Source organism: Sturnus vulgaris, chromosome 3 (assembly GCF_052056855.1).
Source record: "Sturnus vulgaris isolate bStuVul1 chromosome 3, bStuVul1.hap1, whole genome shotgun sequence".
Lineage (NCBI taxonomy): Eukaryota > Metazoa > Chordata > Aves > Passeriformes > Sturnidae > Sturnus > Sturnus vulgaris.
The window spans coordinates 91,215,209-91,349,205 of NC_142245.1; the positions used below are offsets into that span (position 1 = coordinate 91,215,209).

Below are 133,997 nucleotides of genomic sequence, written 5' to 3' on the forward strand. Positions count from 1 at the left end.
GCTTCACACTGCATATAAGGAAAATCTAGTTCTGTGTACTTGTCTCAAAAAATCATCACATATCTAATTCGAAGCAATTGTTCAATAAAAAGCATAAACAATCTTCAAAGAAATACTGGAACCCAGCAGTCTCCCTTTCAGGTGAGAGTGCTGTAAGGCAAAAATTCGTGCTTTCTCCCTCTAGCCCAGTCAGTCTTCATTTCTTCACTTTGGGATGTCCCAGCTCCAGTGGGAAGAGGATGAACACTACATCCTTACCCAAAATGATGTGTGTCCTGGGAATCCTGTCATCAAGGAGACTTAATGTTCCTCATCTGGGTATGGATGCAGTTGTTATACTTCAGGGGAAAATATTTTAATAATGAAGCTCTTATAAAATACTGCTTTTTCTTCCATCATGATCGGACTCAAAGATCTTAAAGGTCTTTTCCAAACTGATTCTATGATTCTCTGTTCCAAAAACTGTGAAGCAGTTAGAGTATAATCAGCATCACAGGAATACAGATCATCCCAGCAGAAATTCCTTTATTTAATCACTACCATCTAGACACAATTGACAGACTACTTTTTACACATAGAGTGGAGGGAATGTACTTTTCCCATTAAGCATTTAAGTCATCTCTGAAGAGAGAGCCTGTAAACTTGCAGAACAACACAATAGCCACTAAATATCTTGTTGTCTCTCAGAGTAACACCCTCAGTTTCAAATACATTTTACATACTTGTTTTTGAGTGTGCGTGTGTCTAAGCACATTTATGAGTTGGGTTCCTAGTGTCTAAATATAAGATAATTAGAAAACAAAAAATTTTCTAAGACAGAAGGTAATTTTTTTGTTGTTGTTCAGTGAAGTTTAGTTAAATCTGAATTTAAATGGATCTCCTCAAATTTTGTGACATGGAGGGCTCACTGTTTTTTTAAGTCAGACTGAAAACCAGCACAGGTTTCATGTAAGAAGCACATTTCCTGTATAATGAAATGCTTTTATCCAACATACTCTTAACAGTATTTTCAGTTTGAAGTCTTCCCACTTCACAGTTTTAAAATGAAGAATGTGAATATACCACTTTGGTGAGAGTTAAGCCAGATGCTGCAAATTGCTGTTCCGCTAAAGGAGATCTTTTTGATTAACAAACTAACTTCACTTTTCTGTTTCTGTATTTTTGTCCAAATGCTGATTTAGTAATGACAGAACAGTTGATTGCAAAACAAAAAGGACATTTTTGGTTTATGCAGATCACAAAGACAGATAAAACCTATGTTGTAATAATTGTTTAAGATTTCTAAGCCTCCCCCCAACAGAACGACACACTTCAGATTTTGCTCTACAGTAATAATTTTGCAAGCTACCAAAGCCAGAAGTAAGTCACATTGAAGAGTAGAGATTCTTGCTTTTCTGATCACATTAATTTCTAGTCCTAGATCTGTCATCTAGCACTAGATGTGGCCCTAGATCAGTCACCTCATGGTCAAAACTGAAGGTGAGTTACATATAGTGATAATTCAAACAAAATTAAAACTAAGCACATTCAAAATATACTTAATTAATCAGATGCTATTATAACAAGACAATACATGTGCTGTTTAGGTAACAGTTGAAAAAGAAACAGCAGTCCATTATTCTGTGCTCACCAGAACCAGATTATTACAAAGATTTAACAAAGACAACTCACTGGTAGTAAATAGAAGCTTAAATCTAGCAAAACAACTCAGCTATAGAGAGAAATCCAGAGCTCATAGCCACAAAGTGGGATCCAGAATGGTGTTTAGGGACCATGACTCCCAGTACAGTGCAAGGGGACAATTAGGCACTTCGGGTCTTGCCTAGAGACAATGAATAGGAAACACAGATGATGAGAGGGGTCGTAGCTTCTCTCTTGGGAAGCAGGCACTTCAGCCCCAGGCAAGTGACTTTCTACATTGGGCATTCAGACCAAAAAAAGCTTTCTAAGGTTGTTTTATTCAAAGTGGCAAACTTCATTCATTTCTTTTAGAAGCATATTGGAGGAGTAATTAAAAACAATTTCAGCAACATTTTGGAGTCAAAGCATTATTCCAGAGAGTAATTTTAGTTCTGAAAGGGGTTGTAATCCTGATCTCCTCCTACCCTGCAAGTGCTCCACAATCAAACTACAGGCAGCATAGCTATGACTGCTGCTTTGGGTACTTGGTACCTGGGAGCCTGGTGTACAACACTGTCACATATGTGCTCTTTATCAAGTCTCTAAAATGCTTCTGAGTGTTTTTTGTTTTTTTTTAATTTCTTCCAGATGAGTTGAGATCAGAAAGTATGGGCTTCAAAAACTGCCATTGTTGATACAGCATGTATACCAGTGTCATGTGCATCTAAAAATGTAGGAAATATACAGCTCAGGACAGATCTGTGAATCTACATAAATAAGAGAGACCACAGTTTTACCATTTTTTTACCCCTTTTTCAGATTTTGAAAGGCTTAAAATAAGGTAATAAATATAAAAAAATATGTTGTATGCTTAACTATAAAATTCCATAATTTATAGTAGTTTTTCTAATATATATTTTATTATCACATATGTACAACAGGCTGGCTTTCAGGAATAGCCTTAAAAAGCATAAGCAACAGAGTAGTTCATCTGTGACTTTTATAATGGGCCATAAATGTTTCAGAAGAATGGTCTGGCGAGGGACTTCTTGACTCATATTTTGTTCTGCAGGCTCTGAAAACAAAGAATGTGCATGTATTCAACAATAAACTGTACAGCTTTTGGTTTGAACTTAGGCTTAATTGAAATCAGTGGCAAAATTCCCCTCTTTTTATGATGAATAGTGTGGTATAAAATAATCCCCTTCATTGTTATTAATGCATTGTTCTTTCTTCCATTTTCTATATTCTTTAAATCTGAATTTTCTTTATATGCTGATATTCCTACAAATGCAAACCTAAAGAGAAAGTCTCTGTTCCCATATATCCTTGACTTGCCTTTTGCATTTTTCTACAATTCCTCTTTGATCTGCCTTGGAATTTAATAATGAAATTTGACTCAGTATCCCTCCCACTATATATAGCTCCTGCTACATCATGTTCTGTTAACTATCATCTGACAGTGCAATTCTTGAAATCTGGCCATTTAATTTGGTCCAAGAAAATGTATCATTTAAGAAAAGGCCATGTTCATTTAGCTAAGTGAATGCACATTTCTGTTTTCTTACCAAGCATTGGTGTTTGGGCAGTTTCTCATACGGAGGGAAGGAGGGAGAGAGGGGGGAAAGGGAAAGGATGGCAGGGATGGTGGGTGTTGTTTACAGACTTCTGTGAGCAAAAATAGCATTTGGCAAGAATATTAACTACAATAGTAGCATTCACAATTTGGTTTCTAAATATGTTATAATGCTGAATATTCTCATTTCCTTTTCACATTACCCCTGCCTGCTATGCAGCTAGGAACTTAGTCTCACAGAATTTCTGAATTCAGATTTCACCTTCCCCTGCCATGGGACAGGAAACGAAACCTCCCAAAGCCTGGGATCTCTGGATGAATGGAGGGCATTGTAGATCCATATCGTATTTCACTCTTCCCTGCTGACACCCACAATGTCAGTTTTTTCCATCACTGGGGCATGCTAGACTGTTTTTAAAGACAATCACTATGTCCATCTTTTAACTAAGTAAAAACATTTTATTTTCTGTTTATTTTTCAATTTCCTAGAAGCAGTGATTAATATCCCTATCAAGTTACCTGATCTTTAGGAGAGTCAACAGCACTATTCCTAGGATGAGAGCTATGCAGGAGGAGTAAGCAATAATGTAGACATTTTCACCTAAAAATAAAAACAAAAATCAGAAATGAAACATTTGCTTTTTTAGTAATAAGAATCAGATTTGAGATCTGTATTAGAAATCATATATATATGAGTTAATTAGCTATCAATTTTGTCAAAAGTAATTAGAAGGAGGAAAAAGATGTATGTCAGTGGTAGGAATAATTCTTCCTTTCCTATTTGATGCAACGTAATTTTCAGACTTCTTTTAGTAAATACTTGCTACAATAGCACTTCATAAGTACAGCAGTACCTTTCACTGCTGCAGGGGAACAGCTTGTAACTATGAGTTTTGCTTTGGAGTATTCTCCCTATTGATTTTAAAATGTTTATTTTACTCTATGTATCAAAGCAGATTTGGCTCTTAATTATCAACTAGACTTATTTTCCTTTTTCACATATTACTGTAATTACAGTGTGGAGCAATACTCCGCCTAGAATCAAATTAATGTAAAATGGGACCTAACACTGTTTTTCTGGGCCCCATTCCCATGGAGTTTCCTTTTTCTGTTAGGCTTCTCACCAAAAAGTGACTTAGGTAGCTTATGTGCTAAAAATTCCAACTGCTGAAAAACTGGGAGCTGTTTCAAATTTCATTTTTCAAAGGAGGAGTAACTCTTTTTTTTTCCTGAAGTAATGAATCCATCGGTCTTGATCAAATATCTGAAGGAAACATTTCACCTGAGAGTGTAGTATAAGCCCTGGACAAAGGATGGAGAGGTGTAGAGGTTAGATGACTTGACAAGTGGCCACAAGTGCAGAGCCATAAGCAAAAATTACAAGAATTTTCTGTGATTTTCGTGTTGCACTGATTTTGTCATCTTTGTACAATCAGGTAAGTTTTGTTTATATAGGAATTGAAATGCAGGGGCCCCCAGCTGCTCCCGAGCCTCTCCGTTTACAGAGCCAGTGAAAAATCCACTAAGGAAGATGGATTCTTGGACTCATCACTGAGCCACTTCTCTGGGCTGTGAGAAGGCCATATTCTGGTCTCTGAATAAGTTGCCAGTTATTATATGTTGCACGTGTTATGTATATGCACACACAAGCCCGAATGAGACATTTCTGTGTACAACGCGTACATGCGGCGGGTGTAGTGTATCATATAATACAAGCACAGCTGGTATGGAAGCTGGAGCAGCCTCGGGAAGAGAGAGTGAATATGTATTCCACAGCAAGGCAAACAAGGAGCTGAGCAGGGCATTGGACCTGCCTAGTTTTCATCGTGCCCACTTTCTCTCAAAAAACTATCCCAATTTCAAGTTTTCCAATATAAGAAAACGAAAGCACTGGTCAAACCACCACACTTTGCACAAATGGAATGAGCATTCCATTTAATCCAGTAACCCACTGGAAGATACTTAATATGGCCAATTTTTGAAGAAAGAGGGGTGAGGTCAATCTTAGAGAAGGACTGCTAATAATGTATATTAAAAACTACACCAGCAGTTGGCCTAGCTCTCAAATTACAACATTTCTTTAAGATGATGGGTTTTAGCAAAAGAGTAATTTGTAGGCATTTTTTTTCAGTTTCTGAATCTTAATGGTACTTGCAGCAATTTTTGAAAACTTTTTACAAGTGTAGGAGCAGTTGAAGGGGCAACAGTTTCTTACTTTTTTGAAGTGGAAAGTGACTTTCACGCATATTTTAGGCAAATGGAAACTTTTAAAGTATGTCACTTACCACAAAAATCATTATATCCAACAAATCATATATTGTACAGTCATGGATGGTTAAAAATGGGCTAATAAATTTTCAGCAGAACATTGGGATCTTTTTCTTATAAAATTTGTAAAAGGTGCTTCATTTCAATTAAACAAAACACTGAAATGACCAACTGAAATATTTTTTGACAAAATCTGAAAAAATTGCTACGTTTTTGATGAATTGCTGGTAAAAGAGATGTTGATTCAGTTCTATAAGGAACAAAGAAGGGTTTTGGTGAATCTTACTCTAGTAGTGCTACTAGTAGTGCTGCTAGTGTATATTCATCAAACAGATTAATCCCAGCCTCTGCTCAGAGGTTTCTTGGCTACTTGCAGTTTGTCATGGACGTTTTTTTACATTTATAAAACTGTCAGACTGACAGTGTTTGATACCTTACAAATTAAAGTCAATGGAGCTGAACTAATCTCAGTTCCCACAGCAGCTGGTATACTTAGAGATAAGCCCTGCCAATTACTTGTTTATCTAAATACTTAGCACACCAAAACTCCTCCTTAGGAAATATATGATAACACTACAATTTAAGACAAAATTTCAACAGTTTTGGATCGAGCCAAATTTTATTGTATCTCACAAGAACAGGGTAAGTGTTCTGTATTTCTAGCTTCCATTTCCATAAAAAAACCCCACAACTTATCCTCAAAGCTCCATGGTGAGGAAAGTAAATCCTTATCTTCTCACATTAATCATTTTTCAAACTAAAATACAGGAAGCAATCTTTTAAATTATTTGGATCTGTAAAGTCATTGATATAATTTGCATAGGATAAAGCCAAAACCAGGCTGAAAATGCATAATTGGGTAGGCATATTAGAAGTTTGGAGAAATGCTATTTGATTTATCACTTTTTGATATTGTTTCCAAAATGAGATCAAATTCAAGCTTACAGGAAAAGTCTCATTAACTTTTATGTAGTTCTGAACTCTGCCCACATTACATCTTGTTAACAGAGCTGTATCAGCCCAAAGATGGCCCTGTTGGCCTGTTCCCTCCTGGGAATGTGAATATGTTTAAATCCAGTCAAGATCTTTATATGATCCTGGTATCCCACTTTTAGACCAAAAGCTGGAATAATAATTTTTCAACTTCCATGGTTCTATTTATTTAGAAATATATTTGAATATATGTATATATGCTAAGATTTATTATTTATTGTGAATGACTCCTATTAAAGCAATCTTATCCAACAGGATGATTTGCAATGCTGCTGAATAAAATAGAGAAATCTGTTTTTTTTTGAACAGTAAACAACTAAGAAAAAATTGAAGACACACTGATTTTCTTCTGAGCAGGTTCATCTGTAGATGGCCATTCATTTCATCTGGTGAAAGAGTTCCTTGTATCTTTCAATGACAAACTAAGGATTCTTCTGAGATTTTAATGTAGACACATCAGATTTAATCTCGTGTTTTTCAAGCAGAAAATCGCCAAGAAGCAAATGTCTTCAAGACTCTTCACACATGTGAAAGGCCATATTTGACAACTTAACTGTTTTGCTTCTGTGCCCTGAATTCTTCTTGGGATTTGATTTCATTAAAGATAAATATTTTGTGAAGATGATAACTCCCTTTGCAGCCTGAGTAATGGACATTTATTAGCATATGGATCTAGGGCACTGAGTTTGATTTTTAGCAGTGAGATTTATGAAACAATTTGCAGTATGGTTTTTACCATCAGGCAGATATCCTGAATCAAATCCTTCTTCTTGACCTGGCTTCCTATGAGACTTTTATGGCTTAGAGTTCCCATCTCGTGTACATGACAGCTACAATAGAAAGCATATTTCATTGTATGATTTAGGCTGGTCAGCATTCTTTTTATTTTTCTAAAGCCATCCAAAGTTCTGTTAAGACTTCAAGGAATGGTTTTTGGAAAGTATTCAGACTCCAGTGCGAACAGAATTAAATGGGTGTAGGCTGCTTCTTGCAAATATCTGAATTTCTGAGTGAAATGTAAAGTGCATTTTACCCACTGTAAAGGTCTGCAGCTAGAACTAGTCACAGGGGTGCAATATCTCACATTTTGCATTTTCTCACTTAGTGCAGTATTTCTTGTATTATGACTTGCATTATTTAACTACTAGAGTCTTGTTCCAGCTAGGGATTCAGGCTCCCTCTCTAATTGGCAAGGAGAAGTCAATACTTTGAGCAAATGCAGTCCAAAAAGATTGGACTGTTCTTCCTTTCTTTGAGGGTCCCTGACTTTCTTCTCTGGCTACACAGACCACTTGGATGACATACATGACTCTCAAATAACTTTAATGCTAATGCCAAATGCTTAATTATGCACATACAGGTCTCAGGAATCCCATTCTCTTAATCAATTTTTATATCCTTTTTATCCCTTATCCAGGTTGCCCACTTCAGCAATAGTTGAAGGATAGAGAGGTTAGAAGCCACTTCATTTTCTACTGCATGCAGAGATTGAATTATTTTTTTCACAGCTAAAAATGTTCTGTATGATCAGTTCTGGGAACTAATTTGTAGTTTTGTATGGAGAATTGTAATCTGCCCTGCACAAGGTAGAACAGGTCATTCTCATTAGAGGTGATATTTGTGCATTAAGCTCTTTAGTGTTCTAACTCTGTAATTTGACCCCCTCAAAAGGAAATATAAAAAATATTATTTCAGCAATGAAAACATTTGTATATTAATTCAATATCCTTTAACTTTATGTTCTTTAATTTCTTACTGTAGATGCATGGAAATAAAAGCAGCTGTAGCTCTTCTGCCCATGGGATACTGCATGTCCTTCTGCTGTGTATGAAGGCAGAGTCTGATGGGGTGTAACACAAGCCCCTTCTCAGACCACTTACTGTGCCTTCTAATTTTGTTGTGGTAACTACTACAGAAAGTCAAGAGAGACAGAAGTAGGTGTGACATCAAAGATAATAATTTGTATTACACATTATGACTACTACTCTCTAATGACTGTACAGAGAGTCAGGCTCTGGTAAGCACAATAACTTAATTTTCCCCAATTATCATACAGTGATTGTGAGACATCTATTTCAAAACCATTTATCAGAGTAATTGGTTCAGTCTGATTAACTTTATTTTATGGATATATAAGCTAAGCCAAACAGGTATGGAGATTTCCAGACTAAATGAAGGAGCATCAGGTCAAGCTCACCTTCCTGGACCCACCCAAGGGACCAACCTTTGGTCTTTTCTATCATACATGAGGGATATCTCAAGAGCAGTACTGTGAAAATCATGGAGTGACTTGTCCAAACTCACCATTAATTGCAGAAGAATGGAGCTGTGCTCCAGAAATCTTTTCCCCTGGCATTTCTGTATTTACCCAGTGAAAACCTTTCTTCTGAATAGAAATTTGACCTGGATATTGGAAAGAAAATATCCATTCAAAATATTACTTTAAAATAATAATATAAGTGAATACTGTTTGATATTTTGCTAACAGCTGCAGTATTTATAAAGGGAGCTATTTAAAAATACTGTTTACTGACACCTGATGAACAAATTGAATGAGTGCATAACAGTTCTTTCTGTTACACCTCAGTTTTTCTTATGGATGACAAGCACACTTTGAAAATATTCTCTGCCACAAAAGAGCTTAAATTCACTTTTCACATAAACTGTTTTAAAAATAGGCCCACCAAAAAATTTGGGTCCAGCAAACCAAAGAGAAGTGGTGAGAAAGTGGTAACAGTCTGAAGTAATTTCCACAAGGCACAGTTTATTCTCCAGGTGTGTTTCTAGACTTCAACAAATTTTTTCACAAAGGCCTGTCCTCTCAGTGGGCATAATTTCAGGAATATATCTGAAAATGAATATCTTCTGTTAAAATGAAAAATAGGAGGTTTACTTAAGTAGTATTGTTTACAGAGTAGGAGGCTAAGTCATACAAGCATACATCTGGTCACCTACATGAATAGCAAGCTGAGAAATTTTGTAATATAAGAAAGGCTCACATTTGCAATCTGCAACATTGTACAAATAACAATGGACTAAATCTACCTGTCCTTTGGGTTTTTCCTGTGAGATCCAAAAGTACAACCCAGAGATAAAATATTTTGGAAAGTTATATTTGTTTCTTTCCCTCACTGGCATTTTTGCTTATTCCTGTTGAGACACTGATCCTTCATTGGCAGTGATCCACACTGTGCTTCTGCTTCATACAGCAGCAGCCAGTCACAATTCTTGCCCTTTACTGAGTCTGCAGCAAATGCAATCCTGTGAGCACAGCCTCGAGGGCAAACACTTGTAGCAAAGGCAGTGCCATGCAAGAGTAGGAACGTGGGATGGTGTAAACACCACTTGTGGGTCTGTTCACACCAGTTCTAGAGGAAAAAAATCCCCTTTCCAAACCCTGGGTGTTTGCCTATTCAGAAATGTTTCAGTTTAAGATCATTGTCATTGTAAGAGTGAAAGTCAGCCAAAGATCATCACCAGGCCCAAGGAATAAATCAGCAGATAGGGTTGGGTGGGCACTGCAGCTGAGTTGTCACTCCACATCTCTTACTGCCACGCAGAGAATGGCATTAAAAACATGCTTTATAATAAAACCCATAACCATGACCATCATCAGTTTAGCTGCATTACAATTAGACATCTAGAAAAAAAAAAAAAAGCAAGAATAACTATAAACTGCAAGTGTTCTGTAGAGTTGGTACTGATCCATCAAAGGCTCTGGATCTCCAAATTCTTTCTCTTTAACCACCAGGAAATTGTTGCACAAGACAAGAAACATAAGCTTCTGTTTTTCAGTCCCAATTAGGTTAGGGAAGTTTTTAATCACAAAAATCCCCAAACCATTTTATCCTGAGTTTGCTTCAGGGAATGGCAAAAGCTTGTCAGCAATTATTTGATTATTCAGGCATGAGGATCATATTTTTGCTTTGTAGGTTAAGAAATAACTAACATGATGATGTGTTCACTCATTTGGACGATTAAATTCAGCCCTAAATCAAGCAAGTAAATAATATTCATCAGCACTGCTAGAGGTCTCAAGTCTAAGTGTGTTACGCTATCACTTTTTCAGGGGATAAGATTTTTAATATTTTCTCAGAGTCTGGATTGGAGTAATGATTAACTGAACTAAGAGCAAGGTTTCAGCAACTTGATTTTAATTTTTGAGTGACACGAAAGAAATTACACCCTTATCAGTGGTACTGTTTTAGTTTCTAGAACTGAAAGAGTAGCTACATCATTCAATGAAATGCATGCACACAATCCATATATGCTTTCAAAATACTGTCCATCAGATAAAACTATGAGAGAACTATCTCTTTTCATTGAAATATTTAGGTATCATTATCTCTTCCAAGTTAGTTTATATGTAATTTTAGAGTATACATGTGGAATATAGCTGGCATAGGGCATGATGCACTAGCAAGTAAAATATCCTAAGAGAATTTATATTGCAAAATAGCTGGTGTGATAAGTCAGAGATTTGAGGAGAAGAGAATACTTTGGTCTTTGATCTGGTTGATGGACCAGATGTCTGCATGCAGCTGGAGCACTGCAGAGGCTGCAGATGAACCTTCAGGTTCAGTTTATGCTGCAGGAGACCAGGAACCACCCTGTGACAGAGAACCTGTGATGTGACCCATGACACAGAAAGTGGGGACAAAGAGGAGCTTTGCTTTGAAGGCACTTTGCAGATTCAGACTAAAACATTAATATTTGCTCCTGTATTGCCGTTTATTGCATTAGCAATACTCTTAACAAAAGGCTTGGTAAAGACATGTATATTTAACAAAAATAATTAGCTAATTAAGCACATGAAAGCCTTTACTGGTTCTGAGAAAGTACCTATATTTCATCTTAATTACACCCAGTGTTTTTACTGAAGACCAAATACTAAAGCCTACTTTAAACGATTGAGGCTATTTCCTGCAGAATTAATTCTGTTGCTAAATATGTGTAAAGTTTACTAATATTCAGACTCCAAGAAGAAAAGAAAGCAAAAACAAATGTTACTTCATATTGTTTGTAAAAACAGTGCACCAAAGTGCAATGTTAAGTAAAAAACAGGAAGACTTTAGATTTTTCTAATCTGCATATTAATATGGACTCTAGAATTTATTTCAGAAAATTCAAATAATGAGATATGTAGTCAATTTCACTGATTTACTACTATTATAATTTTTCTCCAAACCAGAGGAAGAAAACTTATGTCCTTTTTTTTGTTTTGATATGGAGTCATTAAAACCCACAGCTATAGATCTTGCTGAAACCAATGGTAGCAAAGATATAGTAAATATTTGATCTAAATTAGCATCTTAATTCTCTTTAGAACTAATTATTCTGTAAATTTGTAAGTGTTACCCACGTAAGTCACTGAAGCAGGATTTGCTGTGCAGCATGTGATGGAAGAGCTCACACAAAGGCTGCTCCACGGGAGGCAAATTTTGGCAGGTGCACTCCATATGCAGCATGGTTCCCCAGCTGTTGACATAGGCTGCTTTGCAATCAGAGTTGGCAGAACAGGGCATGTCATCCTTGATTAAAGTTTCAAGACAAGCTTCATCACTATAGCATTTTTTTGTGACATGTCTCCAACATTTTGATCGAAAAGTTGTGTATTTTTTCCTGGTAGGGAAAAAAATTTAAAAAAGCAAAAGAAGTGTACAATGACACTTTAACAACTACGATTTCATAAAAAGACATTTAATGAACATCATTAAAAGAAAGTGTATTTCCAAGGTACTACTTAAGCCTTAAAAATCGCAATATTCTGTGATAGCTGACATAAATACTGCTCTGATTTTGAGAAAAAGCAACTGTACTTCCAATCAGCACCTGTTTCCTAGAGTCCAGTAAAAAACAGTGTGAATTCCAACAGTCTCAGATACTCAGAGAAGAAATACGAATACCGGAATTAGACCAGTCATCACAATGAAACCATACCAGGTGCTGTTCTACTGGACCAGTTTTTGAGCAGTGTGAAGGAAGAATAAACATTCAAACTTATTTTGCATTAAATAATCTACATTCAATGTGTACATCCCTTTGCTTCCCAAATGCTAACAAAATACAAAATGTCCAAGTCTCAGGAAAAAGTGCAAGTAATTCAGTGAACTTAAAGATAAATTGATAGCAGAGATAAATTACATGAAGAATTAACTCGCTACCCAGTTCAATATCCTCAAATTATTTCCATTCATTTGCTGTTAGGATGGAATAAAATTGGCCTTTAAAGCACTGTATGTGACAATAGAAAATACACATTGTAAATTAACCAAAAAAATGTAGATATTAATTAAAAACAAATCTCTCACATTAAATTTTAGGGGATAATAAAGGTAAAGTCTAGTATATAGTACATTAAATTATTAAAATATTCTTCCTTAATTATATAAATATGTTATTAATTTGCTCTTGATATTGTGTAGTAGTCACAAGCATGTCACATGGAAAGGCAGGGACTGTTGCAATACTGGCTAGAAAAATTTTGTAAGTATTTTCATTACACAAGTAAAGTTTTAAAGCAGATGCCACCTCTGTTCTAATGGAATTATTTTCATTCATCTCCTGATTTATGGATGTGACTAGCCGTAATTCACAGACTAATTTTGCTAATTATATGCATTTATTTTCAGTGCCAGGAAACATTAATGTTCCCAAAATGATGGGGAATTCAGTCATTATGACATTACATGTCTATATGTACAGATGTACATTTACAGCCCTTTGGCTGCTCTCACTGATATCAATGTGAATGATCTGCACAAAACCGAAACTATCTCTTGGCCTCCTGGTTTATTGACTGAAGGTTAATTTGAGCACAACTTTGAGGTAAAATTAAACTTTAATTCACGAGGCGACTACACTGAAAAACAAAGTGGGCCAATTGATCATCCATAAAAGAGGGCAATTAAGTTGAACTACAAATATGGGTAATACTGTTGCAAGTTTTAAAAATATAAAATGAAACTTTGAAAAGGCATTATCCTTCATGAGTTTGGTGATCCATGCATGTTTCAGGCCAGACTTTAGAAAGCTTTTTGCAAGCACCCTTGAGATTAAGACAAAAGTTTTTTGAACTGGCCAAGTTGGTTGCGTGGCTGTTGGGTACAAAGGGTCAGACTCTGTCCTCGAAAGGTAATTACTTTTACCAAATAAACTTTGTCTGGTCTGCTACACAACTTGGGCAAATTGCTGGAGGGCAAAGGTGCAGACAGGCAGGTGTTATCTGAAGAAAGAGGTAATGAAAATTGCAATAGCATAGTTTGTCCAGCAGAAATGGTGTTAAGTGTCATGATACAGGCAGAAGAAAAGCCCACATTAGATTCCAAACCTTTCTGAAAATCAATCATTTCAGTTTACTTGTGGGATTACTTCTGGAATTACCACAGTTGACACAAACATCTGGAAAGATGCCAAACACCTCAGACACAGTGCAGAAAATAATTTTGTTATAGCTGAGATATATAAAGTATAATAAACATTGTTTGACCAAATCATTATTCAAAAGCACCTTAGTGGGCAAAATACTTCTACTCACCTGCACAATTCATTGTCTTCACACATGTGGATTACACTCAGACACGATGGGGGTGGAACTACAGTAACTGCACAGGACTTGCCATGGAGAAGTTCTTTGGCTCTGTGGCAGGATTCATCATGCTGGATACAGTCACAAAATATCATCATTTGGGCAACTTCAAAAGGCATGTTTCCATAGAAGAACCTTATGGCTGCTTGACATCCTTCCACATTGCACTTATTTACTGAGCAAACTTTAAGGTACAGGGACAACTGTTTGTTACACACTTCATCTTCAACGCACTCCCTGTTCACATCCAAACAGCTCCTGTTTGTTGTGTACACTAAAAAGAACAGCAATTTTAAAAATAAAATCTCAATAAAGTTTTTCTCAAGTGGTGACTGGCAGACATCTTGTCTACAACATTCCCAGTAAAAGAAACTTGATTCCTAAAACTCTGATCCAGCTCTTGCAGCATTGCTTCTTTTAAGCCTATTGAGTAACTTCATACTTGTTTCTTGCACTGCTGGGCCCTCATAAGCAAACCTCCTGGAACTGCTGGAACCTCCAGTGTACAGCCTTATGCTAGGCTACATAATAAGTAATGGAGAATATAAATCACACTTTTGTACTTTTAACAGCAGTTTAGGTATTTCTAGACTGTGAAATAAACCTTCCAAAAATACCTAGAAAATTCTAGACCCCAAAGTGCTTATGGGAAAAGATTTGCTTCTGTAAATTTGACAGAATCATGATTGTTACCTGATTTACATTTACATCACTTGATTGCTACCTGCTACATTTCTGGGTTCTTCTCTACCCAGTACCTTAACTGAAAATATGTTGGATCTATAACTCCCTGCTCATCCATTTGAATGAAAAGTATTACTTTTAATCTGAAGGTACGTTGTACACTGCCTGAAAATGGAGCTAAAATTATTTATTAGGATTCATAAGTAAATTCAGACTCACCTTGTTTGGAGAGAGCAGATAAACCCCATTGTAATTTTGTTTCCATACTAATATTGTCTAGAAGAAAAAGATATAGGTACAGGCATAAATTGTAAATAATAGCTTTTTAACTTTAAAGTATTGTCTGTCTCACTGGCATACTGCCAGGAGTAAAAATAAACAAGACTAAAACAAATTAGTTTGACCAAATAGAACCCACTAACAAATTCTAAACCCATTATTACATATATTCATAAGTTTTGGGGTGAAAGCACAGTTTATCAAATGCTGCTACCATTTTTTACATAATTATAGATCCTATGATCTCAAGAAGAGTTTTTTAGAGCTTCTCAGTGCATTGTAAAGTCAGATTTCTTGTGAATAAATTAGAGCCTTAATGTGTTTATGAGTGGATCAGCTTTCAAATTCAACTAACTGCTTGTCATGACCTGAAGTCAAGGCTGGCAGAAAATTCTTGTATTAGAAAATGATTTTTATTGGTCTTATACTGTTTTTAGGTATAGTGAAAAACTAAAACCGACTGATAGATCAGGTTGTATCAAATTAACATATTGAAGGACAACAGTATTTTTACTCAGACTATAATGATAGCAGTCTATCAGACTGTGAATTTATTTACAAATTAACCTACCAAAATGATCTTGTTTTCAATGTTGAATTGCAAATGGGAAAGAAAAGCTTTCTCATGGAATGTAGACACTACTGTTACGTACGAGAGCATTCAGACTGCTAACCTGTGTCAGTGTCCAGATTTTTCTCAGCATCAACATCAGCATTAAAGTCATCATCATTGCCATCATTTCCACCAGCTCCTGAGGCCAGGCTCTCCTGAGAGTACTGTAAGCAAGGGTTGTTAAATATTCCCTTCCAGATTTTAATGCACCTCGCCTGAAGCGGCTCTGAGCACGTGCACTTTCCCAGGACTGTTTTCCTGAGCTCCTTCCAGGCTGGCAAACACTTTGGAGGCGCGGGGAGGCCGCAGGTGTGTGCGGGTGCCTGGCACGCCCGCTGGAAGCTGCGGAAGGCGGCGGAGCAGCGGGGCTCCCGCCGGCAGCGCTGCCTCGCCGCGCCGCAGTCGCGCCCCAGCTCCTCCCAGTGCCTTGGCTCTGCAGGACTTCTGTGCTCCCCGACACTCAGCTCGGCCTCAGGCCTTGAGAAAGACTCCAAATCGTCTGCAGAGATAGGTACAAACAGAGATATAAATCAAATGGCACAGAAACTCAGGAAAAGGAGAAACTTGTCTTAATGCATTGCAACGAGTGAACAGCCCTAGTTTAATTCTGAGCTGTGCGTAAACACATAATCATTTCAGAGTCTTACAAACTAATGAATCTTCCTCATGTTTACTGTGTGCTGTCAGCTATTATAGTACAGTCCACTCAAACAGTTCAGCTGCAAAACAGTAGCAAAAAATCCTCACTAAAATTACTGGATAAAGAGTTTAACTTCACATAATTTTAACTACCTACAATTTGGACATATCATGGATTATCGTCTTAAGCAAATGCATAATTTTTAAGGAGAGAATGACAATTCCAGAAGATGGTTGATTCATTACCTAAAATAGTAATTTAAGTTAGAGAGGGAGTGCCTAGCAACACCACATGCTATCCTTTGTAGGTAAACTCATCACTACTGTAAGTCCATCCAAATTTGTTTCTATAGTGGTGAGAAATGTAATCTCAGTTGGCAAAAAAATACAACATTACATCATTTTGCTAGAAGCATAAGCAACTGCTCCAACAACATCAACATCAGGTTTCAGATATCCATCCTTCTTGTTTGGGGCAGGGAATTTGGGCCAGATCAGGATGCTATTATTCCCTCTGCAATAAGGCCATATAATCTAGTACTTAGATGATGATGATGGTGATGATAGTGATGATGGTGATGATGATGATGATGATGATGAAAGTACTTAGATTATGATGAATGCTGTGCACTGCCAGTAGAGTATGATGGATCAGTGCCAGGAATCAGTTTGAAATTCACTTTGCAGATTCTCATTCAATGGATGATTTTACCTCTCTTGTGTCAGCTTTGCTAATCGTTATGCCAGGAGACTTTGGACCAGAAACTGCAATTTATTCATGTACTAAGTAATTCTCAATTACAGAGATAGGCTTTCTGAAGGGGTAAGAGTTCTCAGAAAAATAAAAAATAAATTGAGGGGAGCTGGGCCCATTGATTACAATAGAATTTTTAAAAAATGCACTCTGTATATTATGAACAGCTTTATGAAGGTGGTGACTATGTTTCACACATCCAGTAGCCTCTCCTATAAGTAGTGAAACTCCTCCTGCACTACAGTGTGACACAACTGCACCCCTGTGCATCCCCATTCACTCATCCTCCCATTCAGAAGGTACTGGATGTGTCTCTCCATATACACAAACTAGATCCAGTTGCTCTCAAATGAGGGCAATGAGTAGCCCTCAGTACACATTGTGTATTCACTCTTGCTTTCCAGTGGATTTACCAAGAGTTTTAGAACCCATTTGAATTTCTCACATGCATTTAATTGCCTTTGTTTGTGGCTTTTCTTTCATATGCATGCTGGAGCATGAATATAATAGAAAAGATATAACTAATTTTTTGGGGGGCATTTATCAGACTTGAGAATATTCAAAGAAAGTTGAATCCACTTAAAATGGTGGTTACAAAATTACTGGATATGGTCTTCATAATTACAACTTTATGTTTATTTACCTTCATTAATGCTGCACCATTTCCCAAGCAAAGTTGTGATGCTACAGATATCATCCGTAGTGCAGACACAATTTTTAAATTCTGGGTATTCATCAGCCAGGACCTGGATTATTCTATTACATCCAACAGTGTCTTCTGCCTTGCATCTATTACCTAGAACTCACCATTAAAATTATAATTTCATTAATGATTATGAATGCTCAAGGGATATGGTTACATAAAACAATTCAATTGAAGGACAAAAATAATATGCTTTGCCTGGAGAAGATGGTTTGTCATATTTTACATTCAAAGTAATATAATAAAGCTTTGGATACAATATTGACCTATTTTATTTGATCTGATCCATTACCAGAATACCTGCTCTCATTTACAAAGTACATAAAACCTTAAACACACACCTTTTATTTTAGGCAGGTAAGGCACAGAGACTAAACAAAAAATGTGCCCAGGAGTGGAAGGGGCACAACCTGAACTGAGAGACTTCTCTTGGTCCTGTGTAGTAGAAATGAGGTGCCTGGTACAGGAACACACAGTACAGGCTCGAGGCATCACCATGTGATGGAGTGAGAGACAGGACACAGAGGGCAGACCCAGCCCCATGACAATGGTGATGAGATCCCCAGGCTGAGGAGATGCCAGCTCTGGGTCAGATTCTCTGTCTCTCACGTGAGGATGATGCAAGCCTACAAATGCCATTTGGATATTCTCTTGAACTGCTACCCTAAAGAACAATTTCACTGCCTAAGTTTGAGAATGACAACAAATTTAAAGTAGCCCAAGAATAGCCTGATTTTTAGGATTTTTATAATAAAAATGAAGGAGAAGTTAACATAAAAAAATGTGCAGAAACCTGAGTTTGCTGGCCCAGTTTCAAGTCTGTTTGCATGTGCACTTGGACTCAATGGTAAATACACTCACATGGGATGTCAGGTCATATTTTCCATGTATGCATAATGGAAATAAATAATGGGTACAAACTGAAAGAAGAGAAATTTTGGTTAGATTTCAGGAAGAAATTTTTTACTGTGAGGATGACACACTGGAAGAGGTTGCCCAGGGAGGCTGTAAATGCCCCATCCCTGGCAATGTTCAAAGCCAGGCTGGATAAGGACTTGAGCAGCCTGGTCTAGTGAGAGGTGTCCCTGCCCATGGCAGAGGGTTTGGAACTAGATATCTCTAAGGTCCCTTCCAAGCCTTAACATCTATGATTTTGTGATTTATTATTGCTTAAGAAAGTGACACATTACTTAAGAATATTACATATGAAGCAGTTTAAGTTTAGATAAGTTTTATTTTGTGAAAGCCGTGATCTGCCTTGTCAAAACAGGTATGTGCTGGTACAGCACATTTCCTCTTTACCTCATAGATATTCAGTGTCTCACAATATGTAAGAGAAGCAGTACATGGCTCACAAGATCCAGCCAGGTCACAGGGCAGAATGAGGATTGGTTTTAGTTTCCTGAGCACACAGGCTGATGTCTCTGCCATGTGAATGGTCCTGCCTGGCTCCTGTCTTGCTGCTCCCCCACAGGTGTGGGGCAGCAAAGACTCTGCACTCAGTAAAACTGCAAAGTGACAAGAAGTCCTGTGTCACCAGCACCATGGCCAAACTTTGATGCGACCAGAGTTTTAAAATCATTTATATGTTGTTGACACAAATAGCAGTGGAAGGCAATGGAGGCAAAGCTCTGCAAGAGGAAAGAGTGCGTTTGCCTGTGCCTGAAATAATGAGACTCAGCTATTCCAGACTTCACATCCCTGCCCTGATCCCCGTTTTTCAAACAGTCTCTGCATTGCCCTTTCTCCAGTTGATGACTAAGGAGGGTTTGGAGGGTATATCAAATAATACACGACTAGAGGGGAATGTCACAGGCCAGCAAGAGCTGCAGGTCCCAGCCTCTGCTCTCACTCCACCTCTTGTATCAGCAAAGAAGGAGGTGATGGTGGCTGTATCTCTCCAATCTCCAATCTTCAACTTTCCTTCTGCTTTTTCAGAAGTAGATCATGACCTCTGACTCTTAGCCCTCACAGTTCCAGAAATCAAGGAACTCAGGAGATTTATTAAAGGTCACAGACAGAGGATATTCCCTGACCATAAAAACAGGATGGAAAGGATGTGGTGGCATGGTCCATGAAGATGAGTGTGGGGATATTCTGCTCTATATTTTATCATACTAAGTAAGGGATAATAAAAGAATTTCAGGAAAACATATTCCAGTAGAAAAAGAGCAATAAAGATCAGGAGGGGCTTGTGTAAAAATTAGCTTATTCACAAAATTTGTGACTGTCTTTTTCAAGGTCCAGAGTACACTTCTAGGGTGAAGGTGAGTAGAAATAGAAGAATAAACCCCCATACCCCAGTATATTTTGTGCAGCACCCCAGCCTCACTTAGCTCACCTGTCTTCATGACACTGACAAGTCGTGGCCAGGAGTCAGGGGCTGTGTTCAGTGGCCCCCTGTGCTGTGAGCTCACTGTGCTGAGCCAGCACCTGATGGCCAGGGCTGGGGGAGAGGCTGTGGGGCTACAAACATGCAAAGGGCATAGACAGAATCAGGAAGCACATCAGATTTATGGGGCTCCCTTGCATGGCTTCTTGAAAACTGTGTAGAAATAACCTATTATCAGTATTGCTCTGTTTGTACATGGTATTGATTCAGCTGTGACGAAGAGCAGAAAATATTTTATTACTGGTTTTCAATTATTGTTGCTTTACCAGAGATTAGTTCTAGGTAATATATTTTATCTTATACATATGCTTCTAAGGCATTTACATAAAAAATGCTCTCTCAACCTAATGCTTGGCAGCTATTATTCATAATTTGATTTATTTATAGGTACATAATTCATGTACACAGGACCACAGATAGAAGCATGACAGAGTAGAAGCTGACACTCCCAGAGTGATAATCTCTGCTTTTGCTTAATCAGCTCTTCAGTCATCTCAGTGGGAATTGAATTTGAAGACTACAGGGGAAAGTCTGAGGTTTTCCTCTCTAGCACTGGTGAGACCACAGTTTGGATAGACCTCCAGAGATCCTTCCAACCTCAATGAGTCTGTTATTCTAAGAAAAGTAAACGTATCAAAATTTAATTCAAAATGTGATTCCTTAAAATTTAAGTGATCTGAGTTGCTTTTTTCTTTTGAAAACTTTTACTGTCTCCCATTCAGAAAAATTAAGAAAATTTATCTTATGGTTAAATCAGAGTTCAGAAATGTCTTTTTTTTTAAACACTGAAATAACAGAAGGAAAATAAACAAATAACCAATCTCACAAACAAATCATAAAGGCCTAAACCTTAAAGTCTTCATTCTGCAGTGCTGAAATTCTTGATTTTTTCAGAATGAAAAATGTTATTTCATCAAAATTTATTATTTCAATCTTTTCTATCCTGACCTGGAAGCTGTTTCGTAGACATTTTCACACTATGTTTTTTCTTTCCACTATATTTTGGTCACAGAGGTGAAAGAAGGATTGGACTCTGAAGATTATGAACTGAGATTCTGGAAATGCTGCTGGAGTAAAGGGGAAGCAGTGATGGAAAAACTGACAGGAAAAGGAGTGACTTAGGCAGTAGTTTGGAGAGTGTTCCCAGACCTGCACTGAAGAGCAAAAGATGGAAGTCTTGAAAATGTACACATTTAACTTTGAGGTTGCAGTCTGATGGAGTGAGTTATTGAACTCGTACCTCAAAGGAGTTTAATTATAATTTGTAGTTAGGTTTTGCATAAAGAAGCTAACAAAACAAATATTTACCCCATTGTCTATTACCTCCAAGTAACACGTTTGTGCTCAAAGAACATTTTCCATTCCTATAGCTCATCCATGAAGTTTCTAGACTTGCACATGACAGACAGTATAATGTTATTCTTACTAATGATGCTGCTGGTAGGTTTTCTATCACTGTTTCTGTGGGCTGTCTTAGAGGTACCATCAGCCGTCTGACTGGATTTACATGCTCTGGGATCACAGTACCTAAGAAGCACATTTAGTATAATTTGTCCTAGACCCGACACAATATTTGAGTGCTCTGCAATGCTGGAGAGTCCTTGCCAAAAGCTATTATCCTAAGGAAACATACAGATGCAAATCCAAACAAGCAATCACAAGAATAATTATTTCTGGAAGGTTTCTCTGGCCCAGTTGCAGATATCATTAATATTAGTGAATATGTACATAGGACAATAAGAGAGAGAAATGTCATATTATGGGACAATGGTGTACATCCAAAGGGGGGCCACAGAAGTAACCATGCTGGCCCACTTCATCTGGCTGCAGTAGATCAAGATTAACAGGCTTCAGCACAACACATATCTTTGTGGCAAGTAGTCCTGGTGCTAATGGGTTTGCGAGCGATGTGAGAGAAGCAAATTCAGCTTGTTCTGTTTTAGTTCTAGAGAGCTCATCTTTAGGTCACTTGAGCCAGAAAGTACTGCATATTCCATTTTTTTTTTGTTTTTTTCTAAACAGCAACCATATCTTCTGAAATTGTCTCACTTCACATAAAATATTTAACAGATCAATAGAGCATGGGCTGAAGCCCAGCTGCTTTGGAGACTGTTGTAACTGTTATATTATCATGTATTTTTCATTTACTTCATCTGTTCTTAAAAGTATTCAGCCATTCTATGCAAAGTAGATAAGTATCTGGGAAAGGACACACTAAGAAAAACCCCTCAGAGAATTTTCTACTCTAATTATTTTAAATATTTTCACGTGACTTGGGACATTTGGGACATCAAATACATGCAATAGATCAGACAGACAGAGGCATTCATTCAGACAGCTCACACTGCAGGTGAATGCTTCAGCAATGGCTTATTGACCACAAAGCCAAGCAACTTCTGCTGCCTGGCTTCCCCCACAGGTCAGATTGGGTCTTGACATCAAGGCAGAGGAACACTCACACTGTCAACTCTGCTGCAGCTGAGGCTCTAAACAGATTATGGCATCACAACACAGCTTGTTCTGTTCAAATAATGTCATTTTAAGAAGGGAGATTTCCACAGAGATGTAGATAGTGTTCTGATTCACCACTACACAATGCCCCATGAAGGGTGAACTCCAGCAGAAAATAGTCCCTGACCCTTATCATTTGCTAGTGATGATGCAATGACAGATCACTTGACACTTATCAATCAACAAAGGTGTCATTACTAGCTTGGTCTAATGACACTACCAGATTATAGTGCCACTCTTCTCCCTTCCATATTCACAGCATCAGGAAAGTGGATTCTCAGTATTTAACAGCAAGGTCTTGGAAGGATTTAAAGAAAGAGATGGTGAAAAACACCCAAGATTTGTTCAAGAAGACGATAAGCTTTCCGAGATAGGAACATTTTTATTTGAACAACCACAGAGAGCAGGATGAGTTTCAGGTCAAACTTATAATATACCTGGTCTTTCCCTACTTAAAACATAGATTATGTGAAATGAAACACCAACTATTGGAAATGCAATAAACATAGAAAGAGACTAAATATCTGCCTTCATTTAAATGAGAACATGTTTAACAATTCAAGAAGGCCTAGTCATGTCATAATCGGCACTTTATCACACTACCACCCTCTGCAAGTGAATCACAATGATGTGTTGGCACTTTTCACTGAATAAATACAGTGTGCCCCCCTACAATACAATTTTCTTTGAGGCATTTCTTATTTTATTTCTTATTCTAGTACAATGATTAAAAATTACTCTAAGTAACTACCACATTGTTTTGGGTATTGTGTGAGATTATAGAACCACGGAATGGTTTTGATTGGAAGGGACCTTCAACCCCTCTGCCACTGGCAGGGTTGTCTTCCACTAGAGCAATCCAACCTTGCCTTGAACACTGCCAGGGAGGGGACAGATCAACTCCTCCAAATTGTCTCAAACAAAGTAGGAACTTCTTTTCCAGTTGCATGCAGGCTTTATTTAACAGGATCCCACAAGAGCCTAATTTCTGCTGAATTCAGACTTCTTGAGTTGCTTCAGGCTCTGACTGTGTTCATAGTGCAGAAATTTCATTTACCACTTTCTTGAAGTGTGGACATAGACATTTAGAGAGCTAGGGAATTACAGCTTGGAAATTCCTTTTCAGGCCTGAATTTCTCCTGACTCTCAGGTCCATTCCCAGGCTGACAGGCTGACAATCTGACTACAGCTTCAGTTAGGGAGGAAGTCTCCCAGGGTGATAACATTGTGAAAAACAGAGTGGAATTCATAATAAAGATTAACACTTGGTGCCTTTCCCGTGGGATATATCCTGAGGTGCTGTCCCAAGGATGTTTTTCCCAATTGTCCAATGAACTACTGTCCTGTCCTAGCTGCATGTAACACACTTTAAATACGGGCTGTCTGTACAATAAAATTGGCCTTTTTTCCCCAAAGAGGTCCGTGTGTGTTGCTGCCCTTTCTCTCTCTCTGCAGCGCAGTAACCACATTGAAGAGACAGTGTGACTGTTACTTAAAGCAGCATTGGCCATTGTAAAGAATTTCAGAAGTTGACTGTCTTTTGCCATAATTTTTCTCTTTGAAATCTCACCCACTTCATATAATTACCAACAGCAATATTGTAATAAATATTGTAATGAATATGCAACCATACAGCAATTCAAAATTGAGCTGTGTATACCATACAGAATTACCTGAAATATTGCAGGCATCTTCAACCACATTCCAGACACTCTCACATCCATTTCCAGCATTAATACATTGCTCCCTCAAGTGCAGACAGTCAGTAGTCTGGACAGTAGATATACATGTGAAGTAAATGAACAACACTGTAAAAATAGAATATAATGACTATTTAATGCAGTAGATATTATACTGACCCTTTTCCTTTACATGTAAGTTTTAAAAATATAATTTACTATAGTTTACTTATAGATTCAAATTTGCTATCAAATTAATTTTTAGCAGAAAAAAAGCTTTTCCTCAGTTTTGCAACTGGAAAATTAAATTTAAACGTTCAGAGTTTCACTGTGGCATATTTCGCATTGGTTTAACCCCAGTATTATAACAGCAGCCATAGCTATATATGACATCAGTGAATACATATAGAGAAATTGCTGCAGTTCTGAGATCATAATAAATTACAGGAAGGAAGACAGTATGAAATTCAGAGGAAACAGCACTTTATTCACATGAAATCTCACCAAGCTAGGCTGTTTAGGAATTCCTATGAATCCAGAGTGTGGAAGAGATTTGATAACTACACAACTGCTGGATAATAAACATTATTTTATTTTATAAATACAGTACTCTTCACACTCTTTATTTTTACTTCACAGATGCATCATTTCTTGAAAGCAACCCCCACATGTATGCTTTTATCTGTTTTCCTAAGGGCATTGAGCCTGTTAATTACATTTAAAAGTTCTGGAGGTTTCAAGCTAAAGAATTTTAAAGCAGCACTGCCTGTGACTTATCAGTAGAAAATTAAATTGCCTTGTTAAGAAAGGATAAAACAGGTGGACTTTAGCTCTTTCATTAACATTCCCATGGTAAGAAAACCTCTAATTTGTAATCACGTATCTTTATTTTCTATAAAATTAAGTTTCAGTCACTGATTTCAGGCCTTATCAAACTACCTGCTGAACATCTGATCATCTAATGTGTTTTCTTTAGTTGTTGAAGGATGTAGCATCTCTCTGACAAAATACCTTCCCCCCCCCTCCCCCACTCCCCCCCATATGCTCAGGTAAATTCATATGGAATTTGAGTGGTTTCCAGCATTGTTTAATCCCTTAAACATCATGTGCAAGACGCATGAAATATTGCTTCAGGATTTGTCCAGACCCTATCCAAAGAAATTAAATTTTTCCAATAATACATTTTAGAATAAGAAATTATATATCAAAGATCCCTCTTGATAACCTTAAAGTGCCACTACTGTTTAGAGGTGATGCCATCCCTTCTGGAAATTATTTACCAGTGATATAATAATGCAGCTGTAGGGAGGACTTTTTGGATACATGTCCATAAATATGAAGGAACATTTAATACTTTATAATTGACAGGTGCAACAGCAACGATGAGACAAAGAAGAGGCCACATATGCTTATTATAGCTGGTGCTAATCCTTCCTCAGTTGTGCATATTCCTGGCAGTTCTCAGATCTCTGCAGGACTGGTGGTGATTTCAGTGAGTTCCAGCCTGAAACACTGTCTGCTCATCAGCCTCGAACATATTGATAGGAACAGCTCCTACCTCTTGACATTGAGGAATGTGCAGCTGGCTCTGTCCATAGGGACAATTTTGGCTTATTATGACAACTTTTTCGTTCTAAGAGTGCCTCCAAAAGGTCTTTCTTAATGTGAAATTATTCACTATTTATTCAGATGTCAGAGAAAAAAAGTTATCAAAGTATATCTCACAGGTGAAAATGACTGCATATATAAAACAATACAAAATTACAAACCCACAAATTTACTAAGAAAAGGTATTTTGCTGGATGACCACTTATCTATTTTGCAGGTTCTAGCGCAGCAGAAGATTTACTTATCTGACTAGGATTCCCAGCACAAAGTCTCTGTGCTCTCTTCCTCATGTTGAGACAGTTTTCAAGGACCAGTGGCTGAGACAGTCAAAACCAGGACTGATTGCACAGCCTTCCTGCTACTTTTTAGGGAGTATTTCACACTGCAGCTCATTTTGAACCTTCCTGGAAACTGGCCATAAAATAGGAGGTGATTCTTCACAAAATAAAGAGGTGAGCAGCATAATCTATGTTTGAAGGCACTTCAGCCTAAGAAAGGGCTTTTTTAGGTCTAATGACACATTATGGATGGGTCTTTATTTCCTTAGCTGTACAAAGGGGGTACACTGCCAGAAGCCTACATGAAACAAACTGTCCTATATGATTTTAGAATCCAGGGCACTGGAGCTTATGCAATTCCTTAAAATGACAGTTATTACTTTAGTTGCTCACTTTAATTATTTATTGTAGTGTTTGGAATACTTAGTGACTTCTGCATAGAAGAGTTCAAGGCATCTAAGAGTTAGTTGGTAGCTACAACTTTTAGAGGGATCCATATTGTCAAGAAGACACACATTTAAATATTTTATTCAAAGGCCTATTCATTCACTGGCTAGGTGTAAAATTCTCAGTTCTCTGTAGAATTTGGTGTCTAAAGTCAAAAGGAGGAGGGAAAAGGAACACTTTAGCACCTTCATTTTGCAGATTGAGAACTGAGGAATGGAGGAATTACATTTCCCAATTCTGCAATCCTAATAAAATGTAAATAAGTAATAATGAGTATTGGGAAACCAAGCTGTGGTTTCTATCCAATGGCAAGAGCAGCAAGATAACAAGCTCCGAAGGCAAAATGACAAACTACAGCTGGATATACTTTGAATATAGTTGAAAAGTGATAAAGGACAACTTTATTCTAACAAAACCAGGGGCAGAACTACCAACAGAATACTTTTAACACAGAATTAGAAGTTTAGAGTAGTGGGGTATTAAAAAGAGAAGCAGCATGTATACAGTATGCAGTGAGTAGAAAAGGAGAATAACAAAAATTAAAACATACCTGTCTCACCATATTCTACCTGTACCAAATCTTTCTGTACCAGCTGTGTTGATTTTCCCTTTTTCTCCACTCAAACCCAAAGGAGAGTCAGCAGCCCTGTGTGTAGCGCTGGCAGCACCCAGCGCTCCCCAGCCGCCCAACAAGTGGCTGCTCATTCGGACCGAGCGTCCCAGCCGGGGTGTCCCGGCCGCTTCCATCCTTCCCTCGCTTCCATCCTTCCCTCCGCTTCCATCCTTCCCTCCGCTTCCATCCTTCCCTCCGCTTCCATCCTTCCCTCCGCTTCCATCCTTCCCGCCGCCTTTCCCCTGCCCTGCCCTGCCCCAGCCCTGCCGGGGCTCCCCGAGCCGCGGGGCCGAGCCGCCGCCGGGAACCCTCGCGGGAGAAGGAGCCCTGGGGAGGGAGGGAGGGAAGGAGAGAGAGGGGCGCGGGGCGAGGCGAGGGTCCGGAGCTGGACGGAGCCGCCCGCCCGCCGCACTTACCGGGGCCGAGGAGCGCGGCCATGGCGGCCGCAGGTGCCGGAGCGACACCGCCCCTTCAGCACCGGCCCGGGGACAGCGCCCGCCGGCCCCGCCCGCCGCTCCGGGCGGCTCTGCCCCCGCCGGCGTCTGTGCCCCAGCCTGTGTCTGTGTCTGTGCCTGTGTCTGTGCCCCTGCCTGTGTCTGTGCCTGTGTCTGTGCCCCTGCCTGTCTGTGCCCCAGCCTGTGTCTGTGTCTGTGTCCCAGCCTGTGTCTGTGTCTGTGCCCCAGCCTGTATCTGTGTCTGTGCCTGTGTCTGTGCCCCTGCCTGTCTGTGCCCCAGCCTGTATCTGTGTCTGTGCCCCTGCCTGTGTCTGTGCCTGTGTCTGTGCCCCTGCCAGTGTCTGTGCCTCCGCCCCTGCCCCTGCCTGTGTCTGTGCTCCTGTCTGTGTCTGGGCTTCTGACTGTGTCTCTGCCTCTGTCACTGCTTCTGCCCCTGCCCCTGCCCCTGCCCCTGCCCCTGCCCCTGCGCCTGCCCCTGCCCCTGCCTGTGCCCAGCCCTGCGGACAGGGGCAATGAATGGAGCCTCCCATTCCCGGGAGCGGCCTTTCCTGATGCTGTCACACACTCTGCTTACACTTCTTCTCTTGCCACAGCCGCTGGCCTGGACTGTGTCCAGAGGAGTTCTTCAGCATCTTCCGTGAGATCTGGTGCTCCCTCTGCACTCAGTTCCCATTTGATCTCCAGAGAAACTAACAGAGAAGGTCTTTGGCTGCTGCCTATGAGCTCTTTGGAAAACGCCTGTTACTATGTCCTATGTCCTTCTGTAAGCACTTTTCAACACATTTTATAAGTGAATTTGTTTGTTTTCATCTCAAATGTGGAATACAGTCTTGATCAGTAAGACCTATGGAATATGTTGGACGGCAGACCAGGGAAACGAATAATTAATCTATAATCTAGACCCAAACTGGACTATGAGTGTAACCTCAGGTGTTCCACTAAAATACCTCAGAAAACAGTTTGCCACACGAAAGTCAGCAGCTGACTTGGTGCTTAACAATGAAGCAGTCAACCATAAAGGATGCAATCATACACCTGCTGGCTTCAGTGCAGTGTGTGCTCTTTGCTTTTGCAGTGGAAGGAGGAGGAAGCAACAGATCTCTACTGATTTCTCCATGCTACTCATGAATCTTGTTTTCACAAATAACCTATCCCATACAGAACATTTTTTACTGTATTTGATCCTTAAATGCCTAAACAAAAGATGTCATAGAATTTCCATCTTAGCTATCAGAGAGACAGATACAGTGGTTGAAATCCTGTCCCTACTGACAAAGCAAAACTTGACCCCAAGTCCAGATTTCAGTTATTTTTCTTAGTTCAGGAAAGATCAATCATATTTTTTTACATAGATCTTTTTTAGCTTAGTTTTTTAACTGCATTATTTATTTAAGCTCTTAATGACAAAATTACTAAATATTTGTTTGTGGGCTTTTTAAATTGTTTAATAATTAATATATTACTTCACCCAATATATCCAACAGCCACAAAAAAAACTAATTGTCAAGTAGAAAGAACAGACTGAGAGATTAATATAATTTTTAGCTGTGAGACAAATTCTAGGTCAGAAAGCTAAATTTGCCTTTACCTTAAACCACTGTAATATGCAGCAGTAGGTTATGATACGCCATAGAGTAAGGGCTGAGTTAAACTAATGTTTGGTGTATTCTCCATCCAGGCATCCATATAAAGCACTCTCCAGGTTAATAACACATATCAATTTTGATAATATCAGAGAATGAGATGGTTCTCTCTATGTAGTCCAGAAGAAAAGGAAAAACATTGCGGTTTTGGAGGTGGAGACAGGGAGATGTTATTATCTTGCATTCATTGTGACTGTAAGGCACAAGCTTATCACTACAGTGAGAACAATAAAGGAGAAACAGGTCAGGATATCAAACCTCCAAGGCTGTGAAATATGTTGAGAGACAAAGCACCTGCATGATGGTGGCATAACAACTTATATCTGCAGGAACAAATATGCTGTGATTTAAACCCCGTGTTTAATGCTGCTGTGAATGAGCAGAAACAATGCCAGGAGAACTCCATTTCTCCATTTCTCTCCATTTCAATAGTGGAAATATTGGAATAGCAAAACAGATAGAAGTTATAAAACTCAAAGCTCAGCTTTCATATAACTTTCCGTATTTATATACTGGATAAGAAGTGTTCATTCATTAAACCCTCTCTTCTCACAGCTCTTTCTATCTCCATTGCTGGCTATTGCTCACTATTTGGTTTTTTTCTCCCAGTAATTCTTTTAATTTAAAAAGGTATTTCTTGAATTTTGTGAAACTAAAGAAATAAAGCATAGGAATATTTTCATTAAAAAATTTATTTTTGAATTAAAAGTCTTTTAATAAAATAACCAGATATTTATCTTGATAACCATATTTCACCAATATTTAGCTTCATAACCATAGTCTCTGGCAAAAATTGGTTAACACTCTCTAGCTGTACTTAGGATTTCAAATCTGATATAACATCTGATTCATGTCTGAAAGATATGCTGTTTACTCAATAGAAATTGTCCAGAGGAAACCCAGAATCATTTGCTAATGAATGTCTCATATTTTATTTATCTTCTCCACATAAAATGTACTGCTAAGTTAAAGTTGTGGTTAAAAGAAATTCCTAGAAATGTTGGAACAATTTAATTCTGGAGATCTAGGTGAAAATAAGAAAATATATAAAAGAGAACAATTTCCCTTACAAAGACAAAATTAAGGCCAGAACCTCCCTTTCTAACATGACACAGAGCACCTCGAGGCTGCAAAAACTACCATTGACTTTCAGTGATGTTCTTGCCTCAGAACTAACTTAGCTACCACAATTTATCCCCCAGGCATTAAGGTCGCAGCAAAAAGAATATAAATTGTGCCAGCAGGTGGTATTCACCCCCTCTTTAGAAAGATGCCAATTAGGATTTTTCCATGAGCATCACTAACACCAATATTTTAGCTCCTTGTTTGCTGCCTCAGGTTAGGAGCACTGTACCCTTTTTTCTCTCTATTCGTCTCACAGGGATCTGGGCAAAGCACCTGACAAGGCATAATGATTTTGCTGGCCTTCCACAGCGACCCATGACCTTCAATGCTTGGAAAGTATACATACTCTTCTCTTATGCTGTCCAGGTTTTCTTAAATAACCATTGCTTTCTAAATTATTTCTCTTTCTTCAAGGAAAAGCTAAAAATACCTTTTCTGAAATAAAGCTATAGCTTTACCAAATTTAGGCATAATAGACATTTTTCAACTGTGGGCTGAGATATTTTTTGTCTCAAATAAATGATTACGGATAATTATTTTGTAGCTGGGTTGCTTTACTAGTTTTTAACTTTGAGACTATTTATTTGCTTATAGCTAAACAAAAGAAAAACTTAGAGGACTTTTTAAAATTAAATTTTCCCATATCTGTATTGTTATAATTCAGCAGCTGTTTGTCCAATCATTTCAAATTACATAGAAAAGAATGGATCTTGTTCAACACTCTTTAGCAATTCTGCACTTTCCATAGTTGAAGAGCAAAAATAGCCTTCTCTTGGTAAAGGAATTGTAGTAGCTATGAAATCAAATCCTGCTCTGCTTTCCACAGTTATTTGGGGTTAATTTTCTTAGAAGAGACAAGGCAAAATAATTTCTTAAAATAACATTGACATAATAGCTATACTTAAAAATTAAGCTTACACATAGGAATATTGAAATTCCCATTATTTTATTTGATATTTAAACATTCTGTCCATTTAGATACTTTTCTTTATTCTTTTTTAATCAAAAAAGAGTATTGTCCTTTTTCTCTTTAAATAGAAAACTTTAATATACAAATGAATGCAAATTCCTTTCTCTCACTTAACATCAATATAAACTAGGAGGAATTGCAGCAATGTCAAGTCAAACAGCTGTAGGGGAAGGCTAAAGCATAAAGTGATTGACCACTTCATAAAACTATAGTTGCCATGACAGATAGTACATTGCATGAAATTAGGTCCAAGGACAACCTAGAAAAAATATTTACAAAAGGTAATCAAATAACACCTTGTCAGTTAATAATTGGCTTTATAGAAACATTTGAATACATGAGACTGTCTTCTTTCTATACCAAATGTTTTTTAATGAAAAAAAGTCCTCCCTCTCATCTTACCCTTTCTTTTGAAAAATCTGGACTGAAATGCAAGTATAGTGCCACAGGGGAATTGTATCTCAGGTTCTGATAATTAGCCTTTTTCTAACCAGTAGACCACATTCTTCTAGAAGACTAAGTCCAGTGATGCACCATCTTCATCCTCTAAGGAGAAAAATAAAATACATAGTAGGAAGCTCCAGGTCAGGGAGATTATCCCATAAATTGATATGTAGATTTGTAAGTTGATTGTATCTTTAGTATTAAATGGCAGTTGAGAGAGAAGTCATGAAAATGAAAGACAAATAGTGTTTCCTATGTTAAAGATTTTCCAAAATCTTCTGGAGCAACACTTAACACGTTATGTACTAAAAAAAGCTACCAAAGTTAAAATGTCCTGTCCTTTAACGGTGCTCACATTTGTTATTCCTATTGGCCTGAGTAGGAAATTTGAGCCTATAGCACCTTTGAGCATCACGTAAGTTTTATTTAAATGGTTACTTTTTAGGCACTCAAATCTGGAAAAAAAAAAAAAAAAGGGCTGTTTAAGTGTAATCTTATGAAAACCTGTGACTTTCCACACTTTGGATTCACACCTTAGAAGCATGTCTGTACTTAGAAAAGTAATGTGGACTCTCCCCAAATCAATCTGAAGTGAAAGTTCCATAATAAACATAGAACTTACTACAAGTGGATTTGCAGAAAAAGAAGTGCAAAGTAATGCTGGAATATCACTAGTGCATAAGTAAGCATTCCTTGTTCATGAGTCAATCATTTATACAAAGAGGATATAAATAAATGATGTTTGAGCCTTCTTTCAAATACTTAAATTTCTTTATATGATATATTTTAGAATATTTCACAGCATCTAAAATATATAAAAATAAATATCTACAATATTTACAAAGTATGATACAATCCAACATTTAAAAAGAATTGTAAAGACGTTCTTTAGCTCGTACTGAGGTAAGTAGGTTTATGTAAGACTGAGAAGAAAGAGAATAGGCAGTTATTTTGAAGGAATCCCTTTGTCCAGTTGTAGTCTGTACCACAGCTAAAGCATGTGACAGTTTCTGGCAGTTGTAGTGTGTTGAGCCAAAGTCATCCTTGCTGCAACTCCATCGAAGTAAGCTTTGCTATGCTAGGGACAAATTTATCCCACTCTGCATTCTCTGTTTTGACAGTGTCTTCTGCAGAAACCCTCATGGCCTCATCTATATTTGAAGTCACGCTCATCCCGGGTATGTGGAGATGCAGTTCTGCTGACTTCACTGGGCTGAGCATAGCTGGGATATCTGTAGATAAAATAAAGATTTTAAGATATTTCACTGCTTGTATCAGGTGGCTGGCTAACTTACTCTCTGATTCACTCTCTCTGAACACTATGCAAGTGATAATCTATTAATAAAATGGTCTTCCAAAAAATGCTTCAAATTGCATTTGAAAATTTTAAGTGGAAAATTCTTGACTAAAGACTAAGAGCATTTCTGATGCATAAATCTAGATTTTTTTACTTTTCAACATTTTCATGTGTTCCACTACTTATTAATATGCACTATTTAGTAAATTGCCCTGTGGTTCCTTATCCAGATGCCTCCCTGACCAGCAGAGCACCACAGCTTCCTGTTTACCAGTCAGTCGTGGAATCATTGATAGTTTAGGTTGGAAGAGACATTTAAAGACCATCTAATCTAACTCCCCTGCCATGAGCAGAGGATAGAGAGAAGAGAAGAGAACGATGATAAATGAGAAACAAAGGGTAAAATATTATTTGCAGCCACACTCTCATATGGGTTTCATATTTGTAACTTTGCTTGTGCCGTACATAAAGGAATGATAATACAATTGAATTCAGGAGAAAACCCCATTCCTTCTGTATTAAGTGAAAAGTGGCTTCCCAGCTGTTCCTGAACACATTCAATAGCCTATCTCACATGAAAAAGAACAGAAAATTTTGGAAAATAAATTAATATGGATTTCCTATTTGATCAGCCTAATTCACATCAGAATGCATGCTAAGCAGATAATTTGAAATAGTAAAGGACATTATGGTAGTTCAATCTCTACACCCAATTTTGGTTAAAATATTCATTATAAAATATACCACAACTTCAGATAATTAGATCAGAGTAGAATACAGCTATTCATAAACACTATCCAATGACAGGGAAAATAATTTTCGTACTTTCATACTTGTTCTTTATTTGCTTAAGAGTCTAAAAGAAGTAGTTATCCAAAGAAAATATTTGTATAAAATATGACTGCTTTACTCCCTCCCTATTTGCAACATGACTTTTGAAATAAATGTGATGAAATTTTCTTTCCTCATTATATAATCAAAGTTATGGCATATTCTATAAAATATTTATTTTCATTTTCTTTTCTTACAGTCAGTTCTTAAACACTCTTCACTCTGTGCTCAGATCCCAACAATGATGGATGCACAATTAGAATTTACTTCTATGGGATCAAAAGGGACCAGTATACTAACAGTGGGTAATAGATGCAGTACCATTTGATGGAATTGTGTTTATGTTGGTCAATACAACGTGTTCTGAAAGTTTTGAAACGTTATCAAAATTGCTGATCTGGGTGGTCAAGGATTTCCGACTCTCTGTACTGGCACGACCTCTGGTGAACCGTTCGTCATGGTGGCTGCGAATGCCAAAGATGCAACAGGAAAATGCTGCTTTAAATTCTTCTCTAAATTTCCCTGTCAACCACAAAAATGACTCATGAAAAAAATTGTACTGTAAACCGCATTTCATCAAACTTTATAGATTCGGATATAAAGGAGTTATCTAAAGCAAAATTAATGTGAACCACCCAGATGCTCTTCTAATGGAGAAGTAGAAAATCACAGTTTAATCATCTTGGAGAAAGACAGAAGAAAGACAACCTTTCTAAGAAGACATACGAGGTGTGATGTGAAGACTGAATTATTCTTGGCTAGACAGAATGGACAAACTGGAATTATTAATGAAACCACCTCATAGATAGTCTGCTGATTAATTACATACGTAACAAAAAAAAAGTAATTAAGCAAATGCAGCCTTGAATGATTGAATCCTTACTTGATATGTGAAATGAGAGCATGGCTAATTTGTACTTTATCATTAATAGACTTTAAAAGAAGAAAAACAATGTTTGACAGTCCCATGCTTTTGGGGCTCAGAGGAAATTGTTCAGATCATTCTCATACTATGCACCACAAAAAAAACTACAGTGGGCCAATAGGTAGTGAGGATCAATCAAATGCTCCTGTATTTAGCTGCAATACCACCAGTTCAGGTCCTGATTCTGCTCTCCAAGCCAAATGACACATATAAAAACTAAGACAAATCTATACTAGCAAGTAAACAGCATCCTGGCTGGTTCATTGAAGTTGACCCTACTTGGCACATCTGGTCATGAAAGTACTATTGAAGACTCACAGCCTCCAAATCCCAATACTTGAATATAACATGCCAGCTGGGGACAGCCCCTGCACTGTGCTACCTGCCAGAGAGCATCCAGGGAGTGTTTAGAGGAATGGCAATTGTTTCAGCTAAAGTCATGCCAGGAACTTCTCTACCACATTAACGTCATGGACAGTTGCACTCTAGCACTTGGACTCAGCCCCTGGCACACTCTGGTTACTTGTTGGTAGACAGCCTGAAGGTAATGGATACTTCAGGCAATTTCTTCTAGGAAGAGGATCTAGCTCCCACTGGAGGATCTGAGCTGAAGTTACATGGTCATTAATTTTTGCTATGGCTCATTACATTCAAATTATACATTAAATTTGAATTCTAGGTAACTGTAACTTACCGCTGAGGAAGTTATAAATAATAGGATTGGCTGCACTGTTTGCATATACAAGCCAGTGTGAGAATGTGAACCAGGCATATACAGTTTCTCTGTCATCAGCATGATTAAACATCCCCAAAACCCTACAGAAAGAGAAAAGCAAACCTGAAAGATGGCAAAATTAGAATTCATTTTAAAAGATTTTACAACTTCAAGCCTAATTTTACCTCTGATGACCTATTTCCAGTACCACAGAAAGGCTGATTCAGCACAGTGTTCTCTTACTTGAGAGAATGAAATCCTCTCCCCAGCCCTCAGCCTCCTGTCTTGGTGGTTTAGCGTAACTGAGACTTTACTATGGTGAAGATGCACAATTTTTCTGCCAAGTAACTAAAGTCATCTGGTGTCAGACAAGCCAAGAAAAGACAGGAAAAGTTGCTTTTGATGCACTCATGTCACTGAGCTTCCTGGCTCTAGGCCCACTCTCCAAATATCTTTGGAATGAAAAGGCATTGAACTGGCCCCAGACCTGAGGCTACCGTAACAGCTTCTCTCCTGCAGGGAAATATGCATTTACCAGACTCCTTACACATTACTTCTGCCATTGAAATGAAAATCTAACTCTGGTCCTACTCTGCTATTGTTGAGGCAGCCTGTGTATTTCCTCTGTTTCAGGTTGTAGGTTGCCTGAACCATCTTCTGGAAATAGTTTTTTCTCTACATTTTCTATGAAGGGACTTGTGAATGAAAAGTATTTAAATTAGACCTCAGGGAGGGGCCAGGATTGAGTGGGATGTATTTAAACCTTGAAATTATCCCTTAAAAACTAAAATGTTCCAATAACATTCCAATTGAAAAAGCACTAATGACATGCTCATTATTTTTTAGGGTATTCAGATCTTCTGCTACGTGCCATTATTTATTGGTATTCCAGAGGGCCCATGAGCTGTAACTTTACCAAAGCCTCAGTTTGTCAGGCACTATACAAAAACCAAGAGTGTACACAATTACATAAAAAATGCACAGAGAGAAAAAGATAAAAAAATTAAAATACATCTTCATAGGGCAAACTGAAGGGTTAGCCTAAGGTCTCAGACTGTACATGAGCAGCTTAGGTTTGAACTCAGCATTTCACAGCCCTCAGAGCCAAGCCACAACACTGCACTCTGCTGCTAACCTTCAGCTGCTGCTTTCGGTGACTGTACTTCCATGGGGGCATTTACAGCAAACAAGCTGTAATCCCAAGTAAATGATGAGGTTTAATGAGGATAGGTTAGATCATTTTAATTAGGAAAACCTTGTTAACAAGAGTTCCACAATCTGTCCTCTAGTTTAAGTACTATGAATAGGTTGAATATGTATAATATATACTATTTTCTTGCAATTGAATGCTTATTTTCCACTTATTTATCATACAGTAAATAAGCTTATCCTTCAAAAGTATCTGTCAGAATAAAAGGAATCTTGTGACAGACGACTGTTTTTAGACAGAAAGCTTTACCAAGTGTTTATGTTTTGTGATAAACTTTACCTTTTCAAGACATTGAGGATGCTAATTGGTAGATAGCAAAGTGCAAAAACCAGAAGGACAACCATTAGCATACGTGCTGTTTTCCTTCTTGCACGAATCTGTTTTATTTCAGCTGCCACAGCACTAATCTTTGACTTTGTTGATTGTCCCAGCCCTCGGGGCTGTGCTGAGGGCTGCTGAGGCTTCCATTTCTTCTGAACAACAGAAGAAGTTCCTGGGATCTAAGGCAGACAAAACAAGGGGCATTTTGAAAAACATTTTTTTAAACTGATTTTTTCTGCAGATATAACAAGAAAATAGACATCTTGACATATGCAATGTAAGGTCACAGGGATAAAAATGACTTTTTAATCAAATTAATTTATGTAGCTGTAGAAAACAAACCGTTTCAGACACACTAGAGGAACTGCATAAAAAATTGTGTTTTATACACTGATATCAACTGATGTCCTCAAATTTTCTTTACTTCCCACATACCTTGTCTTGTTTGTGTCTTCAGACTATCAAAATTACCAACCCTACTGCTGCAATTACATTGTTATAAAGTTCTGCATTAAATGTTTTGTTGTATAGCAGTGTAGTTTTTCCCATTAATATGCTGCTAATATAAGATACTAAACAGTTTTTCAGTACTGGAAAATAAGTATTTAAACCCTGCATAGCTTTAAGTGTCATAAAACTCCCATACATGCAACCTAGATGACAGTGAATTATCTCAAGAAATAATCACAGCTGAAGTGTGGAGGTCTCTGCAAAGTTCTTCAAAATTGAGAGAAATCATGGAAAAGGGCCAAGAAACAGGAAGAATTTAAAGACACCTTGCAATGAGCATATGTAGGACCATGCTATTAAAAAAAAATTGGTTTTTGTTTTCTGTGCCCTCACATAAGACAAACCAAGTAAAACAAATTTCCTTTAGTTCTTCTAAATTGCATTCTGCCTGCAGCAAAATGTGAAAGACTGCAGATGTCAAGGACTTTCTCAAGAACTCTATTACAATTATATTTATAATATTTTCAATGTCATACAGTGTGAAAACCTTTTGGCTAGAAATGCAGTTTTATTTGTGTGTAGTACAATTGTGTGTAGGGTGATTAATCTCATGTGAAATATTTCAAGTTCAAAAATATCTGGAAAGTTCACAATGCCTATTGTAACTTTTTTTTTTTTTTAATAGGGCTTTTCCAGACAATCTGACCAGAAAATGATGAAATTTTAAAATATTTATATAAGAAATGTAAAAATAAGCTTAAAAAGCATGCAGATTCGGAATTTTTCTAGCAAAGCTACTATGTTGGGGTTTTGGTGGGGGTTGGTGGGGTTGAGTGGAGTTTTTTTGGTTGGTTTTTGGGTTTGGTCAATTAATTTATTTGTTGGTGGTGGAGGTAGGGCCTTGTATGTGAATATCTTCCTTGCACAGACAAGCCCTTAGTTCAGCATTTATGTGCACCACCAAACCTGATTTACACCTATTGGAGCATTTTGGCAAAGTTGCCATGTAATGAACAGGAAATCTCTGAAGCAAAACTGGGGATAAGTTATGATATTTAGTTTTTACTAAAGTGTACATGGATTTAAAACAACTCAGCCCCTTGGAGTTCATCTGTAGGCTCCCAGTCACATGCCTGAAATCAGCACTTACCAGCTCCACAATTGCACATCTGTCCTATTGCAAGGGACTTACCCTACACGGAGACAAGTGATAGAATGAGAGGAAATGGTCTCAGGTAAAGCCAGGGCAGGTTTAGATTGGATATAAGGAAAATTTTCTTCACAGAAAAGGTTACCAAGCCTTGGAACAGGCTGCCCAGGCAAGTGGTTGAGACACCACTCCTGGAGATATTTAAAAGATAAGTAGATGTGGCACTTAGGGATGTAGTTTAGCAGTGGACTTGGCAGTGTTTGGTCTATGGTTGGATTCAATGACCTTAAGGGCTTTTTTCAAGATACATGTTTCTGTGATTCTATGATTATGTACCTACAAGTATATACAAGTGTGCTCATGGAAATATAGTGCATTTATTTATTGGTTGGTAATGGGTCAGTCATAGAGATAATTTTGAAGAATTTGTGTTATTCCAATGTTTTACAAAAAGCCTATTAGCTGTGAATAAAAAAAGACTAAAATTTAGAGTTACTTTCTTATGCACATTTTCTCTATCCCTTCAGATAGTTCACAAGGAGTTTACAACCAAAGAAAATCTCTCTAATGTAGCATCAACTTGCAAAAATTGGAAGGGTATATTTTGCCAAAAAGAAAATAGGTAGAGCTCCTAATTATTAATACAAATGGGCTTTAGTGTCAATGCATTGGGACATCAGAAAATTGAAGCATACTTGGAATTTGATATTACAAATTCTGTATCAACACTTTCATCATAAGTCCATTCAGTTCTATTTGTTCAGAAGTTGTTTTTAATCTACTTAAAATCCACACAAGAACATAGACTTCTAAATCACTACTTTCTTGCTAATAAGTAAAAATTTACTCAAAATTTCTAGTATTTTTTGCATGATTGTTCATCTTTTTAAAGGTGAATCGTTAATTCAAAGACCCACTTGATTTATACAATCAGAAATTTTAAGAGCTATTACACAAAGTATGGTAATGACTTGTAAATTGATCTTCTATTTTTCATCTGAAAATCTGCATGCACAACACATTACATTTTAAAAAAGAACATTTAGAAAAAATATAGGGCATAGAAAGCATCTACTGTTTGTTGTGTTTTTCCTATCACATACATCTAAAAGCTCATTGTACCTAGCAATAAGATCACCACATTTAACTGAATTTCTGGTAAAGAGCATGATTTTTTCATTGAAACTGTTACCAAAGAATACATTTAGAGTACTGCATTCATTTGTGCTACATGACTGATTACAGCACACCTGCTGCACTTAGAAAAGTGCCTGATGCCTGCAGCCAAGTCACAGTTGATAATAGATGTGCAGTGGTTTTAATTTCACTTAGTGCAGCCTCTTATACATAGTGCTATCATCTATGCCAGGCAGAGAGGCAGCTGCAATTTGGCACCACTGATAGCACTAAGCCTGTGTAGAATTTCTCTTTTTGCTACTGAAAAAATAAAGCATCATCCTAACCTGGTCAGCATGCAAGATGAATAGGGAGAAGAAACATTGTGAAGAACAAATAGACCAGCTAAAACAACTGGGGAGTGGAGGCGAGGGGGAACCCAAAAAAAAGGTTGGTTTTCAGTCATTCAACTTCTGCTCTACATCTGAGCCAGCAATTTCAACTACATGTAGGTAAAGAACAACTGCTTTGCAGTAACTTAATTAAGAGCTTGAGCGGGTAGGGAGATTGTAAAGAAGGTATAGAAAAGAAGGTTGAGAAGGATTATGGTGATAAAGTCATTGAGTGATACAGGGCAGACTCAGCAAGGCAGAGCATATTAGAACTATATTTAGACTGAACTTAATAAAAAACTAAGCAAGAAATACTTTGTTCTGGAGAAGAGTCCCCTCAAACTGAAAAGGTTAAATTTTATCTCCAAGCTATCTTGTTATTTCATCTTATCAACTTAAGAAATTAAAAGCAAAAATAATAATTTAAAGCTGATGAGCATGATAAACAGCAATTCTGGTTTAACCTAATCTGATTAGAAGTGACAATAATTGCTGTTATGACTCATGGATGATAACAAAAAGCCTTAAAGCAGATTTGGTATTTCCTGCATATGAGTTACTTGTGAGAGATATATTCTGCCAGTATATGATTTGATTTTTAATTTTATCGTATGTATATTTAGAAATCTAAAGTGATTCACAAATCTACTTGTGATTTCTCTGATGAATCAATTTGAACTCATGGGTTGGATGCAATGATCTTGGAGGTCTCTTCCAACCCAGTCATTCTGTGTGTGTGAACTGCTTGAAAAATGTTCCTGATGGGGCAGGTATGATCCCCTGCCCAGGACAGCCTCAAAAATTGGATGGTATCAAACAGGCTGCTGAGAGAGAAGTGATTCATGGCCATACGTTGATGGAAATGAGAGGGAGTATCTGGCATTATTTCTTCAACAAAATGAGTTTATTGTCCTTTACTGAATGACAGGGCAGCTGGTGGTGGACTATAGCTATAGATAAATGCTGGACAAAGCAGAAGACAGCAGAGAGCACCATAGACTCATGCATGACAAATGACAGTTCACACACACAAAATAATTTTTAAAGATTTCTGAAAAAAAGTACATCTTTTTTGACACTTAAATTCAAATGTTGTCTGTTTTTCTGCTTGGTGGATTTTTTTGTTTGATTTGTTTAGTATTCTTGTTTTCTTTCCTGTATTTTTTAATTGAAACTTGAAAAAAACAGATATTCACATTAGAAATTGTGTCAATTATTTATTATCAGTCACATAAAAATTATTGATAACAGCCAGCTTCACATCAGGCAATTTCAGTGTCCCAGTACTGATAGTTGGACTTTCTAGTTTACATATCATTCAGAGTGGGCCTGCCATCAACCTGAGTAAGAAAAATAAAACTAACAAAATTAGAAGATCAATCTTAAATTTTGACTGCTACAAGAGATTTTAGCAGTATAAATAAGGTCACCTAAGATATTTTAGTAAGCATTCCAGATACAGTGAGGGACATCCTTCTTCTAGCTAAAATAAATTTTTCTATTGCCTTTTGCTTTCTTTCTCTCTAAGAGAAAGCCCTTCACAGACACTAGAAAGTGGTTTACTTTCTGACTGCCTTAATTTTTCAACACTTCTCAATGCCTATCCAAGGTGGCCACATACCTGCATGGATGTAAAAATCTCAGTCCTAAGTGACAACATGGAATTTATAAAGAAAGGGGTTGTACATGGGAATCTGCACAAAGTTCCAAGAGCAAGTAAACAGAGCCAGTGACTTACCTGGCGACACCACAGCTTTCGGAATATTTGCAAATAGGCCAACACCATAAGACACAGTGGTGCCATGTATGTCACCAGAAAAAAGCACATGTGATACATTTTGGGGTAAACCTCAGCTGGAAAGAGAATTCAAATAGGAAAGCTGCATTTAAATATACATACATTTCAAAATCACCTTAATAAAAATTAATCATATAGATATGTGTTTATTTTTCAACATAATAGGAAGATGTACCAAATAATATTATGGTCAAGATTGCTTTTTTAAATCACTTCTAGATACATTCTATTAGAAACACGCTTTTTATCTCAAGGATCTCCTATGCCACATTACTGATTTCTTATCATATTATTACTTTATGTATGGAGCCTTAAGAAGTTCTACTTTTTATTAAAACAGTGATGGATTAATTTTGTTATCTAAAAATGAAACGTTATCTAAAAGTGAAAAATTTTCTTATCTAAAAATAGGTAAGTAATAATCCTCATCCTCCACACACTGGAAGGTTGTGCAACTGTCTTTAGTTTTAATTCTGCCAAGGCTGCTATGTATCCCTGAGTAAACTGCACAGTGCCTCACCTATAAAGACTGAACTGCGAACCATAGTGCACAGGACACTGATGGGAGGAGAGACAGACATTTCATAAATCACTCTTTGGTGGCAGATTATACGTGATTAAGACTCAGTAATTAATTATTATGATTAAATTTTAAAAATAGAATCAATACATTCAAATGCTTTAAACCTAGGAAATCTCCAAGATGGTTTTTGACTCAGCTTTAATAATAATGAGTTTGGTATTGTTGTTCTCTAGTTTCCATGTATCTCTTTTCAAAAGACAACTTATGAATGCTATTTGCTTAGAGAAAACATCTTAAAAATGCTGTGAGTGTATTGAGTTTTAAGAACGCTGCATCTTAAGAATCAGTAGTTTATGCCAGAATATGCAGTGCTTGAAAACTTGTCTTCTCTTTTGTAACATCAAATGTAGTTTGCTATTACCAATTGTTGGTATTAATTACAACTTAACATCTATGGATGGCCTCAGAAAAGGAATGAACATTTTGAAGTGTATCAACACATAGAAGAGAATGTGCACCCCATTAACAGTTAAATTGCAAGGTAAGCATTGTATCTCAGATAGAGAAAAGAAGGAAAGTTTATGTTAATTTCCAGGATTTCCAAATGTTTCAGGATGATAAGATCTGCAAGTGAAATTCTGTATTGAGCGGTGTTGTAATTTAAAAAAAAAAAAAAGGAAAAAAAAGAAAAAAGGAGAGAAAAAAATAAAATAATAAAAAGTTGCATGAGATCAAAACTTTGGTGCATCAAAATTATTTTCTGCGTGTTAAAATGACTGATACTGTGGACCCTATCAAAGAAGAGCATGCCAGGAGAATCTCAAAGATATACAAAGACTTGCCCCATTACTCTCATAGCAGGAAGGAGAACATTGTCATGCAAATTCCAGGCTCGCTTTCAAATGCAGACTGGGGTAATCTCACACTTGTCATTAGACCTGAAAGTTCCAGCTGGTTCACCAGACAGAAAACCCTCAGTATCAAGGAGATGGAAACCTGCTGCAGAAAAATGCAGCCAAGGTTCATCCCCAGCAAAGATAATAGAGATGCTGCCACTGACATTTGATAGCTTTGATGGATCAGGGTTTGAAAACTTCAGATGAGTAGTATTTGACTTCTTACTTGTTCTAAGATCCTGTGGCAAAAAAACTTGCCAGCTCCTAAGTAGCAGCTGCAGCTACTAACTCTTGTCAATGTCCCTGGGGGAGACAGACCATTTGGGGCAGGTTTTTTATAATTGGCATTAACCTGAGATTACGTGTTGATTGACGATCTCAAACTTGCTTTTGCATTCCAGAAAATGCAGCCTCACAGCAGTCCTGCTAGCCAGGGAAGTCCTGACGTGCACGCTTCACAGGTGGAGAGATGAAGGAGAAACTGGAGTAACGTGACTTACTGGGATCACAGGAGGTCAGAATTGAAAGGACATTCTTTGTGCTCAGGAGGAGGTGCCACCTGCCTCATCAATGCTCTGCCGGCGGCCGGGCCCCTTTCAGGTAAAGGACGGTACATATTTAAAAGGCCATCTGGAGTTTATGACTTCCAATTTAGCATTCCAAGTAAAGTAAAACATTAAATGAGCCTAGCTATCTACAAAGAACTGTGGACCAGGTTGGAGGAAGATCCTAACACTTGCCTTTGAAGTTTAGCCACCTGGAAAGTGCCAGCTGCTAAACATCAAAGGAAACCTGTCCCTCCTCCACCCAGGGCAAAGCCCTTTGCAGAACTTTTCCCTAAGAAGCATGACTCTGTTTAGCTTCTCAAGCCAAAGAAAAGCTTTAAAGCTGTTTGACAACCACAGCAGCAAGAAGGAGGAGGGTTGGATAAGGATACTATTCATTTATCAAGTAAGTGAGTTCCAGGCTCCTTGAATGCAAACATCAATCAATCTGTGGTCCTGCCTGACTGGGATGGCTGAAACTCCTACTGCTAAGCAGAAAAGGAGAAAAGTCCTTGCCTTCTATGGTCATGTAATGGACTTCAGGAGAGGGGGAGATTGCTCTTAGCTGGAGTAACCACCTCTTTAAGAATAAAACAATGACTCTCATGTCTCTGGCTGCTATTCTACTGAAAAGAGAGAATAAAACCTAAAGCACACAGGTGGTCATAGGGGTTGGACTGGGTTCAGATCGGCATTCCTGCTCAGCTTCATTCATACACTGTAATTACCCCACCTGATAAAGGATCAGTATGTTAAAACAAGCTTTCATCTGTCTACTGCAGGGGTTATTAAACACATTTTAAAATTTTCTAAAGCTTCCCCTCTCCACCTGGTCTTCCAGTCCCAGCCTGAAATCGGCAGATTGAAACTATGGCTTCTGGATTTTTGCCAAAATTTTACTATATTTGTGTAAATACATATATACATATGTAATCAGACTGAAATAAACAGATTCAAAATGTTTTGATATGTGTAGCAAATGAAATAGTCCCTTTAGCCATAGTGCTTAACAAAATTTGTACTCCTTAGACAGCTTCCTTAAGAATAGAGAAAAACAGGACTATCAAGTTTTTTGAGCATCAGTAGAGTTCCCAGGTCCCCTACTCCCAGGAAGATACCTATGAGGTTTTGGAGTTACCAACATAGAGAAGCAATGCAACAAAAAGTGTATATTTTTAAAATAAAGCTTGATAATTAGGGATGTTAGGAAGTGGGTGCCCATAGCACAAAAAAATCAACCACATAATGCAGTGCTTCCAAAACTAAGTTCCTATGTCAGAGTACTTACAGTTAGCTAATGCTAATACTAAATTACATCTTGAAACATAAAATATTATGCTTGAGTTATCAACGTACAACAACACCCAGCTTATTTTCAGTATTAGAAATATTCTGACTTTGCATTAAAATAATCCATGAGTTTTTCATTAAATTCTGAACACTTTGATAAACAGGATGTATAAAGCTTCCTGGAGTACTGCAATTTCCAGCTATTTGTTTTCCAGAATTAAGACAATGTGGTTTTGTACTATTGTATGAATAGTCTAAGAGGAAATGGAACACAAAGTCTTCCCTTTGTTTCCATTCAACCACACAGTTTTGGGAAAGGATTATCTCCATATTCTTTTTATCAATTGCAAAAGGCTTGGCTAATGCACTTTGGCCAACACTCTTCTTGAACAGCTCTAAGACAATGCACTTAGCTGACTTGGAGACATGGTGAACTCATTTTAATATACATTTCTTTTGTTTTGGCATTTTATCATCAAATTTAGCACAGCAATTACAGACTATTATAGAACTGTGGCCAACTCTGGCTCCTCAAGTGAGCCTGCATAGGTCACATGTTGGATCCTTCTGCATTCCCAAATAAAATATTGTTATTAGACAGTACTCAAGATGAAAAACCCTCAGCCTAGAATTGGCAATGAATTTTACATTCACGAATGCCAGAAGCAATTATAAAGACATTGAGCCCTGTTTTAGGCTGAACTATTGCTCCATTTGCAGCCACTGGCAGCTTTCCAACAGCATGCTCAAATCTTATTAGTCAGGGTGGCGACTATTTGTTCCCCACTAAGGAGCCCGAGTGTCACAGTACTGCTCCGACTTTATGGTCTCCAGCAGCTGCTCCTAAGTCTGTGTAGGGTACAGTGTTGTCTCCTGCTTTGGCATCTCTGACATCTTCCCGGGCATGGCTTCCAGTTACTCCTCCATAGTACCTCATGTCCCAAAGGCCCTGGGGTCCCAGAATTACAACAGACTTCCAAAAACTTTGGGAAGTGCTATTAAGTATCCTCATTTTGCAGTCCCAATCTTTAACATTCACAGTTTAACATCCTCAGAACACATGGTGAACAGGATACTCTGCAAAGATGTCATCAGATGTACTGTAATTTTAGACAGCATTAATTGTATGCAGTTCCAAACAAAGCAATAAACATCCAAATGCAACCCCTTCTCTAAACTGACTCTCCTATAGGACTTTCTTAGGGTGTCTGGAGTGTGTGCAACATCTACATTTCCACTTTCTCTTTGCAAATATAGGTTATTTGTAGCAGCATGAATTTCCTTTTTATTAACATCCTCCTAGTTACCTCTTTCTTTGACCTTCTATATTTGCATAGTCAAAAAAGGCAAAACAAAATCCAACAAAAATGCAACTATTGTCTTTAAAAATATTAGCTTTTTATTTCTCCTTCCAGCTTTAAAGCTCACCACTCTTTTCAAACCACTGCCTGTTTACCCTTTTCTTTTTTTCTTTTTGGGGGCCTTTGTGATTTCAAACCCTATTTTTCAGTAGAAAAACTGCATATTCTATGCTTTGATCTAACTCAGCATCCTAAGAAATTTTCAACAGAATGGAAATTATTTTTTAACGACACTCTATTCTCTATAGTCTGAAAAGTAGGCATATATATATGTCTATTACCCTCATTGATAAAACATGGTTAACTCTACTTTTACTAAGCAATTCCACAGTTTTGAGAAATCAGCTTCTTGTAATTTAATGCATATAAATATTCTTCTTTCAAGTTACTATGATAAGCTATTATTAGAATATAGAGATTTTTTCTAAGGATATCTGAAATGTACCATCAGAATGACTAGCAACGATGGTACATTGCCATTAGAAGAACTATTCATTAAAAAGGCAGCAAGATAAAAATAGGGTTGTTATCTTTCAGTAGAGTGAAGCTTCCCATTTCAGGAAACTTTTTAGTATAAAATTATTATTTTCATGCTCAATAAAAATAATAATGTAAAAATTTTGAAGTGTTTGCACTCCCTTTCTGAAGCCAGACATAAAAAAATTGATTCCATACACGAGTCCTTGCCTTTATTATAATCCCCTCTATCTCTCCAAGCATCCAAGTGAAATCTCACATCATAACCTGAGGACCAATAGATTTAAATTTAGACAAATACACTCCATAGGAGTAGAGTCTTGCAAGCACTGGGAGTTTGGGTTGATTGTTTCTTGTTGTTTTTTTTTTTTTATAGTGGGTGCTTCACCTCAGGCTGCAACTACTTCAACTGAACAGGAAGCACTCTTTAAAATAATTCTAAGCCTACTACAGACTAGTTCAAAAGCAACACTTTCCCACTGGGAATCAAAAAGTGGCCAATAAAGATCTGGAAATTCTGAGATTACATTCCCTGATGAAATGATCTCTTGACTTCCTAATTAATTAACCACATCATTTTCTAGGTTGAGATTAAAAGAGTCTGTGCTGCAGAGTTAACCCTGAAATGATGAGGGCATGAATAATTGGTTCTGTGCCAAAATGGGTGGACAAAAGTTGTACTTGGAATGAATGCTGTGAAAGAAAATAGTCACATGACTGCTGCAATATCCTGCAGTGGAAGGGATACAAAATTTTTCACAGATGAAGAAAGAGCATTAGAAGTAAAGAGCAGCTTTGTCCTCTCCAATAAAACAACAAGTACAATACTCACAACTTTTAGCAGAGGCTTCCTCTCAGCCACAGACTTAGAGCACACCTTTGTCAGCAATGAGTACAGTGGGCTAGTGGCCACCTCTGCCCCCTTGCCTTGTCCCAGAGGACTAACTGGGATGAAGGAGACAAAGGGCAGGGAATGCAACACCCAGTGTCTTCTCATTAATCCTCTGGTGGCTCTGTGAAAGCCGTTGGCAGGGAAGGAACTTCCAGAACAGCACATGGAGGAGCCCTCAGCAGTTCAGGCTGTTTAAGCTAATTTATCACGATAATTAAATCCAGGTGATCCAGTTGTAGTTTATCATAATTGTTCACAGGATTAGAATCTCCTACAGAGACATCTCTGGGAGAATATCTGCTTGTGTTTTAGCCGGGCTCGAGGCTATTAAACAGGCACCTTTTAGTTCTATGTTTTGGCAAACTTGGCTTTATTCTCCTGCGTGTGAATAATGGTATTGCTGATGGCCATTATATCCAGTGTCAGAGTCACAGCATGTAACCCATGCACTCTGTTAGCACTGGAGCTCTGCCAAGGCCACCAGATTTGAGCCCTCACCATTCAGGTAGGTGGCTCACACCACTTGCTGTGAACGAAGACAAAATAGAAGTAGTTACCCCCTGGCAATCCTTCCTGCTTCTTACAGCTTCATTCTGATACAGAACATGTTAGATTCAAAGTTAATCTGGAAAAGGGCAGGGTTACAGTTCTTGTATAGACTAATTTGTAGCTGATTACTTTCACAAAATTATTTAAATTATTTTGTCCATGACAAATTTCAAATTTTAGATTAACCCTATATTGATGACATCTCTGTAAATTCTGCAATGATATGTATTTGCATAGAACTCCCAGGAGATACCTCTAAACACTTGTCAAATGCCAGCAATTAGCAAAATACTAGGTAAACAGAAAACCTGTTCTTGCATAGTTACTTCTTAAGGCTAAATACTGAAGTCTTTGTAAACCTGCAATGTCCATCAGTCATGGAATTGTATAAGCATAAGCACTGAAGGGTGGGAACATTTCTACCCTCTGGGAAGCATTAACATGGTCAAGACACTAGTCAGCCTCATTCATTTAAACTTCATTTAAAATGTACTTAAAGCTTCAACAACACAAAAGAAATTCACAGAAATTTCACAGAATTTGAAAAATGATAATTCCAGGAAAGCTTATATAATCAAGGACATTTTCTCTTATGTTTATATAACTTGACTTCATATTAACCTCTCCTGATATTTTGATTACTTTATTTAACATCTGATATTTTGATTACTTTATAGCAGTACAAACTCAGCATGTATGGTCAATGACAGACTCACCTCCCCAGTGCTCATCACACACTGTGAACAAGGTGGTTTTATTGGCTAATCCTGGGAACACACTGCTGCACTCCATAACAATAGCCTGAGGAATCATTATGATGCAGGACACAATCCAGATAATTATAATGCTGTTCCTGGCTCGCTTGGCTGTGCTTTTAAACATCAAAGGGTGACAAATTGCATACCATCGATCCAAAGCAATGCAGCTGAGTGTTAGGACAGACACAGAGACTGAAACTGTCTAAAGAAAAAGGAAAATTGTGTAAATGTAAATGTAGGGCTTTTTCCCAGGGTTTCAAAAATTATTTATTGTATTTTTCCCCCAGAGTTTTAAAAATTATTTATATTTTCAACATAGTTAGTTCTTTATCTGCAATTGTTAAATAGACTCCCAGAAAAAGACTTCTTTTAAAATCACTTCTTACAGAATTACAACAGATATCTGCTGCATTCCTTCTAAAATCCACAAGACAATTCACACATTAAGATGAACTGAATAGGTGTTGCAAAATCGGATTTTGAAATAGAAAATTTAATCAACTAGGAATTTATAAAACTTTATTTGAAAAAAAGCTTTTAAAACATTAGAAAGTGAATTTTATCTTTTTTTTTCTTTGTAGAAAAATTTATTTGTTGCTTTCTATGTTCTATTAGCATACCAAGCCATCATTTTGCTTTTTATTTTTATGAGAACAATGAAACTCAGGATGTCATGAAAAAGTCCTTGACAACAATCAGCTCAAGTCAGACTAAGACAGTTTACCTTTTTTTCAGTAAAGGAAATAACCTATCACTTCAGTTTTATTCTTTCAATTTGTATGCTAGGTGATCACTCACTCTTCAGATTTTCTTTCACTAGAATGAAGGTTTTGAAAAAAAAAAGTTGCAATCTTGTTTGTATCAAGTAGAGCTCATAGCTGCTAGAGAACTTTGCCTTTGACAACGTGGCTCTTTGGCCATAGAGGTGTCTTCTGCAAATATAAATTGTGCTGGAGGCACAGAGCTGATGATCTGCATATAATCTGGGTACTGTTTAATTCTTCTGAATTTTAATGACTACAAAGCCAAGCACTTGTCATTCTAGTTTGCCCAGTCAGTTCATCCATACACCTATTCTTAGAAAAGGTATTTGTCAATCATTTTGATGCAAATGATTTCATAACTAGTTAAGTCCATGGGTAAATGAGTAATTATTGCTTAAGGCAGACAATCTGACCAACTCCCAGTGAACCTGGATACTTTGATACAAAACCAGTAAACACAACAGAAATCCATACTCCCTTCAGAAGTAGGATTCTCTATTCTGGACACTTGTGCAGCTGTTTAGATCCACACAGAGAGAATATTAATGACTTTATTTCTATTTACGGATATTTATTGCTTTACATCCCTTCTGAATCATTAGCAAAGGTCACAAAAAGTAAAGAGTATCAGAAAAACGTCCCAAAAAATGTATTGCAAAAGTCCAACAATCGGATGAAAACCATTCTTTATTAGGCACAGTCATATTCCCAAGTGGAACAGTCTTTTAGGTCTCAGCATGTACTCTGAGATACCTACTCAGTGTCAGGTATAGACTTTAATTGGATTAGAAGTATTAGGAAGATGCTGTTGTCATTTCTGGTTTTCATAACATGGGTAACATGTACACAAACAGAAAAATAATACCTGTAAGTAGGGAATCACTTTACAGAGGGTCTGCCCAAAGAACCATGTTTCTGTGATGTCCACAACTAAAGTTGCTGGAAGACAAGTAATTGTGACCAGAATGTCAGCCAGAGAAAGATTCACTATGAAATAGTTGGTAACAGTCCGCATGTGATGATTCTTCCACACTGCAAGGCAAACTGAATTTGGAAAGACGAGTTAGTGAGATGGAAATTACTTAGGAAATGCTTTAAGAGGAAAACATTTGACTTTGTGGAATTAAGGACATTTTTGTGCCCTTTGTTTAATATATAATATCTGAATATACAGTTCAGTGCAAGAACCATGTGTTTTCTTTTAGAGTGGAAAAAGAGAGTACATGTAGAGAGATTCTTGATACACAAAGAGTAGCTTTCCACAGACTGCAGCATGGGAAATAATCCAATATATAAAGCATCTTACTTCTCTGCTAGTTAATCTTCATTAACTACTCATACAACTTCGTTTATTTCTCTTCCAAGCCATTGGCTCTAGTCTACAGCAATACACATCTACACCTGTAAAAGTTTATCTGTTTTCTTATGATAGCATGATGCTTAAATCAAATTGCTACAACACAGAATCTTGCAAAGTGTACAAATATAATGTTATAAAATATTTTGCTGGATTTAATATATCTATTGCATCTGCAGAGAATCTGTAATTTTCTGGGTAACTGTGATATGAATTAAATTAATAAAAGTAATTTTTGCTGTATTAAATGTTACATTTTTGATGATGATCAAAAACAGAATGTAGAAGGCACTTTAAAGCCTTTAAAACTTGCTTTGTATATTTTATGTCTATCTTTTTCAAACTGAAAGACTTCTAGAAATGAGGCAAATCAGTCTTTAAAACCATTACACTAAATTCATAAGCTGCTAAATTAAAAATGCCATAATTAAGTCTGAGAAAGTAGCAGAAAAGTAATTTTAAAAGTAATTTTTGAAGTCAAACCCTGAGTGACTGGAGCAATCAAAAGCTTTTGAATTATTTAGATTTTTAAATTAATTCACCCAAAGATCTTTAAGAACTGATGCACAAAAATTTCCAGAAACACCACAATACTTCTTGTAAGACAAGAATACAATTCATTGTACATCAAAGGGACTTCCCTGCAAACAATTATTCATCCATCATGCACATCTAGATGAAGATTCAAAGTCTCCTAATCTGTCAGGATATAGCACAACGCTTAATTTAGATACATTAAACAGATCAGAGAATGTGAAAAAATTGAGCTAGAAAGGTCCTCAAGAAGTTGCCCAAACCTAAAATGGAATCTGCCAGAGTTAAACCATTAAAATAGCTAACACAGCTGGGAAAAAATACACAGACTTTAAGGCACATAAGCTCTTGAGATCAGATGCTTCTTTAGATCCTTAGAAGGATGATGTGCCTGAAAGCTTCTGTCTATCTTCCAGCTGTATCAGCTGACCTAATAAAATATATTACTTCATTCTACAAATCTTGTCTTATGTCTTTAGAGCAAAAGAACTACAGCAAGACTACAACTAAGCAACTATTGGCAAGTTTACATTTGAAATTGTGTTATATTTGAAGATACCACACATCTCTTAAATGTGTTGCTCTGTTTAATTATCTTCCCTACAAAAAAAAAACCAACCTTTTGATGTCTAATCTAATCTTATTTTGCTGCTATTTATATAACTTTTTTTCTGCACATAGGCAGGAAGGAATGATGAAGAGTTTTTTCCTTCAGCAATGCTTCACATATGTAAAGATTTTTGTTACATATTTCCTCAGAACTTAAGAGCTCTTTATTTTTTACTCTCAGTCATTTCTAGAACTTCTGCAACCATCCTTGTTGCTGCTCTCTGGACACCTTCAGACTGAACTGAACCTTTCTGGTGAGAGTGCAGTGACCATAACTGGCAGAATACTTGAAGATTTTACCATTGCAGTGGCAGGAGCTGAGACTGCAGGACTTCTTCATGGAGGGCTATGTTTAGACACTTAGCCTAGGACACAGACACAGGGAGAGGCTAGGTGGCCTTCAGTTTCTCTGAGCCCAGGTGATTTTATTAATTGTCTTCTTAAGATACAGGCTTCCAAGGTTCATCTAAAACCTCTGTTGTGATGCAACATATGTTCTGGATATATTTTAATGTGTTGCAGAGATAGCTTTGGATTCTGTTGCTTATATAAATTTAATTTTTGCTATACATGTATCATGCTTTCATAAATGCAAATGAAAACCTCTCTACAAAGATCTTCACTGTTCTTGCACTGGGTTTGAAGAGGATACAGTATACATTTCTTCAATTGTTTTCTTCCTGAATACAGAATTTCAGGTTTTCTTAGTTTTGGCCTCAGATACCTAACAGGGAAGTTTGCAATTGGAAATGCAATGCTGTGGAAAAAAATTGCAAAAACCATTTCACTTTCAATAATTTTAATACTCTAAAAGTGTGAAGATCTGGACATTTACTTATGGCTGATCCTTTATCTTAGGTGCAATTAATATTGAAAGTATGGTCCCGTCTTTTACCTGGGAAAAAGTTGTTATTAAGTGGCAATGTTTTTTATGTAATTCTTATTACTTTTATCAAGAGGCAAAAATTAAATAAAAAGTTATTTAAAAGTTCAGAGTTTGGGTACTTTTTTTCTCATATTATGGGTTCAACAGTCCCATGTTCTACCCAATTCAGACAAGTACATAATTTACAGCCATGGATGTCAGTGCCTAAAGCTGCAGGGTTTAAACAGATACGTTTGGTCTTTGACCAGGCCTATTCCCATTCATGTGAAAAAGACTTGAACATAAACATTATTTCTGGTAAAACAAATCCATTAAATTGACAAATATGAGGTCAATCTCACTGGCAGCCAGCTGTATCTAAAATCTATTCGTAGCATTCTGCATATTGAGTTCAAAGCTGTCTATCAGTATGAGCAAATGAAACCTTGTGATACCCCAGAGATCTAAGAATTACTGCCATTTCCATCTCTGACACAAAGAAAGTGAAGTGCAGAACAGAAGTTGTTAAAGGCCGTTCAATAAATCAGACACAGAATGAGAAACTTGGACTCCTAATTCCCTGCCGTGTACTAAACCTTCCAGATCACACTGGCTTCACACAGATGGAATGTAGATGAACTTCAGTATTTGCTGTTCCTCAGAGTAACATAAAAGACTGTGCCTCTTGCTACTCATGGTATAGCAGTGTTTCAGGAAAGCCAAGGTACAGAAACTACCCCTGAATTTCATTGAATTCTAATCCATGGGGGTAGGTACCTGGAAGGTGAAAAAGCCCAATAGGTTGCAGGCATAGAAATACAAGATAATTTGTTACTTTATATTTCTCTGCTTATTTTTGTGTATTTCCCCTTTTGACCTCTTCTCTTCTTCTCAACATAAAACATTTCCCATTATTTTTACAGCACATAGCACAAGAGCACCTTAATCAGCTTTAAGTTTACATAAATATTTAAATGCTACCATAATAATTAAATATCCCAGAAACTCATTCCATGAATGTATTAAAAAAGAGAGATTGTGAAGAAAAGCCTCTGAAGTATTTTAAAACCAAGTCAGCTTTCTCTGCCCTCATCACCCTCTGCTGTTTGCAGTACTGTTTTCAACCTGCCACAAGCATTGGTAATGTTTTCTTTCAGTGCAAGGCTAAAAAGCTGTAAGGATCTGCTACATGTTATTTGAATAGGACTGAATGATAAAAAGTAATAAATAAATCCTAAATGACATAAGATTAGTTCAATACATTCCTTCCAGACTCACTCTGAGTTTACTAGAGTCCAAGGATACTCAGTAGTCTTGGACAATAGCTTCATTGACAGTGTTCTAGCAGCTCATCAAGAAAGATTCTGTAGCCTGTGCTCAAAACCTGCTATTTTATAGGCATGAAAAATAGTTTGACTATGCCACTGAATATTGTGCAGCTAGTTAAGTGTCAGAACAAAAGAATTTCATCTACTCTCCACTTGCACTCCTTTAATTACACATTTTCATCTCAGGCTGTTTTACAGAGAGGCACTCAGCTCACACAGAAACACTCAAGTAACACGCAGGGGAAAGGAAGTTCCATGGAGTGGAAATGCCATCTGCCTACCCAAACAGAAATAGCAGAGAGCTGTGAATTTCCACTTATCTTGGAGAAGAAAGGATAAGAAAGGCAGTAAAGATTCTCAATTGGGAGTGTATTTTACCCAAAAGTACTTCAAAATCATAAAATTGGAGATGAGGCCATCAGCAACCTTCCTAAAAACTTGGGAGATAACATAATGTTAATAGGATGCCTGCGTAGTTGGAGCACAGAAGACTGGCCCAAACTAAGTTCTTTAGACCTCCATTAAAAAATCTGTGAAATAGTAAAAATAATTTAATAAAACTTCAATTTAACATTATGTGCAAAGCTTTTATGCAGCCTTTGATGTTCCTAGCTATAAATGGGACTAGGAAAGAAACTGGGGGAAGTGGTGTTAACAGAGACACTGGGGAAAAGAGGATTAGAATCATGAAAAAAAAAAAAGAGAGAAATTTTAAAAAGCAGTTCTGAAACATGCTTCTGCTGTGCATGATTTTCCCTACTCCTAGTGCTCTAATGGAACCTAATTACCTGTCCAATGTATTGTATTATTTTCCATTTTTTTGCCTTTATTTTACAAAGCCAGTCAGAGTGAGAGCTATTCCCGCAAGTGCAAGCAGGCAGGCCAGGTTTCACAAGGAGCAGGTGTTTTTCTAAAGGCTGTTAGACTGTTCCAGATCCTTCCTCTCACCGGGGGCACGTCCTTTCTTTTTCCAAGACTTCAGCAGAGCTTGAAGTGAAGCTCTTGCTGTTCCCACCTCTTCCACACAGTGTCAGTGAAGGCTCGGAAACCAGCTGGAGTAGCCTGCCTGAAAGCGTTTGGAAAAAACTTGTGGAGGCTCTCCATAAGTCAGGAGAGCTCTGTGATAACGAATCTGGTTTCTGGACCCATCCTCCAATCACTGACGATCTCCCAAAAATGTCTCACAGGAAAGTCACAACAAGGACAAAATAATAAAACGTTAAAATCAAAATTTAAGACGGATTGCTGTTAGAAATCCATCAAGAAAGCCTCACCTCATATTCCTGAAGAAAAAAAACCCTTCTCTAATATGACAATATAGTGAGATTGTTATTTCTCACGTACAAATTTAGTCCCTGCGGTTTAATGTCCTGGGGCATTTTAATTAGAGGCTGTAATGGTGTTTAATCAATTAGCACAGCTCATTGTATCTCAAGCTGAATATGAAAACAATACAAAGGCTCCATCTGGTATAAAGTGCAGCTGCTTGCCTCTTGGAAGATTTATGCTGTCTTGAGCATATTAAACACAGTGCTGCAGTCCTTCCACTGGTGGACTCCTGGGTCAGCTGTCAATTTGTTTTCTACATGTCAACCCTAAATCATTTCCCTTACACTCCAGAAGTCTTGCCAACCTCTTATTCAATGGGTCATCTTTCAGTGATGAATAGAAATGTAATTTCCATAACCAGCAATATTTGACATTTTCATATATAAAGGAATAACTTTATCACTTACCTAATTTTTGATGAATAATAAATCCCAGATGGAAGTTAACAAAGAATTATAATTTTTCATACTAAACTACCATTGTAGTTTAATATGAAAAATTATAATTCTAAAATTATAATTTTATTTTGCTTTGGTAATTCAGTCTCACAACTGTTTACTGAAATATCATAATATAGTAATCCAGAAGTTATTTGGAACTGATCCTGTGATTATAAGACCAGGTAATCAGCATCTCCAATGCAGAAAACTTCTAAAAAACTTTATTCTTTCACACTATTTTACAATCAGTGACAAAAAATGTGATCAATTGCTTTGAATTATACATTATTTATTCTCTATCTCGTAACCCACCCACTCCCAATTGTTTTCTCCTCACAATTTATTGGTTCTCCATATGGAATTTTTCCTCTTGTTCTCTTTTGGTGATATTACCTGCTGCAAATCAAGATCTGAGTGGCAGGGTGTCAAGGAACACAATCACAAAAGGTTGAAAGGATAATATCTAAGCAGATGTGCTACCAAGGGGAGTTCTAGAGAGCTAGAGCCCCTTTGAAAACACTGAATGTATACTGCTGGAAGGAAAAATGCTGTCATTAAAACTATCTTCATTATGAACATTCCTGATTAAGGATTCTTCTGCTTTGGCTTAAAAGTCTAATAATTAGGTGCCTAAGAGTAAGCTTATTTAATTTAAGGAAGACTTCTTGTGAGTCCTTTCAGTTATTTCATTGATGATCTTGATTAAGGGGAAAGAAGCACTTTAAATTGCAGAGGATATTTAATTAGGGGGTTTTGAAACCAGCAATGAGAACAAAAGATCTAAAACAAAGAAATATCTTCTGTGAATAGGGAGATGTTTAATCCTTAGGCTGTCCATCTCTTACCCACTATTAAGTTCTAAACTCACACATTACTTCATTTTTACATAACTAATCTTATCTGAAAGAAAGGAGACCAACATGAGACCAGGCTTACATTGAAAAGTAATAGAAAGAATGACACAAAGAAAATACACTGTTTTATACAATGTTTATTATAAAGGAAATACTGAAAAAACCCAAACAAACCTGTATCTGGTAACAATGCCTGGCAGATAAGAATTGTCTTTGAATATGTGATAAAATAGCTGAAAACATGGCCAGTACTCTGAGCAAAGGAATTACATGGCCTAGCAGTGAGGCAATAGCTCCTCATCAACAGGAAACACCAAATGGGTTCAAACATGTGTGAAGAAACTCTTAGAAACACGACAGAAGGAGCAGGTGGCTGGGTCAGGCTCCCTTGTATAAACGAGTGTGTATGTGTAGGTTCCATAACACAGGAAAAATAACAAAACTGTAAAAAATGTAGTTGAATTACACAGAACACGTGAAATCTCAAAGTATTTTGTTGAATATCAGCTTCACTGGAATGTACTAATGGGGAAATGTCACCCATAAATGACAATGAGGATCTACATAAGTAAAACAGATGACAACAACTAGTTTGCTTGCAGCAATATGTTTTCCACGGTTTTCTACCTACCATGTGTTCTATTGTACCAAAGGTTTCAAACAGACTTAAGAGCTGTGGACTGTGGGTTACTCACGTGCCCCAGCAAACTTCTACATCTTAAGCACTGGCTTATCAAGGCATTAGAGAAGAAAACAAGAAGTGAATTCTGTGTACTGGAAGCTTATGTCCATGGATCATAACTGGGAGTAATAGCACAACCATCTAATTGGCACTGGATTCATTTCCTAAATCGGCCACATTACACAGTCTTAGGCAATTAACAGTCTAATGGAAATGGGAGTTATTAGCAGAAGATCAGCTGTTCTATAAAAACAGACTGCCCAAAATGCCTGGTTTGGTCAGCTCTGGAGGAAGTGAAAGGTACCATCACAGAGTTTTCCTAATCTAACTGTATTGATTAAGACAGACAGATTGGTTTAAAATATCCACCCCTCGAATCATTGCCAGTATTAACTGGCAAACCCAGTCATCTCTGCAGAGCTGCCTATACTGACGGATTAGATGTTTAATAATAATAATAGATTTTATTGCAAATAAAGCCCACAAAATCTTTATCCACTCTTCCTGTTACAGGTGGAAGAGTCAGAAATTTAGATGTCATGCTGTATATGACACTATGATAAAAAGATTTCACACTTCGCTGATTCATTTTAAAGCTGCATGACGTTAAAATGGTGTGTTTTACTGCTGAAATGCTGTGCAACTTTGAAAAAATATGCTTCAAAAAGCATCTATCAGTCACTGCAACGAGTTACACTAGGAAAAACCTTTCCATGTCCACGTCTCTTTCTAATGGAGATGTAAGACCCAGTGCCTTTTCTGCAGGGTATACAAGGAAAATACAATTCACTATGCTAGTGGCATGTTCCAACAAATATCTTGCATATTATACAGCTTCTGAATCTGTATCATGGATGCCCATTGTCAATATAATATTCCACAAACTGACTAAAATCCTTGCAGTCCTACTGTGCTAAGAGCCAGGAGACAGAGCACAGTTCTGTCAGAGCTGAGTGCCCCCCAGGCTCTGCAGCCTCTGCCCCCTGTCCAGGAGCTAGCTGTCCATGCTGGAGGCCAGCTCTGGTATGGGGCAGCAGGTAAGCTGGAAGCAAGCTTCTGGGAACACAGCTTTTGGAGTTTTGGAGTACTCTTTTGAGAGTCAGCCTTTTGCCCCAGAGCTGCATTTAAAGACCAGGTTGCAAGTGTGCTTTTGCCTTGCTGAATTTGATTGTAAAACTCATGCACTGACTTGATTTTCTGGCTTAACCTCAGACCTGTTTCATCACTATAGATTCGTCTGGGGATTGCTGGGAGGTGACTGAAACCTGGTAAACATCTTCAGACCTACCAAGCTCTCAGGAGCTGTGGACTGCGTTGGTGAGTACACTGCCCTGTCAGTCTTGCTGCTGCCCTCAGCTCCTGGCACCCCTTCCCCTGGGGAACAGTCCTGCATAGCCCTTCTCTGACACATCCCACCTGTGAGACAGGCAGTAAGTCAGCTGCTTATGTCCCAGAAAACAAAGAAGGTTTCACTTGACATGCAACACAAAAAATAAACTATTCTTCATAAACAAAAAAACCCATCCCAAACCCTTCAATATTTTTTTGTTTTGAAAGATGGTGAGTAATCCCTAGATTATGCAAACAGCAATGTACTTCAGTTGATACTTGAACTCTTACATAAATTGTGATCATACTTTCTCTATGTTAGGTTGAAAAAAATATATACATATTGTCTCATTTCCTATGTGTTGCCTTCTTAACAATGATAAAGCCATTCTAGTTATTATTTATCCAACAGAGAAAGGTGACTCTCATGCTGATATTATAAAGTCCTTTCAGTGCCAGATTCCCCAAGTAATCTGAAAAAAAAAGAAATGTCATAATTTATTTATTAAATGTAATTAAAAGAAATATGCCTCACCTACAGCAATGAAATAGGATTCATGAAGATCATTTAAGAGAATACATGACTCATCCAATTCTACTAACATAGGCATGCATGTATGCCTAGACCTCAGTATTCACTGGATATCTTTAAAATTATAATAGAGCAGCATTTGAGAGTTGCCTATTCATAGGCATTGAGCAGGACTCTGGTATTAGAGCCATACACAGACTTTTTCTGCTCCAGCCCTAGAAACATCAAATGGAGGCTGTTGAACTCTATGAGTCAGACTATGAACTATTTGAAGAAAGGAGCATAGTTGGGTTCTTACAGATCTCAGAAAAACTAGCAGTTACTGTAAAACAGGTAATAAATAATCCATCTATTCAGAGAAGGGTAAGCCTCTCACAACCTTGTTCTGAGTTGGAATGAAAAGCAAGTATCATGAAACTGTGTGAGTAAAGAAACTTTCTGAGAGTTCTCACTGATGTCCTGCATGGTCTCTTACCCTTGGAAGCCAGCAGTGTTGAGGACTTTCAGGCTGGGCACTGGCAGCCTGTATGTGCTGAGGATTTCAGCTCCTGCCAGCTCTGGGGAGGCTTGCCAAGAGGCCCAGCAGCCCAGCTGGTGGGATGCCAGAAGGTTGCTTGTTTTGCCTTCAGTCTTTGATCAAACCAAGTCATCTCTGCTGTACACTTTCTTTTTGATGAATGCATGTTCCCTGAGAGAAACCATTTCATTGGAAAAATCCTGACCCACATGAATGAATAACTTCAACCAGGGTCATTTTCACCCTTCATCTGTATACACAGTTAAGTATATGTAGTTGTACAGTACCTCTCAATCCCTTGTAGTCTTACTCCAGTTATTAACTACGGCAACTGATCAGCATGGAATGGCATCACTAACCAGAGACCTTCAGACATTCTAAAAATACCTTTTATTCTTTAATTATCTAGCTCCCTATTTTTAAGCAATGTTTTAAATGACATGTTTTCAAATGAAGAAAAAGGTCTTCACAGTCAACATGCATTCTACATTAAGAAGTCCTATGTTTTGCAATAGATGTGCAAAGAAATTGCAAGACTTTCATTGCTCTGCAGTGGTAAAGAAAATTTTTGATCCTATTTGCAAAACAGAAAGTCCTTACCCTCCACACTTGTTCTGCTTCTAGTGATAAATAGAGACCAAGTGAAGAAGAAAATAGGATAAATCATCATAATGATATTGCCATCTAGATTTCAGATTCCCTGAGAGTTTATGTAAATATGCCATAAAATCATCTTAAAATCTGTCTCTTTTCCTTGACTTACACCAAAATATCTGGTGAGCAGCCAACCCAGTCATACAAGAGAATCACTGACATGAAGCACTTTGTGTGTGAAAACCTGTATTCAAATACAGAGACTTGCTAATGTTTTTCACTTTAGCTGGTCTGTGCAGCAGCTCATACAGTCTGTGTCAACTCTCCTATTAAATTGAAAGCTAAATACCAATGCAGACCTTGTTTAAATGCTATTATTAGTGGAATTCCTGCTGTGTTTCTCACTCAAGAACCCAATAGATGTCAATCAAAGTTTGAGCTTCTGATTCTACCCTTGGCTGTTAATTAACTGTCAAAATGCATCAATCCAGTTTATTACTAATATCTAAGGAATGTGCTGTGCCTTCCACTTGCACAGATACAATTTCTGGGACACTCCTTATCCCATGCGAGTGCACAAACCAAAATAAGAAGCAGAAATGTAACTTTCAGCACCACATACAGAAAGGGAGGGGTTTTCCCAGTTGCTTAAGTGTTATTTGCACAGAACATTCTAAAAATAGAATCAAAGCATTGACTCCACATGCCACGAGATCTGCAACACTGGGCAAACATAAGCAAAGGAAGGCAAAGTATCATCATTAAGGATGACACTATAAAGCATTAAGGATGATACTACAAAGCACTAGTAGCCACTAAAACTCTCTTTAGAAACACTTCTGCTCTTCTTTGAGAAGGTCTAAGACTAAATCCCAGGTTAACCTTGAATATGGATTTTTCAAGCACAGAAATCAGCTTCTCAGAGACATCATCAACATGTGCTGTTGTAGAACATCAACTGTTCTACATCAGATTTCACTGGTCGTAAAAAAGTTCCCCAAAAATGTCTTTGCAAAGAGAATTAGATCACATCCATTCTCTCCTCAGAATCACATGAGCCTGCAATCAGTGCAGTGTGAGCTTTCTTGAATAAAGATGAGACAGTATTCAGTTACTAAGCACCTGCAGACACCACAAACAATTCACCCATAAACAGAACCAGCAATATGGAGCAAACAGCTTGAGGAGGATGATAGAATCATTTAGTTTGGAAAAGACCTTTAAGATCATTAAGCCCAGCTGTAAAGCTGAATTATCTATTGTAGGGTTTACTGTGATTTACAGGAGTGGATAGCAAGGTATTCAGGTACTTCTCTGCCCATTTTAAGACAGAAATATGCTATCATGTACTACAACTTGGAGAGAAAGTCTTCAGAGGACAAAAAGTGGACATTCCATCCACTAAAAGAAATGGTGGGTGGTCAGTCAGAGGCCAGTTTCCATCCCAAGCAAAGAGATAATATGCACAAATGTGAGGAAAGAACAGCTGCACATCTGCACTGGTATCATCTCTATTTGTGAGTGCACAGAGAGGAAAGCTTTTCTCCTCGTGGCTTCAGAGGGGAAAAGTGTAAACGGCAAAAGCTCCTATAGCTGAAGATTTGACCTTGAATCTTTACTGGTGAGAGGACAGCTTGTCTACAGTATCGGTGGAGGATACTAGGTAAGCACAGGTGGCTCTCCTAAAATAGTCTTTGCTCAAAATCAGACAGAAGGACAGCTTTTATCCTAGTTTAAAATAAAGCCTCTTTGCCAGGGCGATCAAGCTGGCTGCCGAGCAGTGGACTGAGCAAACGTGCACACAGGCACTGAGCACAACGCTACAGAGTTACTAAAAAAAAAAGAAAGCATCATCAGTCCGTTGAAATTTTAGAAAATGCCTTTTAAAATATTGCCTTTGGCTGTAGTCTCATTTGCATCTCACTTCGGGAAGCCTGTGGAGTTTGCAGTGACAGCCCTGACACGCACAATTTCTGCTGAAAAAGATGAATGAAAGACCCGTATGGCGGGGCGGGGCTCAGCGGGCTCCGTTCAGAGCAGCATCACTGGGATGGACACCGGCAATGCCAATGGCCGTGACCGCAGCCCAGGGGTTCTCCTGGCGGAGCCGGCTCCCGGCTGCCACACCAAGTCCATTCATAAACCCAGAACTGCTGAGGAGCAGCGCCGGCTCCGCTCCCCCGTTCACCCGGGACGCAGCCGGGTCCCGCATCCCGGGACGGGGCACGGCCGTGGGGAGAGGGGCACAGCCATGGAGATAGGGGACGGCCGTCCTGGGATGGGGACACTGCATCCCTGGGATGGGGACACGGCCGTCCTGGGATGGGGACACAGCCGCCTTGGGCGGGTGTGTGCACAGGCGCGGCCGCGCTCCCCTGCACCAGCACAGACGCCTGTTCCGGCAGCCTGGCGAGAGTCGGGGGCGGCAGCGGGCTCAGGGGAGGAAAAGGAGAGATGGGGAGCGAAGAGGAGCGATGGAGGGGAGCGAAGAGGAGCGATGGAGGGGAGCGATCAGACTGCTGATGGCCAGACCCCTCTGCGGCTCCCACACACCTCTCCTGCCCACCGCCCCAGCCCACCCATGCCCTCCCTCCACTCACTATCCTCAGCTCTCCGCCACACTCCAGCGCCCCTAACGCTCCGTTCCAGGCGGCCCCCGAGCAGCCCCAGTGCCCCCCCCCGCCGCCTCCTTCAAGGATGAATGGGAGCGGGAGGAGGCGGGCTCCAGGAGAGGCGCCGCCCCGCCTCGCTCCCTGAATGAGCGCCGGGAGCGGCCGCCTCGCCCCCGCCCCACGGCCCCGCTCCGCTCCCGCCGCGGGGACGGAGCGCGGCGGGCGCTGCTGGCGACGGAGCCGCGCGTTCTGCGCCCGCCGCAGCTGAGCGCTCACCGCCGGCTCCCGCCTCGGGCCGGGCGCCGCCCGGGTCCCCGCGCCCCTGCCTCTCTCTCTCTCTCTCTCTGTCCTGGAGAATCACCCCGCGCTCGATATCCCCAGGGCCGGGCAGCATCCTTCCGAGCGGGCTGAGAGGCGGAGCCGCTGCCGAGCCGGGAGGGTTCAGCACCTCGGCGCGGGGGACAGAGCTTTCCGCCGCCGGGCCGCCCCGGTGCGCTCCGCTCCCTGCTCCCTGCTCCCTGCTCCCTGCTCCCTGCTCCCTGCTCCCTGCTCCCTGCTCCCTATGCCCGGCCCTGGAGCGAGCGGCGCCGCCGCAGCCCCTCGCCCGCCTAGGGGGAGCGGTTTTTACGGCCCCTTCCGCGCAGCCTGAACTTTCCCCTTCGGCTGGGGACTGCCGCCTTTCCAGGGGGGTGTGACAAACGCACCCCGGTTTCCAACCACCCTCCGTGCACAACCCATCTCGGGAAGGGAGAACGGGAAGTTTTGGGGAGCTCGACTCACCCAAGACGTTCCCGACGAGAGCCACAATGAAGACGACGATGTAGCCGGCGATCAGCGCCCATTCATATTCCTTGGGATGCAAATACTCCTTCCAGAGATATCGCAGGAACTCCTCATCATCGTAGTCGGAGGAAGGGGTTAAAAGAGCCTCCCGCGTTTCGTTTAGTTCCGACCCACTCGTCCAATTCCTGTACGGAGGGGAACCATCCTCTGGTTGAATCCCGGACATCCCTGGTGGTTGTTCCGGATGCTGGGAAAAAACAACAGCCAACAAACCCAAACCTAGACCCTCTCAGAGCATCCGAGCTTTCTCCCGCCGGTCCATCGAGGCTTGTGGCTGCCAGTGCGAAAAGCAGGGTGTGGGGAGAAAAATGACGCGGGAACTTACGGGAACCAATGCGGGAACAGGCTGGGGATCCGCGTCGGTCCCCAGCCCGCCCTGACGAGCCTTTTCCCAGACCGGGCAAGGGTTGAAGCCTCCCCCGCGGAGGCTGCACCCCCCCTGCACCGTCGTGGGAATGGCTGGTCGGGGTAGGTTGCATGCCTCAGGTGCCAGAGTGAGCCCGCCCCCGCTGGAAAAGTCACGTCCGTGTCAGACGATGCCGATTTTTGTTCCCCAAATCATGCACACGCACCCTCGCACACCCCCGCATCTCTGCATGCCTCCCCCCCTCTTCCTCCCCCCGCTTCAGCTCATCCCCAGCTCCTAATCTCTCCCCGCAACCCTACTTCCAGCTTGCCCATCCCTCTTCTGACTCTGCTTCACCTCGGCTTCTCACCCTCTCTTGCACAAACACTCCCCTTTAGACCTTTCTACATTAGATTCCAGATATATTCAAGATATTTGTAAATTAAAGGCTGTGGAAGGCTGCGGTGGGAGGAAGCGCAGGGTTAAAGGAGCCATTAGAAAACGGTGGCTAATGAGGCTGTCTCATTTCTGTGCTGCTTTGAAAGTTAGGCTAAAACGGGAACCCTGTGGGTTTCCCAACACTGGTGGAAAAATCCCTAAGTAAGCTGAGCAGATAAATGTGAGGTTTCACTGGATTTGAAGATTAAGAGACCTCCTTATATCTTGAGTTTAGTGTGCATTCACTGTGCTGAGCTTGTTTCAAACATCCAGCTTAGGATCTCGGTACAGCAGCTACCCCTCAGGTATTCTGAAATGGGCTCAGCTGGCAGAAAGCAGTTCAAGAGAATCCAGAAGTGCTAGTTAAGCAGCATGATAGGTTTCCTGGCTTCTGGTCATTACTTCTTGAAATATTTTCATACTTTTCCAAGTGTCTGAAAGAGAAGAGATAGGTCTGGACTTGTCCCTCCATGACTGATAAAATCCCCTCTTATTCAGGCAATCTGTTCACTTCATATCTGAATAATTTAATGAGTCTGATAAAAGCACCATTTCTATTGTGACATGGCACAACTATCTCAGTTAAGCATTTCAGTGCAGGGTCTGCACCTCCATAAAAATGGAGAAAGTATTAAGATGTGACTCTACCTCCAACACAAGCATAATAGAGAGGCAGATATTCATTCATTAACAACGTGCATAGAGTGCTTAGCTCTAGACAGTACTTTAGGCTACCCAATTGTTTTTTATGGGTGTGCAACCTTCTCTACTGACTTCAAAGTTCAATGCAGCATACCTACACCTGGAATACCTCCTCCTATTTCTATAGATCTACTTGCTTTGGTTTAGTTCCTTGTAAAACAAAGAACAAAATTTCCTATTCCACAGGGAACTTGAGTGAATCTTTTAGTCTAAATATGTTATAGAGTGAAACACATATACAGATAGAATCAGCATCTGTCCTGCATAAATTAGAAGGGTAAACAAAGATTAGATACTCTGCAGCAAACAAAAACACCTAAGGTTGTATTAGTTGATGTATGAACATTGCGAAGTGATTTAAACTCTCCTGACAATGTGGGAATGCAGGATTACTTGGTACACAAGAAGACACCTATTGATGGAGCTCATCATGGTCTTTGCTAGTGGTGAAGAGATTTAGAGAATGACCATTTGGTAATCGATAACAGAAAATCACACTCATGCCCCAGATTGTTTCCTCTGCTAAAATGTTTGCTTCCAAATTGCCAAAAAATCACGTAATGGCTTTTTTGACATAGAGTTTCTTCCTCTGTCACCAGTAGTGATCCCACCTGCAGTGCTGCATGCAGCTCTGAGGTCTCCAGCACAGGAAGGACATCAACCTTTTGGAGCTAGTCTAGAGGAGGACCATCAAGGTGATCAGAGAGATGAAGCACCTCTCCCTTCAGGAAAGGTTAAAAAATTGGGATTGTTCAGGCTGGAAAAGAGATGGCTTGGGGGGATTTAATTGTAGCTTCCCAGTACCTGAAGAGAGCCTATGAGAAAGATGCAGAGGGACAAAAGTATGCAGTGATAAGACCAGGTGGGGGGTGGATTTAACCTGAAAGAGAGTAGGTTTATACTACACATTAGGAAGAAGTTGTTTACTGTGAGTGTGGTGAGGAACTGAAACAGGCTGCCCAGAGAAGCTGTGGATATCTCGTCCCTGGATGTCTTCAAGGCCAGGCTGGATGGAGCTTTGAGGAACATTGTCTGCTGGAAGGTTCCTTGCCTATAGTAGAGGGGCTGGGACTAGATGATCTTTAAGGTCCCTTCAATTGCAACCCAAGCCATTATATGATTCCTATGAATAGTAGGAATGGAATTAAAAATACATAAATATTTGGAAGTAACATGAATTTGTGAAAAACTTCTCATAAGACTCATTTTTTTTTCAACAAAATTACAAATTTGACTGATAAATACATAAATAATGGATTATGCAGATTAATTAGTTGCCTGAATTTGGCGTTCCTGGAGAATAGGAGGACATTTGCTTTGATACCACACATTCTGATTAGGGAGCAGGATAGTAAAAAAATCAATGTAGCACACATTATAAAGATTAAAAATGGGTTAGCTAACAGATCCCAGAATGAAAAGGTAGACAAATAATCATTTCTGATTCTTTACATTCTGTGCATTCCTACTATCAGTTCTTGGTTCTGTTATTTCTTCAATGACCTTGAAGAAGCTGGCAGGTGACCCAAAGATCAGGTGTAATCAGCTAAACACACATGCTCGTCACGAATCTGTAGGTGGAAAGCTTCATTTGGTCCTTGGTGGTATAAATGAGTATACCTATGAAAAAAGATTAAGTTTTAAAGTATGGGCAAAACCTAGTGAAAATATTCACCATGTACAAAACTCTGCTACCAAGGAAATGGTTTTCAAATGGAGCCATTTTTGTTATGCATTTTAAAATCAAGATCAAATGTCTTTCTAAAAGATAAGTGCTAGATGAGATGAGAATTAATTCAGAAAAATCACACGACATGTAGTGCAAGAGGTCAGACTAGATGATTATGGTTGTCCCCTTCTGGCTTTCTAATTTGTGAAAGTGTGTTAGCTAAATCAATTCCCCTGATGAATTTTGGTTCTGATTTATCTTTTCTTTTAATTATACTATCTGCATCAAGCTTGGTGCAACAGTTTAAATCTGTTCCTTTCATATGGAAGTGTACAACAAATGTCCAAAATTATGTAATTCTTATTTTAACTGTTTGGGGTTTTTTGTTTGTTTTTTGTTTTTTCCCCCGTTTAAAGCCTGCTTAATATATGGCTTTACAAACTTCTATAACCAAAGAATTTACTGGTGACACAGCACTTAAAAGACACTTAAATTCAAGGGTATATCTATTAACCTTCTTATCTCAGGAGAGTACTGTCTGGTACTTTATTTAGCTAAAAGGTTCACATTTATTGATAGCTCTTCTAATCCATAACTTTCCATCACTAATCCAAAAATACTGAAATTAAATTACCAGCCCTCGAAGATATGTCTTGTGGCTTTCAATATCACTTATTATATGATATTAGACCATGTGAATATAAATCAAACAGAATTTTATGCTTTATTGCATCTGATAGCTCAGAGGAACTGACATTCATAGAGAATAAACAAACCTTACTTCAGCATCCAAGTTTATCGCTTTGTCAAACATATTTCCCCCTCCATAAAAATAATTTTATTGCAGACCTACATTTTTATTAATCACACAAATAGGCAGCATTTTTCTTCTGTCAGAGACTAGCCCTTTCATTTAAAAATCTATTTGATTCAGAGTATTAGTTCCATAGTAGTCAAATACCATATTAAATTAGGAGCCCTTTTCTCAGGTCAGAATTAATTTTGAATTTTTTGCAACTTGGTTTAAGAGGCAGCTCAGCTGGCGAGCTTCTGTTCTGCCTTAGTTGAACACTATAGCAGGTGATTTTGTTGTAAGCAAACCACATGAACACAAGCACTTAAGAGAAACAGACTGCTGTGCAGGCAGTAGAGACAGACTGTGTGAATGCCTTCCTTCCTTCCTTCCTTCCTTCCTTCCTTCCTTCCTTCCTTCCTTCCTTCCTTCCTTCCTTCCTTCCTTCCTTCCTTCCTTCCTTCCTTCCTTCCTTCCTTCCTTCCTTCCTTCCTTCCTTCCTTCCTTCCTTCCTTCCTTCCTTCCTTCCTTCCTTCCTTCCTTCCTTCCTTCCTTCCTTCCTTCCTTCCTTCCTTCCTTCCTTCCTTCCTTCCTTCCTTCCTTCCTTCCTTCCCTCTGTTCTCATGTAACAACTTTTTTCTGTTCCTTTGTCTCTCTCATGAAATATGCTCCTGAGAGTAGAAAACCACCAACCTTAATGTTTATTTACTTGAGTCCTCCTGGCCAGCCAAATTTCAGATTTTGCCCATGAAGATCCTCCAATATCTTTCCTGCTATAATGGTATTTCAAGGTGGAAGAGCTTCTCCCTGGCAGCAGTACAAAGTAGTTTCTGAGAAGCAGATGGACTATTATCAATCAACTAAATAGTGAAGGTGAAAAATGAGCAAGTAGAAACAAGCTAAGAGCATGAAAGGAAGACTGGAAGAAAAAGCTAGGTTAGAAACCTATACACCCATTAATTTGATTGGAGTGATAAGGATGGTGGCCATCAGAGAGTGAGGCGAAAAGGACCACAAAAGAAAAATAGATACTTTACTGTATTTTTTTGAACAGAATGAATTAATCAGTTAACATTATAAGTAAACTTAATGATCCATCACACAATGCATTTGCAACACCATGTTTCCTTTAGGTCAGTTCTTGTCTTAGCATCAAGTCAGTGATGAATTGTAGGTTAAAGGTTCAAAACCAATTTTAACATAAGAGCAGCTCAAACCAGCTGCTAATTTATTTGAACTGGAAATATGAGAAGCACCCAGCAATTACCTTAGTTTAGGCAACCTCAGGCATTTTTCTTCTTGAATGTAGAAAGCAGGATCCTGTTAAGCAGGATCTCTTGTTTTAAACAATGCAAAAACTTGCAAAGGTATTATTACCCCAATATGAGCAACACTCATTTATTAGCAGACTAGCACCATTAAAATAAGTCAAAGCTAAGATAATTTGCTCTGTTTCTGGTAGTGATCAGATAAGAAAAATTAGCTGTTGGTTGGCTCATGCCATCTTCATTATTAATATCCACCAATGCAGAACATATTTGAAGTGAAAAATTCTGATTCTAGTCTCATTCATTCTACTGTAAATTAGAAGCATCTTCATTCATGTCAGTAGAGTTATGCTGCTGTAATACAAATTAGAGTATTACATTAGAGTAATTCTAATAGTATTACTATTAGAGTAATAGAGTGCATAGTTGTTCAAATTCAGATGAGCTGAAAGCAATATGAGAATCTGATTCTCAATGAAAACTCTGTTGTCCAGCTGAGAACAGAATTGCCTAACATCATTCCTGTATGTTAAATATATCATTTCCAAGGGTGTGCAATGCATATACATAAAAAAGTACATGCTGCACCATGCTTTTCTTGCTCCATGTGCTTATTAACGACCAAGTACTAAAAGGGGTTTTAAAACTTCTTTTTAATTCTTTTAGGAAGAGAAATGGTTTTGATATATGAAAATGAATGCGTATCATCTGCAGTATTCTCTCCTCCACCAAGTGTACAAATATTTAAAAGCAAACACATTGAATGATCGGGGCACAAATCCAAACATAGATAGAACAAATTAAAAGACACCTTTCCTGAAAATGTCTCTCAACTGTATAAGGAAGTGAAAAAAGGAATGTCTGTTTACTCTTCCTTTTTTTTAATTAAGTCAAGACATGCCCAATGATAATTTCAGTCAGCAAGTTTAAATATGTAAAAAAAAAAAATCTCTTCTTATCTTCATAAATATATGTAAGCACTGAAAGTCATTTTTGTAAAAGCTAAGACAAATTTATTACAAGTCCATCAAAGCTGTTAAATTAAGCTGGTTGAATTCCACATAGCAGTCAAGAGCTCTGAAGCCAGAGAAAATATAACTTGATATAGAACCTTTTTCTTAAAATTATTTTACCTGGACTCTTCTTCTGACCCATTTGGAAATAGCAGAGGATCTGTGGTGTGATCTGAGGCAAGTTAGATGTTTTCATATTAAGTATTTTGAGGAACAAGGAAGAGGAACACAGCTTTTTAAAAATAAATATTTTGGTTATTTTAAAGGAAATAAAGGCCTTTCAAATGAATTCAGAAAAAAAAAAAGTATGATATATTGCAAGGTTTTCATGGTGATTAGAGCATTGGATCTGCCCTTAGCAAAATGGAGCAAGCAACGGTCTCTATTCTGCAGAATGTACGTTTCAAGCAGATGAGATAGATTAGGAATGGGAAGTGAATGGTGACAAAGATGGCTTTAAGGGACTTATCACTTTCACTATTATCAACGCTAAATGACACCAACATTACAGGCCTGTGACCTGTTTTTTTTTCTATTTGGGTTCACTGGTGTCCTGACAGAAGGCCAGAATAAAAGAACTACATCGTGCTGTTGCTTTCATCAAACTGGTTCTTACTTTGTTCTCTAACCCCTCCTGTTGCATAAGGCCAACGAACCCTCCAGTCATGGTTACATCTCTGGCAGTGGCCAGATATAGATGAGTAGAGGAGAACATAAGGGTAAGGCAAGTTTGCAATGATACTTCCCAATTTTTTATCTTTGAGCAAGATGCAAGTTAGCAGCTTCCTGAGGCGAGTAATTACATCCTGGCTAACAGATAGGTCTTAAGATATTTTTCCCAAATATTTTACTTAATTGTTTCCTGAGCCCGTCTGAACCTCTGCCTTCCACTGAAACCAGAAGCAATGATTTCCACAATAGGAAACTGCTGAATCTCGATTTCAGCAATCATTTCATTTTTGCTAATTAACTTACCATAACAGAAAATTTTGCTACTTTTAAAATCCATGCCCTGAATGATCTCTGATCTGTTTAAATAAGGGCCAGTTAACTCTATGGGGGTGGTTTTCTGTCACTTGTTTGAATTTTGTTTGGTTTGTCCTATATACTATGCTTCATTGGAGTACAGCATTCTGTAACTTCACTACCAGATGAATCATCTCAAATGGTGCACTTTTTGGCATATTGGCTTTCAGATAGTAAGTTTAAAAAACTACTTATTTTTAAGTTTCATAATTAGATTTCGTTTTCCTTGGATAAGCTGTGTCCCTAATATCAGTTTGATCTTTTATTAAAGTTTCCCCTGCTCTTAACAAACTGACTCTGCTCTTTATGCCCTTTCTCAGACATACTGACACTGCTCTCTGTCTCGCCCTGTTCATGGTACTGAGAACATTTCTCAGGTCATCTTTACTCAAAGACTTTCTATAATCTGTTGCTACTATATGACCTCTTGAGATTTCCATTTTTAAGTTAAGTTTTCAGAGAACAAAAGAGAAGTATTTTGTCATGAGGAAAGTTCACAAAGCACCAAAAGCATTTGTTTCTATGTCATTGTTCGCCTCTTGCTATTTTGTTTCTTAAGGTGTGATTTCACATTCTGTTTAGGTATGTGTATTTGCATATGGAATTTAAAGACTTTAATGCTGCCTTGATAGTTTATTCCATGCCTGCTTTCTTCTTCTTTTTCCTAGTTTAGTAAAATATTTCAGTTAGGTAACAGGGAAGAGCTTAATTTCCTCCATTAATTTTCAATGAACTGTTGCAGGAATATTTTTCTCTTTCATTCAATGAGCTTGCAGGTGGCTATACATTACTTTGGACTGCAACATGCAGAACTTTGCAATAATTTCTCTTATTGTTACAAGGTTTCTTGTGATAGAAAACCATGTTTTGTGCATCAGAAATTGAAGTCATAATGGCATCCAATTAAAAAAAAAAACATAGAATTTCTTATACATTTTGTCACAGAATCATAGAATTGTTAAGGTTTGAAGAGACCTTCAAGATAATCAAACTCATTAACCCAGTACTGCCAAGTCCACCACTACACCATGTCCTAAGGACCACATCTACATGTTTCTTGAAAACTTCCAGGGATGGTGATTCTTCCACTTCCCTGGGCAGCCTGTTCCAGTGCCTCTCACACTTTCAGTGAAGAAATTTTCCCTAATATCAAATCAAGACATCCCTGTCACAATTTGAGGCCGTTTCCTCTTGTCCTATCACTTGTTACCTGGGAGAAGAAACCAACCCCCACCAGTCTATGAGCTCCTTTCAGTTAGTTGTAAAGAGCAGTAACATCCCTCACAAGTCTCCTTTTGTCTGGACTAAAAAACCCCAGTTCCCCCAGCATCTCCTCATTAGTCTTGTTCTCCAAGATCATTCAGGGCCAAAGTGCACTGTTCTGCCAGCATAGACTGCACCGATTTGTTTTTCTTCTGCATTTTGCTACTGCATCTATTAAATGTATATTTACTAGGGATATTGTTAGAGAGAAGTCTCTACTCCAAACTCAACACCAAATCAGTGTGAAGAACTTGATTATTCATGCTGTAAGATATGCTGGGCCAAAAAAAAAAAAAAAAAAAAATAGAAGAAGTTGCCTGTGCTACAGAATGACTAAAAGTAGAACCTTTTGTGGTCTTCTCCAGCTCCCAAAATATTGGTCATTGCTTTCTCTTTTCATCTCTTACTGTCAGTTGCACGTTTCTGTAAGTCTTACCTTGACTGGTTGTGTATTAAATAATATTATTGCACAGTATCCTATTAGACAGTGGCTGGCTTAGTTTTTTACTCTGTTAAACACTGTAAGCCAACAATTCAGCTTGAAAAAAGAAGAAAATAAACTAAAATGCCCCAAAATGTCAGAAAGAAAAGGAAATGTTAGAATTTCTAGATACCGATCAACATTACATTGCAGAAATTAGCATAGCCTGAATATCAGATGAGGATTTTAGTGAATTAAACTCATATTTTTTCATCTCAGTCAAGTCACCTTGCATTTTAGAAGTCAAATCTAGCTTCAGTTCTCATGCCTGAGAATACCGGTACTTACTATTATAGGAGATTTTTCTCTTCCCTTTGCCACTTGACAGCATTTGAGCCCCAGATAATTATAGTTCTGCCTTTCCTACTGTAAAGATGTGTGTATGCTTTGCAGGCAGAGTCTATTATCTACGGAGGGGTGAAGGAAGAAGTCACTTAGGGACCTTCTTTGCTACTGATAAAGGCAATTGTGGAAGAATCAGACCTGTGACTAAGCCTATGCAGACTTCACCTATTGTGCAGCACCACACTGGGGCTGGCAGGGGCCTGAATGGGCTCAGATGTGTGACAATACACATATCACTGTTGATTTGAGCCATCAGATAGAAACCCATCAGCATAGAAACTTTCCTTGCTTTTCTTTGTATTTATAAGCAAGCCGCCAGCTCAGTCATATTATTAAAAAAAAACTATTATAATCTCTCACAATACTGTTACACATTGAGACACCAACACTGAAAAGGAGAAAGACTTATTTTCCTGCGAAGTTGAAAATGTGAGGCAGTGCTCAATATGCTTTGAGTGATGAGTATGAACCGGGAGATTGTAGCAGACCTGGACCTTTAAGTTTCTTTCAGGAAGGCTTTGGAGGTGAGGATGTCTCAGTCTCTGCAATTCTTCCAGTGATTGTGAAGATAAATAATCCACTTCTGTGGGATTCAAGACTATAAACAAGACTGAGTCTGTGATACTTTCCATTTCTTCCACTTCTAAAATGTAATTATATTGGCTGCACATTTTTCATTTACTGCTATAGAATAGCTTGCAAACAAGGCATCCTTGTCTCAGTTTAATTTCAGCTGGACCAGATTAATCAAGATATTCACCTAAAGATCTAAATATCTCATGGCAAAGCATGAGCAGAGCTTGGAAAATTATAGTTTGAAAAAGCACTATTCACTTTTTTCCTTCCAAGTTTGCTGCCTATTTAAATGCTTAGACCTTCTCAGATGTTTTTGCTGTTTCTTTAGTAACTTTTTCTTCTGACTACTTCAAAATTTTAAGTGTGAAGACCATTTCTCGTGAAGCACAGCTGAACTCTTAGCATTTTCAACTTTATGAGGATTCTGTATGTTTATACATATCATTGTCTGTTGCTTGCTACCACCTATAGAAAACTCTGTCATCATTTAACCCCGTCTTCTATTTACTCATCCACAAACTGAGTTCACAGAATTTCCTTAGTGTGAATGTCTGTAAAAACATAAATTTTAGGTGCTATAAGTGTAGGGGGTAAAGGATGGCAAGCTTAACACCTAAATTTATACGTGTTACATAAATCCTGATACTGGTGCACTGAAAATATCCAGACTGAGTCCACTAAGTGCAAACTAAATGTCAGAACACGAGAAATCCGTCCCTTCCTTTAGCTATTCTGTTTCCTTTCTGTAAATTTGCTTTGCCATTCAAGTTGTGTAGAAAACCACACAAGTTATTCTGGCTTCAGTATATCTGCTCACATCTACAATCACCTAAACAGAGTTGATTTATAACTTGTGTATATATTTATGTATTTTTTACAGGACTTATAAACTGCTCCTTTGTTTTCCATTGTTCTTCCCAGAGAAAAAGACTGAGGTGGATCATGAGGTGGAAAATCTACACTGAAAAATGAGCTGTTGTAAATGCACCTCAGATTATTTGTTACTTTGTTGTTAAAGTTTACTGAAGGTCTCTAATTAATATATACAGACAGCAAGAAAGGACAATTAGGGGAAAAACACAAGAGTATGGCATAATTACACAGATCAGTGTTGTCCCATCAGTAATACTGTTGGAAGTGCTAGTGAATCTATCAAAGAGCACATTGCAGGTCTTGAAGATCTTTGTAAAAAAGTGGTGAGAATGATAAACACCATGAGAATTTCTTTACAAAATTAGAATGTTTTACCATAGGAAACAAATAAGAAAGAATATCAGTATGGGTGTCAAAAATGAGCAGCAGGGCAAGAGCAAACTAGGTGTTTCTGCTCTAACTCATGGCACAAGAAGGAATCACCAAATAAAAATAGTAGTGGGAAATAAAGGATAGATCTAACAGCTTTTCTTCTAACAAGGTAAACTATAATATATATATAAACTATAAAATTAATTAAAATAAAAAATTTAACTACCCTTTAGAAGGTCTTATAATCAATATATACAACAAGAATATCCAGGCTTGTCACTGCTAATTATAACTAAAAGTTTGCCTTCGCTTTCCTGTGTTAGAAATTAGGTGAGATTTCTGAAGTTTCCTGTGGAAATCCTATTGCCCGTAAATTAATACACAATGGAATCCACTAATAATGTAATAATATGCACCTTAAAACGAGCTAAATTTCTTTTCTCCACAAATCCAGCTTACTGTAAGTAAGCCAATTATACCCAGATAAATTATGTATCTCCTGTTGTCACAAAAACACTGTAAACATTGATGATTACAGTTGAACTGAGTGTTTTTTCAAATTACATTATTATCTTCAAAACAAGAAAACTATTCGATCTGGAATATAAGATAATAACAACTGTGAATAACTAAGAAAACAGACTTCACTTTTCGGTTAAAGATGAAAAAATATACACATCAGAATGATGCCAAAGAATTGCTGATTTTTATATATTTTTAATATAATTGTAGCTCTGTAGACTATTATTTTATAATTATATAGCTTCTTAGCTAACAGCAGTACTTTTCCTACTTGTTAGACAAGCACATTCCTGCAATCCTATTCTCATCTTGCTTCTTCAGTGAACCAAGGCTGTTTCACTTTCCCATTTATTTAGACATAAACAATGTAGGGCTAGAAGCAAGGGGGAGGCTTTTGTAGGGGAGTGAAGCAAAAGGAGATTTACTTCATTAACTGTACTTCTAATAAAGAATTCTTGTTAATTATGTTAATTTGCTAAACTTATGAAGGTGTTGAAGCCCTGTATCACGTGTGCATTTTATCATCTTAATCTTGTTTGGCTCATGATCTTAGGGGCTATCAGGCAACAAGAACATAAAATTTCAACTCATATGCAGATTAACTCCCCCAAATTTGTACCTGTGTGTTAGGCAAGATAACTTCACAGAACTGTAGTAATCATATATTCTTGAAGTCTGTATTCAGGTCTTACTCAGCTCTCCTACAGAGAATATGAGAGGCTAGCATAAGTTACCTGGAAACTGTTCTAAATTGCTCTTCAGTAATTCAAGATATTTGCACAGAAAAAAGTTTTGTCCCCCTAGACCCATTGACAGAGCTTAATGTTGTAGGCTGAGAGCACACTGGATAGAAAGAAAAAGGGCTCACACTGCCTCCTGTACATCAATCCATCTCCTAGGAAACTAGTATTTAATTCATTACCCAGAAACTGTTCCTCACTCTGCTAGAGACAGAGTAGTCAGATAATATTTCTCCACTCTGTGGAAAGAAATATAGTTGAGAGGGAATATGCTTTACCTGGAAGCCAAATGCTTCCTTTTTCTATCAATGCCATTGCAAGCAGCATTACAATGTTGAATTGTACTTTATTGCTGTAATACTGAATTGTACTGTCTTATGACTTCCAATACTTTCTTTCAGTCTGTAGTTAAGATGTGTATTTCCTACATATTGATTATTTATTTTCTTTAAATATTGTCATTTCCCGTGCCCTAAGGAAAACATTTTCTTCACTGGCCAATGAGATGGAGCATTTTCTGTTGTTATATACTAAATTATTATTCTAAAACTCTCCTACTGACCAGTTTTTTAACTTAAATTTTAGATTTGCTCTGTGAGTAATGTTTTGCTGCAAAGTCATTCATACCCAATTTAAAAAAATTAAAAATTATTTGCATTTCAGCAAAAATACCAAATTTGAATGTTGAGGAAGTTTCAACTTTTTTCAGAATTTATGTATTTTTTAATAACTTACAATTATCTCTGCTGACTTCTGTTTGTATTTTTATTTTAAAGCAAACATTTTAAAAGCAGTAATAAATAAAACGAACATGAGTTATTACAGATTAACAAAGTACTCAAAACTGAAGTACTCAAATAGTCACATTTTCATTTTTGAACCGACATCTGGAAAATATATCACACACACAGGGATGTGCCACAGATCAAAGGTAGCACCTTTCAGTTGTTCACCTTTGATCCACATGTTCTGCTAAATAGTTGTTACCCAGTTTGAGAAAAGTGCTGCTACTGAGAGTAGAAGCTGACTTCAGGTCATCAAAGCATTTACAGCCTGCTTATCTTTGTGCTTTCCCCTGTAGTTCCTATGCACGTGTTTAACTAATAAGTGCAGCAATAAATGCATCTAGAATTTATTTAAATGGGGCCAGGGGCTGTTCTCTGATCCTGAGCGAGTGGGTCACAAGCTTGGTACATCAACACTACTTTACTCTCATCTTTGGGTCTTTTGATGGCCTCTTCACTGGTACTGGCTGTGTCTATACAGTAAACTAAGCAAAACCTTTGCAGTACCTGAGTTTTGGAGGTTTGGAGGTTAAACTAGGACAGGAGCCATCTTCAACATACAGTTTTCAGGACACCACACATTTTCCAAGAGAAGAGTTTATTTCTGCTGATATGAGCCATGCCAGGTTCCTGGCTTGTGTATTTGTCCCCAGTCTTATTTGTTGCACTTCTTGAAGATGGGTGTAACATTTTTTACTTTTACAGCCAGCAGAAATCTTCCTTGATTGTTGTGACTTTTTAAAGATCATAGAGAAATGAAATTTTATATTCAATATCAATGAAATTAGCTGGTTCCTTTAGCATCACTGGATTAATCTCATCCCAAATAATTGAATTTGTTTAAGACTTCCTTAGCTGTATCTTCCTCTGGTGTAAATAGTGTCATTTTCACACCCTCTCCAACTAGATGCAAAAGACCTGAGAGCAGACCTTGCCAGAAAAGACTATGAGAAAAATGCCGTTGAATACTTTTGCCTTTTCTGTGTCCTTTGCGATTAGATGAGCACACTGAGCAGCAAACCCATTTTTTTCTTAGTTTTTCTTTTGCTGTACGTTAAGAAACTCTTATTTTCATTCATGGACTCCACCAGTTTCAGCTCCACCTAATATCTGACTTTGCTAACTCCAGCCCTAGATGTTTAGGCAATATCTCTATAGTTCCCCAAGTAGCCCAACCCATTTTTCACCTTCTTTGTATTTCCTTTGTTTGGCTCAACACAATGGTAAACCTGCTTTCAGAACTGGACATGATAAAAATGTTCACAGTCACCTGATGTGAAAAGCTCAACCTGTACAAACACTTCTACTTCAAATGTGCTTGTAATTTTTGGAGGAGCTTTAAGTTTAGTCAGGGAACATCAATTTTTCAGAACTAGCATAAAACATTGATAAATAACCCACTACAGAATCACAGAATCACCAGAATCATCAGAACTGCATTCATGTCCTTATTTTTCACCTGTGTACAGCTAGTACTGCCAGGTGACCAAGCAGCACTCAGATCTTGTGTTGATAATGGTTGAGCCATGGCTTACAAGGATCTGAGAAGCAAGCAGGGAGCTGCTGGTTGCCTCTCCTGTCGATTCCAGCTGCAGGTCCTGTCACCCATGTGACAGGTTGCTATGTCAATATTTATTTCCTGCTGGAATACACACTGTTTACCTACTTAGGATGGATTTTACTTGGAAGAGAAGTGCCTTTGATGTTTTCTGTGACAAGTACTATATGCATTGTGTTTGGACTGAGTTTTCAGCTAAATGAAATTAGGCAGTGCAGGTAATAAATCATAGCCCTTGAAAATTAGAGCAAACTGCCTTGTTCTTATTCCAAAATGCAGCAGTTAAAAGAAAACCACAGTAGCCTAGAAAACATAAAGAAGTAGAATTAAAATAAAACTAGTCATCTCTGAGGAAATTATTATGGGAACAGACATAAAAGAAAAATGTGGAGGGCAAACAGGAAAATAGAGATGTGCAGACCTATCTAATAACCCAGAGTCACTCACACTGTTGGAAATCAGAGTCATGTCTCCCAGTTTCAAACCTTGTATTTTATACTCCAGACCTTTGCATCTCAGAAGTACAGGACTGTGACCAGTGTGGCAATGTGGCCCATTAAAGAAAGAGAGGCATTCACAAGCCTGAGCATTTCAATATATTCTTTACTTCCACAAGTATACTTTTTCCTTGAAGTAGTGGATCACAGCAGAGCTATGGCTGTGTGTGCCGTGTTGTTTCAGCTGCTAATCAAAGCCTCCATTCCCTGTACTGGATACCTGTTGAGGGTTACACATGGGAGGCTGCTGGGAAGGCTTGAACAGATGCTGTTCTTAATCAGCACATATTAAGTTTTCTCCTGAGCTCAGTTTGGCTCCTTGGAGGAGTCACTTAGCTGTGTCTAGGTCAGGTGCTCGCAGGGGTGATGTTCAAATGTAAGACATCATAAGTGCTGGTACAGAAACCCACTGTGCTTCAAGGCAGGCAGCCAAGTACCATCGCCAACAGCTCACAGCCTTTTGTGGGAGCTTCCATCTGAGTAAACAAGTGGTATTTATCATGAAAGTGAGGCTATGCCTATACTAATAAATTAGTATTCCAGGCACAATTCTCCAGAAATTGCATCGATACTACTTAACTATTTTACTCTTCAAATCAGGACATTATGTCCAAGCTATATTTCAATTCACTAATAGAAGCCCAGGAATAGTCTGAATGTGTAAGGCCTCTGTCAGAGGTCCCTGGAAGTTTGATGTAATTCTGAATGAAACACAAAGAATCATTTATGTTTGAAGAAAGGTGTGTGGTGCAGCATCATATGAATATTTCCATCAATGCATTAGCATGACTAGACAGATCAACTATTATAACTCAAGGATTTCTGTTACAGAGTAGTTCAGCAAGGTTCTTAGAGCCATTTTAAATTCTTCCACCTGCTCATAGCCTAAAGGCTTGTTCAATACCAGAAACTAGAATTGCAGGAATATGTCAGTGGGTCTAGTAAAGCATAAGGAATTGCCATTTATAAATATGTTTCTTTAAAAAATCAGGAAACATTCTCAATGTTTTGACTTAAAGCCAATTGGTTTTGGTTCCTATCCAAGCATTCTGGAATTTTTTCTTCAGTGACAAAAGAGATTGCATAAAGTTCCTAGGGAGCAACTTGAAAAAAATTTAGTCAGTAGCTTCAACTATAAGGAAGGAGTTCTATAACCTGTGCTATAATCCATGTATTTCTCACGTTTATATTGCTCCCAGAAAACAAAGGACTGTTATCAAATTCTTTGAAGGATTATAACTTCTTACAAAGATGTAAGCTAATTAAACCAGCCATGGGAAGTCTTGCCTTATCAAGTACTAGCAAAGATGGGATGGTGCTGATTCCAGTAATGTATTTCCTTCTGGTATATGAAAATTCTGTTGATAAAATTGATAGGGAATGCCTTAAGGTGAAAAAAACCCTCAGCAAAATCCCCAATAATTCTTCATTTCTAGAAAGGCATCAGAGTTGAGAGTCACCTCTTCAACATAAAACAGATAGCTCTAGGCATAGAAGAGTGTACATACTACATTTAGCACACTAAGATTTACTTCCCCTCCCCTCACCCTCCCTTAGGGATTAGCCAGTAGAACGTTAAAAAAATGAGCACACTTGCATGGGTGCAAGTGGCAAGCTCATATTATCTGGAGTGAATAAGAAAATAAACCCCCTGATTTTCTTTTTATTTTGTGAGTGATTATGTATAAAAGAGGCAACAGAGGTCTAAAAACAAAAAGAGCAAGGAATCCAAATTGATTATGTATTGGGATGACAGCAAAAATTCACAGCCCACAGAGTTTCTTTGTTAAGCAGTAACACAGGAGGTAACAATATCTCCTGGGTTATAGAGGCTTGGATAGAGTACAGATGAAGGTTGAAGGAAGTACCTTCAACTCATGGGAAGCTTACAACATTTCTATTTGAGAAGAATTTGAAAAGTTTCCAGCATGCTGATGGCGGACATATTTCAGACCCAACACGACTCCAATTAATTTGAAAATTAAAGATCTTCTATATATTGCGATGCAGGCTTAGAAGAGCAAACTATTGGTTAAAAAATTACTGAAACATCTCTCCCAAGCTCCCCATGACAAAAACTATCTATGCCAATGTCTGAGTCCAGGCACTGGAACTTCAAGGTCCACTATTCAAAATGGTTAAAATTGTTCTGGAACTGTTTTTTGCTAAATAATTCCTCTTCTAAAAAATTCTGGGGAATTGTTCAGCAGGTAGCCCAGGCAAATAAATATTCCCAGTAGAGTCTATGAATAAAAAAGCCTCCTGTCCTGCAGTCAGCTTAACTATACTAAGGCAACCTAATCCTGTCAGCTCTCTTTGGGACTGGAAAATGAACCTGGACATTGTTACTTTGCTGACACAGATGCAACCTGACAAAATTTTGAACATATCACCAATGTAGATTTATTTTAAATCTTTCCATCTAGGCACTGGTGCTGTCTTCCATTTGTACTGATACACAGAAAAATTACTTTTCATATCCTCTGTGAATATATAAGCAGCATGTGAAAATAATAGTTAAAGTTGCTGACAGTTAAAATGCTTCTATTGGAGGAAAAAAGATCTCCTGATCTCAAGGGATCTAACTTTATCATTAGGATAATGTCATTTAAGCATGATTAAAAGCAATCCTTGTAATTTTCCCACCTTCAGCAGAATTATATTTCAAAAATAAGGTTTAAACTGTAGCACATTTGATAGTATGTGCTAAATAATTTGCTTTTCCCACTGACTGACAATCACACACTTTCACTGAATTATTTCTTAGACAACCTAGTGAGAGTTCTGTGATTTCCATTATTCATTACTTTTTTGAGCTGATAGTAGACAGGAACTCCCACAGCTGTCTTCATTTTGAGAATAAATGAATGATAAAAATGTAATTTTTCTTTGTCCTACACACAAAGCCTGTTTTCCCTCAGTAAAAGAGGGAAAAGACCTTTCTTTTAGTTTGTCTGGTCATCTTCTCAGTCAGTTTTGCACTCATAGAGCACCCTTCTTTGGACCAGGTGCATGACTGCTTTTCACCCTTTTTTTCCTCATGGGTGTGCATTCTTCCAAAAGTCTTCTTCAGTTGCACCCAGTCAGAGGGAAACCTCTCACAAAGTGTAGCTCATCTTTGTCCCAGCTCTCTCAAGGCACTGTCTTGTTAATTTTTATAGCTGTCAATCTGTAAAGAAGGCTGAACAAGACATGTTTCATTTAAACTCAATTTGTTATTTTCTGTTGACCCATTCACAGAAACCAGTAACACCTTTCAGTACAAGAAATATCTATACTGATGTTATTATTTCCTGTATTATTCACAGCGCAAGAAAACCATTGCAAGTTTGATGATAGTTAAATTCAATCCTGCCTGCTGGAATTCCAGCGTGGTAATTCTGCTGGCATCCCTGCTACTTGACCCAAACTTGGAAACTCCACCATTTTGTGGTTGCTATGCCCACAAATTACTAGCTATGAATCAGCTTCACAAACTGTCAGCAGAAAAACCCTGGGAAACCTGTGTGACCCTGAAGGCCGTGTAGGCACCTGGCATCGTGGAAGTAAGAATAAGTACCTGGAGCATGCATGGGGAGTGGAAGAGTTCATTATCATTAAAATCTCCTGATTTCTGTTTGCCTGAAAAGTTAATAATACTAGCATTCTCTGTAATCAGAAATTGAATGGCTCATTGCTTACACTCACAACTTTGGGAGGATTAACAGGAACTCCTCTGGGCAAATAGGTCAGCAAGTCCTTTGGCTCCACACTGAATGTGGGACACCTGCAGGAAGTGTTCACATTGTGGCAGAATTAGTTAAGCTGTATGCCACTAAAGATAAAATATAGATACCAGATTCTATTTAACAGAAGATATCCTCTTGTCATCTGCTTTATCTATGGCATGACAAGATAATTTAGATGCTGAACTGGAACATCCAAGTCAGGGTTGTCATCCTCCTGGGGTCAGAGTGGAGAGAGCAAGCAAGGCAGAGAAGTCTCTAGAGAACTGAAATCTTACAGACTTGTCTAGAAGCCTTCCCTGACCACAGAAGGCACTTGAAGAGCCTGTGTTTTGAACTTTAGTGTCTTTGTTAATTGCTTAAAGATAGGAAGAAAGGTTTTATCTAGCATACGGCTTGGATAGGTGCCAAGTAAGAATAAAGGCTCTTTATGTGCCTTCTGTCTGGAACTTTATGAGCTGTAATCATTAGGCCCCAACCTGAACTTGACACACATAACTCAGATCATTCTCAAAAATAAAGGTGGAACTTTCTAAAGTTACTGAGCCAATTCTTACTAACATATTAATGTATGGAAGATGATGTACCTCTGAATCCACTTTAGAAATATCTTGTTTTCCTATCCTGTGCAGAAAACTGTATCCAGACACCAATGTAAGATTTCCCTTTTTCTTCTGTTAATTGTTTATGTTTAAAAGATTTACCTTCTATGTAAGTCTGCTTGTGAGATATGGATATTTGAGTTAAAGAGCTACAAGCTGAAAATTAAATATAATGGAACACATATTAAATCTTTGAAATCATATCAAACTTTGAAAAGTTTGATTTTACTTTTATATTTTTAAACTAATATTCTAACGTACTTACAGCAAATACCTTTTCCTCCTAACTTTTTCATTCCACTACGACTCACATTTTTAATTTGGCCATTTACAACTGATAAAATAGCATTAGACATTCTTGCTTGCTGCAAGACTATTCTGCTTTTTAGATGTGGTGAAGTCTGCTAATTCAGACAATTTTAATTAGCATGCAAGACAAAATATTGTACAAGATAAGTGGATGCCTTATCATTAATATACCAACTTAATAGACTTGATGATTTTACATCAATTCTTTAAAATGAAAAATAATGTGTACAGCATACTCCTGTCTGGTAACTCGTTCCTTGAATTTCCATTTTTAATAAATGGAGGCTAAAAATAGTTTTGATAGGTTATAAAATATTTCATGGTATTACTTCCTGATTAGTTTACTGCTGTGTTTAATACTGGCATAAGAATTTGCGGTTTGGTCTTCTCAGTATTTTGTCTAGGTTTTATTTTATCAAACAGTTTACCAAAAACGTTAATTGATAGAAAAGAAATAGCAGCTGACCAAACCTAAGTGCAGAACTGCTCAGAAAAAATATAGAAGTATCAATATCTGAGAGATTTGCATTGTTCTTTTTGTTGCCTGTAGTTAACTTGTACTAATCCTAAATAAGCAGGTGAGGAAAAGGGTCAATAATATCTAAGTGTTGTACAAATTTAAACATATCTATAACTGATAACACATTTGATAGGTTCTGGGGTCTGCCAGTTCCCTGATAGTAAAGTATTGTCTACAATGAAAAATTCTCCCTTAAAAAAAATTTAAATGCATGGAAGAGAAAATAAAATAGGTGCAAAATGAATAGTTTGGTAAATATTAGGAAAAGTACATGCCTGCAAACCTTTGATTATTTCTATTATTTGGATATCTGCTTGGATTATCAATAGACACAATGATTTAGCCATGCAGATTTTCATCTCAAGACACAGATGCTGCTCAAATTGGAGTTAAAAATAGCCTGTTCTGCCCCGTTTGTTTTGGGGTGTACTTCCCGAAAATGTGTCATTAACACAGTGACTTAAAGGTAATCCTGAGTAGGATGTGGCAGGGAATTATGCCCGTATAATGTAAAAATAAAACAAAAAATAAATCAAAAACAAACAAACACCCCCCCCAAAAAAAAAAAAAAATCAATACCGTCAATATATATACATTTGCCTTCTTTGATGTTTTCAGGAGCAGGGTATATAATACAAGCTTAGTAAATATCTGACATTTTCTGAGAACAAGCCAACGTTCTCTGACACCTTCTATGTTATTTGAAACTTTTTAATTGGCAAAGTGGTTAAGTGTATGTTTAATGACACCAAAAGAGAAAGATTATCACTATGTCTCTTTCCCTTTTAATTTTCCAGTTTTTTTTAATATTTAAAAGGTATTTTTATGCAAGTACTTCTGTTTTATTAATCTGTAGCCTGGCAGATCTTACCCATGTTTGTAATACATCAGCCCTCCTTAGGTTAAAATCTATGTTTGTGAATGCAATAATTCTCTGGTGTGTATAACTTGGACCTTGTGCTTGTCTTTTATGGTATAATATCTCAAAGGGAACAGATGTGGAACCCAACTCACAATATGCAAACAAGAATAAAATTCTGTTTTCTTTTACATCCAGGCACCCCAGGACATTAAACAGAATAAATTACATGAGTGAAATTTTATCAGTAGCAAATTGCTTTAGGATGGCATTCTGACCTCACTGGATTACAGCTGATCCTTCCTTGGATACTGTTAACACTGATGGATCATCTAACTGTCCACAGAGCTCATAGATTTTCTGAAGTTCCAGAGCTTGAATCATTAAAAAACCCGGTATGATCATGGACAAAGACCCTCTAACTAATTAAAGTTAGACAATGGTATGTTTATTCACTGGCGGGCGGCACAGGAGTCACCTACAAAAGGCGTGACTGCCCCAAACAAGGTTCTTTGCCATCTATTTATTCCCTAAGATCTTACACACAATACATTTGCATAACCCCAGCACCTCCCATCCCCACCCCATATTAAAATGAGCCCATTAGTCCTTCACGTGTGTGCAGTTCTTCTCTTGAATTTGGGTCGGTGGTCTCGAAATGGGTCAGTGGTCTCAAAGGATGAAGTCAGGAGAGTCTTCATCAGGTCTCAGTGACCGTCTGGCACCATCCAAGGCTTCATGCTTCGTGATTAACGGTTTACTTATTTTACGTAAATTTATAATAGCAGATAATTACACCAATTAGCTCTAGCCTAAGCATCTAGTAATTATTAACCTACCATTTACCTACCTAACTTACATCTTGGTCATGGAAACTACTTCTACCCTTAGCAAAAATCTTAACTTTTTAAAACCATGATTCAAGCTGATCCCTGCAGGTAGCAGCAGGTTTGTCTGTAATAAAGTGACCTAAATTTACCTGTACACAACATTATGTGGGTGTGGCTGAGTGCCACACCTGGGATCTGCACAGTGCAGTAGGAGCAGAACAGCAGTGCTGAGGAAAGGTCCCTCAGGTGTGCTGCTCTTCCTCAGCTGCTGGCAGCCCAGGAATGGTATTAAAATACAACAAGCATGTAATGATACTTCTCACATATAATCTCCCACCTTCTAATGATTCTCGAGCTAGGTTATTTGTATTCAATAGCACACCAGGTTTTGTTCCACAATATTGTCATTTAATCCTACTGTATTTTCAATATGCACTGCCTGCTTTGAGAAGGATTCTCTTTCTTTACAGATATACTATAAAATTGTTGAAGTTGCTCTTTGAAAGATTGTGTGTAAATGCTCCATTTATATCCTGTTTAGGTTTATCAGATGTCCTCATGTGTGTAGGGAGATGAAAGTGGGGACAGAGGAGCTATGTCTATGAACAATATGTCCATATTTCCTTACAGGAATCCTGCCAGTGCTGCCTTGTAGAAGAAATAATGTGACTGCCAAAAATGTTAAAATCTGTCAGTTATAGTTATTACTAAAGGACGACATTGGATAAAATTTGAGAATATGTAGGAAAGTATGACATGGACATTTTCAACCAATTTCTTTAATGTTTGTCTCACCTGTCCTTAATGAAGTAAATTACTGCAGTTAATATCATAAATACAGGAATGAGAAGCAGAAAAGAAATAGCCCATACATTAAAACCAGTGATCTGCATATACAAAAATACGTTTGTAAATAATGTTGTTTTTCTGAAGAAATGGAAGAGCTGCCATTTCTAGAATTTGATATACTAACCTTTACTTTTAAAGAGACTTTTATTTTAGAAAATAAAGGAATGGATGATCAGCATATCTGGCATATGCATGAGGTAAAAATGGAAATTTGACTAACAGATTATTTCATAGAAAACTGTTAACTTTGACTAAACTAGACTACTTTGTATCAGGCTTTCCCCATACATTAAAAAGAAAGCACAGTTTAAGAGGAAGAGCGGTTAGAGATCCATTGAAGCTTGACTATTCAATGCTGGCACAATATCAAACACACATCATTACAGTTTAGCACATGCTTCATCTATCATTATTGCTAGTGAACTGCTTTGAATTATCCTGTGAAACACATTATATGGTCAGCTATCATTAGATTTAAATAACTTGATATAGTAACTTCTTCAAAGTCCTTGCTAGACATTTAAGGTTTGCCAAACTAGGCTGAAATGAATGATCTGAGAGATAATAGGAGTTCCCGGGGAATTTAGACATTGAACAATGAGACAGAAATATATTCCATGTCTGAAAACATTGACATTACTCAGTGTTTTCTCATCTCAATGTAGTCACTAGCTCTGATGGTTTTTTCTTATATATCCCTGAGCTGCTCAGTGAGCATTTGATGCTTGCTATTTTAAAACCAAACTCTCTGTTTAAAACCACAAATTATGTTTTATAGCTTTGCTGTATAACTTTAATTTAGACTGTAGAAGTTCATATCCAAAAAAACCAGCCTAGAAATATTGCAGTTCAGAGCTCCCCAGCTTCACTTGGCACATTCATAGTCAGTCAGCTTTCTTAAAGGATCAAAATTAGGCACCAGTGCATGCTCAGAAATACGGTGGGATGGAGAGCTAGTTATTCCTCTCACCTTTAACCTCTTGTGTAACTAGCTGAAAAGTGTTCAGAAAAAGGCTTCATAGCTCCAGAAGTCTGAAATCTAAAATACGGAAAAAAAACCCAACAGGCACAAACAAAAACTCAAAATATTTAGAAAGTATTTTTTAATTTCAAAGAAATGCAGGATAAAGGGGTCTAAACCATTGTCCCAGAGAACAGTAATCATAACCAACATGTTTTAAAGCTTTGAAATATTGTTTAGCCTATCCCTTTTAAGAGATTCTTTTTTTACTTATATGTTCTGAAGATTGCTTAAATCTTCACTGTGGTGACACTTTCTCTTTTTTCTACTGAGCAGTTTTTGGTTTATGAGCATTTTGTGCTATTGATTTATTTCTTCGTACTCCTTAATTAGCCACGTTGGCCTTCCATGCCCTTTCCTCCTTAAACCCTTGTTGAGATCAATTTCAGTTAAAGACTGGTTCGTGACATAGAATTCTGGTCACCATCTTGAGTAGGAAAATTTTAGAGTTTATGTTCAGTTTTGTGGCTCAGGGTCTTGTTTAACTGTATCTGCTGAAGCTTTGTCTCTCCTTTAAACCTTGATCTAAAAGCTTGACAATGGATGAATGTGCCTTATAATTTGTTTATGCATCATAAATGCCAAAATGAGTGATTTACTAGGAGAGTATTAGTTTCACTTGTTACTTTTTTCAAGGTTGAGAGATTACAGAATGCAGTACTCTTGTACTGTTTCTCCTCAAATTCAGTATTTCTATTTCTGTAGCCTTATTCCTAGTAATAGACCAATGCTTAAAAAAGACCAGCATTGCTGAAAAGAAATAAAATATTAATTTTTTAGAGCATCATACTGGATCATCTTCCTCATTCTTGGTGTAGAATCAATTCTATTCCTTTCCTGTTTTATTTGTTTTTTATGGGTTTTCAATTAACATTTTGTGGTTTACTGCAGTTTGCCAGATGTTGCTCAGCTGTCTTCACTACATTCTATTTTCTCCTTAGTTCTTTTAGGTTGTTATTTATTTCCAATATTCCGTATAAAATGGCGCTTTTTTTTTTTTTTTTTTTTTTTTTTTTTTTTTTTTTTTTTGTGGAGACATGGACCCTCAATGTGCTTTCCTCTTGACATGAGCTGCAAGCATCACAAAGTTTTATATTCAGCTTAAAAGAAATTCCCTATGCCATGTTACAGCTAAGCCTCTAATCAATGACCCCAGCTGACTTCAGTGAGTCTCCTAACAACAAGAAAAAGATTTTTTTTTTGTAATAGTGCCATTTTACAGATCCAGTTTAAAGCAAAATAAATTACCTGCTCAGAGGCACAAGAAATGGTATCTCCAATTTCTATTGAAGAGGTGAAGAGGTAAGGCACAGAAGCCTATAACTGAAGGTAGGAAAAGGAAGGATGGAGCTTAAAGTACTTTATAAGTTCTTAAAGGTTCATAACATAGACTCAAAACATAAGTTACTTCTTGAAAAAAAAGGGCTTTAGCTTTCTGGTTTGTTGTTTTCCGTTGAATTTAATCAGCTTGTGATGACTCAATTTATGTTTAGTGTCTATAATCAGATCATCACTGAAGCTCTGATGACAGTTTCTAAGAATGAAGTCTGAGGAAAGGTTCCACCCCCTCCCAAATTACTCCACTCCCCTGCCTCCTCACTGCTGGGTGGTGTGAGAGGCAGAGAAGACCTTGACATTTTGTAGGTGCTGCTCAGCAGTAACAAAAACACCCCTGTGTTATCAACACTGCTTCCAGCACAAATCCAAGACACGGCCCATACTAGATATGAGGAGAACCAGCTCTATGCCAGCCAAATCCAGAATGTATGTGCTTCTGAAATTTGTCACTCCTTGGGGCCAATTACCTCCCTGGAACTCTTCATTTCTAAATGAAACAGAAACAAACATAACAACTCTTCTCCTGATTCCTGGTGCCTTGAAGTAAAGGGAAAAAACAGTGTTTGAAAAAGAGGCAAGAGTAGATGGCAAACTTGGACTGTAGGCCTCCCTCTGTTTAAGGATGTTTTCACCAGTATTTAACTGCTAGGATAGAGACAGGATCAGTGGACTAAAAACCTTGACAGACTAGGAGACCAGCCCTATTGATCTGAGAAAGTAAGATTCTTCAGCTGGAGGAAGCAAAGGAGAAACCTCTCACTCTGTTTTTTGCTGCTAAGATAATTTCTGTATTTTGTATTGAAGACTCTCTAGAAAAATTAGTGACAGGACTAGATCTCAGGCTCCTACATACACTTAGTTAACTGGTGGGTTACACAGTCAGCTTCCTTCTTTCTGTACCTATTCAGCCAATGCACTTGGCTGCTTGTTAATCCAATTTCTGTAGGATATGGAAGCAGATTATTTAGGAACTCCCTGAAAGTGGATTTGTGTTCAGATATGTAGACTTGGACTTCCTTGGGACCTACAGAAAATGGAAGCAAGTTTCTCACTTTGCCAGTCTACCATCTTGCCCTCCAGCCCCACTCACAGATTTCAGCAGCACCAGTAACTACCTGTCCTAAAATCTGTTTTACAGCTGGTTGAACCCACATTGCCACTAATGTCAGCAGTTAACAGAGCTGGATAAATATTTCAAATATATATCTGCTAAAAAATTCCACCATTTTTCAACATAAATACCCCAAATATATCTAAGAAATATAATGGAGTATTTTGTATATGATTTTTAAAATTACAAAAAATTATTATGCTCTTTGAAATTTTGTCATATGTAGATACAGATTGCCTTTAGAAAACAATATTTTCGTTATCTCTAGCTGGGTCACATGTAGAGCAAAATTCATGGTCACAAAGTCTTCCATTTAAACACAGCTGAAAAACCAACAAATATATACATACCTTTTCGATTCTATATTTACTCTTAATATTGCAGTCATTCTTTAGGATAACTAGTTCTACCAGTTTTGGAACCTATGGAGTTTATAGATTTACCATTAGTTTTTGGAATAGAAATGGTTTCTGAATTAGGCTACTACATTAGGCTGGTTCATATGTTGCATCTATAAGCCATGTTTACTCTAACAGTTTTCAGTTAGCTGGTGAATTTCCAAAACATTTCCAGGGAGATGGAGATTTTTCAGCATCAGCAATTTTAGACTGTAATTGTTGCTCATAGAATTTGGGAACAAACTGTGCATCCCTACAAACCTGTGAAAGTCAGTGTTGTAGGTCATGTCAAGCTGGAATAGATTCAGATGTTTTGGCAATGAGGATCAAAATTTAAAATAACTTCAACAAAAGAAATGATACAAAATAAATAGGATACAATTCAGTGAAGTTAAATGACAGAAAAGGAATAATAAAAAGCACACTGACTAGACCTCAGGTCTTGAAAACAAGGCCTGGAATTTATGAGCAAAAAATAAATGAATGCACTAACCCTACAGTGAGAAAAGACAAAATTTTTGAGAAAAGGCAAAATTTTAGCCTAATGTTACAAACACAAGCAACGTGAAAAATAATTGATCTGTTCCATTAGTTATTGGCAAGATGCCAGCTGGAGAGGTTTAAGGAACAGTGGATCAGCTTGGGAAGAGCCAAAGAAGAATCACAAACAATTAAAAGGGCTAGAATATGTGCCCTCTGAAGGAAGATTGAGTAAGTTATTTTTGCTGAAGACAAGTAGATTAGAGAAAACTTTTTAACAGAATTCAAGTGTACAAAAATCTATGTCAAGGAAAAGAAAAAACATATTTTTTTCTGCTCTTTCTTATTCAGGATAGAACAAGGAAAAATGACCTTGAGTTCTAGCTAGGAAGATTCTGATCAGGGAAATGTCCTTACAGTAAGGCTAGACAAGAACTAGAATAGATATTTAAATGGGGTATGAAATCTCCATCTCAGAATGCTTATTAAAAAAGGATAACAACCTTATCTGAGCAGAATGAGAGGGTAATAGATCATGGATAGTATTGGACTAGGCAATATCTGAAGATCCCTTACAGTCCTATTTTATATTCTTCTCTGTACACAAAATTTTATCAATTAGAAGTACATGACTAAAACCTGAAAAATAAAGCATCTCATCTGATAACAAAACTTACTCACTGGAGAGACACACATGTACTATTTACTCACAGTGCCACTTACAAACTGCTTTGTAAATCCACATCACACTTGGGATCACAGAATCACAGCATGAACTAGGTTGGAAAAGACCTCTGAGATCATCAGGTCCAACCTATGACTTAACACTTCCTCATCAACTAAACCACAGCACTGAGTGCCACATCCAGTCTTTTTTTAAACACTTTTAGGGATGGTGATGCCATCACCTCCCGGGCAGATGATTCCAGTGCTCAATCATTCTAGCAGTGAAAATGTTTTTCCTGAAAACTTCCACTGGTGCAATTTGTGTCCTCTCGTCCTGTCAGTGGTTGTCTGGGAGAAGAGGCCAACCCCCACCTGGCTACAACCACTTTCAGGTAGTTGCAGAGAGGGATAAGGTCACTGTAAACACCATTCTGGGAGACTTAGTTTAATTTGACTGAATAAAAATCAATTCCCTCTCATACAGTGATATACTCAAAAATATGAGGGAAAGAAAATTACTGCAATGTGGTATTTTCACTAATTTTTTGCTATGATTCATAAGATGTGCACTTCTTTTGCACAAAGTTTAAAAGCCCAGAGTAATATAACTGACAAAACTGCAGAGAAATGACATGACTTACTTCTGTCTACCTTTCTCTTTCCCTTCATCTTGTGACAAGGTTATTTTATTTTTAAGAACAGCTTTTGATCTAATATTTCAACAAAGAAGCATTCATATTTACGTTTTCAAGGTACTGTACTGTTTTGAGACTTGCCTAGAATATTGAAGAGCCACATTACTCCTTGACGTGCCAGTCATGTTGTCTCTTTGGTAGATAAGCACACCGTTTGATAGACTAATGTGAAAATACACTGAAGAAAAAGTATCTCTGCAGGAGCAAACATGCACCCTTGTGATGAGTGGAAGACTGAATGATAGATATTATTTTTCTATCATAAGGACATGAGACCCTGAACACTGGCAACATTGTATTCTGTGGTGTTTGTGGATGATATTTAGGAAGGCTTTTGGTTTCTTTTTAGCTTTCAGAATGTCTTAACACTCCCACTCCCTGCTCCTCAAGTGCATCATTGGCAAAGGAAGTTTTAAAATGCACATGATAGCTGTTTTATTGTTCAAAACACTGATCCCACAATATTGATCAATTAGTACATTCAGTATTCTTGCATTGTTGTGGAACAATTGTCTTTCAGAGACAGGACTGAGCAAATGCTTTTTGTCAAAACTTTTTCTCCAAACTAATTGAGAATTAAAAGTGTATTTCCAAATCTTATGGAAATTCTACATTCAGAAGAAATATAAAGTGTCTCTGTTCTGTTGCAGTCATCAGCATTTAAACCATTTTGTCTGTATGAGTCTGAGGAATTTTAATGGGGCTGCCTACAACCCCATTAAAAATATCCTATGAAGGTATGTTCTTGCTCCATGGAGAAGACTGGAGCCTTTTAAAAATTACCAACAAAAGAGTGAGGTGCCCTTGCATTGGTTGTTTCACTCAGATTATAAATGTCATAAATGGGAAGCAAATGGGATTTCGGACACCACAGGAACTATTTCTGACCTTGTAGCCTTCAGGGCATGTACTTTGTGAACTTCAGTATCTCATAGACTGCAATTCAGTAATGGCACATCCTCACTTCTACACTGGCAGTAGGCAAAGCTGATTGGAGAAAAGGACCTCAAGGGCAAGATAGGGTAAAACAAATTTGAGGAAGACAGAACATGATACTTCAAACTGAAAAGTACACAGTGGACAAAAAGGTATGAGCTGTGTCAAGCTACCCCACTGTACATACTTCAAAATTAATTCCATACTGAAGCAACTGCAAATTCTGCGTGATTTAAGACATTAAATTTATCATGTTTATGCATTGTGTATGCATTTAGCATATTAAATCTCCATGGGCTTTTTCCCTGATGCTAGAAGAAGGAAGGCTCCACCTTTTCCCAGGTAAGGGTGAGCAAGAAACTCCTGCTCTGAAAGAAGTAGCAAGAGAAGGAAGAAAATTGCATCCCAAGTTGTCTCCCAGGAGTAGGAACTGAGTTTGGAAAAGCCTCGGATCACTTATTCAGACAGAACACACGAAGCTTAAGCCAGAAACTGAGTAACAGTGTTCAGTGGCAAGTGCTTTATTCTCATTAGACTACCACAGGAAATGGAGGACCATGATAGAGGTGGTTGCAGTTGGAGAAAGATGTCAAAAAGTCAAATGCATTTGGAAGGGAATAACTCCATGAAGCTCTCTTGTGGCAAAGGAAGCCAGTGGCATCCCAACTACTTTAGGAAGATGCTGCCATTAGTTCTAGGGAGACAATCCTACCCCTCTGCTCAGATCTGGTGAGACACATCCAGAGTACTATTTCCAGTCCTAGGATTCCCAGTACAGGAGAGACATGGGCACCCTGCTGTAGGTCAGTGAGTGACACAGATATGACTAAAGGATTGGAGCATCTGTTATACAAGAAAAGGCAGAAAGAGATGGGACTGTTAAAAACTGGAGATAATTTATACACATGTATCAACGTGTAGGTCAGGGTAATAAACAAGTTGGAGCCAGACCATTCTCAGTGGTATCAAGGAAAAGAACAGGAGGCAAGGGTCATAAATTCAATTATAGGAAATTCCACTGAAACATTAATTTTTGTTGTTGTTGTTTTGGTTTTTGGTTTGTTTTTGTTTGGTTTTTTTGTTTGTTTGTTTACTGAGAGTCATCAAACACTGGAACAGGCTTCCCAAAGATGTTTTGAAGTCTCCATTCTTGGATTAAAATCCTGATGGGATATGGTTCCAGGTAACCTGTTCTACCTGACCCTGCTTTGAGCAGAGGTTGGGACTAGATGAACTTCAGAGGTCGCTTCCAGCCTCAGCAATTTTGTGCCTCTGTGAATTGCCCTTCTTGCCCCCAGGGTAATGGAGGAGTCTTATGCCTTCATTGTTGCAGGACTGTCCTTGCAGTTATGCCAACATGGTAGATTGCCAGTATGAATTTAATCAGATTTTAATGCTGAATAATCAAAGAACACATTTTGATTTTAAATATTGGATTATTCAGATTATTCAAATTATAAGGAAGATTTATGAATTCAAAAGCTGAAACTCAGACCTCAGTTTAATACCTGTAGATATGCATGACAGCATGATTTTGCATTTCAGAAAACAATTAACACATTCTTACACATAACAAACTTAGCAACTATAAAACTCTAAAAACAACTCTGACCTAACGTAAAAATCAATGAAAAATATACAGTGCTCTTCAAATATATTGTACTGGAAATATTGCTCTGCTGTATTTTTAAGGAAAATGGAAAAAATTATTAAAATTACAAATCTGAAGAAAAAAATTGTATTTTTCAATTATTAAATGATCTATAAATCATAAATGTTGAAATATTACTATTTGCAGGTAGAGTTTACAACATCAGCAAAAATGATCTGATAGTTATTAGTGATTTAAAGGAGGCTGCAGAACTCAGAAATATCTACTTATACTCTGCAAATCTTCTTCCAGCCCAAATCTACCTCATGTTTGAGCAGGGAAAGTGCATTTCATTACAGGTACCAAACCTTGGAAACTTGGTTAAAACTGATTTTTAGACATCCATTTTACAAAATTCTGCATCCAGCACAATTCCAAAGATTTGTATGTGTTAAGGACATTACAGCCTACCTGAGATGGGACTCTTTAATGGTAAAAGGTCATTAAATTTTAGATTACTGTGATCAGATAAATGATTGTGCAGTATGTGTAGGTGACACATCATATAAATAATTATTTTATATATATTTGTACACGTACCTACAGATAGACGTAGATAGATATAGGTATAGATAGGCATACATAAATACAGCTGGGGAGACATTTCCTGGTGGTAGAAATTTATAATTAAAGTGTAGAAGGAACATATGTAAAGAATGAAAGACTTTACTTCCTTGAAAGATAATTCTTTAGGGGAAAATTCTTATTTCGTGAAGTTTGTTATTTCTTCTTCGATAAAATCATTCAAGTTGGATTAGATCTATAAGATTGTTAAGTACTACCATTAACGCAGCACTGCTGAGTGCAGCACAAAACCATGTCCCTGAGTGACACATCAACACATCTTTTGAACACTTCCAGGAGTGGTGAATCAACCACTTCCCTGGGCAGCCTGTTTCAATGCCTTTTCTTGAAGATGTTTTTCCTAATATCCAATCTAAACCTTCTCTGGTACGGTTTGAAATAATCTTCTCTTGTCCTGTTGCTTCTTACTTGTAAGATGAGGCTGACTCACACCTCTTTACAACCTCCTTTCAGGTGGCTGTAGAGAGCAATAAGGTCTCCCTTCAGCTTTGTTTTCTCTAGGTTAACCCAGTTCCCTCAGACACTCTCCCTAAGACTTGTGCTGCAGACCCTTCACCAGCTCCATTGCCCTTCTCTGGACACTCTCCAGCACCTCAATGCCTTTCCTTTAGTGAGAGGCCTGGAACTGGACACAGGACTTGGCACCTCACCAGTGCCTAGTACAATCACAGCCCTTGTCCTGCTGGCCACACTGTTGCTGATCCAGCCTGTCCAGACCCCTCTGCAGAGCCTTTTTACCCCCCAGCAGATCATCACTCACAGCTAACTTGGTGTCATCTGCAAACTGACTGAGGGTGCACTTGATCACCTCATCCAGATCATTGATAAAGATGTTAAACAGGGCTGGACCCAACAGTGAGCCCTGGGGATCACAGCTTAGGACTGGTCACACCATTTATCACCACTCTGTGCCTGGCCATCCACCCAGGTTTTACCCAGCAACAATGTCCCAGTCCAAGCCGTGACCAGCCAGTTTCTCCAAGAGAATGATTTGGGAAGTGGTGTCCAAAAGTTATGGAGGTATAGAATTCCAATATACTAGCAGATAGGAGAGGAAATCAATCATTTAATTTGTGAATTTTACAGATCAGATTTACGTAACAAAATGAGAATATAAACCAATTGCTTTAAAGGTAACGTCTCAAATTGACTTCTCTAATTACTAGTGAATGGAAATTGACATAGAAAATTCTGTGGTTTTGCTTTGTATATTTAATCAGTGTATATAAAAGTCCATGCTAAATTATGAACATTTAGGAATTAGACCTTTTGAAGTCATGCTTCATTAATGTAACAGGATTGGGAAAAATCAAAGAAATGGGCTGGTTTTTGCTTTTGGTTTAATATCAAAATAAATACAGAGGAGAAGCCTCTGAACATGAAAGCAATGAGACAACAGATGGATGAATCATTGCAGAGGCTCTGATAAAAATACAGTGACCTCACTCAGACATTCAATCAAAAACCCAATCTTTTGTTGTTTGTATGAAGCTTTCTTCAAAATGTGGAATTAAAAAAACCCAACAGATTGAATATTGTGTGGGGTTCTTAATATCTCAGTTCATCTGATTTGTTGTCTAACCTATTAGTATATTAACTTAGAGAAAATAATTTACAGAATTTTTTTGAGTGTATGCAACATATTTAGAAGTTATTTTGAACAGCATTTAAAGAGTCCTTCTGTGCTACTGAGATCAACTAGGAAATTTATTTATCCATCAGTTTTAGAAATCTGTATTTATTTTAAAAATGAAGAAATACATTTTAAGGAGCCATGATTTCAATTCTAAGTCCATCACAATAAACGTAAAGTTCAATGCCCCATCTCTGTGCCTCTGGACAGCTGATAAAAAAACTACCCTCAGATTGAGGAGGTGCCTGAAGCAAAGAAGAAACTCACTGAATGAAAGGGTTTTAAAACCCATCCCTCTTAGAATTTTGACAACTGAGCAGAAATTATTTTTGATCTATTTACATTGCAACTAGTGCATTCTGTAAGACCCAAACTCAACTAGGAAAAAAGTCAGTGCTGAGGATCTGACATTCACACTCTAAATGTTTCAGAGGGCTTTTCCTAGGATTAGGACAGCTTAGTCCCTTCACCTACTAAGGAACCACAGTCTAGATTCTTGAAGAGTTGTTGAAGAGCTGAATGGACAGTGGTGGTGATAAAGGGCATAGTTTCCATATCTTAGATGAAAGGAAGGAGTAGGCTACATCATCATGCTCCTCTGATAATCTCATCTGCTCTTTTGCTCTCTGATACAAAAGATACGAGTTAGTTTGCCACAGTGGCCCTGTTTTACTGTGGTTGAACAAAACTCTTCTCTAAGGAAATATCCTGGCAAAAAAAGAAGCTTGGAATTATAAACTTTCATTCTAAAGAGGGCAAAAGCTCCAAATTCCTTGGCGAGTAAAAGCAGTTCTTCAGTTCCAACTGAAGAGAAAACATCCAGAAATTTATTACTGGAGAAGCTGGACCCTGTAAACACATTAAGGAACATTCATTACATACCATATGAATTCCCTCTGTAGATACAAGCTTTCATTCACCGTTTTTTCAGATGGGTCCTTACGGAAAGGTGGCACTGAGTGTCTAAGATTGGAAAAAGTAGCAGCATGGCCCAACTTGAACAAACTAGACACTTACATAGCTACAGTGGCAGAGGCCCCTGGTAAGTGCATGTACTGTCATGTTTGGGTACTCTAAGCAACAGTTTGGACTTCAATTTTGACTATAGGCACAGAAATTTAAAGGCTGATTCTGAAAAGGGTTTGTAATTTAAATGTATAACAATTATCCCTTGTGAGAATGAATGACTAGTACAAAAAACTGAAACATTAATTTATAACAAGCAAAATTCTTTCCTTGGTATTAGAACTTTTATTGACAAATATAGCAGGGAGGTACAATTGATTTTTCCACTAATATTTTTTACCAGCAATATATTCACTCAAGTGTAACTTCTGTAGCTCAACCATCAGTTTGCCTTAAACCTGTGATTTAATCCCTGAAATATCACCAGAAGTGTGAATTATTTCAAGACTCCAGGACTGACTGAGAGCAAATACTGCAGAATCAAGTGTGTTGAATATGAACTCATAACCACACCAAACCATCTGCTTTAAAAAGTCAAATAGAAAATATAATTTTATTTAGATTTTGTAGGGCAATTTTCATGCTGACAGACGGTATTTTAGGAAACTTCTTTAAGATTAGTCTCATTAATTTTCCCATCTAGTGAAGAGGGAGATTCCTTCTGAGTTAAGATATGAGTAAATGGGAAGACTGAGATTACCCCCATGTTGTGTCTGCACTGATTAGAGTGAAGCATACACAAGTATGCTTCAGTTTCCTAATCCTACTTCCTCAGGAAAGAAACCAGGCGATGGAGACTGACAGATATGGAAATATCTGCTGATGAAGGCTCTAGCTAGGGCTATGTGAGGAGGCATGCTTTACAATCAGTCTAAACAGACCTTTCCTGAAGCCAGATTGGGTCCCTGGTACTCATTGCATTGTTTGATACCTCAAACAATGGGCATAGTCTCTATTACTTCCATTTAATTTCTCTTCCCACAATTTTCCTTTTTCTCATCTTTGTGGTGCATTGTTTCACCCTTCATATTTTTTTCCAGAGGTGACTGACACTGGTCCGGTAGTTTTGACAATTCTCTTGGGAGGTTAATATTACAAGGCTCCTTCTCCAGAAAGAGAAAGGATTTCCCACAGAGGAGTTAAGAGTAAGTCTGAATAGCTTTCTGAAGGCACTTCTTCATTCACTGAGGGTAGAATGCCTTTAGAAATATTAACTCCACTTCAGTGAAGTAAGCCTTTCTTCTAATTACCTTCTACCTAATGTCATAAACTCTCTAAGTCAGGGGCTTCCTTTCATGTCTATAAATGCCAAAACCACTTGTCAGTAGTAGATTGAATACATATTTAGATATTAAAATTAATATGGTACCTTGTGACAGAATTAAATTCTTACTCAGTACTTTGAACTCTTCCCTGTTGAAGCCTGTCAGGAACAAACATGTGATCCAGCCAACTCATGGAATAAACTTCAAGTGTGTATGGGAGGAGAGAGCATCTTCTCCTTTAAGGATGTGTGGTCAAGGACCTTTTCAATGCAAAAAAGGGATAATAAGAATAGATGGAAAGTATAAGCAAGAAGATGCAGAGGCACAAACCTGACAGACAAGCATAATGGAGACAAAGACAAGAAATAAACCTGTCTGGTCAGAGTAGTTTGTGGGCTATCAAGAAGCTGTAAGCAAACCAGGACTTTGCAAACCCGAGGGTGAATGAAGATGGAAGGGGAGTCCATGGAGTTATGCATGCTGATGGGGGAATATGCAAGGGAAGGGGAAGCACAGAGGAATGAAGGGGGAATCAGATCAAAAGGGGCATAAAAGAGGCTGGTTGCATGTAAAATGGAGCCATTAACACACCTGTTAGATTGAGCCCTGCAGCTGATCATCACAATTCATCCTATCTCTTTATTACATACTGTAGTAGCTAGATCTGCATGATCTCACCCTCTGTTCCACATGGGTGAGGGCAAGGTCTGAGTGCTACCTGCTGGGGTTCTGGTGTGGGTGAGATATTGTGGTTCAGCAGGGGCAGCTGAAGAAGGACTATGGCTCACAGCTCTCATGCCTGGTGCCAGTTTGGGGTGGGGGGGAAGTGTATTATTACTCTCAAGATGGGTGTGCATGGAGTGTGTGTCTTCATTCAAGTTCAAACAGCAAACTCCAAGCTGGACTCGGCTCAGTTGGATGCCCCATGTTGGAGCAAGAACATCATGCAGGTAGAGTCCATGGGGACGGGGTGCCTGTGCAATGAGAATATGAGTCTGTATGTCATTTTGCAGCAAGCCTTGAGCTAGACCAGCTGGCAAATCGGGAACTCAAGGATGGATAAGAGGGTCTGGAGTCCCGGCAGGGGCATAAAAGGACCAGAAGGGTCATGCTGCACTCAGGGAATCCGTGACTGTGCATGTGTTTGTGAGCCTGGACACTGATGTGTGCGTGTGCCCACACAGGAGACCTTCTGTCTCTGCCAGCCCTGGGGGAGGAGGGGATGGTGCTCTCTGTGCTTCTCTGATGTGATGTAAATCCTGTGTAGGCGCAGCATCTTTGTGCAGCCAGCCATGTCCCTGTCTTGTAAGTGTCCTGCGTGTCTGAGATAAGTGTTCAGCTTCCCTAGGGGCAGCCGCATCTCACAGCCTGGGCAGAAACCCCAGGTCTCTGGGGCACCAGGCTGGGCTCCAGAGGTCAGGCAAGAGGAAGTCTCCAGGCAGACCTGCTGGAGTGGAAGCTGCCACTAACAACTCATAGCAATAACCACAGTCAATTTTATAATACAAATTTTTGCTCTTTAAATCTTCTGTTAGTCTATGACAAATAATTACCCTCTTTTTGGAAGTTATTTGAGAAAAAAAATCAATATTAGGGTACTTTCTAACTTAGGTGTATCCAAAATGACTTTTGTAAAAGGTCTTTAACATTTCCAAGAAACATTAGTTCACATAATTTTTATATTTAGGAATAATTATACATACGTATAATGACACATTACATATTACATTTCACATACGTAAGAAAAGGGAAAAGTAATTATTTCTACAATAAATCTAATTACAGAAAGGTTTTATGGAAAATGAAAATGTCAACCTTTAATTAAGTTCATGTTGGACTCAAATTCCAAAATGCTTGTTTAATCAAAAATAAATATTCCCTCAATATAGCGTATACTGAAGAGTTATAGTAAGAAATTATCACCAAAACAGAATAGGGAAAGGTAAGTTCCTACATTTTATGAGATTCATTCACTGTTTCATTGTTTCTGGTTTCAGTAATATATTCCTGCAAGGAATCATTACATAGATTAAATGATCACACAGAAACTTTTTACTCTTTTTCATCGACTTCTACTTTAATATCAAAAAAATATTTTCCAGTTTTCCAGATGCAATACAACAGAAAAAAAAACAAAAAACCTAACATGTGTCATGATATCCACCTTTCTTAGTGACCTGAGCCACCTTATGCTACAGTATTTAAAGAATGGAAGAGAATGTCCTATGTTCATCCTACTAAATCTTGAGCCTCTCATCGAGGAGGCTTGACTTTCTGTACAATCATGTAACCCTCAATTAAAATCCAGGTGAGAGAAGATGTACAGAATACAGCAATCACCTTCAACTTGCATTCTTTTCAGAGTGCAGCCCACTGATGTGGGATGAACTGTGGGACCAAGCCTTCAACTGTTGATCTTGAAATAAATATATTAATCTTGTCTTCTTTTCTGTTACTTGTTTCTTAATTAAATTATCAATAAAATTCTTAATTAATTGCTAATTACAGATGCACAGGTGCAGAGTACCTTTTTGGTATGCAAGGGCTGTCACATGAAAAGTAAATCAGGGGTGTGTGATTGATGGTTGGGTCCTTTAGCACAGCACTTTAGCATTTCAGGATGGGTACAAAGCACCACAGTCTTGGAGACACATGAGACATTGTTCAACTGAGAACAGCAGGCAGGAATATTAACACTTTTGGCAATGGTTACTGAATTTTAGATTCTATCTGCAGAGTGAAAAAAATGATTAGGCAGCAAAACTTCAATTTAAAATTTCTGGAACTGCCAATTTTAGTACTCTAGAAAATGAGTCTGTAGGCATATGAAACAGGGGAGCTGAATCTGAGAAGCACTACTGACTCTGTCAGTCTCTACTGATAAGACTGGCCTTTGATTCTCCCAGGTCCTTAAGATAAGTAGGAAAATCTGGAGCAAGGATGACCTTTCCTTGGAGGAGGAGGACCAGGTTAGGGAATACTTAAACAAACTGGACATCCATGAGTCTAAAGGGTCTCATGTGATACAACAATGATTACTTGGAAATTGGCCAATGTTATTGTAAGACCATTCTCAATTGCCTTTGAAAAGTCAGTCGAGAGACACTGGGACCAAATATAATTCCTGTCTTCAGAAAGAACAAGAAGAAAGATCTGGACAACTGCAGGTCAGGCAGCTTCACCTCAATTCCTTGGGAATATGACAGAGCAGACACTTTCAAATATATGTATTACAAGAAGCTGGTTAAATCTAGTCCGCATGGATTTACAAAGGAGAAATCCCTCCTTACACTTCTGATAGCTTCTGCAATGAAATGTCCAGCTTAGTAGCTGGGGAAAGACCAGTGATTGTTGTTTATCTTGTTTTTAAGAAGATATCCCACATTTCCATAATAAACTTCTCAAAGTGGTGAAGTTAAGACTATGTAACCAAAATGAACTGTTTGGCTCAAAGTGGTTTGATCAGCAACGTGACATCCAGCTCAAGGCCATCACCTGTGGTGTACTGGAGGGGTCAGCATGAGAGCCAGTACTGGTCAACACTGCCACTAATTACCTGGATGATGGGACACAGTGGTCTTTCATCAAGCCAGTTCTGCTCAGGTCAAATCTAAGGTATTGTGTCCAGTCCTAGGCTCTCCAGTGCAAGAAAGACATGGTCACACTGGAGAGGTCCAGCTCAGGACCATGGATATGGTTAAGAGATGGGAACATCTGATATACAAAGAGAAGCTTGAAGAGATAGGATTGTTTAGAGAAGAAAAGGCTGAAGAGGAATCTCATCAATATGATGGGATATATAAACCTGATGGGAGGATATAAAGAAGAGGGAGTCAGGCTTTTTTCACTGGTATTTGGTAAAAGGAGAACAAACAATGAGAACAAATGTAAATACAGGAAATTCCATTTAAACGTAGAGAAAAAGTTTATTACTTTAAGGATGGTGCCATGGAACAGGTTGCCTAGAGACGTAACTCAAAACCTCCAACATTTTTTTTTTAATGGCTGCAGGGCACTGGGCCACTGAAAGCATGTCAGGGACCTGACCACTTTTGCTGTCTTTGGCAAGTAAGGAAGCATTATTTCAGCAAGGAAGGATGAAAACAAGTTTGTTGCCTTATTTTGAACTTCTTTTATATACTTGAATGCTGAATCAAAGACTCAGCTGTGAAGGTAAATATAACCTGAGGCTCTTAGTCTACAAATCAGGTTGAGTTCACAGAGAATGATAAAATAAAAATAAAAATGAAACAAAACCCAAACGACAATGCCAAAAAATTTCTCTGAAGGTTTATTGAGTTCTCTGGTCAACTGAAATGCTATTTTTCTTTTATGAACAACATTAAAACATATGACTGTCATAGCACTTAAAATTAGGTTGGCCTTGTGTGGAAGCAGTGATGGCAATTCTATTTCCATTGACTAGAAATTAATCAGTGCAGAAATAGTTGTTCTTTCTTCACCAAGCTAATTTAGAGAGATTTAACAACAGAACATTATGTACTTTTTGCCATTCCTTTTCTCCTCCCATCTGATGGCATTTGATCACAAACACAGGGAAACTGATTTTCTGTTAGCTCCTGATAAACACATCAGCTATCAAATATAATAAGATAGTCATGAAAATCTGAAAGTAAATATGAAGGCAATATATGACAACAGAACATTTTTTAGATTGTGTATTGGCCTTCATCCATGAAGAAAAGAAACATCACTGCTGGAGTTGCTAATACTTGGCCAGTAGATCAGAGATCACACAGATGAAATGATAAAAGCATTGGTTATAACCATAGACAAAATTAGAGTATTTGGTGAAAGTAATTATATTTGATATCACAAACATTCTGCTACATTCAGAAGGACACTGGAAATATAATATTATTTTTTTCTATTACTTCTATCATGGCAAAAATGTATCAGGAATCAATTCCTCTGAAAACTGAGCCTCACCCTGGATGCCTCTTGATAACTTTCTTTGGAGAAGGGGTAGGTTATCTGCACTGATTGCTTTCTTTCGGGTCTGCACCAACTCAGTCTTGATAGAAAAGCATTTCTATTGCCAGCTACAGCTGCTCAAGGCACAAAAAACCCAACCCAACCCAAACCAAAAACAAAACAAAAAATATGCATAATTTGGAGGTTTTTTGAGATACTGGCATCTAGTTCTGTCATATGAGGGTCAAAATCCTTCACTGAGATGACCAAACATATACTCATCTTTCCCTCTGAATTACTCAGAATGCAGACTAGACATAGCCCCAGAGGCATAGAAGAAGTTGAGAAAAAAAGGAGAGTGATAAAAGCATAGATATTTGGGGGCAAAAGCAAGAAGATATAGCTTGCTAAGGGATAAGAATAAAAGAATCCACCAGTGTGCTCATAATAAGAGGACATTCTGTTAAAATGTGGTACATTTTTTGGAGGTAGTACCATACTCAATACTTTTTTTAGGTCTCAGTCTTCCAAGTAAAAATTGGCTTTCAGTCCTTCTCATGTACAGTCTGAGAACACAGAATCGTAGAATTATAGAATAGTTTGGGTTGGAAGGGACATTTTAAGATTGTTAATCCAGGCTCTCTGCAACGACCAGGGACATCTTCAACTAGACCAGGTTACTCAGAGCCCCATACAACCTGCCTCAAATCTTTCCAGGGGGAGGACATCTACCACATTTCTGGGAAACCTGTTAAGTGTCTCACCACCCTCACTGTAAAAAAAAAATTCTTCCTTATATCTAGCCTAAATATACCCGTTTTTGGTATAAAACCACTTCCCCTTGTCCTCTTGCAACAGACCCTCCTAAAATGTCTATCCCCATCTTTAAGTACCCTTCCGTTACTAGAAGGCCACAATAAGATCTTCCAAGAAATCCTCTTCTTCAAGCTGAACATCCCTAAATCTCTCAGCCTGTCTTCATACAAGAGGTATTCCAGCCCTGTTGATCATTTTCCTGGTCTTGTCTGGAACTGCTTCAATAAGTACATGCCTTTCCTGTGCTGGGGATCCCAGGTCTGGATGCAGCACTGCAGATGGGGTCTCACCAGAGCAGGTTAGAGTAGAGTGAGTGGAGCAGAGGTGCAGAATCCCCTTCCTTGCCCTTCTGGCCACACTGCCAGATGCAGTGTGCAATGCAGTTGGTCTTTGGGGCTGTGAATGCACATTGCCAGCTCATGTCATCCATCAGCACCCCAAAGTCCTTCTCAGCAGGGCTGCTCTCATCCCTTCATCTCCCAACCTTTACTGATATAAGGGGTTGCCCCAACCCAGGTGTGGCACCTTGCACATGGCCTTGTTGAACTTTATGATTTTCACATGGACCCACTTCTCAAGCTTATCTAGGTCCCCCTGGTGTGTCAACTGCACCACTCAGCTTGGTGTCTGCAAATTTGCTGAGATAGAGAACTTGATGTGGCGAATCAACAGGTTAAGGCCTACTTAGATAGTAGCTGATAGTAGTGAGATACATGGAGCTGTAAGAGATTAATTCAAGGATGTTGAAATGCCACATCATTATGAGGAGGTTGACTGTCATCTACAGAAAGTAGATGACAGATGGAGAAATTCTCTGCCAGGTAGGAAAAGTTTAAAGTTATGCTTATCTCCTTGAAAAGTAAGAACCACCTTGCAAACAATAGGCTGGTCAGCCTTACCTCAGTCCCTGGAAAGGTTTTAGAGCACATTTCCTTGCAATCCACTTCCAGTTTATAGAGCAACGAGAAGACAACAAGGAGCACACAGCCTGCAAACCCTGCTTAATCAACATGATTGTGAGTAGGTTACCAGGTTACCAGGTGATGATAAATAAGGGGTGAAGGGCTGGACTGGAGGGCTTTAATCCAGAGGAGATTTGAGAAACTTGAGGATTGAGCTAAGAGAAGCCTCACAAAGTTCAACAAAAAGAAGTGCAAAGTTCTGCTCCCAGAGAAAAATAATCTCTTAATAATAATAGGTGAGGAAATAGCTGAAGGTATAGCAGCCTGCTGTAAAGGACCTGCAGTGTATGTGGCATTGTAAGTCATTCTACATACTTGTCACAGTCATACTGCAGACATCCTAAGATTAAAATTAGTTATCTCTCTTCATAAAATATAGAAGATAACTGGTCATGGTTTTGGTAATCTCAAGGTGAAACATGCTTATTTGGTATCTTGGATTTTTTTACTTCCTATGAACTTTCCATGTCATTGGACTGATCAATAATATTTGAATTACCTTTAAAAAGTTTAGTTCTTACCAAATTAGTAATCAATTCTAATATTGCATTTAATATCCCCGTTAAAAAATGGGGAAAATAATTTACATATTGAAATGTGCCTCTAAACTTGCAAACGAAAAGTTTTGAGATTCCAAGGCTAACATAGGTATGCTATTTATTCAAAGTCCCCATCTTCTGAAAAGGAGTTATGGACTAGACTAAATCCCACACTTCTAGAAGTGCTTGGGAGAGTATTATTGGTTGAGACTGCCAGGCACAGTGATAACAACTGAATAGTATAGGCAGTTGAGTTGCCATCCTGTTCCTTTTACCAGGCTGCTTAACTTACTAATATAGAGGTAGCAAAAGAGCTTGAAGTAAATTCCAGTAGCTAAAATGGCAAAATAAAGTGTTTAAAAATTTTTAAAGGAAAATCTGTAGCTCAGTGCAATATCTGAAGTATAAAAGACTTTACATTTATATGTAGAAAATAAAATTTTATTTATTTCTGTTTTATGAAAAATAAAAGTGTTCTGGCACAATGCAACAGTTTCACGTCATGACATCATATGGCCCAGACAAACTGCACTTAATGGCCTTAAAGAGAGGAGCCAGAAAGATCTGCAAACATCATATAGTTTAATAAATTATATATTAGGAATTAATCTTTTAATATGGAAAAAACCCTCTGGAATATAATGTATTTCCAATATTTAGATATAAGAAAAAGGGTGAAATGAAGCATCACTTCTAAACAACAGAATAGCTAATTCAGGGCCAGCAACAATGACTTTACATGGAACTGACCAGCTCTGAGTGACTGGCTATATACTCACACTTCAATCTTTGCAAGGTGTTCAAAGCACAGTCTTAAATGAGGGCATATTAAAAAAAAAAAAAAAAAAAAGAGCCTTGTGATGCAAAACTTGAAAAGAACACTCTATCCAGTTAGTCAGAGAGAAGCTATGATGGAGGTTACTTGTCCATAACAATTAAAGTATGCTTGAATTTCCATTGTAGTGTATAGAGAAATATTTCAGAGCTACAGAAAAGAGCATGAGATAGCACAGTTGCTAGAAGTTGAGGTTAGGCCACTTCCCTGAGGATGAAAATTAAATGTTGGAGCAGTTCATAAGAAGAGGTGGGGGCATGTTAAGCTCTTGCAGAGATATTGAATTTCATTTTTAAAGCCAGCCATTGATCCATCTCCTGGGAGCCATCCTGTAGTCAGTGTTCAGAGCAAGCCTGCACAGATCACCACGTGGTCCCATGGCACCACCTGAGTTTCTCTGTGCTGAGCTGCCCTGGTATAATGCCATGGCACATCAGACTGGGTCAGAGTCCTCAGTGCATGTCCTGTCATACCCTATGCCCAGGTCTTGGCTGTAGGGACCAGTGTCTCTGGAGCTACCAGGGCAAGCTGAGTCTTACCTCAGGGCTCTATGCACTGCTAGTGTTAGCCCTGCAGGAGGGTAATTCCAGCCTATTTCAAACTCTTCATTTGGAACCACTGTAGGCTTGTTTTGAATTTTGTCCTATCACTGTCATTCACATTAGTCTTTGGACAAAAGAACCTCTCAGACTGAGAACTTCACCTGTATCTCCCACTGCATACATGGTCAAAAGATAGCTGCTCAAGTTGTATGTTAAAAGCAAGTGATCCCTTCTACCCCATACTGACAGAATGCTTTTGCAGAGTCTTCACAACTGAATGTTGGAAAGCAGCTGAAAATACTCCTCCTGTGGCTGTAAAAGGAGAATTAAATCCAACACTTTAATGATTATTAAGACGATTAAACAATAAAAAGGAATAATTAGCAATAATTTAAAGAGCTTGTTATGAAATGTAATTCTCAAATCCTGTTCTCTTTCCTCTCTTCTGAAGTAATAAACATTTTCTGGCTGTCCATGCCTAAGCTCCTAGCACATTGTGGCTGTACTGGGAAATTACTGACATCATTAACAGTCTGTTAGTCAAGGTTCCTGGCAAATGGTTTTGGCAAACCTAGGGTTTGATAACATGGATTGACTGATATTGCATGCACTGAAGGCCAGCCAACACACATAGTTCAGTTTTTATCTCCACAAACCCAGGAGCTGGACACATTTGAACGACACTGGATGGATCAGCATGCACTGATTCCTGAGCTGAGGTTGAGATGTTGCTGTTATGCCCAGCCATGCAAGGGCAGGGCCAATACTGAGAAATTAATGGTGAGGAAAATACTGATTGGGTCTGTCCTCTAGCCTGTTTAAAGAAATAAATGCATGTATAGGTGTAGGTGGGTATCTCAGCAGCATTACACTGAGAGCATCAACACAGCAATACTAAATGACAGTGCTATGAAAATACTCAGTGCGACTTTGGACTTGAATTCTCTGGTTTTAAGAGAAGATCAAAACTTAAAATGTTTTTCTGGATAGCATATTATGAGGGAAATATGTGGAGTGAACATAATGTTAGTGCTACCCAGCTGTTCCTTTTGCCTTCGCCTTCCGTTCTGTAAGTGCTTCTACAGAAATATAACACCATAAAATACATGAGAAATAGCTTAAGAGCCTGACTGGTAAAAGAGTATGCCAGTACACCAATTTTTTGATAGTAGATGAAGCCCAGAAACAAGAAAAATAAACAGAAGGCTAAGCAGAGATTTCATGAGAATAGAGGCCATGCTGCCTTATCAAAACCAAAAAGTGAAATATTATTTTGTTTTAGGTGCCTTGTAAAGAAAATAATTTCTGGAAACTGAAAATCTGGGATGTCCAAACAATTGCATGCTAAACAAGTAGAAAAAAGGTACAGGATTCAGCCATAACAATGTGTAAGCAAACTGAACAAATGTGAGCTGATTTCCTATGGCTCAGAAATCACAAAATAAAAGTAGAACATATTAACATGTATCTGCAGTTATTTTTGTCTACCATCCCCAAAGACTAATCAGCCTATGAATACTTCACATGCTCATCCCAGACAACTTCATCAAATATGATAAATATGAAAATCAATTTGAGATGGTGTGATGGTCTAACACCAGCTGGAAATTAGACTCCAAATAAGCCACTCCTCTTCCCCCTGCCCCTTCCCGTAAGAGATGGACAAAGGCAGAGACTATGGGTTGAGGTAACAATTTACTGAAATCAAACAGTCTTGGAATAAGGAACACACAGTAACAGCAGCAATATAAATAACAAAAGTATATGAAAAGAGAAGGTGCTTTACACACAAAAACTGTTCACCACCTTGATTTAGTTCTATGTGGCTGCTGGGACAAGGCAAGATGCTGGATGCTCCCTGTAGGTTGAATCCGCATGGGCCCCAGGACAAAGACAAGATGGCAGCCATTCCCACACAGCACCACATGGTTTCCCTGGACAATGTCAAGATGGCAGCCATTCCCATGCAGCACCACATGGTTTCTCTGGACAAAGACAAGATGGTGTCTGTTCCTACGCAGCACCACATGGTTTCCTTGGACAAAGACAAGATGGCAGCCATTCCCACATGGAACCACATTGTTTCTCAAAGACAAGATGGCGGGTGCTCTCCACAAATTATTTTCCCATCCCTGAGCCCAAGGCAATGGAAAACAATGATTGACAAACCCCCAAAATCTGGCCCCTCTGTGCTATGCCACCTGTTGTTTTTGGAACTGCTGTGCTCCGCTGGCTCAATCCCACACAGGGCCATTGCTTTGCACTGCTGTGCCCCACTCCACCTGGCTCTGTGTGCCTCCTTTCAGCTGGGCTGGGATCAGGCTCACCTCTGCTGCTCTGACACCCATGGATACTTCCCACACCGGAACCACTTTTGAACACCACTCCTTGGAGCTGTACCTTGGAGGAATGGGAAGGGTACAGGCAGAGACAGAGGACAATGTCTGCAGGGCTGATCCTGACAACCTCCCTGATGGAGAGAGGGAGGCCAAACCTCACACTTCTAGTGACACATTCATCATTTCTTCCCCCTAAAACCAGCCCCCAGTGATGATGTGTGTAGCATAGAACAGCACCCTGGCCATGCCACATGGTGCTAAGCCATGCCCCCTCACTGCATTCAGAACAGGTGGGTATCTATGCAGAGATTCAAACTAAGATGAAGATATTTAAATTAACAAGTGTCTGTAGGCACATCAAGTGTCTCATTCTTTGCTAGAGTCCATGGAGGTAGAGTTGTAGAGAAAGCAGCTCATCTTCAGCAGTAACCTACAATGAAATTCAGCTGCCTAGATATTGATGTCAAGTATTTTCTCAATTGGTGTATGGAAGAATACCTGGTTTCCAGTTTTCAGAGGGATGCAACTCTCACGTAATCTGTGCCTCAGTAGCTATAATGCACTTGCCACTGTGTCTGAATAGTCTGGCACTCGGGGACTACATAGAGGCAGCTGAATTAGCTGGTTCAACTAACTCACTCCACTTGCTGAAAAGAAAACTTAAACACATACAGCACCCTCAAATACCTAAATGGGAGTCTTGAACAGAATTCTGCCTCCAAAATCTGTTACAGAGACACTGAATGTGATAAGAAGCATGTGCTATAATAGACTCTTTGCTATCAGCTGACATGGGTAGATGAATTATTAAATTACATTACTTCAGCTGAAAGATTATGACTAACTGAGATGCAATTGCATAAATAGTCTTACTTAGGATATATCCTGTGTTTTCTTTTAGGTGTTAGAGGCTTCAGAAGCTTTTAGATCAAATAGCATTGATATAGTAGAACAAAGTAGGATAACTCACGTTTGAAAGATCTCACGAGTCTATAGTCTTATCTTCTGCAGTTCAACTAAGGTCTGACCAGGTTGCTCATTCCCTTATTTCATCCAGGTCTTGCAAACCTCCAGGGAAAGAGCTTACTCGATCTTTTTGGACAATCTGTTCCAAATGAAATAGAACTCCAAGAAGAACTTGTGTACTTTATGTGCACCTTTGAAAATGTTATTTAGAGCTTAATTTTCAGAAACATATGGGCATTGCATGCAGTCCTGAAGAGGCTGAGAATGAGGAAGAAAATAATTTAATTAAACATCCACAGAAAATGTCAAATTATGATGAGTTTTGCAATAAGTGTCATTAATAAGATCACTCTGGATACTATATTCCTGTTTCAAGGCAAGAGATGAGAACAACCTCACAACAGATCACGACATGTACAGTGATCAGTACACCAGATTCCACCTTTGCTCCATAGTTAGGACAGAGTGGTGTCCATCCAGCTGCTCTCAAGAAATTAGGTTGCAGGTACAGAAAAGTACAGAAGAGTGAGAAAGAGGAACTACCAAACCCAGAAAGAGGAAACTAAACCCAAAAGATCTTACCAGCAAAATTTTAACCAGACTGAATCTTGGACCCTCTAGAACCAACAAACACTTAGCAGAGAAGGCACTATACCACAACTAGGGAACATATGAGTTTATTGTGATGTCCTCTTTAATCATCTGCAGGTGAATTAGAGCTTTTGTATTCACAGTCGGTTTTATTGCAGGTGTTTGGGATGTGTTTTCAACAAGGACAGTGGACATTTAACCACTACCAAGAGGCTTGCTGTGAGACAAATAGGTAGTTCTTATCTCACCATATATCTGTTGTGTTTAAATTTGCTCATTTATAAGGTCAGAGAAGTATATGCAAAAAAGCCCCCAGTACCAGGAAATTGTACACATGCATCAAAATAGTTTAGCCAGGTAATGAATTGTGGAGATGTATTCATGTCCAAATAACCAGGAACTTTAGAAGTAATTTAGTCAATTTGAGAAACAAATTGGGTTTGGCACTTTACACAATTGTGTAATGCAATGTTTAATTAAAAATTGAGCAGCTTGTCCAACCTTTGCATTTCCTGGCTCTGATTTAGATAGGTTTGTTATATAACCTTTCCTTTATGAGAGTAAATTACATTCTGTCTGTGAACTATGGAAACTTTTCCCACATCAGCTGTGGAGACAGAAGCAAGGTCACCATTCCTTATCCTTTCCCAATGGCCAAATGTCAAAGGAGAATGGAAAATATAAAAACCTCCAGGTCACAGTCCTTTCTCCTCTGCTACAACTCCTTAAAAATAAAGGAAATTTTTTATTAGAAAAATTGGGGAAACTTTTGTGCAGAGCATGAAAATTGTCAGCATTCAGAAGAAATACATTTCTTCTTAGTCTCTTAAAATCACACTCAATACACTCAGTTTATTAAATCTGAGAATATGACTTACAAAGTAAGCTACAAATATTCAGATCAATGTGGAATCAACAGCTCGTAGTTCTTAGAATAATTAGTGTTCGTACTAGAATTTCCAAAAGGAAGTATTCTTTATAACAGTATTGTTGCTGTTTACCATTTGGGATCAGTGGATTTTAAGTTAATTTTCATAGGAAGTGGTGCAGTACTTTGCTTCAGGCAATACTGATTCAGTACACTAGAGTTTCTTTAAAGCTGTCAATCCTCAGAGCACAGAAAACACACTTCTAATTGAGACACAAGCAAGCACTGATTTTGGACATTACTTCTTGATTTCATAGCTTGTTAGCTGAAGTAAATGATGAAGAGCAAAGAGAGAAAAGGGAGATAAGAGCTAGGGGTAATAATAATATGATAAATAGCATCTTTAAAAATTAAGTTTACTATTATTATATGAAAACAGCAGCTGGTAAATACAATCAGCCCACAGGAAAAATGAATATGGAATGGGAAACTCATCATCCATTCTCAACTACCAGCTGGAGCAGAGAGGTGTTGCAGCTTGCTTCCTGTCACTATAAGTCTTCTGGAATTATAAAGCCACAACTACAACAACTCCACACCCTACAACTCCAGCGGTGAGTGCCTCCTTATACATGCTGTACCTACTTTTGTTGCTTTCAGGCTGCATTTTAGTGCACCCAGGCCTTAGGACCCAAGAGAGATGACTTGGAAGAAGAGAGATTAGGTGAAATAACCTGTCTCATATGAGAGATTAATATGCAAACAAATAAGGAACTGCTCACCATGTCTTCCAACAAAAGAATAAGGGGAATTAAATAAACCCAGAGGGTGGCTGGTCACTCTGAAAAAGAAGGTAGTTCTTCTCAGTGCAGGTGTAAGCTGTGTTCATGAAATACATATCCACCTCTTCATCAAGAGATTTTTGACCTGTAGGGTGGTGAAGGTTCAAAGAGTATCTTGATGTCCTGGTAATCTGGGCATCTCCCAATGGCCATTGGTGATGACATGATGCAGAATCAGATGGACTGGTGTAGTCATCCTTTCTATTCTCCCTGGCTGTATTTCCCTCATGTTAACAGTTGCCAACAGCCTTCGGATTCCCTCTTTAATGCTCAAATAGGTGATCCCTAATAAGAAGCAGAAGATGAAGAGCAAATTCACCTCCTGATTCTAATTTTCCACTGTAGCTGCCAATAGGAGACACAATATGGCCCAGTATTTTTCCCTTTTGTATAAGCAAAAGAAAATGAATAGTCTGACCAAATACTTTCTCCTCAAGCAGAGAGCTTGAATGAATACTGATGAGCACTGAAATGTTCACTGAATTCAACTGAGTTTTCCTGTGGAAAATATCCTGGAATCTTAGATGTGAATGAAAAGAAAGAGATCCTGGAAACCATGACTGCATGCAACTAAGTGAAAAACACTGAATTTCAAGAAAGTTTAGCTATTTAAACATATGCATAGCGCTCTCAAGTAACTTTGAATGAAATCTTCAAACATTTTGCTGAATATTTTCACTAAAGATTTCATAACATATCATGGAGAAGCTAAACCTTAGCTGACAATCTATCAAACAACAATTGAAATGTATCTTGTAAACTCAATCAAATCTAGCAAATGCAGAAAATGCCAGATGGAAGAATATACATTTATGCAAATATACATTTATTCCAAAATAAGGTGACTTTGCACAAAATGTAAAGATATGATTATGGTTTTAAAAGTACAGTACATTACAGAAGAAATCTTTATACTTGGCAATTATGTTCCAGCAAATTGGATCATTTTCAGCATATGGATAGTTACATGTGAGATCCTACTGCATTAATTTAAAGGTCATGGCTTCACCAGAGAAGTGATTTCTCAGCATGTGTCCTCTGCCCTTGACTTTATTATGGTTTGCTCATTCCTAATATCTCTGTTTATCAGTTTGGTGTCCTTGCTGGCTACATCATGCATTTTTACAGCAAACATTACAAGTGAGAGGATAATTCTTCAGAAATGAAAGCCAGAAAGTTTGAAAGATTTACTGACTAAGGAAAAAAATAAAGGGTATCTGGCTCTTACTATTTAATATATTTAGCTGTAGGTTGAATCTGGCCAGAATATTTCATTTGGCCTTGACTAATTTTTCATAACTCTCTCCTTCACGGAAACATATAAGGGCTGTATTTATATAAATAGATCTAATCTTCTGATCCAACAAGTAAAATGGCAATTTTGAGAAAGAAAAAAAGTGACTATTTACTCAAAATATAAGAGCATCTTAATCTGTTGTGTACCTGCATTTTTAAGGATATTGATATTAAAAGTGCATAATGTAACTTGTAAAAATGTCAACCTAAGTCAAAAACCAACACAAACTTATGACATTTGCACCAGTCTTGGAGAAAAAAAGCAAGTGAGGGAAGACAACTAAGCTATATAGTCACATTTTTAATAACAAGCCCTGTTTACTCTCTAGATAGTGGTGGGCTGAAAACTTTAAGGCAAGGGCTCTACTTGTTATTTTTTTTGTGAATAAACCAATACAGCTAGTTAAATCTCTGCTACTCCTTTAGTAGTTGTAAATTTTGGAAAAAGTGTACCAGAGCAGTACTTCCCACTTCTGTTATAAATTGCTATGAAGAGGTCTTATTTTTATAAAGTGATAAAAATTTTAATGGTTACAGGGAGAAGAAATTTATGCGATTATATGGTGTTTTGGGCAGTTTTGTGACAAACAAACATTGTGACAAAACAATGTATTTCATCTGGGTACTTCTGTTCTGCAAATGGTTCAGGGTAACAGAAAGGAAATACAAGTAGACAGTAACAGTTCTTAAAATTAGACAACTCTTTAAATGTCTATTTAATTTGGGAATAACGTTTTGACTCTAAGTGTGTATACAGAATGCATGATATGAAGAATGATAATAAATTAGGTAGTCTAGACTGAACTGTTATACAAAATGCACTAGGTAACCTTCCTATTTCTGCCTCTGTCTGAGTTTAGTGTTAGGAGTCATGCATTATATTTTATTAAGACATCAGAAAACTCCAGACATACTCCTAGGCTTGCCAAAAACCTGTGCAATTTGGATTAGCTCACCAGAGATCTTAAATGAAAAGAACTGGAGATGCTCTGTGGTGTTTTTTAAAGCTCAGAAAAAGTTGCAAAATGACGGCTTTGTTAAGCAGAAAAAAATAAAGAAAGATGGAAAATCAGTTATTTGTATAAGGAACAGACAGTATTTGTAGGTAGAAAGTGTGTGTGGAAAAGGGAGCAGGAAGACTACCATAAACGTGGGAGATTCAGTTTATGATCTACTGACTAGATTGATAAATTTTCATACAAAGAATGAAGAAAGGTTGTTGATGGTCAGAAGGCATTCATATAACTACTACATCAGGCAGGTAAAAATCCACCATTCCTATGTACTGACACTACAGCACAAAAGCAAATAAACTTAATAAAAATGAAAAGTATAATCTCTTTGTTGGAGTGAATTTGCTCAGTTTGAACTAATGATCTCCAAGGTCCCTTCTAACCCAAACCAGTATGATTCTTTGAGACTTCAATTAGCTGGGAAGAAGTGGATTACCTGCTGAGTAAAGTGTGAGGTTTTTTGGGGCCTGATGTTTTGCAGGCTGACTCCATCTCTATACTTGATTTTCTCTGTGACCTTGAATGAGGTATTCAGGGTCAAATGTATTTCTTATGCTTTATTCACTGTTTTCATTAAAATGAGTCTTTCCCTTCAGTAAGGTAATGAGAATTGTTTTCTCCCTTTTCAGGCATGAATTCCTCGGGTTGAAATAATTTTTTATTTTGTATTAGTTGCATTATCTTAGCTGAGTTATATAAAATGTAAACTTACATGCTGCTAGACTGGGCAAAATTTGCCTTTCTGCATTGCAGAATTTCATGCACAAAAATGATGGCAGAAATGGCAGTCTGGCTCAGGGAGATACAGCAAGACTAATTCATTGGAGACTTTAAAATGCAGTTTAGAAATGAGAAAAACCTGTGGGATCTGGTTTCAGGAAGATACAGTAATAGTCTTTCTGCCTCCTAGATGGAGCTAAAGCACTTGTCTCCTGTATCTTGGCTTGTGGGATGGAGGAAAGCAAGTAACATGACAAACAATTGTCTTCTCTTACACTTCTTGATTACTATTACCTGAATTTTTTTACACTCCTAAAGAACACATTTTGCAGAATAAAAATTAAAAAGCTTGGTCTCCATTTTGCGAGGACAATCTTTTGTGAATGTAAATCAGGATAAAGTTCAGGATAAAGCCATATTTTGTTTCTCTGCAGGCAGAGACAGTGCTGCTCGCTAGATACATGCTTCAGCAAGCACTGCCAGGTACCCAGTTCAGCTTCCTGGAAGACTGATGTTCAGTTTTCTTCCCTCTACTGCTCATGAAGGATAGATAGAGGACTTCTGCCCCCAGGACAGGGACCAAACATACAGCCTAGATGAGACCTCTTCAGTGTTTATAAAGGAAGAGATGCCACAGTGTTGAAAGGGAGGAATTTGAAAATAGAACCCACAAAACAAGGTAACATCAGGAACTGAGTATAGGTGCAAAAGCAAAGCAAACCTTGCAGCTTTTTTCACATGTGAACAAACACAATCCTAATAAAACCTTTCAAAAACCCCACATGAATGAACACAACTATGCCATTCAAATCTATGTATTCTGTTTCTGGGAAGGTTATACAATGTTAGGAAAAGCGTGTTCCTCTTTCAGAGTTCTAGTGAAACTTAAGTCATAAGCACCTGCATAAGTCTCTGTGTCTCTCTGTGAAATTCAGTACCTGTCAGTATACTGAGACATTTAATTTTCACACCCTCATTTGTAGTGAGTGTCAGCAATTCAGACTACTCTACCCACATTTTGGGGTGATGAGACCAAAAGAAATTGAGGAGGCATATCAAAACAACCACAGGGTGAGAGTGGAAAGGGAAGAGACATAAACTCGTCACACTGTATAGAAATACAGAAGACTCACAACAGATGAAATCAGAGTCTAAGAACATTAAAAAAATAAAACGACCAGACCTAAAGACTTTTTAGGTTTAAAAGGGGTGAGAAGATGAAGAGGTAGCTGGTGTCCAGCCACACCAGCTGCAGCTCAGTGTCAACTAGCATCCAGGAAAAAAGGTCCTGGCTATCTGGAAGACAAGGTAGTTAGTGAAACTATTATAGCAAGTTGGCAGAGCAGAGCCACTGCAGAAGAGAAGGTCAGACCCCTTCCTCTGGGTTACTCGGCTTCTGTCTATGCTTTTGGACTCATGAAACAAACAGATCTGAAGTGCAGCCAAAGAGGCACTCTTGAATCTTTATGCCTGGCATCTGGCTTGTCTGCATTGCTTATGGTTTTAATGGCATAAATTTATTGCAATATCTTATGATGGCTGTAAATTATTTAATTTGATGCTTGAGGTAATTTTTAATTATTTAATTTGTATTTGTTCCCTTATGTTGCTGCCTCTAATAATCTATGACACTGATCCTACAATGACTTCCTTATTGGTGCATCTCTTTTCTACTGTGGACCTGCATAAAAGATCTATGCATATGACAAGGAATTTTCTCACTTCTTTTAATTGAACAATAATTATCTATTAAAAAATTATTTTATTCTCTATCTTATTCTCAATCTATCGAGAAAGTATCGAAAAATAGATTATTTTAGTAATATTTGAGACCTAATTATCACTAGAATCTGGTCCTTGAGCCTGCTCTTTCAGAGAGATGTACTCTACACAATATGTTTGTTAAGTTAATACACCTGCTTTAAAACCAGAGCAGGTTCATATTTGGAGACTGAGGCCACAAGCCATAGGATTTTCCTGTAAGAGTCATACCTCAACTCCAGGCCTCCTGATGAATGTTATTATGCCATAAAACAACATCATGTGAAATTCAGGCTCTCCTTCAATATTTCAATATTTTTACTTCTCCAGGATGCCTAAGTGTTGCAAATTCACGACATTGATTAACAGCCACATTCCACAACAGCTCTCTAGTTTTTTATACTGTGGAATCCTCTGAAAAGTTACTTATCAAAAACAAAAGTATCCCATGCCCTATAAAATATGTTAATGCTCTGTAGTTGTGTATTCGATATTTTGGCATGGGACCGAGCATAAAGCAGACTGAAATTAAGAGCGTTATATAAGTCTTTAAAGAATATCTACATAGGCCATATTTCGTCATACTTCTCTGGCAAAATCACTACTGACATCTTGGCCTGGTTCTCAAACACAGCAAATGCAGCTCCTACCATCTCATAGACCTGGTAACAGAGCTGAAAAAACTCTTTCAAGTTGTACCCTCATGTTTACATCTCTCCTAAGATCTATGCTTATGTACGCCCAGATGTGCCTGAAGGATTAAAATTGCATTAGTGCATTGTCTTCATTGGCATTCAAACAACTTACACGGAGAGATATTTTGTCCCTGTGCGTTGACAGAGCTGCCATGGAACCAGTTTGCACTCAGGAGTGTCACAGCAGGTTGAAGGCTTAGCTAAGAAACCAAGCCCATGGTCTAATCTATTGCTGAGTACAGCTGAAAACAGATGTTAATTAAACTGCAATTACTTCATAGCAAGACTTGCATGTCAATTGAAGATAGAAGGGAACAACATGAAACTGATGTCCTGGATCATTGAACTATCCAGCCATAATGTCTCAAGGATACGGAGACAACTGGCTTTGGGATTGCTGCAGCCTCTGTGAACTGGAGCATCAAAATCCTGATGAAGGCAAAAATAAGAAGATATTCAGAGGCTTTTCTTCATGACTGTTACTTGAACTTAAGCTGTAGCAAGTTGACATTTAAATAAAACACCTGGTCTCATGGTGAAAGGGATTCCTCCTGTGCTATTAGCTGGCTGTCTGGCATCACATCAACACATTTTAGTTAGACCTGCAAAAAAGGAAGTGTGATCCATAAGGAAGCCAGACAGGTATAAGAAGCAGAGAAAATAGACAGATTGAAGGGAATGAGACCAGTGGGAATACTGGTCTTGCAGATTAAAATGCTGCATGATTTTATGAGCTACAAAGCACTCTGGAGCACAGATATGCCCATGCAAGATAGAGATCAGAAAATTAAGTTTTGAAAAGTAAGTAACACTTTACAATCTCTTTACACCTTACAAAAGTAAGTAACAATTTACAATCTCACTTTTACAATCAAAGACTCATGAAACAAGCAGATCTGAAGTGCAGCCAAAGGAATGATGCTCGGAACACTAACAGTGCTAAAAGTGTTTGATGTGAGAGATTGTAGAGAGGAAAATGGGTGACTGTTTTGGCTTATCTTTTAAAATTAAAACCAAGAATCAGCAGAGACAGTAGATATGCTGCAGAGTTGGGCAATCTGATATCTACACTGAAAATCAAGGACAAAATCTTAATAACAGGCTTATTTGGTGAGGTATAGTAGTCTAGTTTCCAGGACAGTCTGTTGAGAGAAAATGAGCTTTGCCTCCAAATGTTAAAGAGAATTGGCAGGAAAAGATCAAGAACATGGTCAAAATTATGATGTTGATAAAACATAGCAAAAATTTATAAGGTCAAATCTGAAAAAGTCTAGGACTAGAAGACAACAAAACTATATTATATTCAGTGACAAAAGTAATAAATATTTCAGGTCAATGTGAAAATATTTCTAGAATTTTTTAGCCTTTTTAAAATTGCTTTTTAATAAAAGAGCCATTTTCTAACTGTGACAGTCACAGAGAGGAGTAATGCTCTGACAAAAGAAATTTTGGAAGAGGACACTTCCACCAGTTCACAACAAAGACAGAAAACTTACAAACTGCGAAAGCAGAAAAGAAGACATCTTAGATAACTTTTGCTGAATACAAGGCCATGAATATGAGGCCTAATTCTATACATCATAACACACTGTGAAAGGCATTAATTAATACACTGCATAATATTTGCACCCTTGATGAGCAGTTGCATTCAACACTAAGATGTGGTACTGCACACAGTAAAACAGTTCCCAAAATTTAGATTTGGCCATAACCTAAGACATAATAATCACATGAAGTTGCTTTCTTCTGTCAGCAAAGTGCTGCACTCTGGCTGGAACAGTGTTGCTTTAAGAGGATCCAGACAGCAATGATATCAGATTTAAGAGGTGACAGCATTTAATTGATGCATTTTTCATGCCTTGAGATAAAATAATGCCTAAAAGGAAAGAGACCTTTTATTTTGTCATGAACATACAGGGAATTACAAGGTGTATAAAGAATGCTTTGGTCACTCATAAAAGCAAACTTTTCAGGCTTGAGAAAACACAACCATTTTTTTTAGAAAAGGTTGTGATAGACCTCTACAGTTTTAAAGTCAAAAACTTCCAGGTCAAAACTATCAGCCTCTGAGTGCTAAATCATGCCAGCAAGAATTATGATAAGTATTGACAGCAGATTCTGCAAGTTGTAACATGCATGTTAGCATGTTATGTACATTGTATATGTTGCTTAGCATATGAATTAATGGATCACAGTGCATGCTAGCATATTAAAATGTATTTAGTATATAACTGGAATTGAAAAACAACTTGTGACCCTTCTGGGTTCCCTATCAGCATCAGTGATCCAAGCTACAGTCTAGTATTCTGAAATATTTAGGAAGATTATTGGCTTTTTTCAAGTTCCCATGGTGTGACAAGTCCTAGTTAAGCTTGACCCCAGGAAGTACTATGCAGACTGCAATCAAATAAAGGATGGGAAAGGTGTAGAAAAACTGGATCCTGGAGGGAGGAACTCAAACTGCACAGAGGGAAGAAGCTGGAAGTGTCACTATGACATCAGTATGAGTACAACAGGGCTAATGGGAAGCTACCTGCATCCACACCTTAATTTGATTTTACAAGCACTGACTCCTCTGATGTTATTATTCCCTGTGCAACACACAAAACAGGAACACTCTGCCCACATACAGACAGACAAGGAATCCCAAATAGAATACAAAGATCTGGGATCTGGCCCTGATAGGGAAAAAGAACTGGACGTGAACAAAAGCTCATCTTCATCACTGAGATGGAAGACAGTGTCTTCTGAGGTACATACATGAGATAAGCCAATGGCTTCACAATAAATACAGTGGTGGTCCAGGTCAAATGGAACGTGAATACAATATATTAAAAGTCCCAGATTAGCCCTAAGTGTTTGTTATATAAATATGGTGCACATCAGGCAGCAGGGATGTACCAATTACATGTCAAGAATTTCTACAGCTGCAGTTGCTCCACACTGCATCCTAGCAAGTAAATTCATTCAAAAAGGCTGGTGCATACTGCCTTCATCTGTCGTTCTTCCTGTCCTGGAGCTGGCTCAAACATTTCTAGCTTGAATGCTCCAATGTGCTTGCCTAAGCAGTCAATTCACTTTCAGGATAAACTTTGCAATTTTAAAATCCTTATATTTTTCCTTTACTAATTATTGGGACAGACTTTCTCATACCGATGTCATGCAGGAAACATTAAAAATTGTATCTGAGTGAAGTAGTAAATGTGCCTATTTTTATAAGAAAATTATATTCTCTTTTTGTGAAAGATGATATATTATTCTCCTCTGTCAATTCATTATTGAGAAAGACTCTTATTCTTATTTATTGTCCAATGTAGACATTAGATTTTGGAACATATTTAATGGGAAATATAAGAGAGGACTACAGTGATTACAATTATTAGAATCATAGAAAAGGGTTTGATATCTCCAAGCTGCAGGCCACAAAATGCATCTAACATGAGACTATTTCAACAAACCTTCAGGAATCAACAGAAACATTAAGAGCCCTTCTTTTCTAGAAGGACAGGGCAGTGCTACACCACAGAATAGAACAGTATATGTACATTCCAACAGCAGATCCAAATGGCATGTGTCATAACCAAAATGCTGAATGTCAAGTAAGATACCATAACAGAGATAACAAGAAGCAGTCACTTATTAGATGTGAGCACCTTGTAAAGAGTGATTATTTTACATTCTGACCACATTCTTTTTCTGGTACCACAGAGGAATTAAAATAATTTTGGACAAGTTTCAATCGCGTATTTTCTTACTGCATTGGTGGTGAGAGAAAATAGGTAAGTAATTAAAGTGACTCACACACCACATTGGGACATGTGCCTTTTCTGCATCAGTGAGCATCTGACGTTGAAAAGTACAGATCTTAAGAGTCTTCAGCCTTTGTGAAAACTGCCACATGAATCCAAATTACTAGCTTGAAGAGAATTCTTCTATTTCGTGGCAGTTAAGTTGGTGTAAGATAAGCATGAAATGTCTTTCAAACCTATCAGGTGACTGTTAGATACTTCTGCATTGTTCTGATTTTTAAAACTGATCTCCAGATTGCAGTAAGAGAGTACTTGTTATTTAACACATCTTCTACTTTTCTGTTATGAATCAGTGTGTTCCTTTCTGCCCACTCTACACACGTTAGCATATACACACATATTTATGTACAGAATTCTAAACACTCTAACACAGAACTGTTAAAAGACTCCCTTGATTTTGCCTAGAATTTTCCTGAAGGTGATGGCAATTAAACTCCAGCTATTTTCTATTGAAAGAGAATTTTGATTAATCTATATATCTTTGTGGAAAAGAGTAAATATTGAAGAATGGGCAAAGAAGGAGCTTATCTGAGACAAGCATGATATGACAATACAAGTAAAGGGACTCAGGACTTCAGTCTGCTGTAACAGGTTTCAGTCATCCCTTTTGACTGTGGTACCTGGAGAGTCAGAGGTAGACCATAAAGAAAAAAAAACACACAGAGATAAGGGATATGTCTATATTGATACAAGCCAGGATTCAGCTATGTTACATTTAATATTTCCTGACCACAAACAGGTTTTTTCCACGCAAATTCATAGGTATGTACAGAGATCGCCTCGACTCCAGAGGTCTCTGAAAAGTGAAAAGTTGAGGACAGTTGGCACCTTATCACATATCTAATATATCTCTTTGTAAATAGATGGATCAAGCACAGGCAAAGTCATCAGCTTTTCTGCCAGCATCTACTCAAAATCTGCTTTTTACAGACATAATCATGGTTGTCAGACTAGCATAAGAGCTAGTCAGGAAGAAGATATATGAAGCTGAAAATGTGCCTACACATGAGTAGTAGGAAGATTGTTACATGGTGCACATCTCTTTCCACCCCTCCTTCCTTAACCCTCAAAATTTCTGCATCTGTACAAGATGAATTTTTTAAACAAAAAAAAAATAAAATAAAATTTTTAAATTCATGTTGGCTTGCTCATTTTGAAAATTATCTGACAAATGGCTTAACAAGCAAGTTATATGTCATTTCAACGACATGAACACTCAAGGGAATGGCCTGAATATATGTCAGGGGAGGTGTAGGTTGCATATTAGGAAAAGCTACTTCACCCAGAGAGTGGTTGGGCACTGGAACAGGCCTCCCAGGAAAGTGGTCACAGTACTAAGCCTGACAGAGTTCAAGAATTGTTTGGACAGTGCTCTCAGTTACAGGGTGTCCTGTGCAAGGCCAGGAGTTGGGCTTTGATGATCCTAGTGGGTCCTTTTCAGATGAGAATATTCTGTGCTTCTGTATGATGGTAATCAGTCTTCATTATCCTACAGTATTCATTATTTCAGAGATTCACTTTAAAAGTCACCTTGATTCTGTTATCAGTAAGATAAGAAATATTATGGCTTATCTCTTTGTATTATCCTCATGCCACACCTTGGCTTGAGTCTTATGGGCTGATGGGTTAATAAATAAAATTAAAAACTGTTCAGCGTCTGCGTTGTTTTGGAAGCCTTGCTGTTGTATTGCACTCTACCCTTCCTTTATATTGGCAGAGCTGGAATGAGATATCATACCAAACAGGTCAACCTTGTCTCCAATTTGGTTGCTGCTTAGAGTACAGCTTTCTCTAAGTTGAGAATAATACAGTTTGGGAACAATTTAATTATGATTAAGGATGATATTTACACATTCCTTCCTGAGGCAGAACTGAAGATAAACATAGTCAAGAAAATAGCATGTGCTAAGTTCAAGTAGACCTGTAGTAGGGACTAAAACTTTTAATATTCATGAAGGACTATGTATTTTCCCATGACATCAGGAAATAAACTCCCTTCCTTAGCTGAGCAGCCTCGCGGGTAGGGAGAGATACACTTATGCCAATGAATTACACTTCTTCCATCTTCAGTAATAAACATGCCTCAGAAGTACTGCAAAGAGCTAACTTAGGTCAGATTTCATACCTCATGACTTAATTGAAGGCCTGTTCTTCATTCTGTACTAATCTTACATCTATTTCCATGGAGATGAAGGTTTTGAATGCATTCATCCCTGAATGACTTCCACTTCTTTGTTATTAGGCAGGTGTGCAACATGCAAGACAATCATCCCAGAGAAATTCTGCCTGTTCACTTTGCTCCAATGAATATGAGCCTTTCAGGACATTTTGTAAGCTGCATTTTCAGGTGAGTCAACAGGGAGTATGCTTAAGTGGATAGCCATGCCCATAATCAAGAGGCTTGACTTACAGACTTCAGAGTCATCATTGGGTGTGACAACTCTGAGGAGAGCCTAAGAAAGTTCAGAGTAGTTGAATAAAAAAGTCATTCTAGTGAAAACCCTTTAACTTTTTTTCATTTTATTTTCTGCAGTCAAACCAGCTGTGTAGATATCAGTACTATGGGCATGTTTTCTTGATTCTTCCTCTCCTTAGAGCTAAACATTTTGCACTGAGGAGACCTCCAGGTCCCACTTTCTGTTATGAATGTAGACATCTACTAGGTCATTTCAGGGTAGATTCAGAGAAGAAATTTAAGAAAATAATTGAGCAATATCCACTCTGACATAGCTTGCATTCCCTTCAGAGTTTATCTTGCAGTCTAGTTATTTATTAGACTTCAGACCTGAACCAGGTGTTTTTAAGAGAAATACTGTGAGTCAAATAAATCAGTTCAGCACTTTGTAAAAAAGATCAAAGCATTTACTGAATGTCTGTTCATAAACATGAAGATGTTATTACAGAGTACACAAAATTTCCCAGACAGATGTGATAAAATAAAGACTTCCAGCACACAATGAGTCATATTTTTTCTCAAGGGTTGAGATATTCACAACTGAGGGGACAGTAAGAGGGTATGCAGGTTAGCTGTAATTCAGAGAGAAACATATGAACTAAAACATAGATCAGTGGTGCTCTGGTCTCTGCTCCCTCCCCACACAGCCATACTTGAGGGTGACCAAGTTGAAACAGAAGTGGATACTGCTGACAGTAGAAGGAACACAGAGGAAATCCTCAGTTTCCCATTTCTAGAAAATTACCTAGGACAAAACAGATGTATGAGGCCTAAAATTTTTCTATTTGCCCTTCGGAGTCCTTTGAAGTATTGGTAAGATTCACCAATTGATAGCTCTAAGGCACCTCAGCTTTAGTCCTATAAAACCACCTCGCTACTACAGATTTGACAGCTGCACCTTAAGAATATTGAGTAGGATTTTAATTGTGAATATTAAATAATTACAACTTCACACAAAATAACAACATTAACAGCAGTAAAGGAATATTTATGGATTATGACTGTGAGTAATGACTTCAGTGTGGGTGATCTTGAGTTACACAATAGTACAGTAACTCTTCTGTAAGAGACAAACACACTTGAAACTTCCGACCAATCTCACATCACTGAAATGTTAGAAAATCACTGTGAAGGCCAGTGGATTTGTTCAGATGCAAAAACTAGTGGGAAAGGAAGCTATTTTCTCCAGATCCTGTGATAACCATTAATATGCAATAGTCACATACAATGCCTGGCAAACTTTGCAATATAGTTGCACAATTAAATGTAATAAAACACTTTGTCTTCACTATTTGTCTTCATTCCTGCATGCTGTTTGTAAGAGGTTCTGAAGGGTTAAGCACATGGTTAGGAGGCAAGGAGATGCAGGGAAATGCAGCCAGCTGTTGAATGAAGCATCAAGACATGAACAGGACAATTACTTGAGGCAGTTTTCCTGCCTAAAACAACAGGAAGCTTCGTCTACTGGATATGAATTTTTAACAGGAGACCTTTGAAGTGACTTCAAAGACATCAGGTGATTAAAACAGATAAAGGGAACAAAGGGAGAGGCCGACCCTGTGCCATAGGAGTGTCTGGGATGCAGAGAGGAGTGAGCTGGGGTTGGCAGACAGGAGCCTGGCCAGCTGGCATGCTCTCCAGCTAACAGCATGGGCTAGCACAGCAGCCTCCCTCAGGGACTGCACTGTCCACTGCTTTCAGACACGAGTACACACTGTTTGTTCCACAGAGACTGCTGGTGGCCTCCATCTCCTGAGAGTGGACACCCTGGCTTGCCCTGCTCTGGGGCCACAGGTGAAGGAAGGGTCCCAAGGCTCTACTAAAACCAGGTTTAGGAGAGGTTGCTCATCCACAGGAACTGCATCTGGGGCTAACTGCAAGTTTTCTCCAAGGACATCTTGATAAAATACTAGCTGAAAGTAAAAGTATCATTTGGGATAAGTGCACAACACCTGTCCTTCACATCCCCTACAAGTTATTCTAAGACATCTTTCCACAGGATGTTCTTAACACAGACCTGGAAAGGAGCAATATTTTTGTTCTATTTCAGAAAGCAAAGTCTAATGCAGCTGCTGCATCATAGCTGGCAATTACAGAAACACTAGCAATAAAATTAAAGGAATTTTCTGAAGATTTTATCCATTACTTCACAAACCCGTGAAAAAATGTCATTATTAGCATATTTGGTATTGGCAAGCTAAACTTTTGAAAAAAATACTGCTAAGAAATTTTAAGTGCCCAACTTGGGACTATATTGTGTCTATAATATCAGTAAAGTGCAAAAAGTCTTTCAAAGTATCTAAACCAAAATGCAAATTAGTTTTCTTTAACTGGCATTTCAGATAAGTTATTTAGTTAAAGGACTGTCTACTGTTTGCAGAGAAAAAGGAAGGACTAATTCATAAATTCCCAAAACAAAGTTATTCTTTTCAGCACAAAACAACAGTCTAAATTTTAAGTCCTCATTTATTATTTGATTTCACTCACGTTGCTTCATTTTGTACCTGTCTACACAGGAAGGTTGTTTGTGGTATCTTTTCTGGAGTGGGAAGGAGGGAGAGTCTGAAATAATTTTATGGAACATCTGTGATGTTCTGTGGAGCAACAGCAATTGACAGGTCACAAGCTGAATAATGCTGAACTCAATCAGGAAACACTGAATCTGTTAAAAATAAGATGCCAGAGCACACTTGTACCTACAGAGATGGCTAACATAGACGATCAGAGTCATAAAATGCACAGTGCAGCTTGCACATTAAACCCAAAGGTTACAATAAATAAATGCTATTCATCCCATGAGAATACTCTCTCAAGGAAGAGATTGCCACGTGAGAACAGCAGCAGCTCCATGTGCTGCAGCGGTTTCAGGCTTCATGCAGGAAGGAGGAAACTGAGGTTTCCCTCTACCCACCTTGCATAACACCTTTGTGACTCCTGTATGATGTGCCAGGGACATACCCAGCACTGGGGGTTGCAGGCAGGAGTGAGAATGGGACACACCACACTGTACTGCTGCACAGAAGTGCAACTTCTAAGCTTCAGCACAGCCACAATGATGCTGGGCAGCCATACAAAAGTCAGCTGTTGTAAAATATCCCAAAACAGAGGACAACAGAAGAGAGATGGGACCATTTCAAGATAATATTTAAAAGTCATTCCAGTCAATCACTTTTGACTGTTTTTATGTTTCCCTTTTGCACATGCTGTCTCCTTTGAAAGTAAGTGCTTCTTTTTGAACTGGTTGGTCTGGAATTTCCACTTCAGAATGACTGAATGCAGTGGTCAAGCTCCTTTGGAAAAGTTCTTCTAAATATTTTTAAGTCTAAAAATTCACAGAAATAGCTCAGTCTGAAGGGGCAAAATGAAAGCAAGGAGCAACAGTAAAGAACAAAATACTCCTTAAAACACTGTGAGCGATTGACAGAGACTTAGGGAATAATTTTACATCTTCTCCCCTCCTTCCTGAGTGGTTGATCCATTAGCCCCCATCTTAGTTCCATGGGAATCACCAGCAGCCTTCTTTCTCCCTATAGCACACTGGCTTTGCTCTCAGTGCCATGAGGAGAAGCAGACACCTAGATGCTTTGCATTTGTCATCTCATTTTTCCATCTCAGCAGAAAATTGTGAGAAAAAAATAAACAGAGTGGAATGAATTCTACAGTTGTTAAGTATTGTTACCTTAAAAAGCAACAAACTCAGAATTACTGTTTTGTTGCCACAGTAGATTTCTTAAGCCAAAATCAAACATTTTAGTTTAAGAGCACCATTGAAACAAATACAATTATTGAAGAACAAATCATGTGCAAGCCTCCTTAGTAAAATTTCCAGAAATCCACAGGTATTTATTCAGAGTAATACTGCTGCAAGTGCTGCAGATTGCAATGACCAATGTTAAAGATATTTACACAGCACAGTTGTTTCCATCTTTTTCACAAACCTGTAAAGTTACACTCAACCTATTCAAATAAACCTAGCTGTAAGTTATAGAAGTAGTTTCACCTAGTGAATAAGCAGGAGAAACTTTTTCATCACTCTGTCCTGAAGGTTATAATGAGTATAACTCAGAAAATTTTAAAAAGGGATACATTAAGAGGCAATTTAGGATTTCTTACTGTCTAGACAGAAAATATATGAGACTGCAGCAGCCAATTGTACCATGGACACAGGAGATGTATTTTGTCCCTGATATAATGCAGACAGGTAAATGGAAGAGGGTTTTCGTTTTTTTAGGGGATTTTTTGGGTCTTCTTGTTTGGATGGGGTTTTTTGTCTGTTTTGTTTAGGTTTTGTTTTTGTTTCTTTTCCTTTTACAGTGTATGTAATATACAATGGACCAGAAACTACCCCAATTAAAGTACCTCCAGCATAACACCCAAGACTAGAAAGTCTTGACATGTAAGTTGTCAGTATTGTAATTTCTGACCACTTTGGTCATCCCTAACGGGCCCAGATCTTGCTGGAAGAGAGACAATTATCTCACCTTTCTCATAACTCTGGCTCAAAAGTTTCCCAGTTAAGTTTGCCTCCATTTTTTGCATTCAAGGTACCTCATTGTTCCATCTATCCCTGGTCTTTTTGTGTCCCAGGTCGATATGGAAAGTGTGCATGGAGCTGAGGGAGAACCAGTAGCTCCCTTGGACTACCTCTGTAGGAGCACAACTGATGAAGATGAACAATCAGGTAGTTAAACAGGCAAGGACAAGAAAAGAAGTGTCTGTTGATTGAGAAATTAGGTCAATGGTAGAAGAAATCCTTCCTTTTGGTCCTTGTATCTGTCTCCGCTTCTTTATTCTAGAGGACAAACAAAAGATAGGAAAATGGGGTTGCATGATGTGTTTAGAAATCAAATCCTAGCTGGCTACATAAGACACCTGTGTAAGAGCTGCTGAATCTTAATCTCCCATGTGCTAGTCCAGTACTTAATTTAAAAATATTGCCAATCCTGAAAATCAGGACTTGGGACTGCCCTCTCTCAGGTGTAAATCAGCATGGAAATTGCCTCAGTGTTGTTCAGATGTAGCAGCTGGGGGCTCAAACACTAGCTAGGAATATTGAATACATTGCTGGTTTACAGCAAGCAGAATGCATTCATTCACATTACTTTTACTTTATGATTGGTTTGCATTTTTTCATCTGTATAGGGAATATGCATCATGCACATAAAAAGAAAATCCAAACTAAAAACAAAACCAAAAGGATGTTTGAAAAACTCTGTCATCAGGTTGCTGTTTTCTGTACCCATTTTTCTGGAGGTGATCCTTTTACGCCTGCATCATCACCATACTGAAAGCAAATTAATTGCATGTTTCCTAAGTATTATTTCCTGCAATTGATTACTAGCTAAAGTAAAATTCAGAGAACGCTCTATTCTTACTTGAAAGACAGTAAGGAACCATCTGCAAACCCAGAGATGTTTATTAATATGAACTTTATTCTAAGGCATTTTTAATACCCTGTTAGATCAAACAAATCAGTATTAAGTATTGAATGATTATTTATTTAATACTATAAATATTATATGTATAAAAATATCACAGGATATAATCACTTATCATGCAAAGACTACTATTACACTGGTACATTGACACTGAACCTCAGAAACTGGGGGTTGCTTAAATGCCAGTTTTGTCATCTCTTCAGTAGCCATGTCTATACTTTAGTCCACACTTAAGAGCAGAGATATCTGAGCAGGCTGTTAACTATGGCACTTAAGATACTTTAGCAGTCTCATTATACCTGCAAAATTGACTGTAACTTGCATTTTTCTCTGGAGTATCATTATGCATTGATGCTGATGATGTGCTGGACCCAGGAATGCATGAGTAGCAGTGTGAGGAGAGAAAAAATTCTTTCAGGAAATGAGGGAAAACTGAAGACCAGGTCCTTTATGATGATTGTGTGGTTTTGAGCTGTGAAATTTTCATCAGACAACACCACAGACCAGACCTGCTTGAGACAACTCAGAAGTGCTTACAGGAATAGCTATTAACTCACTGTACTGACAAGGTCAGATTCCTGCTTCTCATAGTTTTGTGTCACTTTGTGTGCTTTCCAATGGAGAAGTGAGAAATCATACTACTGGTTCTTGCTCTGGCCTTCTAAGCATTTCTCCCTGCCACAATAATCTGCTTCCACACCAAAAGGAACATAAAAAATATTGATGGGAGAGATTTTTTTTTGCTTTCTCCCTTTCTGTGATATTCAGGAAGATTGTTTCAGTTTCTCAAACAGCCTCCCTGCAAGTAATAGCAATCTCCTGAAGCCTGGTGTGGTCACTCATCAGCATCAAGAGAAAAGGTTTTGGGACTGAATTTTCTCTTTAACCTGACAGTGAGTGAGTTGGAACAGGATACAGACCTTCTACCTCTAGGTTTGAGCTTCACACTCAAATTAAACAAATAAAAACAATTGCAGGTTGACTAGGGGATATATATAGAGCATTTGGACAGGAGTCCATGCAGTTGTTGAGAAACATTAGGAATGCCAGGTGAGGTATCCCCCACCCTGTGTGCTGAGCACCTTGTGGGATGGGCTCTGCTCCACCTCTGCTGCTCAGTGTGGGCGAACTCTGCTCTCTGCCCATGAAAATAACAGAGGCATCTAGCTTTTGTAGTTATCTGAGATTTGTGCTTAAAGACTAAAGGCACAGATGAGCATAGTGCTCCATGTGAAATGCTGGGCTTCATGAGATTTTTAGTTGCCACCTTATTTTGTTTGTCACTTTGAAGCACTGCTAATTTGGCTTGCTGCTGGCAGGGAATTAAAATATGCCAATGCACATTTTGGTTGCCTCAAGCAAGTGGAAGGATTAATATATCCTTCTGCCCTATGATTCTTTTTTGCATTTAATTAAGAGATTTACAGATGTGCACACAAGTGTTAAGATATAAATACACTGACCGACATTTCCTCTCACATTAAAAGTATTTCTAAATAGTTCAAGAGCATAATGGCTCTTGTTTCTCAATAAGAGGAGAAAGCAATCCATTATTTGTGAAGGAACATGCTAAAAGATGCTTAATGGTATACTTCTTGAAACTTTAGATACATAAAATATGCAAAGTCATGTCTCTTGTGTTTCTATAATTTTGGAACCCAAGGCAGTCATGATAATGGAGTGAATTATTTAAAATTCAAAGGAATAAGATCTATTGATTAATAAAATATTTTTGATCTTGAGAAATAAAAAATTAAAAGTTTTTTTTTTTTTTTAAAAGGAAACATACAGTACTTTTTGCTCAAGGAAATGCAGGTGAAGTAAATATTTGAATTTAAACTGTCAGCTATCAACTTCCTTTATAATTAATCTCTCAAGGTCATGAGATTAACATTTTTAAAAATAATTGATCTGAAAAATAATCCAAACAAATTGCTGGCTTGTTGACTGAATAAAATATTCTCTGTTAATCTAAAGATTATAGACTGTAAATTTTTATCTACTGAGAAAGTAATCTTTTGAATTATAGACCATTGTTAAATATACTTGTCTTTAGAGCTGATGAAGGTAGCAAATAAACTCATGTGAGAATGTATGCATGGATATATAAATAACCCTTAAAATATTAGCTCTGTAACAAGTAATGCTCCTCAGGAAAAAATATATTCCCATACAGATAATTTCACCTCAGAGAGGTGAAAGAAGTAATATGATAAGATAAAAGCAGGGCTAAACACAAGTCTGTGAAATGTGGGTTTGAGGAGCAACTTGAGCCCACAGGTTTGCAGCACAGACATAAAAC

General features: G+C 38.1%; 2 protein-coding genes across 7 annotated transcripts; both read right to left on the reverse strand.

Moving 5' to 3' along the window:
• Positions 1-508: 508 nt before the first annotated feature.
• On the reverse strand, positions 509-27,724 carry GFRAL (GDNF family receptor alpha like). Of its 4 annotated transcripts, none has more exons than XM_014869473.2 (10): positions 27,662-27,724; positions 24,294-24,428; positions 17,658-17,810; positions 15,683-16,120; positions 14,949-15,005; positions 13,995-14,319; positions 11,820-12,079; positions 8,762-8,860; positions 3,716-3,797; positions 509-2,695 (listed from the first exon to the last, which is right to left on the reverse strand). In XM_014869473.2, exons 1-10 carry the CDS (start codon positions 27,681-27,683, stop codon positions 2,608-2,610), a joined length of 1,659 nt encoding a protein of 552 aa, XP_014724959.2. In that variant the 5' UTR covers positions 27,684-27,724; the 3' UTR covers positions 509-2,607. The 4 variants fall into 4 exon arrangements, with proteins under 4 accessions (XP_014724959.2, XP_088018388.1, XP_088018389.1 ...); XM_088162262.1 differs by having other exon boundaries at positions 509-1,822; positions 17,658-17,816; XM_088162263.1 differs by having other exon boundaries at positions 509-2,344; positions 17,658-17,816.
• A 2,293-nt stretch (positions 27,725-30,017) lies between these two features.
• HCRTR2 (hypocretin receptor 2) lies at positions 30,018-64,979 on the reverse strand. 3 transcript variants are annotated; one of them, XM_088162266.1, is made up of 8 exons: positions 64,505-64,979; positions 51,008-51,186; positions 49,337-49,580; positions 42,028-42,143; positions 37,140-37,360; positions 35,630-35,751; positions 34,311-34,532; positions 30,018-33,114 (listed from the first exon to the last, which is right to left on the reverse strand). In XM_088162266.1, the coding sequence occupies exons 1-8, from the start codon at positions 64,731-64,733 to the stop codon at positions 32,921-32,923; spliced, it is 1,527 nt and encodes a 508-aa protein (XP_088018392.1). In that variant the 5' UTR covers positions 64,734-64,979; the 3' UTR covers positions 30,018-32,920. The 3 variants fall into 3 exon arrangements, with proteins under 3 accessions (XP_088018392.1, XP_014724960.1, XP_088018393.1); XM_014869474.2 differs by having other exon boundaries at positions 34,332-34,532; positions 64,505-64,976; XM_088162267.1 differs by lacking the exon at positions 34,311-34,532 and having other exon boundaries at positions 64,505-64,978.
• Between the last annotated feature and the right edge of the window lie 69,018 nt (positions 64,980-133,997).

Coding starts and splice junctions, on each gene's coding strand:
- GFRAL (XM_088162261.1), bottom strand. CDS start 27,683: ATGGCCGCGCTCCTCGGCCCCG. Junction 15,006..15,682: donor AAATCTGGACACTGACACAG/GTTAGCAGTCTG, acceptor TTTTTCTTCTAG/ACAATATTAGTATGGAAACA. Junction 12,080..13,994: donor GAAGACAATGAATTGTGCAG/GTGAGTAGAAGT, acceptor TTTCCCTACCAG/GAAAAAATACACAACTTTTC.
- HCRTR2 (XM_088162266.1), bottom strand. CDS start 64,733: ATGTCCGGGATTCAACCAGAGGATGGTTCCCCTCCGTACAGGAATTGG. Junction 51,187..64,504: donor TCTCGTCGGGAACGTCTTGG/GTGAGTCGAGCT, acceptor TTCCAAATTCAG/TTTGCCTTGCAGTGTGGAAG. Junction 49,581..51,007: donor AAGTGATTCCCTACTTACAG/GTATTATTTTTC, acceptor CTTTTTCTTTAG/ACAGTTTCAGTCTCTGTGTC.